Consider the following 134,868-nt stretch of genomic DNA (forward strand, 5'->3'; position numbering starts at 1 on the left):
CCACATTCCTGGATCTGTGAGCTGGAACACAGGGACACCAGAATGACAGCTGCACTGACTGTGGAGAAGTTGAGTGGTGATTGCACTGTGGAAACTTGCAATGCCAGATTGCTACCGGTTAGTGGAAAATCATTTTGGAGTTGGAAAATCCACTGTGAGGGCCATTGTCATTCAAATGTGCAGGAACATTAATCGTCTCCTGCAATGCTGGACTGTAACTCTCAGCAGGACATAGTGGACGGATTTGCAGCAATGGGGTTCCCGAACTGCAGTAGAGCAATAGATGGCACACACATCCCTATTTTGGCACCAGAACACCTTGCTCCAGAGTACATCAGCAGGAAGGGAAACTTTTCTACGGTTATGAAAATATTGGTGGATCACCAAGGATGCTACACAGACTGGCTGGTGAGAAAAGATGCATGCCATTTGTATCTTAAAGAAAACAGGAGTGTTCAGAAAGCTGCAAGCAGGGACATTCTTACCTGACTGGTGGATTACCATTGGGGATGTTGAAATGCCAATAGTGAACCTAAGGGACCCTGCCTACCCCTTGCTTCCCTGGCTCTTGGAGCCATACACTGGCCACCTCGACAGCTGAATCAGCAAGGAAAGATTCAGCTCCTGGCTCAGCTGCTGCAGAATGACAGTTGAATGTGCTTTTGGTAGAGTGAAGGGATGATGGTGATGTTTACTCACAAGACTGGATCTCTGTGAGAAAAACATCCCCATGGGTATAGCCGCCTGCAGTGTCCTGCATGATCTCTGTGAGGCAAAGGGGAAAAGTTGCCCCTGGGGAGGAGGCCGAATGTGGAGTGGCTGTCTGATGAGTTTGCTGCTATTAGAAGAGCTCAACATGGATCCGAGGGGGACCTTGAAAGAGCATTTTAATAGTGAGCCACAGCAATGAGTTATGCATTGTGGTGTTCTATGCGCTACCGGGTCCTGCAGTTTCAGGGCCTGTTAGGAATTGTGCAGTGCTTGATGTACATCTCCGACTATAACACCACCTGTTCAGTCTGTGGTGCTTGATTATTACATTGTGTTCATCACTGGTCTTCCGAGTTGTGTCACACTGTACAATAAAAAGCAAGTGGATGTTGTCAGTACCGCTAGGCATTCTGCAGCATATGCTGAGAACTCATAAAGATGAATTATTTTCCATACAATAGAATTTTATTGAGTAACAAAATTAGTTCAGAAAAATCTGTGCAATTTAACAGCAACTGCATTAGAAACAACATTTTAATGGAACAGAGCTTAACAAAGGGAAAGAAAAGTCATGTCCATTTTGGCTACACATACAGCAACCGTGGGTCTCACAGCTCAGTGTATGTGACCCTGTAGTTGTCCTAGCTGCCTCCTTGGTAGAGTGGTCAGGGTAGGGATGCAGCCTCTGATACCCCATGGAATGACGAGGATGGTGCAGGGAGGTGCCGTAATGGAGTTCTCCGGAGACTGCAAAGGGAGGTGAGCCAGTGACTGCTGATCCTGTAGGTCCACAAGAGTCTGCAGCATCTGTGTTTGCTGCTGGCGAAGCCGCATTATGTCCTGGTGCATCTCCTTCTCCTTTTCCTGTTGGAGCTCCTCGGCTTTTCTCCTCTCTGCTCTTTCCTTCCCCATAGGTCTGAAATATTCACTCTCCTGGCCCTCAACACACTGTCTGATGCAGCATCTCGCTGAACGTGTCATCCCAAGTCCTCGTCTTTCCCCTCCTTATCTGGCTCAGGCATTCTGCAGGTGTGGAGCGGGGACCCCTCAAGGCCACAATGGCAGCAGCTGCAGATAAAACACACACAGGTGCCCTTGTCAGTATAGTCACAATGGAAAGCTAAAGTTTAGATCCACAAGTCCCCTTCTCTTGCTCCCCTAAAATTTTAAACAAGACTTGCTGATCGACCCTTCTGCTGCGGAGTGCTTGGGCGTGGTACCTCTCACAGCACCCGCCATGTCACTATGTCATGGTACGGCCCACCAGGGGCGAGGGAAAAAGGGAGGGAATTGCTCAGTTTCACGAAACTATGAGTATAGGGCAACGACACTGAATATTGGCAACGTTCCCCACAGGCGGTGATGATTTTAGCTGATATCTCACCCCCGAGGATAACAAAGGCAGAGAGAGAACCGCTGCTAGTGGTGTCCTGAAGCTGCCTTGGTCCGTATGCTGCTAACCCATGTACTGCAGAGGAGCCTGCCGAAGTTATCACCAACTGGCGTGGGAAAGTGTCTGTCTTAGAGGAAGAAATAAGCCTGCCCCCACCCCCCCGGAAACCTTTGGGAAAGGATTGCAGAGTTCTCCCCTGAACATTTCATTGAAATCTCTCAGGAGGATTCAAGAGACATCCATGCGTATATAAACAAACTGCTCTGCATGCCTCTCTTCCCCCCACTCCACCTGGCAAACTCTCCAGGGGAATGAAAAGCAGATAACAACTCTACCTCTCATTGTTCTAACGCTACTTCTTCTAGGAGTAAATCAATGAAACATCCGTAACTGTTAAGTTAGGGTCCATCAGTACATCATTGTAATGGGAAATACATTGACACGCTTATCCAAGGTTCCTTCCCCTGCGTCAGGCTTGCCCATGCTCAGCTGCTGGGATTGACTGGACTGTGGTGGAGTCTCAAACAGGTCCTGGCTCGAGGCATAGCTGGCCCACCTGGTTGCACGTCCCCCATTCTCCTCCTCATTCTCGCTGTTCACATCAGAGGTCTGTGTCTTGGGCTCTGTGTCTCACACTCCTTGGGGGAACCCCAGTGGTCTGCAGCTTTTACAAAAGCAGCAGTCTGCGGCCCAGCACTTTATTGACCGTTGGCCTCCCTGGCCTTCTGATATACCTGCTGCAGTTCCTTTGCTTTCACGTGGCAGATGGGGGTACCTGTTGTGTCCTTTTGCCTGCATCTCCCATGCAATCTGCTCATAGATATCTAAGTTTCTATGGTTGGTTCATATTTGTGCCTGCACAGCCTCTTTTTCCCCACAGGTCCAGGAGATTTAATATCTCCCATCGGCTCCATGATGAAGAGTGTCTGGAGTGTGTAGCATGCATGGTCAGCTGAGTAGCTGCACACAGCAGTGGAGGTCTCCCATGAGGATGGAAGAGACATCCCTGCATACATAAACAAACTGCTCTGCACGTCCCTCTCTGCCCTCTTCCCTGCCTTACTCTCCAGGGGAATGAAAAGCAGATAACTAACTCTACCTCTTCTACGAGTAAATCAATAAAACGTCCATAGGTGTGAAGTTGGTGTACTCCCCAAGCTGGACAATCGGGAAAAGGCATTTAAAAAATTCACAGGGTTTTAAAGGGGCGGGGGTTTCTGGTCTCCGAGACCCCTGGGCAGTGGAGTTCACACCTGTGACCTGAGCAGTCAGAGCTGGGCATTGTGAGACAGCTGCTGGAGGACTGTTAGGGTCAACATAGGTAATGCAGTGTCTACACTCGCACTGTGTCAACCTCAATGCATTGACCATGGCTCAACACCATTTGGCAAAGTGGTGTTGTTGTGTCGCTGTAAAGAGGTGCTTACATAGGTGGGAGACAAATGTAAGTGTCGATACATGCACAAGGTCGACGCAAGATGGCTTATGTTGCCCTAACTTTGTAGTGTAGACCAGGCCTGAGAGCTGTGTGGTTAGTAGGATGTTCACAGAGGGCAGAGCCACCCACACTGATCCCCAGGCTGCCGCCACCCTCCCCACAGTCGGCATCACTGTTGATACCTTTCAGGCAGATTCCACTGGGAAATCCTCACCCCTGAAAGTGGAGTATGCTTAATGCAGGGGCTGTTCCTCGGGGCCTGCTCTCTGTGTCCCAGTGTGGGGCTCCTAAAGGATCTGGGAGCCGGGAGCAGGGATGCAGTGGAGCTATTCCTCTCTGCCTTTGGGGCCATTCTTGCCACAGTTTGTCAGCTTCCAGCCTTGTTAGAGAACAGCCCATGGCCCTTAACATTTTACATTCTAGGCATTTTATCGACAAGCCAAATCTGTGCCAGAGGTCAGCAGAGAGATGGAATGCATAACATTGCAAGAGCTTTCTTTTTTTGCAGCTGTAGAACATAATGAGCAGCACATGTGGAGACCCAGCTCAGGAGGAGGCACAACAAAAACAATGGTAAAGCCTTTTACAAAAGTAAAGACCAACAATCACAATCTCAGACTTGAGCCCAAAGGAACAGAGTTCACCTTGACCCAGCTTTGGAAGGTTCTACCCATTCTTCAGTCCCTGCAACTGGAGCTGGCTCATTAGTCTGCTTCTCTGGCCTTGGAGAAGTGAAGCAAAGGGAGAGACAAGAAACTTTGAGCATATGCTATGGAAATCCCATACTGCAATACTTACAGTCAGTACTCAGCTTTTGGTCCACTGCTTCCTACTAAGTAGAGCTGGTCGGAAAATGTTTAGATTTTGTTTTGTTTTGTGGTTTTCAAGTTTTTGGCAAAAAATCAAAATCCAAAATATTTCAGACGAAAATCAAAATATTTTGATTCTGAAATGCCACTGTAGTGCCTTGTGGGAGCTGTAGTTCACATGCCTCATGTTCCCATTCTCTTCTATAGGCGGGGCTCCTTGATAGGATTACATTTCCCATGATGCACCAGTCTCCCCTCTTGATGAGGGGAGGTGATGAATCATTGCAGTCTCCTGGCTGCAGAGCATTATGACAGATGTAGTCTGGTCCTGCATCCCATCACACAGAGAATGGGGCATGAGGTACCCAAACTACAGCTCCCATGAAGCATCACGGCAGCTCAGACAGACGCAGATTAATGCTGAACTGATCAAAATGTAATGTTTCAATTTTGTTCATACAAACCAAAACATTTTGATCTGGGGTGACCCAAACAAAACCAAAACATTTCTTTTCGATTCTCCCAACAATTTTTTTGGCAAAATCAAAATTTTCCCACAGAAAATTTTGATTTTTGTAGAAACTGCATTTTCCAACAAAAAGGATTGACAGACAGATCCCAACCTGCCACGTCTTCTAAATGTCTGAGGGGACTCTTTTACCTCCACCCACCCTCAGAGCTGAGCCACGCAAGCTAAAACTGTTGTCACGTATGATTTAAGTTTCCAGTGGGGACAGGAATCATGCTGTATAACCTTTCTCCCTTACAAATGTTTAGTATGGCTCTTTAACATAGATCCTGCTCCTCCTACCCTTTACTCACCACAATAAACCTTACTCATGTAGGTAGGTATATTTAATCTTGCCTCAGCACAGGGAATGGGACTAGATGATCTCTCAAGGTCCCTTCCAGCCATATATTAACTATTACTCTAGATAGTCCCATTGAAATCAATGCACACACACGCAAGGGCTTCTCTTGTGAGTAGATCAGGCTCATGGTTTGTAACCAAGTGTGAACACAAATGGTGTTGCAGACCGTGCTTGGCTGTAATTGGATGTGAAAGTTGTTTTAGACACTGTTCCGAGCCCTGTCATTGGCAGGATTTTGCTCAACAGAGACCACCAAAGCAATTAATAGAAGCAGTTACTGAGCTGAGGTCATCTGAGGACAATTTGAAGGAAAGCTGCACGACCTCTGACCCGTGCTACAGAAAAACCTAAAGGAAGTGACTCAAATGGAACAAACAGATGATGGAAAGCCAGGGAGAGCCAGGCAAGTGGCAGCAATTTAAGGCTGGTCACAGGCCTTTCCTTTGAAATATATAAACCTCTGCTCACTCGCCTTGAAAAATAATGTTAAGAGGTTCATAGAGTCCATGCCACATTCAGATCTCCAGGCATGATTAGGGATTTTTCCTCTGCAAATTAGAACCACTGCAGTGTGTTGACATGCTTGCAATGATTTCTCTGCTCTGTGTCCTCCAGCAAGGGGAAGTGATAGGGCAAAGGTTACCTCTGGAGATATTTCATCTCAGGTATAGCATCACAGCTGGCCCCAAAAACGTAATCCTGATCTCATTCTGGAACCTGCATGTTCTTTGTCAGGCTGCCCAGAATGGGATCGGGAACAATAGAGAATGCACAGCCTCCCTTCCCCCTGAGTCCACCTTTCCATAAACAGAATGAAATGCTGCATGTTCCCAGCACTTGCTCTGCTTGGATCTAGCTAGGAGGGAGATGTGTTTATTGCAGATGGTCTCACCTGGGGAAGTAGATGAAGCAGTGAGGCGGAGGAGAGGGACGAGTGCACCTCCACTTTTGCACACATTAGTTTGTGGTGCATTTTGCTTTCTGTTAACCCGGTGTATTTCAGGAACCATTAACCACAAACAGATGTGGAATTTCAAAATCCTCAGTGGGATGATGCTTGCCCACTGAGTCACCTCCTACAAACTGGAGTCAGACTCTTGTTCTTCATTAGTTAGGGCCAGCGTGAATCCGTTCTGTGTTTGGAAATAATAAAAATTGAATATCATTATTAGATGTCTGATAAACAAACCAGAGGAATGTTTTGGTTTATCTTAAAAGTCTTCTGAACTGTTCAATGGACAAGAAAGCTGCAACAGTGTTCACGTGCTCCTCACACACATTGAGATTCACAGACTCGAGACAGATTTGTCTATGCATGGGACCAGATATTGCAAATGTTACACCTGGTCTTGGATCTAAGCACACTTGTGTAGGCTACGTTTACACTACAAGCGAGGGGTGTGAGTCCCAGCTTGTGTACATAGGATATGTCTACACTGCGATAAAACAACCCTGGGTCAGCTGACTTGGGCTTTGAAATCAAGCTATAGAGCCAATACTCATAGCTTCAAATACAAAAATGATACATGCATACAGATAGTATAATCAGAACCAGCAAATCATACCCTTTCCACAGACACCTCACCTGACAACCTTTGTACAAGATTTGTTGCAAATATATAACAATGGTTGCAACAATGATCTATATGGCCATATTGATTGTGTCAACACTTGGAAAGATGACTCTGAACTTTGAAAATCTAGTCCATAATGTAGAAAAACAGAATATACAGCTTGAAAAGAGCTACCATATTAACTTCTTTAGTCCATCCCCCTGCTGCTGCAAAATTGCTCCCTTTAGTCCATTTTCCAGGATCCGTTCCTGTGTCAGCAGAAGAAAACCTCATCCCTTTATCCCTCCCAGTGAGGAAAAGAAAGACACTGAGAGAAGAAATTGCATCCCGCTTCACAGGCAAAAAGGCTTACTGATGAACACAACCTGAAATATCATTACAAGGACAGCCAGTCCCTGAAGTTGTCTTCTTTTGAACATGCAACTGCAATGAGATAGGTATGAAATTCATAACATTTGAGACTGTTTGCATCCATTGCTTCTATTTAGGATTTAGACAGTGCCAGAGGTGTGCACAGCACTTAACAAACACGTACGGTCCTTGCCCTTATTGGGAGTTTACAGTCTGAGACCCCATCCTATACTAAGATCCCCTGGCACAAACCCCCATTAGTGGATCCCAGTGCAGCATATGGGGCAAGGGAACCCATCTTGCAGTGCTTACTCACATGAATAACCTTTATCCACAGGTGTATCCTGTTGCTTTCAGCCCATGCAACGGTCTACCTGGGGCTTACCCTGATGAGTATTCAGGAGTTACAGCTTCAAACGTCCTTTGATAACAATGAAAATGCCTTTCGTGTGAAGCGAACCGACACGCACACGTTACACTAGTGTTCTGTGCCCTGCCTGCGCTGCAGTTAGCTGCTGAGTGCCGCATGCAATGCTGACTGCGCTCTGCGAAGTCCATGTTTCTAGGAGCCACACTCAGGAGGGCTGATTCTCCACCACCTTGGGCTGTCATCTATACCTGTGCAAAGCAAGTGAAAGTGAAATGCCATTAAATCACCCTGGGCCAGGTACCGATCTCAGTTACTCCGCTGCAAGTCTAATGTAATGCCATCAAAGTCACTGGCATTACCCTGGCTTTGCACCAGTGTAAATGAGATCAGAATCTGGCCCGCTTTGCCCACGTGCAGGTGATTACACAAGGTCCCAGGCCATGAAGAATCAGCTCCACAGGAAGCAGGATCAGGCATTTACATGGACATCCACCCTGTTTCCCCCATATATGTCACCTATTAGTTTGGACCACTGCATCCAAGGGAGTCTAAATTAGTGTAACTCTGAAGAGAGGCGCGTAGCAGAGAAAGCAGCTAGCAGATGGTTCTAAGGAGATATAAAAGTCCTTTGCACTGGTATAAACGACCATAGAAGGTGCAGGGCAATAGAGAATTCAGCCCCATAAGTCTAAGGGAATCTGTCAATCAGTCTTACCAATCAAAAAGAAGATCAAGAGGTGACTTTATCATGGTGTATAAATACCTCAATGGGGAGTAGATGCCAGGAATAAAGAGGCTGTTGAGCCAAGCAGAGAAAGGTATAACCAATGGCTGGATATTAAAGCCAGCAAAGTCAAATTAGAAATAGGGCACAATTTTTAACAGTAAGAGTGATTAATCATTGCCCGGGCTACCAAGAACTGCTGATCCTCCATCTTGTGAAGTCTTGAAATCAGGATTGGTTCCTTTCTGGAATATGTGTTTTAAGAACATAGGAGTAGTCCACTGGGTCAGATCCATCTAGTCCAGTATCCTGTCTTCCGACAGTGGCCAATGCCAGATGCTTCAGAGGGAATGAACAGAGCAGGCAATGTGATCCACCCCTTGTCATCCAGTCCCAGCTTCTGGCAGTCAGAGGTTTAGGGATATCTTAAGTCAGGGACACCATCCCATGCTCTGAGAGTCAAACACAAGTCATTGAGTTTGATGCAGGAGTAACTGGATGGACATCTCTGGCCTGTGCTCTACAGGAGATCAGGCGAGATTATCTAATGGTCCCTTCTGGCATTAAAAATTGATGAATCTATGTAACTTATGCCCCTCCCCACTAGCAGATGTGCTCTGAATTTTACCTGCCATGTCTTTCTATGGAAGTCATTGAGCAGCTTTGTTTGTGATATGCATTGAGTACAAGGGAGATTCTTTTTTATATCTTGTTTATGACCCTTTGTCCTTCACTTGCTTTCATGGGTTCTGATCCTGTCGGCAGTATCTATTTTCATCAATAACGGTCTCTTCTTGCTTTTGTTTTTTTAACTGCTTGCCAGAGCAGTCTCTTTTTTGCAGAAGCATTTCCTTTCTCTTTTCATTCCTGTATGTTTTGCTGCTGAGACCATGCAGTTTCAACCCTGGAGCCAGCCCCACGGCTTCCCCCCACACTGTCTGTGACGTGATGCTTGCTGCGGGATGTGACAGACGAGGAGGACCAGCACTGTAGAGAACCAAGGTGTTATCAGGATGCAGCAGAACCTCCCTTGTTTACAGGGTGTCTGGAAAAACCACGGCAAACCACTGAATTCTACAAATTAGGGAATAACCGATGAGAAAAACAAAAGGAAAAAAGCAAAGAAATTGCATCCAGGTCATATATTGTGTCAATTCTAGTTCTGTTGTATTTACTTGGGATGCTTCATAATACACTGTACAAGTAAATGTGCTTATAAACAGCAATATGTATGACAGTAGCAACTAGAGGTCCCAGCTATAATGAGGCCTCAACTGGATTGGTGCCCGACTGGGATAGGGTGAATGGTCTAGTGGACGGGACAATGGCCGAGGACCCAAGGGAATTAGGTTTAGTTCTCCTTTCAGCCACAGGTTCTCTACACAAGCTTGAGCAAGTTAGGCCTAGTCTATGCTAGAAAATTAGGTTGGTTTAACTACACAGGTCAGGGGTGTAACAAATTTAAAAAAGAACTAGATAAGTTCATGGAGGATAGGTCCATCAGTGGCTATTAGCCAGGGTGGACAGGGATGGTGTCCCTAACCTCTGTTTGCCAGAAGCTGGGAATGGGCTATAAGGGATGGATCACTTGATGATTACCTATTCTGTTCATTCCCTTTGGGGCACCTGGCACTGGCCACTGTTGGAAGACAGGAGACTGGGCTGGATGGACCTTTGGTCGGACCCAGCGTGGCCATTCAGAGAAGGGCAACTAAAATGATTAGTATCAGAAGGGTAGCCGTGTTAGTCTGGATCTGTAAAAGCAGCAAAGAATCCTGTGGCACCTTATAGACTAACATCCGAAGAAGTGGGTATTCACCCACGAAAGCTCATGCTGCAAAACGTCTGTTAGTCTATAAGGTGCCACAGGATTCTTTGCTGCTCTTAAAATGATTAGGGGTTTGGAACGGGTCCCATATGAGGAGAGATTAAAGAGGCTAAGACTTTTCAGTTTGGAAAAGAGACTAAGGGGGGATATGATAGAGGTATATAAACTCATGAGTGGTGTGGAGAAAGTGGATAAGGAAAAGTTATTTACTTGTACCCGTAATATAAGAACTAGGGGCCACCAAATGAAATTAATGGGCAGCAGGTTTAAAACAAATAAAAGGAAGTTCTTCTTCACACAGCACACAGTCAACCTGTGGAACTCCTTGCCTGAGGAGGTTGTAAAGGCTAGGATTATAACTGCATTTAAAAGAGAACTAGATACATTCATGGAGGTTAAATCCATTAATGGCTATTAGCCAGGATGGGTAAGGAATGGTGTCCCTAGCCTCTGTTTGTCAGAGGGTGGAGATGGATGGCAGAAGAGAGATAACTTGATCATTACCTGTTAGGTTCACTCTCTGTGGGGAACTTGGCATTGGCTACTGTCAGCAGACAGAATACTGGGCTGGATGGATCTTTGGTCTGACCTAGTATGGCCATTGTTATGTTGATATTCTCATGTTCTTATGAGCAGCCTTATTAAGCCAACCTAAGTCCCCTCATAGACAGTGTCAGGTTGACGGATGAATTCTTCTGCCAATTTAGCTACCGCCTCTTGGGGATGTAGATTACCTACTCTGAGAGGAGAACCCCTCCCGCTGGTACAGGTAGTGTCTACATTCAAGTGCTACAGAGGAGTCACTGTAGAGTTGTATGTGTAGACAAGCTCCTACTTCATCCTCCTTGTGCTCCACTCCCCATCTGTAAAATGGGATCATATTTCCTTAGCTCTCAGGGGTATCACATGGATAAAATCTGTTAATGATTGTGAGGTGCTGAAGTACAACAGTGAGGAGGGCCATATAAGTACAGGTGGTGCTCGTGTGCTGTACAAACACCTAATAAGAGATGGTCCCTGTTTTGAAGTGCTACCAACCTACATAAACTAGTTTGACGAACGGTGGGAGAAAGGCCTATGTATGCTTTCTGAGACACAGATGCAGGGACACATCCAACCAATGGGTGTCGAGAGAGGGTAAAAGCAAGACATTTGCTCAGAGCCATGTGAATTTAGTAGAGAGGAGAATCTGGCCGATTACGTTTTCACAGGCCCAGTCTTGGTAGTCAGCCAAGGAAGGGATAGAGTGCATCTACTGTGTGAAAGGCATTGTGAACATCCACTAACTATTTAAAGGGGTTGTTTAGTCAGGTGACTGGGCTTTCACTTTCCCGTCTCCCTTCCTTGGACACTATACAGCCCGTAGCTTAGGGAAAAGATTTGTTCTTTGCACAGCACCTCACGCTCCCTTGGCACATGCTGACAACACAAACTGAAATGCAGCATATTCAAACCCTGCTGCTGGGAGACACTGCTAAGGGAAATGAAAAGATAATAAGTTATCACCACCAAATAATGGGAAGCAGCCAGTTCACTGATGGAGCAATGGCTGGTTTTTGGGAGGCATGTGTCTGATTTTTCTAGCTACGCTCAGAAGGACAAACTCCTCACACCAAACACATCCTAAAAGATAGCTATCCATAAAGAGTAACACATAAAGTATCTACCAGAGTCACCAAATGAAATTCATAGGTAACAGGTTTAAAACAACAAAAGGAAGTATTTCTTCACACAACGCACAGTCAACCTATGGAACTCCTTGCCAGAGGATGTTGTGAAGGCCAAAACTATAACAGGTTTCAAAAAAGAACTAGATATTTTCCTGGAGGATAGGTCCATCAATGGCTATTAGCCAGGATGGGCGGCCAGGATGCTCTGAAGTGTCCGTAGCCTCTGTTTGCCAGAAGCTGGGAATGGGCAACAGTGGATGGATCATTTGATGATTATCCGTTCTGTTCATTCCTTCTGAAGCACCTGGCATTGGCCACTGTCAGAAGGCAGAATACTGGGCTGGATGGGCCACTGGTCTGACCCGGTATGGCTGTTCTGATGTTCTTATGTAACAAAAGTTTGTAATTTGTCAAGATTCTCAATCATTTTGAGATGTACGTAAGGGTAATATTTAAGAATAATGAATTCATGTTGAAAGTATGCTTTGTAGACTTGGAACAAAAATTTAGTCAGTGGGGTAATGTGGCTTGGTGATGGCCCATTCAGGCAGGACAAAGTTGTATCCTGTCCTGTTTAGCCAGGGATGCAATGCAAGGCTCAGTTGTTTAGCCTTGTTCAATACCAAAACGTTCAATGGAAACCCCTCAAAGACAACTGCAAACAACCTAAACCATTGAAAGGTAAAACACCAATATTCCACCAGACAGGAGATCACCTTGTCTACAAACAGAGAGAACAGATTGTTTCAGTGTAACTCAGAGAAGGGAGAAGTGCTCTGAATCTTTTCACTGAGAAGACTTTTTGAGGAGAGAGGTGTTCTCATGAAAAAGGGGATCCTGGTTCTTGTGGCTCCAAGCAGCTCTGCAACAGACCAGACTTTTGGGGAAAATCTACTTTATTATCTAGGGAAGGTAGCTATTGATATGTGTAGAACCAGGGTTGCATTTTATGATTCTGTTTGGTGTTGTTACCGGTTGTTTCCATCTCTCTCTGTCACTTCTAGTTAAAGCTTAACTCTCTCTTAAATAAACATACTTTTGCTGTATTGTAAGTGCTCACAAGTCCTGTGTGGGTTACAGGAGCAGTGGTTTAAGGTATAACTGGTAAACTGAGGCACCCTGTACCTTTAAGGGTAGAGAATCAGGGCCGGCCTTACCATGAGGCAAACTGAGGAGCAATGGTCTCAAGTTGCAGTGGGGGAGGTTTAGGTTGGATATTAGGAAAAAGGTTTTCACTAGGAGGGTGGTGAAGCACTGGAATGGGTTACCTAGGGAGGTGGTGGAATCTCCTTCCTGAGGTTTTTAAGGTCAGGCTTAACAAAGCCCTGGCTGGGATGATTTAGTTGGGGATTGGTCCTGCTTTGAGCAGGGGGTTGGACTAAATGACCTCCTGAGGTTCCTTCCAACTCTGATATTCTTCTATGACCCAAAGTGTAGAAAATGGTGTCTGCTGCTGGTGCATATGTATTCTCTCTGCTCTAGTTGCACAGAGATGGTGGAGTGCTGTGCTAGAAGAAGGAGGGCACAAGAGACATAACAGGCAGGCAGGAGAAAAGGTGAGAGGCAATAACAGAAAGCAACAGGAGCTGCAGGGAGAGAGAGGAGAAGGAGCCTCTTATGTACCTCTCTAGCACCTCCAGGAACCTGGACTGATTAACACCAGCTTCTCAGGGAGTTTCCTGTTTCCTGCTGCTTCCCTGAACCCGCTTGAGGAGAACAGGCAGTCAACTGAAGTAGTAGGAGCCAGTTAGGCCCTTCAGACACTGGTATCTTCTCTCACTCAGGCCCTGCTACCAGCCTGCTTATTTGTCCCCTTCAACTGAGTGTTGAGAGCCACTATAGCTGGCACAGAACAGCAGTGTCCGAGGGGGCCGTGCGCCGTCGTGGGGCCGCGGGGGCAGCCAGGCGCCGCCCTGCCGGCCTGCATCAGGCCTCGCTACACGAAGTTTTCAGGGGTTGGGGTTCAAACAGAGCCCCAGCACACACACAAGCAGAACAGAGGGTTCCAGCAGGTCCCAGCAGGCAGTCAGGGGCCAGACAGCACGGGGGGACACAGCAGCCGGCAAGGCAAGCAGCAGGCAGCAAGCAGCCCAGAGCAGGCCAAGCAAGGCAGCAGGCAGGGGTCAGGCTCCAGTCCCCAGGGCAGCCATCGTCCATCCAGCAGGGGCTCAGAAGCAGCCAGCTCAGGGCAGCAGCTAGCTCAGGGGCAGGCAGCAACCACAGCAGGGCTAACTCAACACCTCAACACACAAGCCCACAGCCTCAGCCAGCAGTCAGCAGGGGCCAGCAAGCTCAAGGCACAGTCACAGCTCAGCAGCACAGCAGCAGCTCAGCACAGCAGGGGCAGAGCAGGGGGTCAGTCAACTCAGGTCCCAGTGAGTCACAGTCCTGTCACAGGAAGCAGGCCAGGAGCAGGGAAGGGGGTCCAGGGCAAGGCAGCAGGGGGCAATACAAAGTAGTTCAGGCTAGTTCAGGCTCAAGTTCAGTAATAGTTAAGTATAGGTCAGCAGCAGGTCAGGGCCAGTCAGGCTCACAGCCTCAGCACAGCAGCAGCAGCAGCACAGCACAGGGCACAGCAGGCAGCTCTCAGGTCCTTGTCAGTCAGCTGTCTCACCAGCAGCCAAAGCCCCAAAGGTGGGGCAATCAAGGCAGGGTCAGGGGCGGCTCAGGGCAGGCCAGGGCTCAGCAGGCAGCAGGCAGGCTCAGAGCAGGCAGGCAGGGGTCAGGGCAGGGCAGGCAGGCAGGGCAACAGCTCAGGGGGTAGGCTCTTGTAGCAGGAACTGACAGGCAGGCAGCAGTTCCAGTCAGCAGCAGGCAGCAGGCTTCTCTCTGCCTGAACGCTGAGGGGAGGGGAGGGGGGGGGGAGTGGGGTGGCAGGGGGCCCACCCCCCCCCCCTCCAGCCTGGGGCCCAGCAGCGGCAGCAGCGTGGATCGCTGCGGTCAGTGGGCTGTCCAACACACTGACTGACATGGGTCAGTGCCCTCAGCGGTTCACAGGCGGCGCCCCCCGCTGCTCTCCTCATCTCCTCCTCCTCCCTCCCCTGCTGCTCTGCGCGGGGCTGGGGGGCGGCCATATCATGGGCTCGCGGCTCCTCGCTAGGAGCTCCCTGCTGGCTGCCTGCTCTCTGACTTGGCGCACAGGGGGGCGCTCTCCTCGGGGCGGCGGGGGGGCGGGGGGGGCCGGCCACCAGTCTCCCTCCGGGCCTGGAGAGGAGGTCTGTCCGGTCCGTCCGTCCGGCTTGCTAGAGAGAGGAGGTGTGGTCCGTCCGCGGGGCCCTACCTGGGCAGGGGGGGGCAGGCAGCAGGCAGAGCAGACAGGTCGTCGCTCCTCTCTCTGGGGCGCTGAGCTTGAGAGGAGGGGGCCGGGCTTTTTTTATCCTTCCCCCCCCTTGACTTCCGGGGGGGCGGCGGGGGGCGTGGGCTCCGCCCACTGAGGTGGCTCCGCCCACTGAGGTGGCTGTTCTGGTTCCTCTCTCTCAGGGGCCGTCGGGAGCCAGGCCGCCTCACTACAAGCAGTCATGAGTGAAAGAAGAAAACGCCCCTCTGGGGCAGCATTCAGAAAAAGAAAGAAAGCAAAGGAAGCTTTTCTATCTAAGCAGGAAGGAGCTCTCCTGAGATGCATAGACACAAACGTTCGTGGTGAGCCTTCGGCCCCAGTGAGGATGTGAGTGGTGAGGAGATGCCTGATCTTCCAGTTAGTCAGAGTGCAAGTGACCTAGCAGCTACTGCAGCATCCACATCTCCATCTCAAATGGATGTAACCATGCACATTCCTGAAGAAAAGTGTAGATCAGAGAAGAGTGTGGTGGAGGCGCAAGAAACAGCTGCTGCTGAGTTTAGTTCCTTAAGTCTAAATGATCCAGGACTGTGGACCCATTTGAGCAGTAGCCTGAGGGACTTCCTTGTATTGCATGGGCCACAGCAAGTGAAAAACTTCATGTTCCCCAAAGACAATGAAAATAGAAGTTTCCATCCAACATATTACTGGCGTGAAATCCCCAACGGTGACTAAGTGGAGAGGCCATGGCTTATGTACTCAAAACCCCAGAATGCTGCATACTGTTTTTGTTGCAAACTCTTCCAGTCTAATGTTCCAGCCACATTGGGTGCTACTGGAACAAAGGACTGGAAAAATCTGGCTAGAAATCTGGCATGCCATGAGAAGGCAGCAAATCACCAGAGAGCATTCCATAGATGGAAAGAGCTTGAGATGAGACTAAGCTTAAAGGCCACCATAGATGATTAGCATCAAGAGAACATTGCATCAGAGTCTGGCGAAATGTTCTGAAAAGGCTCATTGCCATTGTGAGAATGCTTGCTACCCAAAACCTAGCACTGCGTGGCACTTCAGATCAGCTGTATGTGCCAAACAATGGAAGCTTCCTTCAAATTGTGGCACTGATGGCTGAGTTTGATGCTGTACTCCAGGAGCATCGAAGAAGAGTCACCACCCAAGGAATGCACACACACCACTACCTTGGAAAAACAATTCAAAATGAGAGCATACAGTTACTGGCAACAAAAGTCAAACAGAAGTTTGTGGCAGATCTGAAGTCAGCAAGATATTACTCTGTTATTCTGAACTGTACACCTGACAGCAGCCACTGGATCGTGTTAGATTTTCTCTGCCAGATTGAAGAGCCCATTAGTGAATATTTGTTCCCCGTCTAGATATTTATAGACTGAAATTGTCACCCCTTAGCCTTCTCTTCATAAAGCTAAATCAACTGAGCTCCTTGAGTCCACCACTATAAGGCAGCTTTTCTAATCCTTTAATCATTCTTATGGCTCTTCTCTGAACCCTCTTCAATGTATCAACATCCTTCTTGAATTGTGGGCACCAGAACTGGACACCATATTCCAGCAGTGGTTGCAGCAGTGCCAAATACAAAGATAAAATATCTGTATTCCTATTTGAGATTCCCTGTTTATACATCCAAGGATCACATTGGCTTTTTTTGTCCACAGCATCACACTGGTAGCTCATGTTCAGCTGACTATTCACCATAACCCCTAAATCTCTTTCAGAGTCACTGCTTCTCAAGATAGTCCCCCACCTGGTAAGTAAGGCCTACATTCTTTGTTCCTGGATGTATACATTTAACCATGTCAAAACACATTTGCTTGGGCCCAGTTTACCAAGCAATCCAGATCTCCCTGAATCAGTGACTAGTCCTTTTATTATCCACCACTCCCCGAGTTTGAGTCATCTGCAAACTTTAGCATTGATAATCTTCTGTTTTCTCCCAGGTTATTGATAAAAATGTTAAAGAATGTAGGGCCAAGAATCAATGACACCCCCAGGAAACAGACCCACTCGATGATGCTTCCTCATTTACAGTTACATTTTGAGACCTCTTAACCAGGTTTTAATTTATTTAATGTATGCCATGTTAATTTTATATCTTTAAGAAAACTAGAATCAAAATGTTATGTGGTACCAAGTCAAAGTAGATTAGGTCAATACTATTACTTTTGTCAACCAAACTTATAACATCGTGAAAAAAAAATCCTATCAAATTAACTATTTTCCATAAACTCATTTTTTGCATTAATTACATTACCCTCTTCTATTCTTTATTAATCAACTCACATATCAGCCACTCCATCATCTTGCCTGGGATCGATGTCAGGCTGACAGGCCTGCAATTACTGAGGTCATCCAGTTCACCCTTTTTAAAAATTGGTACAACATTCGCTTTCTTCTAGTTTTCTAGAATTTTCCCAGTGCTCCAAGACTTCCTGAAAAACATCATCAACAGTCCAGCAAGCTCCTCGGCCAGCTCTTTTAAAATTATTGGATGCTGATGTCTGGACCCGCTGATTTAAAAATGTCTCATTTTAGTGGCTTCTGTTTAACATTCTCCATAGATAGTCGTGGAATGGAAAGTGCTATTATCACCACCAGGGAGTGATTACGCACTCAGACTTCAAACAGCTGGCTAATCAAAGCTCCAAGGGTTTACTCAGGGGCCCACAAGCCCCCTACACAGCCCATACACACAACCACCACCAACCAACCCACAGATGAACCAAATCACCACTCACCAAGGCCTGTGAGCTCCAGGTACAGAGACTGCAGCTGGAGCTACTCCAAACCTCTCCTGTTAGCTGCCTCTCTTCCAGTTCTCCATCACAGACAATTTTTAAATCATTATTGGACGTTTTTTCTAAAAGACCTGCTCTAGGCAGTTCCATAGCCTGAGATATATAGGAAAGCAGACTAGATGATCACAGTGATCCCTTCTGGCCTTGGAATGTATGAATTTCCAGTATATCTTTGCAGGAATCCAATCTCCACTTTGGCGTGCATCGCGGCCCTAGCAATCCAATTCTTCACACGCTGCCATCCCAGTTAAAGGGAGCACTTTTACATTTCCTTTTATTTGATGACTCTCCGAAGAAGGGACCGGGCAGGAGACCCTGCCACTACTTAGATCCTTCTATCCTCTTCCTATTGTGGGGAGACACTCAGGGCCAGATTTTCAAAAGACCTCAGTAGCTGGCAACTCCCAATGAAAATTCAGCCTGTAAGGACCTGCTGCAGAAGTGTCTCCAGCCGCTGAAGTGGAGCAGCTTCCGGGCAATGCTTCTGCAGTTGCTCAATATTCCCAGGGGAAAGTTTCCCCCTGCTCCACTCCCTCTGCTCATTTGTCCACCACCCAGACCAGCTATGCTGCCTCTGAACAGTGCTGAAGATTTACCCTTATAAAACACAATGGGGGTTTTACCAAGGAAAGGACAAAATTGTAGACTATCACGGTTGAAAGGGACCTCAGGAGATCATCTAGTCCACCCCACTGCTGAAAGCAGGACTAATCCCCAGACAGGTTTCTGCCCTAGATCCTTAAATGGCCCCCTCAAGAATTGAACTTACAACCCGAGGTTTAGCAGGCTACTGCTCAAACCTCTGTGCTATGCCCACACCCACACCTCTTTGGATGTGGGCACACTCATTGGGGGAGGCAGACAGCAGGGATGATTTGGCTGCTACTGTCTTTTGCCTATATTTTAGCTTCTCCTTTGACCAGCTTGCCTTGTTTGGGGATTTGGTTTTCTTTAATGCTGAAATATACTGTTATGATAATAGAATAAAACACCTCTGTTTTAGGAACATTAGAGGGTTTTTTTGTATTGGGATTTTTTTGTGCACTGTATTTTACCTAATGGAAAAAACACATTTGTTAAAGTCCATTAAACCCTTCTCCAAATTTTCATCACCAAAAATAAACAAACCTGTATATGTAGCTTGCTGCTCTGTGTGTGCATTTGTTTTCATTCTTTAAAATACCAAAGTGAGAATACAGCAAATAAAATCAGTCTGCATCTGTCTCTCACCATTTAATGAACAATATGCAATCAGATATCAATGCAAGCAGCCTAGACGTGACTGACTGCTCATATTTGGAGGTAATCAGCGTTAATTGGATGGCTGACCGCATTTCAGGGGCAGGGGCGTGCTTTCTGATTGCAGGTCTTCTACATAATCGTGGAACAACACGCCTCTAGGGGGACATTTCCTAACCCCTGTCAGTTAGTAGATGGCTTATTCCCAGAAGCATTGGGATTTATATCCCACATAGTAAAAACACAGTAACTTAGTGGTTTTGGAAGTTCTCATTATCCACATAAATGTCTAAAGCTTTTTTGGGTCTTTCTATTTCCTTGGCCTCAATGACATCTTGTGGCAGTGAGTTCCACATGTAAATTATATGATGGGGAGGGCTATTTTTTATTTTTATGGGAAAGGGGGATGAAGACTGCCTGATGTACCTTCTCTGCACCACTGGCTATTTTATAGGAATCCTTCTTGTCCCCATTTGTCCTGTCCCCTTTAAACTAAACAGTCCTACTCTTTTCAGAGTAGCAGCTGTGTTAGTCTGTATCCGCAAAAAGAACAGGAGTACTTGTGGCACCTTAGAGACTAACACATTTATTTCAGCATGAGCTTTCGTGAGCTACAGCTCACTTCTTGTAAATCTTGCCTCATATGAAAACTCTCTAGGCCTCAGTAATTTTCTTTGCCTGGTCCTGATACTTCCTTTTGCTGCTCTCTTTTGAGATGGGGTGGTCAGAACTGGGCGGTGGTGCAAGTGATCCTACTACATTCCTGGGGCGGGGGAAAAACACTCAAATCAGAAACTGCACATTCAGTGACCACTGGCTAAACAAAACAGACTACAAAGCCTGGCTGGCAAAATGTGCTGATAAAACAAACACCCCCTCTTTGTTATCACTGCTAACGCAGCTAGATAAGATTGATATCTCTCTAGATTCTATGAGTTGCCTTGTGGTTAGGGGTTGGGGTTGCACTGGGTTTGTTGTGTGTGTGTGTTGCTTTTTTGTTTGTTTGTTTGTTTTGCATTTCAAAGGGGGGAGCCCTAACCTGGACGCTGGCTACAGTTCTGATCTTTGTTTATTAGCACATTCTTCACTCCATTATCTAATGAAAATATTGAATAGAAATGTACCCAGAACAGACCCCTGCAGGTCCCCACTAGACACATCCTCCTGGATTGACAGTCAACCATTGATAACTACTCTTTTAAGTATGTTTTTTTAACCAATTGTGGACCCAGCTTTTAGAAATTTCAACAAGACCACTTTTCTCTAGTTCACTTATGAGAATTTCATGTGTGACTCTGTCAAAAGCCTTACTAAAAATCAAGATATGTCTACTGCTTCACCCTATCCACTAAGAAGTAGTCAAAAAAGGAAATTGGGTTATTTTAGCATGATTTCCTCTTGACAAATCCATTCTGGCTATTACTTATCACCCTATTATCCTCTAAGTGCTTACAAATTGATTGTTTAAAAATTTGTTCTGGTATCATTCTAGGAATTGAAGTTAGGCTGATTGGTCTATAATTCCCCAGGGCCAATTTGTTTCCCTTTGTAAAGATAGTAAATTTGCCACTCTCCAGGACCTCACTTGTCCTCCGTGAGTTCTCAGAGATAATCTCTAATGGTTCCAAGACTGGTTCAGCTACTTCCTTAGGTACCCTATGGTGAATTTCATTAGGCCTTGCCAACTTGCATACATCTAATTTATCTAAAAATCTTTAGCCTTATTCCTTCCCTAATCTGGCTTGTGTTCTTTCCCCCTGTCTTTCCTCTCCTTGTTAATATTATTTTTGTTAAGTATCCGGTCACAATTAACTTTATTTATTTTTACACTAAAGCAAAATAGGAACTAAACACCTCACCCTTCTTGGTGTCATCCTTTATTACCTCTCCTTCCCTGCCAAGTAATGGCCCTAATCTTTCCTTCATTTTTTCTTGCTCCTAATGTATTTAAATAACCTCTTCTTGTTGCTTTTTATGTCCCTGGATATGCCTTAGCCTGATTTTGTCCCTACATACTTGCACTATTTATTTATTTTTATTCATCCTTGGCAATTTGTCCATGTTTGTATGGATAGCAATGAGTTTTTCTCTGCCAATCTAGGCTGAATTAACCCAGAGTCATTGATGTCACAGACCTGTGAAGGTGTTATGCAGTCTTAGGGTCCTTCCAGACTCCACTTTGCTCCTAGATACCCTAATGATATCAGCAGATAGCTGGCTAGGAAGATGTGCCACTTCTTTTCAGATGAGGACTTGGCCACAGTGGTCCAGGTGCTCATCACTTCCATGCTCAACTACTGCAAAATACTGCATCCAAGGTGGGAAGTGGTGTCATGGAAAAAGCTACAGATGTGCCAAAAAATAGCAGCCCATGTACACCTGTCCAAGGCTTTGCACAGTAGACAGCTCCCTGTCCACTACAAGATTTTATTTGGCTTTGATCCAGATCTTCAAGGGACTAGGCCCTACCTACTCAGAAACCATCTCCATGACTATGACCTAAGATGATCACTAGAATGATAGTTATCAGAATCAAGAATGAGATTCATGGCCAGAATAGACTGGACATTCTCATTGGCTGGCCCACAGTTGTGGAACTTCTTCCCACTAAGCATAAAAGGACCTTGGATCCCACTATGGGCCAGCTAAGATGTACAGCTTCTCTCTCTTTGCACGAGATTTCTCTCAACAATAAGCCAGCAAGAGTCCTTTCTTCCAAGGAGAGAATTGTGTGTTTGGGGATGAAGGGGGGTGGGAATTGCAGCATACTGCCAATGGTGTCCATAAGGAAGAAATGGAGAAAGGCTTCTTTTGAATGGTCTGCCTGCATATGGTACTGTATTAGAGCAAGGATACCACAGGGATGGGTAAGTGATGCAAAGCCAGGTTAAATTTGATGTGGCAGAATAGATCAGAAATGTCTATAAATATTCACCTTCTTCTATATAGTTTCTTCTTCCCAACAGATTCCCTCTTACTAAAAACATGAAGTGAAAGTTTTACGGCGTTATAGTTAGAACAGGTCAAATGTTTTCAAACCAATTTGCTTTCATTGAAAAATAGCATATTTGAAAACAAATCTTTGCAAAGACATTTTGGTTCTGTGATGGAGTCTACAACTCTCCCTCCCCCATCCCCCTGTCGACCACACACACAAAACACAAGTAGGAAGGGGTGGATAAATGTCAGTGATGGCGATACACACACACACACACACACACACACACACACACTCACTCACTCACAGCTACTGTAGCTAATGAGGGCAAATCCATATATAAAGAGAGAGGAACTGGATGAGAAAGAGGCAAAAGAACCTGAGAATTCAAAGGAGCAACTACTCTCTCCCAGATGAGCTAGCACAGGGGTAGGCAACCTATGGCACGCGTGCCGAAGGCGGCACGCGCGCTGATTTTCATTGGCACTCATGCTGCCCGGGTCCTGGCCACTGGTCCGGGGAGCTCTGCATTTTAATTTTAAATGAAGCTTCTTAAACATTTTAAAAACCTTATTTACTGTACATACAACAATAGTTTAGTTATATATTATAGACTTATGGAAAGAGACCTTCTAAAAACATTAAAATGTATTACTGGCATATGAAACCTTAAATTAGAGTGAATAAATGAAGATTCGGCACAGCACTTTTCTGAAAGGTTGCCGACCCCTGAGCTAGCATCACATTGGCTCTGAGATACTTATAACCTCCTGAAAGTACAAAGGGGAAACTGAAGACAGGAGCCCTGAGGATTAAAGGCTTTTTGACTCATTTATGCTATGTTTATGGACTTTTCCATTGATCAGATTTAAGCCACTGCTGCTTGGATCCAGGACTGACCTAGGCCACTTGAATTGGGACTTTGCACAAGGCAGTCTGTCACTGCTGCCAGGTTCTGATGAAATATTTTGGTTGTACAAAAGCTTTAAAAAAAAAGTGTGCTATTTTTGCAAAAATGCGGGGGGGGGGGGGTTTAATGAATATTTTTTGTTTACCACTGTGCAGCTTTTGACTGGGTCCTGGTGTTGTCGTGTTTTCCTGACTGATTGGCTAAGTGTATATATAAATGCTTGATACACCCATTCCAGTTCAGTCACACATGGGGTCCCCGTTTGTCAAGGAGGACACCTTCTTCTTCGGTGCCTCCTTGCAGCTGGGTGTGGTATTGTGGATCTTTCTCCACTCCTGGCACCTCTGTAGGTTGCTGGTCAACCTTTGTGGGTCTTCAGTGGTTTGGCCCACCAGCCAAGTCACAAAGTCTAAATGAACCCCTTTCAGGATATTAGAAACCAATCAATAGTCTTTGCCCTCATTAGGCCCTACTTCAGCCCTGGCTCTGGGCCCTTTAAATTCAGCCCTTTGTTCAGGCTCCCAAATAAACCCAGTCTCCTTCTTGGGTTTTATTCCATTTTACTTGTGGTGTGGGGGGAACCCGGCCCCACCCACTTCCTCGGATCCCAGCCTAGGGATCCTATACGCAGCAGCCACGTAGTGCTCAACTTCAATCCTTTGCTGCTCTTTCCCTGGTCCTCTTCCTACAGGGTCCTTTTTTACATCCACCCCTGTCTCAGGGCCAGTGTCATCAGGTTCTTCTCTCTCTGCAGTCCCAGCTATATAAGTTCAGCCAGCCATAAACTCTGTCTGATTGTCAAGCTACTTTGGCCAGAGAGGAGCATCTTTCTTCACTCCTCTGGTCCCAGTCAGGAGCTGAACAGTTAAGGTCAGCCAGCATTTTTTTATCTTAGCCAACAGGGCCCTGCTAGCCCTCTTGGAGGACCAGATCTCTGTAATTTCCAAAATGGCTGCTCTGGAGAGTTCTTTCTAGGCAATCTTGGAGGACCCACCTTCGCTACTATTTTCCTCCTAGCTGGTTGCTTCCTGAGATGGAGTGTAATAGGACCCAGGGGCCTCCTGTAGGGTGCCACCTGGTCATACTGTGGTTTGGAAAAAATTTGGTAACCAAGGAAAAAAATGTAAAATATATACATTTAAAAACTTCAAAATAGAAATGTTTTTTGAAATTTTTCACAAATAAAAAGGAAAAATTTCAACCAACTCTAGTTATAGCCTTTCTCCATAAGTCTAGATTATTTGTTTAACTGTATGCAGCTGTCTCTTTAGGCTCCACGTCAATACATACAATGTGTGTGTGTATATAAGGTAAGCTGGTTTAATTGAGAATTTTAGAGGGCAAGCAAATTGTATTTCTCTGCTGAATTTTAAGAGCATATTTGTCCTGCCAAAAAATCATTCTTTAAATGCCTTCAAATGGGAAATCATGTTTAGCCTTTATGGGACTTGCCATTACTAACCATAGGCTCTGAAAATAATAGCCTTTGCTACAGATATCTGCTCATGTGACATCTATAATTTATAGTACTTGTAAATATAAACAAACCTAATGCCAGGTTTAGGTTTCCAAAGGGCCTGGGAATGGAATATGATTTAAAAATGATCATTGACCAAGAATCACAGACTAATCTGTTTAAAGGATAAGCCTGCTGCTTGATCCTGCAAACACTGAGCCACGTGAGTAGCTGTGTTGGACTCGGTGAGTTTACGTGCAAGAGTAAGCGTTGGCAGAATCATGCCCTTGGTTCCTTCCATTTATTTTTTTTATTTTGCACAGAGCTGTCTAGATGGATGTGAGTAGCTCTAACTGCGTCTGATTTTTTATTTTGTTCATGCCAGTCAAAATATTACTGGACTTGGGATATTAGCACGTCTGTTATCTTATTTTCCAAACATTGTAATCGTTACAGAATAGAAAAGAGATCAGCTGTCCCCAAATTAACTCAAATAGCTTTTCTTGTGTTGGTTTCTTTGCTGATGCTAAAATCTTTTGCACTCTTATTTAACTCTGCAACTCGTTGTGGCCTATTGGCATTGCATGAGCGTATCTTACATTACCATGATAATAGTAAGACTGAAACTGCTCTCTGTAATCCACCTGCTTTAAGCTGATACTGCTGAATAACACTGGTTTAAGTGAGAGAAGGGAGTCCTAACAGCTTGCTAGGTTTTTACTCACTTATATAGTCCCATAAGTTTTATGGGCATACAGCAAGCTATAGTCCTTACCTGAAATAACTCTCTGTTTAAGATATGTAAATGTGGCATAGGCCTTACATTGGTTTGGGGACCTGTTGCACCCCACCCATACAGGAAATGAAAGTGCCCCAATAATAAACAAGACAAGACTGGAAATCTCCAGGAAGGATGGCAGCCGGAACATAGTACTGGAAGGGACCTCCTGAGTCATCCAGTCTAGTCTCCAGCTTTTTGCAGGCAATCCCATGGTATCATCCTGTTCATAAACTTATCAGGCTAAACTACTTAGGTTGTTTGTCCCACACTATTCTTTCTGGAAGGCTGTTCCAGAACCTCACTCTCTGATGGTTAGAAAACTTCTACTTTCCAGCCTAAATATATTCACAAGACAGTTTATACCCATTTGTTCTTGTGCCAACATTGCCTGTTAGCTTAAATAGCTCTTATCTCTCCACTGTGTTTACCCCAATATATTTATAGTGGGCAATGATATCTCCTCATAACGCTTTCTTTTTTCTAGGCTAAACAAGCCAAGCTCTTCTAGTCTCTTAACAAAAACTACTAGTGTATTGGCTATTGGCTGAATAGCGTAAAAGTCTCTTATCTAACAGTGAGCAGAATTAGAATATATAACAGAATATTAGGGTTGGAAGAGACCTCAGGAGGTCATCTAGTCCAATCCCCTGCTCAAAGCAGGACCAACCCCAACTAAATCATCCCAGCCAAAGCTTTGTCCAGCCAGGCCTTAAAAATCTTTAAGGATGGAGATTCCACCACTTATTAAAGACCAACTTTCACTTTCTGCAGACTAAATAAGCCCAGTTCCCTCAGCCTCTCCTCATAAGTCATGTGCCCCAGCCCCCTAATTATTTTCATTGCCCTCCGCGGAACTCGCTTCAATTTGCCCACATCCTTTCTGTAGTGGGGAGCCCAAAACTGGATGCAATACTCCAGATGTGGCTTCACCGGTGCCGAATAGAGGGGAATAATTACATCCCTCAAACTGCAGGCAATGCCCCTAATAATACAGCCCAATATGCCGTTGGCCTTCTTGGCAACAAGGACACACTGTTGACTCATATCCAGCTTCTCATCCACTGTAATCCCCAGGTCCTTTTCTGCAAAACTGCTGCTTAGCCAGTCAGTCCCCAGCCTGTAGCAGTACATGGGATTCTTCCATCCTAAGTGCAGGACTCTGTACTTGTCCTTGTTGAACCTCATCAGATTTCTTTTGGCCCAATCCTCCAATTTATCTAGGTCACTTTGGACCCTATCCCTATCCTCCAACATATCTACCTCTTCTCCCAGCTTAGCATCATCCATGAACTTGCGAGGGTGCAATCCATCCCATCATCCAGATCATTAATAAAGATGTTGAACAAAACTGGTCCCAAGACCGACTCTTGGAGCACTCCGCTTGATACCTGCTGCCAACTAGACATCAAGCCATTGATCACTACCCACTTTGCCCGGCAATCTAGACAGCTTTCTATCCACCTTATAGTCCAGTCATCCAATCAATACTTCTTTAACATGCTGGCAAGAATACTGTGGGAGATCATATCAAAAGCTTAGCTAAAGTCAAGGTATATCATGTACACTGCTTTCCCCATATCCACAGAGCCAGTTGTCTCATCATAAAAGGCAATCAAGTTGGTTATGCATGACTTGCCCTTGGTGAATCTATGATGACTGTTCCTGATCACCTTCCTCTCCTCCAAGTGCTTCAAAATGGATTCCTTGAGGACATGCTCCTTGATTTTTCAAGAAACTGAGGTGAGACTGACTGGTCTGTAGTTCCCAGGATTTTCCTTCTTACTGTTTTTAAATATGGGAACTGTTTGCCTTTTTTCCAATCATCCGGGACCTCCCCCTATCGCCATGAGTTTTCAAAAATAATGGCCAATGGCTCTCCAATCACATCAGCCAACTCCCTCAGCATCCTTGGATGCATTGCATCCAGCCCCATGGACTTGAGCATGTCCAGCTTTTCTAAATAGTCCTTAACCTGTTCTTTCACCACTGAGGGCTGCTCATCTCCTCCCCATACTGTGCTGCCCAGGAGAGCAGTGTGGGAGCTGACCTTGTCTGTGAAGACCGAGGCAAAGAAAGCATTGAGTACTTCAGCTTTTTCCACATTATCTGTCATTAGGTTGCCTTCCCCGTTCAGTAAGAGTCCCACACTTTCCCTGACCATCTTCTTGTTGTTAACATATCTGTAGAAACTCTTCTTGTTACCCTTCACATCCCTTACTAGCTACAACTCCAGTTGTGCTTTGGCCTTCCAGATTACACCCCTGCATGCTCAAGCAATATTTTTATACTCCTCACTAGTCATCTGTCCAAGTTTCCACTTCTAAGCTTCCTTTTTCTGTTCAAGCTCACTGAAAATTTCTCAATTAAGCCAATCTGGTTGCCTGCCATATTTGTTATTCTTTCTGCACATCCAGATTGTTTGTTCCTGTGCCTTCAATAAGGCTTCTTTAAAATACAGCCAGATCTCCTGGACTCCTTTCCCCCACATATTAGAATCCCAGGGGATCCGGCCCATCATTTCCTTGAGGGAGTCGGTCTGCTTTTCTGAAGTCCAGGGTCCATATTCTGCTACTCTCCTTTCTTCCTTTTGTCAGTTTCCTGAACCCGACCATCTCATGGTCACTGCTGCCCAGGTTGCCACCCACTGCTACTTTCCCTACCAATTCTTCCCTGTTTGTGATCAGCAGGTCAAGAGGAGCATGGCCCCTAGTTGGTTCCTCCAGCACTTGCACCAGGAAGTTGTCCCCAACACTCTCCAAAAACTTCCTGGATTGTCTGTGCATTGCTGTATTGCTCTCCAAGCAGATGTCAGGGTGATTGAAATCCCCCATGAGAACCAGGGCCTGTGATTTGGAAACTTCTGTTAGTTGTCTGAAGAAAGCCTCATCTACCTCATTCTCCTGGTGCAGCGGTCTATAGCACACACCCACCGCGACATCACCCTTATTGCTCTCGCCTCTAAACTTAACTCAAAGACTCTCAACAGGATTTTTTCCAGTTTCTTGCTGGAGCTCTGAGCAATCATACTGCTCTCTTACATACAGTGCAACTCCTCCACCTTTTCTCCCCTGCCTGTCCTTCCTGAACAGTTTATACCCATCCATGACGGTGGGGTAACTCACATGACTGGAGCACTAAGTCTCTTATTCTAATCACATCATAGTTCCTTGACTGTGCCAGGACTTCCAATTCTTCCTGCTTGTTTCCCAGGCTCCTTGCATTCGTGAACAGGCACCTAAGATAACTAGCCGATTGCCCTTCTTTCTCTGTATGAATCAGGAGGCCCCCCCTGTTGCACCCTCCTCCCTGTGTTTCCTCCTGGTATCCCACTTCCCCACTTACCTCAGGGCTTAGGTCTCCATCCCCTGGCAAACCTCGTTTAAAGCCTTCCTCACTAGGTTAGCAAGCCTGCCTGCGAAGATACTCTTCCCTCTCTTCGTTAGATGGATCCCATCTCTTCCTAGCAATCCTTCTTCCTGGAACAACATCCCATGGTCAAAGAATCCAAAGCCCTCTCTCCAACACCACCTGCATAACCACGCATTTATTTCCACAATTCGAAGGTCCCTACCTGGGCCTTTTCCTTCAACAGGGAGGATGGATGAGAACACGATTTGTGCCTCAAACTCCTTTATCCTTCTTCCCAGAGCTACATAACCTGCAGTGACCCACTGAAGGTCATTCTTGGCAGTATCATTGGTGCCCACATGGAGAAGTAGGAAGGGGTAGCAGTCCAAGGTCTTGATCTGTCTCGGCAGACACTCCGTCACATCCTGAATTCTAGCTCCAGTCAAGCTGCACACTTCTCAAGTCTCCCAGTCTGCTCAGCAGACAGATGACTCCATCCCCCTTAGGAGGGAGTCCCCGACCACCACCACCTCTCTCCTCCTCTTGGGATTGGTGGCCATGGAACCCCTCTCCCCCATCCCTAGGACAATGCATCCCATGCCTTCCGGTCAATGAGATCTCCTTCTGATCCGTTCCCTCAGATGACTGTTCCAAACCATTCTCCACCATAGTACCTGTGCAGAGAACCTGAAAACAGTTTCTTGCCTCTATCTGCATAGGGAGTACATGGGTTCTCCTCTTTCTTCTTTTGGAGGTCACACGCTGACAGTTTTCTTCCCCGTTCTGCACTGCCCTCTCTGATTCTTCAGCATGCTGTGTCTGCAGTACCAAACGCTGACTTCTATCCAGTAAATCTTCGTTTTCTCTGATGCAACGCAGGGTTGATACTTGGGTCTCTAGTCCTTTAACCTTCTCTTCCAATATGGAGACCAGCTTGCACTTTGTACAGACAAAGTCGCTTCTATCCTCTGGGAGAAAGACAAACATGGCACATCCTGTGCAGGTCACAACAGATGATCGCTCACTCTCCATATTGTCTTCCTTCTAAGAGCCTCTTCACATGTTGTATTTACTGCTCACACAAGCCTGGAAGGCAAAAAAAACTCTGTGGGAACTCCTCCCAGGCAAACTTCCTCTGTTTTGCTTCTCTCCCTCTGTTCGCAGCTCACTCAGTTTGCAACTGGCTGCTTTTTAAAAAAAAAAAATAAGGTTGCTGGCTCAAAGCAGTTGCCCTGGCTCAAAGCCTTTTTTCTAATCAACTACTCAAGGCCCACCTGGAACAAAGCACTCCCAATTCACACTTTTCAAACAAGCACACAGTCAAACAGTCCCTGCAACTAGCATGAATCAAACAAATTGTCATAGCAAGCAGTACACTCCGATATTCACCCCACCAGCTCACAACACAGCCCCCCAATGCAGCACTCACCGTAGCTCTTCTCAGACAGTTTCCAGGCAAACTCCTGCAGTTTTTCTCCTCTAGAGCTTGAATCGATCTTTTAAGTATCCTGGGCTGAGGCCATGGAGCACCTTGAAGAGGAGGAACGAGACCTTGAACCAGATTCAAACTTCTATGGGAAGGCAGTGTAGCAAGTGGAGGCCAAAGTGCTCAGAGTAGCCTGTTTGGCTGAGCAGAGCTGGAGTTCCCTGCGTGCTGAAGGCTTCACCCAAATATTTTGCATTGCTGCAGTCCAGACAGGAGGTGACTAAGGTGTGGCTAACTGAGACCAGGATAGGATGGAGTCTACTAGCCAGTTGGAGATGGTAGATTATTTTATCTCCTAATTTGGCACTGGTGCAACTGCAGCTGGAATACTGTGTCCAGTTCTGGTGCCCACAATTCAAGAAGGATGTTGATGAATTGAAGAAGATTCAGAGAAGAGCCCTGAGAATGACTAAAGGATTAGAAAACATGCTTCAGAGTGATAGACTCCAGGGAGCTCAATCTATTTAGAAGGAGAAGGTTAAAGGGTGACTTGATTAGTCTAGAAGTACCCACATGAGGGACAAAAATTTAATAATGGGCTCTTCAATCTAGCATAGAAAAGCATAACACAATCTAATGGCTGGAAGCTGAAGCTAGATAAATTCATACTGGAAATAAGGCACACATTTTCATCTGAGAGGGTAATTAAATATTGGAACAATTTACCAAGGGTTGTGGTGGATTCTCCATTACTGATGATTTTTAAATCAAGATTAGACGTTCTTCAGAAAGATCTGCTCTAGGAATTATTTTGAGGAAGTTCTATGCTCTGTGTTCTACAAGAGGTCAGATCCCAGTGGTCTCTTCTGGACTTGGACTCTATTAAAGTGTTATTTGTGGATGCTGCTATGTGAGCATTTAGTGTCAGTGATTAATCCAAGAGCACACCTAGACTACAGACTGAATTGGCCAAGTGTAGGCGTGTGTCTCCAACCAAAGAAGACTGAACTGCGGCTGCAAGCTCTTCAAAATACTTTCCTCTGCTCACCAACATCTGTTTTGCTTGAATTCAGCCACAGCCAACTATTCTACATCCATGAACTGATATTGTTTGAGGACTAGACCAAATTGGTGGTAGTGGTGAGACTGTGTATGGCAAAGGGTAGGTCGAGCGGTCTATCATCAGCATATTGGTGGGACTTGAGTCCAAGTCCTCTCACTAGTTCACCTTGTGGTGATGTAGATGTAGATGTCAAAAGAATTGAATTGATCAAAGAAAGAATTGATCCTTGTGGAACCCCACAAGTCAGGAGTCTAGTGATGGGAATGTAGTTTCCCATCCCTTCCCATGTGGGTATATTGCTCCAGGAAAGGCCCTTTAGACTTGAAACAGGATCATATCACCTGTCACCTTTGTGGGAATTTTCTCCATGTTGAAATCCAATTCCTAATGACCTTCCTCCTTTCAATGTAAACTCCTACCTATTTTCGGATCCTCATGTTCCTGCTTCTGTATGGGAAGGGACTGTGGTAGGGTGTTGTGTGTTAGGCCCTATACCTTTCATGCTTTCTTTTCCCCCACTTGGTCTGCAACTGCTCAAGAACGTTAACCTTCCAGACACAAGCTCATCTCTCCTTCCTGGCTTGTGGGAGGCAGGGAGAGGAGAGAGGTTGGCAAGGCACACTGGTAGTGGTTCTCTCAGTGGGGTTTATTAACCTTGGATTTCTGTCTTGCCGCCACAGTGCCATTCTCTGTGGGTAATTACTGGAGCAGGGTTATTTTAGGATATGACCTTTTAAACATTTCCCAAAGACACTAGGCTGGGCTCCCCTTCATTTCCTATCATACACATTTAAATAAATAAAGACCTATTCCCCCAGCCAAAACCATTCAGGTCAGCACCCTAAAACCAGCTAGTCTTTATTCTCTGCCTTCAACTCCTCAGGGCTGAGGGAGGGAGTAGGGCCACTCTTTCAGACGTGCTGCACCATCTACTGGATCTGGATCTCTCCCTTTACACCTCCTCTTGAGCCAGTTTTCACTCTTCAGCTTGCACATGAACATGTCTCGTTCATTTATCCCAGACTGTCTCTGAGCTGCATGTTGGAACACAGGGTAGCGGAAGGAAGAACACTATGATATATATAACTTGACAACAGCCAGGCAGCTGAGGCCATGGCCCATTAAGCTGGCTAATATTGTCTCATTGTTTACTTGTTCACCCCGGTCTGTCTTCGGGACAGGCACTGACTTTTTTGTTTTGTGTTTGTTCACCACCTAGAGCAGTGGGGTCTTGATCAATGATCAGGATTCCCGCTTGCTACCACAAGAAGCATACCATAACCTAATACAAATCAATATAGACGTCAATGATGAGCAAGCCAAGAAGGATTGGCAGACGCAGGATCGTTTGGATAAACCTCTCACTATTTGTCAGTCCTGGTGAAGCACCCTCAGCACTGGCCAAATGTGCCCCAGGAAGCAAAACTTTGGCTCCCGCTCTCCTGACTAAGCAGCCATCATTGCCATTCACTATTGTTAGGTTAAACTGGTTCCTGGGGAGATGTTCCCACTGAGTGAATTTCCCAACTGAGCATATTCTCGTTAACCAAAGCCTGCTGTATTGACAACATAACTTGGAAGAACATGAGCCTTGTTCTAGGAAATGGTTGAGCAAGTGGAATCCTCCCTTTGAGCCTGTGTGGTTCATTAAACATTTAGTAAAATGAATGACTCATGCGAGCGCTAAATCATTCCTTGTCCAAACTTCCATCTTTGCCAGCTGCCTGTAGATCAGTGTTTTTTTATTTCCTGAGAACTTTACTAACATCAGAGCTGATTTCAAACCCCTTCACGCTTGTTTCTACTGGTGAATTCACTCTGTCTTATTACTCCAGCTACGAATGCCTAAACTAGGATTTGAGCAAGATATACCATGACATTCATGCCACGTCAGCCTCACTTTTCCAGACAAGGATAAAGATAAGGTATAAAGACAGATCTATCGCTTGATCCAATTCCCGCTGAAGTCTTTCAGCTGATGTTAATGACAGTTGCTTTGGCCCTCTAAAGCAGTGGTTCTCAACCAGGGGTACATGTATCCCTGGGGGTACACAGAGGTCTTCCATAGGAGACATCAACTCATCCAGATATTAGCCTAGTTTTACAACAGGCTGCATAAAATGCACTAGTGAAGTCAGTACAGACTAAAATTTCATAGAGACAATGACTTGTTTATACTATATTCTGTACACTGAAGTGTATGTACAATATTTATATTCCAATTGAATTATTTTATAATTGTATGGTAAAAATGAGAACATACACAATTTTTCAGTGCTAGGGTGCGGTGACACTTTTATATCATGTCTGATTTTGTAAGCAAGAAGTTTTTAAGTGAGGTGAAACTTGAGGGGTGCGCAAGACAAATCAGATTCCTGAAAGGGGTACAGTAGTCTAGAAAGGGTGAGAGCCACTGTTCTAAAGAAAGAGTCAATACACACACACAGTAACACAACCACAAAGACGTGAACCAGCAATTTCAATGAGGACATAAGAACAGCCATACTGGGTCAGACCAAAGGTCCATCCAGCCCAGTATCCTGTCCAACGCCAGGTGCCCCAGAGGGAGTGAACCTAACAGGTAATGATCAAGTGATCTCTCTCCTGCCATTCTTCTCCACCCTCTGACAAACAGAGGCTAGGGACACCATTCCTTACCCATCCTGGCTAATAGCCATTAATGGACTTAACCTCCATGAATGTATCTAGTTCTCTTTTAAACCCTGTTCTAGTCCTAGCCTTCACAACCTCCTCAGGTAAGGAGTTCCACAGGTTGACTGTGCGCTGTGTGAAGAAGAACTTCCTTTTATTTGTTTTAAACCCTCTGCCTATTAATTTCATTTGGTGACCCCTAGTTCTTGTATTATGGGAATCAGTAAATAACTTTTCCTTATCTACTTTCTCCACATCACTCATGATTTTATATACCTGTATCATATCCCTCCTTAGTCTCCTCTTTTCCAAGTTGAAAAGTCCTAACCTCTTTAATCTCACCTCATATGGAACCCGTTCCAAACCCCTAATCATTTCAGTTGCCCTTCTCTGAACCTTTTCTAGTGCCAGTATATCTTTTTTGAGATGAGGAGACCACATCTGTACACAGTATTCAAGATGTGGGCGTACCATGGATTTATATAAGGGCAATAATATATTCTTATTATTATTCTCTATCCTCTTTTTAATGATTCCTAACATCCTGTTTGCTTTTCTGACCGCCTCTGCACACTGCATGGACGTCTTCAGAGAACTATCTACAATGACTCCATAACCTTTGTCCACCACCACCCCTTTTTTGTTTATTACTATAACTTGTGTCATATCAGCTTGTAAATGAAGTGAGGTGATGTGCTGGAGCAGGCATCTGATTGGGGCTCAGGAGATCTGAGTGTTAATCCTAGTTCTGCCACTGACCTGCGGTGGGACCTTGGGCAAGTCATTTTAGCTCTGTTTCCCTTCACACCATTTGTCTTGTCCGTTTAGATTATCAGCTCTTTGAGGACTCTATCTCATTATGGTGCAATGTCTACCTCAGTGGTTCTCAAACTTTTGTATTGGTGTCCCCTTTCACACAGCAAGCCTCTGAGTGCGACCCCCTTATCAATTAAAAACATGTTTTTATCTATTTAACACCATTATAAATGCTGGATGAAAAGCAGGGTTTGGGATAGCGGCTGACAGCTCGCGACCCCCATGTAATAACCAGGGCCGGCTCCGGGCACCAGCGCAGGAAGCAGGAGGAGGAGTTCCAGGCCCAGGGGATTCCCTGTCTGCCATCTGTTTTCCTACATGCCCTTACAATTTGTGGTCATTAATTATTAAACTAGCAAAGGCTGGGCACAGGGGATGTGCCAAAGTTTACTTTTATAATCAAACACTCCATGGTCAACCTCCTCTTTGTTTGAGCTGTGGACAATTTGATCTCTGGACTAGAACCATTTGTTCTCTCCTCTGTATTCGAGAAGGGCCTGATCCAAAGCCCATTGAAGTCAATGGGATCAGGTCCTAAAACATCTTCTTAAGAACATAAGCATGGCTGTACTGGGACAGACCAATGATCCATTTAGCCCGGTATCCTGTTTTCCAATAGGGGCTGGTACCAGATGCTTCAGAAGTCATGAACAGAACATGGCAATTATCAAGTAATCCATCCCCGGTCATCCAGTCACAGCTTCTGGCAATCAGAGACTTAGGGACACCCAGAAGATGGGAATGCATCCCTGACCATCTTGGCTAATGGCCATTGAGAGACCTATCCTCCATGAACTTCTTTAATTCTTTTTGGAACCCTGTTATACTTTTGGCCTTCACAATATCCCCTGGCAATGAGTTGACAGGTTGACTGAGTGATGTGTGAAGAAATACTTCATTTTGTTTATTGTAAACCTGCTACCTATTAATGTCATTGGGTGCCTCCTAGTTCTTGTGTTATATGAAAGGGTAAATAACACTTCCCTATTCATTTTCTCCACACCACGCATTATTTTATAAAACTTTATCATTTCCTCGCTTAGTCATCTGTTTTCTAAACTGAACGGTCCCAGTTTTTTTAATTTCTCCTTATATGGAAGGTGGTCCATAGCCCTTGAGTAATAGTTCTGAAAGTATTTACTAGAATTCATCTCACTCTCCTGTCCTTTCTTGCTTGTGTTAAGGTTCTCCCATTCAGCTTTCTCAGCCAGTGGAATTGTCTGGATTTACAAGGCTAATTGTGCCCTGTATTGAGAACCTAGATTTATTGATCTTGTGCTAGTATTAAGAAGACAACTACCATACAAAGTTGTGTCAGTGCCTGGGTGCTCTTTGGGGTTCCTTGTTTCCCCACCACATTGATCATTATATGCTGAGAAATGGGTGTATTCCCAATAAGACAAAACAGCATTTATTTCCTTCTCTGCCATTCCCATCCAATAAAAACAATCCTTGAACTTTAACTGATTTTTTAAATTACATTATTGATGCTTGTGAAATCCACATTTTCATTCCATAGCAAAGCGGCAGTAGAAAGTACTAATCTCTAATCACAATAATTTCCAGGACACTGAAAAACTGTTGTCAAAATGTGGGATTCACTGGCTGCTAAAACACCTGTCCTGGATTATGGTAATTCTCTGCTTGCTATGCCAATACAAGCTGTGATCAACACAACACTAAACTAGGAATTGGGCAGTATGTAGATGCCAACTTCAGAAGGTCCCATAGCTTCTCAGTCTAGAAGGCCTCCTACAAACTTCCTACCCAGAACTCAAGATTTTATTAATGCGTCCTCTTCCAAACCGTACACAACCGATAGTATAGCCAAGTTCTTCCTAGGGATAAGGACTGTCTAGTCCCCCCACCACTGGCCTAGGACTTGGGAAGTCAGATCAATTCTTACCTCTGCCATAAACTCTGTCATTTTAGGCAAACCCTCACTTTCTAATCCTCTGCAGGCTGTACCTTTTTCTCCCACCGTCCGTTTACACTGTAAGCTCTTCTGGGCAGGGCATGTGTATCTTACCGCTGTGTGTACAGTGTCTATCACATTAGGGCTTCTTGATGTCACTAAACATAATAGTAATAATTAACTGAGTTCTAGTTGATCCAACCAAGCTGTTTTTCCTGCCAATGCAGGGATGATATTGTCTTCTTGGAAATGGTTTCCATGAGTCATATGGAAGGAGCGCTTGTGCCTGATTGACTCATTAGCTTTTGAGATCCTCATTGGCTGAAATTAGAAAGATGGAGTCAGATAATGCCTTTCAGGACATGTCCATTCTGATTTTCTCCTGATAGATAGTCATGCACAGGAACCCTCTGGAATTCAGCCCAGCTGCATGCATTCTCCCAGCTGATGCTTTTAGTGCTGCAATTGATACCTGGCTGGCATTTTGACAAGCAGCCCCATTTTCGCCAGCTTTTAGTGCCACCGTTGAACAGACTGTCTGATCCCAAACATCTTTAAAAGAAAAGGTGAGTTAGAATAGGGACAGCATGGCCATCTAATGAGGTGAGAGCCACAAGAAAACCAGCATGTTAAAAAGTTAGCCATTTACACAGTGTAATCGTTAGACTTCTAACAGGATATAGGTAAACACAGACTAATACACTTAGTACCTATTATTTTATTCTTATCAATACAAAGTGAATGAGTTGGGGATTGCTAGCCTAATTAACATGTCTTTGATGCCCATAAGTGGCATAAGTGGATTGTCTTGATTACAATTGTAATGCCTCTTGTTATGGGTCATACACAGGTTGGCTGGTCTGCCAGTGTCACAAGTAGCTCCATGGAGAACAAATATTTGATCATGGGCTCTTCAATCTAGCTGAGAAAAGCAGATTCAAGTTTGAGGCCAGACAAATTCAGATTGAAAGTAAGGTGTATATTTTTAACAGTAAGGGTAATTAACCACTGGAAATGTCACCTTTCTGTCGTGTGGAGGCAGCAGCAACAAGGGCCTGAGTTCAATATCTGGGGGCTCCTCTTAATGTTACAAAACAGAACCGGCTTGAGCCCCCACCCAGTAATCTGGGAAAATTAAACACAAGCATTGGGTGCCTCTAAGAGGCAATACTTCCCCCTCTCAAAAGCACAGCCTGTGAATAGCAAAGAAAACTTTTAATAAGAAAGGAAAAGGAACCTAGTATTAATTTGGGAAAAACACCACAACCACAATTCAAAAGCATATCGCCGTGAGCAAAAACCCAGCATACATTCAGCAGCGTCCATTGCCTCAGTTTCTCACCGTGCCGTGTGAAAGTCTGACCACCAAATGTTCCTTTAACGTGCCACTGCACCCTACTCACAGTTGCTGTCCTTGGCCAGTGAAGACCCAGTGTTCCCGGGGGTGGGGCAGAGTTCCCGGGGGCGGGGCAGAAGACTTCAAGCAGTGCCTCAGTGCTGCACTGGCTCACAGATGCTGCCATCCATTCTGCCATCGCTGCTGGCTGACACGGCCGCCATCCTCTGCTACTGCTGTCTCTCTGCTGCAACCTCATGCTCTGAGGTTCCACCGCTAATGCAGCTCTCGGTGATTTCAGCAGACTGTGGGGAACAGGGCCGGCTCCAGGTTTTCTGCCGCCCCAATCGGCAAAAAAAAATACAAGAAAAAGAAAAGAGCAGCAGCACTTCAGCGGCAGCTCAATCACACCGCATCTTCTGCGGCAGGTCCTCCCCTTCTTCCTCTTCGGCAGCAATTCGGCGGCAGCTCAAAGAGGAAGAGAGGGACTGAGGGATCCGCCGCCAAATTCCCACCAAAGACCTGGACGTGTCACCCCAATACAGGAGCACCTGCTTCCCACACTGGTGCCTGGAGCCGGCCCTGGTGGGGAACCTCACTGCTAGTGCAGGCTGTGCAGTCTCTTTCACTGCAACACTGTCCCACCGCGGGTATAAGGCTCAGCACCTGGTTATCAGTGATTTCAGCTCTAGAGATCACTGAACAAAACTAGGACTCTCAAATGAGCCTTATCAGCTCTATCTTTAACCAATGGATAGAGAAGGATCCAATGATGTCTAGGGATTCTCAGGCAGAAGCCAAACCAGCATGCAGGAAGCTCACCCTTCCCTGGGATTTGGCAAGCCTACTCTCTGCTTAGCAAACGAGGTATCAATCAGAGTAGGCTACATACAGTTCTGCTGCCCTTTACTCATTCAGTAAGGATAACAACGTTTCATTAACCCTGCACTCAATACTGAAGTGTTTTGTAGCCCAGCACCAGCCAAAATTGATGACTTTGGCAAAGTGGTTCTATCATGCTGCACACGTAGGTAGAGTAGATGTGTTTATGCAAATAGGGTCTGTTCCTGAAATCTTTTCCCCGCAGTGATTACTAGATGTCAGGGGAGAGCTCATTCAGATCCTGCTTCCTGAACAATTTACTAAGGGTTGTGGGGAATGCTCCATCACTGGCAATTTTTAAATGAGGATAGGATGTTTTTCTAAAACCTCTGCTCTAGGGATTATTTTAGGGAAGCTCTCTGGCTTGTGTTATCCAGGAGGTCAGACTAGATGATCACAATGGTCCCTCTGGCCTTGGAATCTGTGATTCTATAACATGGTCTGCTAAATTAATTACCAGTGTAACTTCAGTTGGATTACCCCAGGGATATCTGGCCCAGTGTGTTTGTATATGGCTCAGTTCTTCTTTTTATAACTTTGGGGGTTTTTACACTTTTTTTTTTTTTTGGCTTTAGAAAAATGATAATGAATTAACCTGCAGTCACACTGAAGGACAAAAGCTAATAGAGATTTTAGTGGAAACGCCAGGAGCAGTGTTGGGAGCCGTACGTGCTAACTAACAGCAGCCACTGGACACATCACTCTGTGACTTGGCGTTAACACAGGGAGAACTGACAGGTTAAATTAAGCGAGCAGAGGATTCCTAGAGAGGAAAACAGAAACACATTGGCTATTTAAAAGGGAAAAAAAGCTCCTCTAGTGACTAAGGCATTGAAGTGGGAATGAGGAGGTGTGAGTATAAGTCTCCCTTCTACCAGATGTCTTCTGCAGCCTCAATATCACATTCACAGAACAGAATATCAGGCTTGGAAGGGACCTCAGCAGGTCATCTAGTCCAACCCCCTGCTCAAAGCAGGACCAATCCCCAGACAGATTTTTGCCCTGATCCCTAAATGGCCCCCTCAAGGATTGTGCTCACAACCCTGGGTTTAGCAGGCCAATGCTCAAACCACTGAGATATCCCTCCCCTGCTCAGGGCCTCAGTTTTCCTATCAGTAAAAATGGATAATAATGGGACTACTCATGCCTCCCCACACACCTGTGAGGGAGGTTTTTCATTAGTATTTGAAAAGCACTTTTGAGATTTTGAAACAGAAGGCCTGACATCCCCTATTCTGTATCCACTGACTTCAATAGAGCAAGAGCCATAGAAATGTAAAACATTGCCATGGTTCTGAAATATCCGTCGCTTGGATTAGAAGCAGCTTGGGACGAAGATTGGGTTGTGTTTATGGGTCATCGTTAGCAGTAAGAATACCTGATAAACTTAGGGCCCTTTTACATTTGTAAAATACAAACACGGTTAGTGCAGCAACCTGCATGAAACATGGAGGGTGGAGCACAGGTTGCAGGAGGGAAGAATTTAGAGGAGGTGCTGGGAAGTCAGCCTGTGGCACATGGCTGGAATGCTAGTTACAGTTGCAGCATCTCTGTAAATCGTTCTCTTAATAAAGAGCCAGTTTAGTTTTACAAGCAGGTAATCCTTTATATCACTTCCCAGCCTGTGGTACAAGAAACAGATCCTCAGCAGGTCTAAATTAACATCGCTCCATTGATTTCAACAGGACTAAGGAGAGCAGAATCTGGTCCCAAAAGAGGCCAATAGAAACCATCTGAAGGATTCTAGTGGAGTCTACAGGGATATCCATTGACGATAGCCACTTATTGTTGGTATTATGAGCAGCAAGAGTAATATGTGATGCTTTATCATGGCATTGCTTTTCAGACACCACTAGAGATGCAGGTAACTCCAGTGTAACTTGCACCAGGGCAATATTTGACCCACATCATTTTTAATGGCTAGGACATTAAATGGAAAGGACAGAGATGAAGGGGGAAGATAGTAACAAAAGTGGCGAACTATTAATGCGGGACAGTTTTCACTTTGGGTCAGAGCCCTATTCACAGTGAGTACTGCCTTACTCCATGAGTGTCCCATTGAAATTGGTGCCGCTACTTGCCAAATCAGAGTGAGAGGGACAGCGTCTGGCCCTTGGTGACCAAAGAAAGCAGGCTTTGCCCCTCGTCAGCATGGCTGTGGCCAAGACAATCCGTTCAGTTCAGGCAGGGGCGTTAATGCTGCTCGGGGTGGGGCTGTAGTGGGGAGGAGGTACAGCCTGCAATTGTGGTTAACACCACAACAGGAGCTGTGTTTTCTGATCACACTGACAGTTACCTTCAAACAGCTTCACTCCGTTATTTCCTGTTGGCTGCTAAGTCATTTGATCAGCAGCTAGACCTTCCCCCACCTACTCTTTGCCAGCCTGCTCTGTGTCAATACCGCTCTGGTGGAAGCTCTACGAGTAGCTCGACAACATTCTCCTTTCCCTGGCCGTGTGTACATTTTCCATCATCCAGCTCTTCAGACTGTGGGATGCAGTCTCTTCCGTACACAGGACAGGACCACTGAAATATTATCTTCATCAGCACTGCCTAGTACGTAAGGGCTTACGCTGACTTACACCTCCATGGCTGCATTAGCTTCAGTGGGCTTCCATCAGTCATAACTCAGCAGATAATTGGGCCCTAATTCGCTAATATTTTACCCAAGTTCTACTGAATATCTGCATGTTTCTTTTGCAATGGAGATAAAACCAAAAAGGAAACCCAGACATCCCTTTTCCCAGGGTGGGCTGATCAGAATTTTGACCCATCATAGGATAAGTGTAGAGTTAATTTTGCTCACTCCTAGAAGAAAGGACAGCAAAGGTACAGAATCCAGATTGCGGTGGTTAATTATAGCCTAGGTCTGTGCCACCTGTTTTCATGCTGTTTGTTTACGTGTGTTTGCATCTAATGTGTGTTATACTAAATATTCGCCATCTGAAATATCCTTATGTCTTCATGAAGAAGTGAAGATGTTAAGGGAGCATGGAAAATGTATACACGACAGCTTTATTTTAGGTAGGGTCTATGTTGCAAACTGTATCTCCAAATGTCTTAGGGTCCAATCTAAAATCCGTTAAAGTCAATGAAAGGACTCCCGTTGACTGCATCGGGCTTTGGATCACGGACTTAAAGAGCTAGGAAAATCCATGGCAGTTTTTTCCCATGATTGTCCCTTTAAATAATGGCACGAAGGAAAAGAAATGAAGAGTTGGAGGCAAGGAAGCAAGGGAGACAAGACAGGGGTTTCAGCGAAGACTTGAAATGAGTTGCACAGGCAGAAGCAAACAGGGGGGCTGTACTGGCAGCAGGAGCTGTCCAGAAAACAGCTGTCCCATCAACAGACTGCCCAAAAGGGCCAAGAGTAAGCTGGGTATTAGAAGAGTGGAGGGGACAAGGAGGGAGTAGAGGTTAGTAACAGAAGCTGGAGCAAGTTCAAGGATGATTTTGAACTGGATCCAGAAATGAAGGAGCCATGGGAGGTGGCGGAGGCTTGGAATAATCCATGCCTGTCACAGAGGAGGGCGATATCATTTTTCCTCCAATGCCATGAGTTGCTGGTTCACTTTTGTCCCATCCTCTCCCAACAATGTAACCCCTCCACTGCTCCTCCTCACTCTCCTGTCCTGCGCATTGTGCTTCTCTCCCTCCTCCTCTCCCTCTTTCCTCTTGTCTAATTTTCTCCCTTTCCCCCTTTTACTCCCACAAAACCTTCCCCTTCCTACCATTCCCCTCCCTACTTCCATCCCAGCATGCACTCACCCAGAAGACCCCCAAACTAAACATACAATTGGTTGTAGCCTACGTATCACGTTAGCTAAGATGCACTGACTCCAATGCCTATTCAGACATTGGCATTCCTGTCTTAACAACCACACCATCTGATAACCATTATCCTTCTTTCAACCTCCCTACCCTTTATATTCGCTTATATCCATTTGCAGTCTCATGTCTTTATTTAGATGGCAAGATTTGGGGAACTTTTAATGTTGTGAAGCAATGATGCCATTACTATTCCAGAGCCAAAATGCAAATCTCTGGGCCAGATTCTGATTCAGCATCTTTTCTCAAAGCCTGAGGCTATCTCACTGATTTTGGTGCAGACTGTTGTAGGTAGAAGGGCCAGCCATGAGCTTCCCAAGTCCAAGAGTGTTCAAGATCCAGGCTTCTACGGTATCTATCCATTAGAGCGGGTCAAATCTCCAAACTTCCCAAGAAACAGACATTTCAGCATTCTGAAAACTAAAACAGAACTCATTCTGAATTGGAACAAAAGATCAAGCTTTTGAAATTTCCTGTGAAACGAAATTTCTGAAAGAAATTGTTTCAGGTCAATCATTCATATTTTGACATTTTCACACACACACACACACACACACACACATTGTTTCTCTCTCTCTTTCTTTCTACAAAATATTTGATATATATATATATACATATAAACTTGATGAGTGGTATCCTAATTGTTAATTGATTTGTTCAACCGATAGTCTACTTGGTAATTAGTAACTGGTATTGTAAATGATGTAATATATGATTTTTGAAATAAGGCATTTCAAAACATTACTGCTTTATTTCTATTATTTTCTATAGAATATTTTGTGAAAATCAGCATGTTCCTGTGAAACATTTTGATTCCAACAAATCATCATTTTCAAATGGAAAAGTTTTCCGTTGGAAAATTTTCAGCCAGCTCTACTCTTCATGTTATCTATCTCAGCATTGATATGATGCTCATCCCTGCATTGTGTGAGCATCTTACGGCAACCCTAAAAACACACCAGTAGATCCTAATTTCTTGGTTCTCTTCCATTCTAGGACATATTGAAGGTTTTAGGTTTGGGGTTGGTAGTTTTCCCTACGTTAGACTCTATCCCACCTATAGCAGGATCTGATGATTTCCAACACAGCCACACTTCAAGTTGGTTTATGTTACTTATTGGACAATCTGAGTTCAGAAGCCCCTTTGCAAGCTAATCCTGTGCAGTGCAGTGTCATGTTGCTGTCCTGGTTGTTTTATCCAAACTAATTCCTACTCAAGAGTATCTTAACTGTTAGTCCAGAGCTGGCTTAAGACCACAGTCTTCTAGGCTGCACTAAGACTGCAGCTTGAAAGTGTAATACCTCCATAGGCGCTGACTTCAGAGGTGCTTCAGGGTTGGAGCACCAGGGGCGGCTCTAGAAAGTAGGCTGCCCCAAGCAGCGCGGAGCGCTGCGCCGCCCTTCCCCGGTCCCGCGGCGGGTCCCCTCTTCCCGCGGCTCCGGTTGAGCTCCTGCCGGCATGCCTGCGGCAGGTCCACCAGAGCCCGGGACCAGCGGACCTGCCGCAGTCCTGCGGCAGGTCCGCTCGTCCCGGGCTCCGGTGGACCTGCCGCAGGCATGCCGGCAGGAGCTCAACCGGAGCCAAATGCCGCCCCCCCGGGAAACGGCCGCCCCAAGCGCCTGCTTGGCGCGCTGGTGTCTAGAGCCGCCCCTGTGGAGCACCCATGGAAAAAAATGAGTGGGTGCTTAGCACCCACTGGCAGCCAAGCACCCACCCTCCCCCCACCGGCAGCCCCGCTGATCAACTCCTCCCCTCCCTCCCAGCACCTCCTGCATGCTGTGGAACGCTGTTCCCCGGTGTGCAGGAGGCACTGGGAGGGAAGAGGTAAGAGTGGAGGTGGGGTGTGCTTGGTGGAAGGAGTGGGAAGAGCTGGGATAGGGATGGGAAGAGGCGGGTTGGGGTCTGAGGGGGAAGGTGTGGAGTGGTGGCGAGGGCGGAGCAGGGAGGGAAGAGGCTGGGTGGGGGCTTGGAGGAAGGGGTGGAGTGAGGGCAGGCCTGGGGTGGAGGCGGGGGTCAAGCATCCCCCCGGGTAGAGAGGAAGACGGCGCCTATGAATACCTCCAATGCTTGTTAGCCTCTTCTTCATTGGTTTTCCTTCCTTTTTCTTGAGTTTCTGCTTTTCCTTCTCAGTGATATTACTGTGGCTACTGAACTTAACTCAAACCCACAAGATCATAGCCCAGCTGGGAAAAGCAGCATGCTCCAGCCACTCCCTTTGCATTGTCTGAGCAACGCAAAGAGGTTCTGTCTTCAAGGTAAGTTGAGCTATAGCTTGAGTGTTACCTTGCACTCAAACGCACATCCACACACACAAACCCCTCGCTGGAGTTGGGTGATGCTGTTAATTCCAGTTGGCTGGAACAAGAGGGAGCATAGGAGGAAGCCTGAGTTAGTACCACTCCTTAACTGTACTAAGTCTACAAATCCGTAGTGTGGACACAGACAAGAATAGCTTGGTGCCGCAGTCCTCCAGTGCCTTCCCAGAATTCCCCCTGTATTGGCCGTGGTCCTTTCAACCTTCCTGAAATAATATGTTTGGCCATAAGGCTGAGAAGTTTAGACACCACTGACATAAGCTACCATTGTGGCTTTTGGAAACATCTAATGCATAAAACATAGAATCATAGGACTGGAAGGGACCTTGAGAGGTCATCTAGTCCAGTCCCCTGCATGCATGGCAGGACTAAGTATTATCTAGACTATCCCTGACAGGTGTTTGTCCAACCTGCTCTCAAATATCTCCAATGACGGAGATTCCACAAACTCCCTGGACAATTTATTCCAGTGTTTAACCACCCTGACAGTTAGGAAGTTTTCCTAATGTCCAACCTAAACCTCCCTTGCTGCAATTTAAGCCCATTGCTTCTTGTCCTAGCCTCAGAGGTTAAGAAGAACAATTTTTCTCCCTCCTCTTTATAACAACCTTTTATGTACTTGAAAACTGTTATCATGTCCCCTCTGAGTCTTCTCTTTTCCATACTAAAATAACCCAATTTTTTCAATCTTCCCTCATAGGTCATGTTTTCCAGACCTTTAATCATTTTTGTTGCTCTTCTCTGGACTTTCACCAATTTGTCCACATCCTTCCTGAAATGTGGTGCCCAAAACTGTACACAATACTTTGAAGGGTTGGGTCACAGAAACCCCTTGGGACTGTCACCTGATGTGCTGAGACTACCCATGAGGTCATTTTCTCTGCCACTTTGGGCCTCCAGAACCCTGCCTTGTTGAGCCAGACATGCTAACCTGCTCCAACACAGACCCAGGGTCTGAGCCACGCACCCCAAAACTGCAGACTTAACTGAAAACAGTTTAGCAAGTGCTCCTGTCTCTAGCACCCAGACACCCAGCTCCCAATGGGATCCAAATCCCAAATAAATCCATTTTATTCTGTATAAAGATTATCCAGGAACTCATAAATTGTCCCCCCTCTATAACACTGATAGAGAGAGATGCACAGCTGTTTGCTCCCCCAGGTATTAATTGCTTATTCTGGGTTAATTAATAAGCAAAAGCGATTTTATTAAGTATAAAAAGTAGAATTTAAGTGGTTCCAAGTAATAGATAGAACAAAGTAAGTTACCAAACAAAGTAAAATAAAACATGCAAGTCTAAGCCTAGTACAGTAGGAAACTGAATACAGATAAAATCTCACCCACAGAGATGTTCCAATAAGATTCTTTCACAGACTGGACTCCTTCCTAGTCTGGGTCCAGCAATCACTCACACCCCCGTAGTTACTGTCCTTTGTTCCAGTTTCTTTCAGGCATCTCTTGGGGGTGGAGATGCCATCTCTTAAGCCAGCTGAAGATAAAACGGAGGGGTTTCCAGGGCCTTTTATATTCTTTCTCTTGTGGGCAGAAACCCCTTTGTTCTCCTGTGCAAAATCACAGCGACAAGATGGAGTTTGTAGCCATTTGGGCAAGTTACATGTCCATGAATGATTCAGCTTTTTGCAGGCCGACGCCATTGTTTACATGTTAGTTTGAACCGTTACCAGGAAAGCTCAGATGTGGATTGGCATCTCCCAAAGTCCACTGTCAGTTAAATGTTTCTTGATTGGACACTTACTGAGAATAATCCCTTCTCAAGAAGCTGACCAAATGCTTCACTGAGGCTACTTAGAATCAAACACATTGAGATACAAGTACATAGCCAATATTCATAACTTCAAATACAAAAATGATACACACATACAGACAGCATAATCATAACCAGCAAACTACAACGTTTCCGTAGACATCCCACTTGACCTCCTGTGTACAAGACTTGGCACAACCATAGGACTCTGGTTGCAACAATGATCTATATGGTCACAGTTCATGTCAATAACATCACAAATAAAATACATCTTCAGCCCTGGTATTGTACATAGAAAAATTTGTATTTCCTTTTAAAAAATATGTGTCTGCTTTGTTTCCTCCTGTGGTGTAACTACAATACTAATGTTAATAGCAAATAATAGCAATCACTTGGTGGTTTTAAATTTCTGATTTTAATTTTAAAAGTTACCCTGTGCTCAAGAGTGCATTTAGCACTATGTCTCCATAAAATTCCAAATGTTATCAACAGAGTCAATAGAAAGCTAGGGGAGGCTGAGGAACTGTGAGACAACAACCTTAAATGTCAAAAGGGGAAGCATTTGTCATTAAAATTGGTTAAAACTCAGAATTTCTGTTTCACGGGATATTCTGACATTTCAGAATTTGTTTCGTTAATTTCATCCATTCACAATCAAAATGAAAACACATATTTTCAAATTTCCTGCAAAATAGAAATTCAAAATAAAAGTTTGTTTAGAAAATTTTGTTTTTGAAAAAGCTCAAAATTTTGTTTCAAAATGAAATTTTTGTTTCAATTTTTATTTTAATTTTTATTTTTTCCATTATTTTCTATTATTTTATGTCATGCAAGTAATAGTAGCGAATGATGTCTTATCATAATATGACATAATACAGTAGCTGAAATATTTTGTATTTTGTTTTTATTTAATTTCATTTAAAAAATAAGCATTGGGGAAACAGCTATTTAGTACAGATTGAAATATCTTAATTTCTAGATCAAAGTATCTTCTGTTTGTGTTATAATGAAACAATTTGACACTTTCAATAAGACTCAATGTATTAATTAGCTGAGTTTCTGTTTTCAAGGTCCTTGTGTTAGCCTGAAATCATTTTTTTCTAAGATAATAAAAACAGCCTCTCCTCTATAATGTAACACATATATTGCATACATTTCAAAATGTTTTGGTGCAGGACATTTTATCATACCTGTATGATGTTGCAGAAAAAATCAGTGTCATTGATACGGCATTTTCTGACACAAAACAGTTTCAACATAAAATTTCAAACCAGCTATAGTTGCAACTCCTTTGAATTCTTAAACTGATCAGATTGACTTGCACAGTGTTATCTACACACAAAGTGGCACCTGTTTTGTTAAACCAATTGAGTTTAACCAGTGCAAAACCCAATGTGGACACTCTTTTCTCTGCTAAAGAGTGGCTTATTTGGTTTTAGCTCAAAGCTTTAGCTAATCAATTTAAATTAAACCACATAATCCTGGTTTAAATTGAAATAAGTGGCCAAACAGCCATTTGCACCAGTTTAACTAAATTAGTTTTAAATCAAACATTCAGTTTAACCATTGCAACTTTGTATAACAAGCACCAAGGCCCAGATCCACAAAGGTATTTAGGGTCCTAACGTCCATACCTTTGTAGATCAGGGCCCCAACATCCAGAAAATTAAATACTTTTAGGGTAAAGATTTAGTGTAATTCTGATTGTGAGCAACGTTCTATTCTATTCTGTTCTATGTAGGTTTTTATAGGACACCCACCACCATAGTATCAGAGCACTGTCCAGTAGTGCATTAAGCAATCTGTCTACATATTAAAAAGGAAATTTAAATACTGCTTTACATAAAGTCAACTCCTCCTTAACTATGGGAAAATGTAAGTTTTCTGTCTCTGTGTGTGCACATAGATTAGATTAGATATATTTATCGAGAGTGATAGACACAGTGAGATCTATCAAAAGTCATACAGATATAGCTACAAAATTTGTTGGGCTAAGATGCTAGCAAGCTGAACTTGGCTTCCCGGGAAGAAACAGAAATAAATAGGGCCGGTTGAAATGTTTTCCTCAAAACATTTTCTTTTAATGAAAATGGCTTTTTGACAAGAACAGAAAATTGTCATTTTGCTTGAAAGGTTTTGTTCTTACCAAATAAATAAATACATTATTAAATAAAAAAATCAGTTTGGGCATGTTTGAGGGGGGTTTCAGGTTTTTGCCCTTGCCCCCTTTCTTTGCATTGAGGAAAAAAAAGCTGGAACGTAAAGGAAGGAGGATGAAAATTTCCCTTTCAAAAAAAAACTTTCACACACACACACACACACACACACAAAACATTCAAAGGGAAGGAACTGGGTTTGTGTGTGTGTGTGTTTGTTTGTTTTGATTTTGTTTTTCATTTCCTTCAGAAAAATACACAACATTTTGGACCAGTTCTGCTCATAACATAAATCAGCAGCAGCCTCTGCTCAGGCTGCAGTTAAATCACTTCGCTGCAAATGTTTGCGGCCACTGGGGAGGGGGGTGGAATAGTTGTTAAAATGCAAGTCAAACATAATTGAAAGCAAATATTTCCTGTGTACAGTAGGAACTAGCTTCGGAACCATCCCAGCGAAACATACAGGTCGCTGCCCTGCCATAATGTATGGAGGCAGGAGGGGAAGAGGGCTCGTTAGAAACAAATCACTGGAGACGGGGCTTGGGTCTATCCGTGGGGAAAGTGACTGGATAAACAAGCCCCCAAGCAATGCCTGGACATTTTAACCACAAGCTGCCTTGCAAACAGCACCGGGGGCGATTTCCTGCTCGCGCAATATCCCTGCCCAAGTGCCTTTCTCCTGCCCTGTACTTTTGGGGGGTTGGGTCTTTGAAGGCAGCGCTGCCTACGTAGGCTGGCGCTCCAGCACCTGGCTGCAGGGGGAGGGAGGGCGCTCCTGGGGGGTTGGCTAAAGGAAGGCTGGACCATACCTGGAGGTGCAGGGAGAGGTGGATGGGAGCTCCCGGCAGGATGGGGCGGGGATGAGAGAAGCAGGGGGCGGTTTGGAGAGGCGGCAGTGCTGGCCATGCCAGGTAGGGGGGTTAGGGGGCTGCCTGGCGTAGGGGGCTGCTGGATCGAGGCTAGTGGGCAAGGGGCGCTAGCTGGAGGAGGCAGCGATGCTTGGGGCAGGAAGGGGAGCAGCAGGAGGGGGCAGAAGCCAAGCCTGCGTCAGCAGCCCTCCCCCAAAGGGGCTCTGCACCACGGGCACCACTTGTGCCTAGGGAGACTGGGTCAGGCCCCGGGAGGCAACCCCCCTGCAGGAGCCTGGCGCTGGGCTCGATCCTACGACTCCCTCCCCGGGAGTCTGAGCCCACGTGGCTCCGGCCGCAGAGGATTCCAGCCATTTGCTGCCCCCTAGCGTTGGACAGGGGCCTCGCTCCTGCCTCGGGAAGCGCTGAGCGTCGACTGGGTGCCGGGGTAGCGGTATATATTTAGCCGTGTGGTTGCCTCGGTCTTTAAAAATGCCCCGGAGTGGCTCCTTCCCCCAACGCTTGCCCTGCAGAGAAGGAGCTTTTTGCATCCTCCTGGCGTGGAGCTGGAATGGATCCTCGTGGGTGCCAGGCTCTGGGATCCCTTTGCTTTCCAAAGTAACAGCTCCCTCCTCTTCCTCCAGCATCCCGCCCGCCCCGATCAGCGGGGGAATGCAACAGACGCGTTAGGAGGAGTTTGGAGAACACCACCCCGGGAAGCGAGGCACAGATCTCGCTCTCTCTCTCTCAGCCGTGCCACCCACTGAATGCAAAGTTTGAGCATCCGAGGAGCTGGTACTTTCCGCCCCTCCCTCCGCCTTAGAGCTGGATTTTCCTTTCTGCATCCTGGACTGGGAAGGGAGGGGAGGATGGGCGTGAAATTTGCAAGCGGTCTCTTGTTGCATCCGTCCGGCCAACTCCTGCATCCTCAGCCGAGGCATCTTCTTGGATGAAGGCGAGCCAAGGGTATCCCATGCTCTTCCTTTCCGTTTGCTCCCCCCATCGCTTCCCGGGAGACTTGCCCGTGTGGGGCGGGCTGGAAGCGAGGGGTGGCTGGGGACTTGGCTGGGGGTGAGTGGAGGAGCAAGAAACTCTCTGCAGTGCAAGGGAGGGCGCGGGGAGGGGAGCATGCCCGGCGTCCCTTTCACAGCGGAGCCCTCCTCCATGGAGCCCGGACCCTTTTAAAATGACTTTCCCTGATCTGATCAATGCCAGCTTGCATGGGAACCGGACGGGACAGGGCAGCGCTAACCGGTCCTGGGGGGAGTGGGGGCTGCCGGGGGAGGACGCGGAGACCAATGGCACCTCCCTGCCTTTGGCCCTGGATCTCCAGGCGGTGGGCGTGGGGGTCTTCCTGGCCCTCTTCATCCTGTCGGCCATCGTGGGCAACATCCTGGTCATCCTCTCGGTGGCCTGCAACCGGCACCTGCAGACGGTCACCAACTACTTCATCGTCAACCTGGCCATCGCGGACCTGCTGCTCAGCACCACCGTGCTGCCCTTCTCGGCCACCCTGGAGGTGCTGGGCTCGTGGGCTTTCGGGCGCATCTTCTGCGACATCTGGGCGGCGGTGGATGTCCTGTGCTGCTCCGCCTCCATCATGAGCCTGTGCATCATCTCGGTGGACAGGTACATCGGGGTCAAGTACTCGCTCAAGTACCCCACCATCATGACCGAGAGGAAGGCGGTGGTCATCCTGGGGGTGGTCTGGCTCTCCTCCATGGTCATCTCCATCGGGCCCCTGCTGGGGTGGAAGGAGCCGCCTCCCCCGGACGAGAGCATCTGCAGCATCACCGAGGAGCCGGGCTATGCCCTCTTCTCCTCCCTCTTCTCCTTCTACCTGCCCCTCATGGTCATCCTGGTGATGTACTTCAGGATCTACGTGGTGGCCCGGCGGACCACCAAGAGCCTGGAGGCGGGGGTCAAGAAGGAGCGGGGCAAGTCCATGGAAGTGGTGCTGCGGATCCACTGCCGCAGCGTGCTGGAGGACTCGCTCCCCAGCGCCCGGAGCAAAGGGCACAACTTCAGGAGCTCGCTTTCCGTGCGCCTCCTGAAGTTCTCCCGGGAGAAGAAAGCGGCCAAGACCCTGGCCATCGTCGTGGGGGTTTTCATTCTCTGCTGGTTCCCTTTCTTCTTCGTCCTGCCTTTCGGTAAGTGAACGCCCCCGCTGCGCTGTCCTGTCCTCCCCGGCGAAGCGCAGGCGACCTCTCTCGCTCTTCGCGGTTGCTCTCTGCCATGAGTAAACTTCCAGGCTTCATTTCAAGCGCTGGTGGCAATTAAAGGGGGGCGGGGTCCTTCTCAAGGGCGGAATAATAACGATACTCTCCAAAGAACTTGGCAATATCTGCGCGCCCTGTTCCCCACCGCGGCGGAACGGCCATCAGCAGCTGGCGCTAGTCTGGGTCAGAAATTGACTTAAGGTTGTGGTAAGCGTGGGGGTGGGGGGAGAATAACACGTGTTTTATGCTGTGATCATTCTGAAACTGCCCAAACTGCCCCGAGAGCGAGGCATCATTTTGGCAAAGAGACACTGAGAGAGAGGGGGGAAAGAATCAAGTTATTTAACATGGTCAGGAGCATCCGTGGTTACTTTGGTGTATTTCTCCCAAGTTCTGTGCTCTTGGATTGGGTTGTCCTGGTGTAAAGCCATCCAGGATCAAACCTGGGACCTCTGAAGCTAAATGCACGAGCCTCTATTGCATGAGCTAAAAGCCATATGGCCCTGAGCTAAGACTGTAGCAGACCCATTTAACTCTAAGTGGTCTCGGTACCACTAGCTGGGACAGAACACCACGCTAGGTTACACTGGTCCTTTCTCAGTTCCCCATGAGTCAGGCTCCTGATTGGCAGCCCTGAGCCTCATCACAATAAGTTGCCAACGTCTAGAGGCCCTGAGCCAATGTCCGCACAGATCAATGGGAAGCCTCTCCTTGACTTGGCTGGGCTTTGGATCGGGCACCACATTTGCAAATGAAGAGGGCAGACATGGGCAGAAGGCATCCTCCTCTGGACTATGGATGCAAAAACATTGGGCTAAACCTGTGTTTGGTGTAACACCATTGCCTTCAATGGAATGTGATGCCAGGGGTGTATTTTGGACCACGAGCCAAAGTCTTCTCTAGAATAGTAGCATTTTTCTGGGTGATTTCCCATGGCTGCTACCAGTCTCTGTGCTGATTGCTGAGAGACGAAACTCTTGTTTTGTCTGCATTTCGCTGAGACCTTGTGATGTGCCACACACAAGACCTATTGATTTCCTCATTCTGTAGCCTAGTGGTAGGAACTCCTAGATTCTATTCCTGAGTCTGCTTCTGGCTTATTCTGGTGCATTTGGCAAGTGATGTCACCCTTCTGTGCCTCAGTTTACCCATCTGTAAAATGAATACAATATAGCCCCACCTACCTTAGAACTAAGCCTCACATCTTCTGTGTGAGTATCTGGAAAGCACTTTGAAATCCTCCAATGAAAGGTGCTGTAAAATGCAAAGCAGTATTAAGACTATCATCCCTGTGCCGCTTAGTGCATTTCCACAGCCAGTATTCTAAGGGTTAAAATCTTTGTGCCAATATTGCTCTGGCATGCAGGCAGCCTCTGTAGCTTTGGGAAGAAGAGCTGGCAACCCCCGGCTCCAAAGCCAGGTTTCATGATCTTGGTTAGAAACACAAGTACTAGTTCACAAGGTAGGACAGAGGCATCTACGCCCATGCCGGCAGATCTTCCTCTTGGAGCAGCATAGCTAGTTCATAAAGAAATGGGAGTTTAAATACCCCTTATTCTCTTTCAGACCCCCCCAAAATATAGTTAGTGGGACAGATTCTCAGCTGCTGGAAATCAAAATAGCTCCAAGAAATCAGTGTAGACCATGTACACCAGCTGAGATCTGACGCCGCATTGTCAACCATCCCTCTCCAGTCACAGACAACTCATTAAATAAACAGCTTTAGGGAAGTCCTATGGTCCAGGAAATCTTACAGCCCATTCTGCATCGGATTTTCTCATGCCCTTAGTTATTGTTGAGGGGGTGTTGGAGGGGTCAGAATGCATCCTCTTGACACTAGCCAGGCCTTTTTCCCATCCTGTTGTCATCTGAGACTACAGGGAGGTGTCACGTGATCGAAGGCCGTGCATCTGAGTTTTAGATTACATGAAACGCCTCACTGCTTATTGTAGGCAGCAATTTAGCCCATTGGAAAAATCAATTACAAAAAGCATGCAGGGACACAGCCGCTCTGTCGGAACACTTTTAGAAGATATTTGTTGTGTTGGGTTTGTCCCTTTTAAAAATCAGTTCTGGACTTACCGTTCCTAACAATACTTTGAAACATTGAGATTTAGTTGAGCAAATCATGGTTTAAGGTCATAGCAGGGAGCCAAGAACTTGGGAGTTCTAATCCTGCCTCTGGCCATGTGGCCTTGGTCAAGTCACTTCTCTGCTTTGCCTCAGTTTCTCTTTTGTGATGATAATGGTGCTATTTTCTCTACCTCATCAGGATGTTGTAAGGATTAATTAGCTATATTTAAGAGCCAGTTCTCACCCTAAGTAAAAGAAGAAGTATAAGAACATAAGAACAGCCATATTGGGTCAGTCCAATGGTCCATCTAGCCCAGTATCCTGTCTTCCAGCAGTGGCCAGTGCCAGATGCTGCAGAGGGAATGAACAGAAAAGGGCAATTCGAGAGATCCATCCCCCTGTCATCCAGTCCCAGATTCTGACAATCAAAGATTTAGAGTGGGGTTGTGTCCCTGACCACCTTGGCTAATAGTTAAGTTCATGGAGGATAGGTCTGTCAATGGCTAATTCTTTTTTGAATCCACTTTTGTCCTTCACAACATCCCCTGGCAAGGAGTTCCACAGGCTGACTGTGCGCTGTGTGAAGAAATACTTCCTTTGCTTTGTTTTAAACCTGCTGCCTCTTGATTTCATTGGCTGGCCACCAGTTCTTGTGTTATGTGAAGGGGCAAATAGCACTTCCCTATTCACTTTCGCTGCACCGTTCATGATTTTACAGATCTTTATCATATCTCCCCTTAGTCGCATATTACATGTTGCTCAGAGCATGGGACCAGGAGCCAGGATTCTCATTCACTGTGTGACTTTAAGTAAGCCACTTAACCCTCTCTGTGCCTCAGTTTTCTATTGCACTAAATGGATATGATGTTATTGACCTACCTTCTGGGGTATGTTGTGAGGCTCAATAGATTGTAAAGAGCTTTGAGATCTTTGGACTTAGTGTGCTATGGAAATGAAAAGTTTGATTATAGAAACATGAGTGGAATAAATTCAGTCTCGCTCGTCAGCTTTGTATTTGACATGTGGTCACACCCTTATGCACGCCTCTTGGAAGGGCCCGGATGGTCAAAACTCCAGCATTAAATCCTACCCCAACGCTTTTGCATGCTGTTAATGAGCCTGGGAGTTCGGAAGCTCTACCACAGAGTTATTTCAAATAGGAAACCGAGGGGAAAGATTGTCCGACAATAGCTCTTTTTAATAAACATGTTTTCTGTTTCCAGTTGGAAAGTTGGGCTAGATCCTCAGCGGGTGTAAATCAGTGTCATTCCATTGAAATCACCAGAGTGATGCCAATTTACACCCGCTGAAATTCTGGCCCTTCTTCTTGGAGCCAGTATTTCCTAACTACGTTTTTCTTTCTCCGTTTGTGCAACTTGACAGTTTCAGTGTAAAAACGACTTCGGTGGCAGCTTCCCGGTGGCTTTTCGATATGTTTTTCTAAATTGCACAAGTTCATTTATGGTTCGACTTTCAAAAGAACAACCCAGGCTGCCTTTGATTTCTTTTCATTGCGTTGCACCATTTCAAATGTGTGAATGCCTAAACAGTGCTTAGCAGGAGAGTTTTTGCAAACATACTGTGTGGCTTTACAGACACAAATATAGCTCCTCACTGGATATAAATCAGTAGAGCTCCATTGCAATCAGTGCAGCTACACCATTTCCCACCAGCTGAGGATCTGTCCTCTGTGGAAAAGAGCAATTCTTAGTGATTAGCAGGAACCTAGAAATTAGGACTCTGGGGTTCTATTCTTAACTTCCTGTGTGACCCTGTACATATCACTTGACTCCGCTGCTTACCCACCAGTAAAACAGGGATAATAGTTACCTAATTTGTTGGGGTTGGGGAGCTTAACTAATGAATATTTTAAAAGCACTGTGAGATCGTTGATAACTCTGCATATAAGTGCAGTGGTGTCATTCATTTTTTGGTCCTAGACCGATCTGCAAAAATATTGCTTGAAATCTAAATGTATTCCCTAGTACCTCTGTGGAGTTTTATCAGCTGAATAACCTACACCCTTCTTGGTATTGTGATACATATCCCCAGCATACGATGCAATCGTCAAGAGTATTGGTGCAATTAATAAGAATATGTTTGCCTGGCTAATAAGGCACTTTAGGAATCTGTTTGCTTAGCAAGGGACAAAACCCTAATCACACCCGGAGTGTATGCTTCCCTTTCCGCCCCCGAAATACCGACGACGACCACGGCAGCCGAAGATCCAGCCACCGCGGTCACCCCCCCCCCCAAATGTTAGTGCCCTAGGCTACCGCCTAGGTCACCTAATGGGTTGCGCCGGCCCTGAAGAGAATGCATGGACTCTGTGAAGTAAACCACTGGAGTTAAACTTACTCCCTGGCTGGATATACCATAGCACCTTTCCCATTAGCAGGGATCCAGGTGAATGCCTTTTGAGACTAGGGGCTGGATTTCTAAAGGTGTTTAAGCATCTAAAGATTCAGCTAGGCCCCTAAATACCTTCAAAACTCCAGTCCATAATCTGTATCTGATCTCAGGCCACCTGTGTAGTGCTGTATAGTTGTGATGCTCCCCAGGGGTTGGTTGCAGAGAGGCACTTTGCTACCACCGGCCCTCAGCGTGAGGGAGCCTTAGCTGTGTCTGGCAGAAGTCAGTTCCCTGACACCTCTGGGCACAGGCCGCACAAGCACGCCCCTCTGCAGATAAGCAAGAGATATGCTCCACACCCCCCAGCCCTCCAGCGTTCCCCTGGAGCGTAAGTATTGCTCACCTGCAGTGAGACCATGGAGCCGGCCTGGGCTGAGAGGGGAAGGCTTCTGTTCCTGTGGCAGGGAGCTGACCCTGGGCCAGGCACAGACAAGGCTCCTACAGGGCAGATAGTACATCAGGCTCACATTAATTATCCTGCTTAAAGGGCAGCTACTTTATCCTTCATGCGTGGAGAGGGCCCATTCCTGCTGTGTTTGTTTTCTAAAAGGAATGTCCCCAAATCAGTTGCAGGGTAGAGGTTAGAGATGGGACCAAACTGAACACCGGATCCAGTCGTCGGCCCCCACTCCAGTCCAGAGCAGAATGTGTCAACTGGGCCGACATCTGTTTTTACCAGTAAAGGGCTATATTCTTACTCAGGCAATGCGCCCATTCAGGGGAGAGTCAGAATACCCCTGCCCCCTCTACACCCCTGCTCTGTCTGGACCTTGGATCTCTGTGCATAGAAGTAAATGGGGCCTGTCACTTGCTTACTCCAGCCCCGGGGCACATGGGCAGAGAGGGAGGGAATGGGCGGAGCCTTGTCTCCTACTCATTGGGCAGACTTGCTGATCCAGCATGGGTACTCTGCCAGCAGTACATTGCTACCTCCTGAGAGCAAGGAGGGAGCAGGGTCAGGCTCAGAGGCATGTCTCTGAGGGCTTGGCTACACTTGCAAGTTACAGCACATTAAAGGAGCCCCGGGCACCCTAGCTCACTCCCCGTCCACACTGGCAAGGCACGTAGAGCGTTCTGACGCCGCCGCTAGAGCGCTCCTGGTACTCCACCTCAGCGAGTAGAATAACGTTTGCTGCGCCCCCGCTGGAGCGCCCCAGCGTCAGTGTGAACGAGGTGTTGCATTACTGCGCTCTGATCAGCCTCCGGAAACATCCCATAATCCCCTTAAGTCAAGTGGTCACTTGTCATTGTTTTGGATATGCCCTTTGAAAGCTCCGTTTGACAGCCGGCTGTTTATCTGCTCCGAGACAAAGCAACCATTACTGTGGAATGCCGTGTGAGAGAGAGGCGGGGGGGCGGAGGGAGGGGGTCTGCTGCTGTCTGAACTTACAAGACAGCATGCTGACATGCTCTCAGCCCCCCCCAAACCCACTCTCTCTCCCCCCACATACACACAACACACTCCCTGTCACACCCCGCCCCACCCCATTTGAAAAGCACGTTGCAGCCACTTGCATGCTGGGATAGCTACCACAATGCACTGCTCTCTGTGGCCATTGCAAGAGCCGCTAATGTGGCCACGCCAGTGCGCTGGCAGCTGGCAGTGTGGACAGACTACAGCGCTTTCCCTACTGCGCTCTGCAAAGCCTGGTTTAACTCACAGCGCTCTACAGCTGCAAGTGTAGCCATGCCCTGAGTCACAAAGCTTCCAGGTGCTACTTCTAGGCTGTGTCTACCCTTACAGCAGCATTTAGAGTACAGGCACTACACATGGAGCTAAACACTACAGGGAAAGACTCCAGCAGCAGAGAGGTAGCAGGACCCTGTACTGCTAAAAATAGAACAGTAGACATGGGAGGCGCTGCTTGGGTGTGTAGAGAGCCCATGTAAGCATTGGCCCTGGGCATTCAGGCACGTAGGGCACTGTACTCTACTCACCTAACCTGCGTCTCATCGTCTACACTGTTCTTTATACCCATGCTCACTGGGCTTGCCAGATCTGTACTCTACGCACAGCTGTCAGTGTAGACGTACCTCTAGCATGATGCACATTATTCACTCCGTATTGCTCAAATCTGTGCCTAGAGCCACAGTCTAGCCCTAAATTTTAAGCCATCTCAGTCCAAGTCAGGTTTTAGATTGTTATTTGTATTCTTTGGGTTGTTTCTCAATGGATTAAAAATCTACGTATGTATATTAGACTGCTTTCCCACGGGGTTTTGCAGAAAATCCAGGCTTATGGCACCACAACGGTGGCTCTGACTTCAGTGATTCCATCATTTGTAAATTATGTGACAGGGAAAGGGTATTTGTTTTGCAGCAAATCTGAGAAGGAGCTGCAGTCAGTTCTGTCATGAAGGGGGAATGTAAATCTATATTGGATGCATGGAGGATTGTTTTAAATGGGGTTCAGGAAGGCTGTGTGAAAGGATGTATAGTAAGTATCATTAAGTATTACTCCGATTTTATTCCCTTTTATATAAGGTGGTCATCCATCCTAGAGATGGCAGAACTGGTATGGAAAACACAATGCACTAAGCTGAACCCTGGTGTAAATCAACTGGGCCAAATACATCAGTGGTGTAACTCCACTGGCTGAATTGGGTTTATACCAGGGAAGAATTTGGACTGCTCCTTTGTTGAAATTAGAATCAAACCATTTTATGGACGCTAGTGTAACTTACAGTCAAGTTTGCTATATGACCTCTTCCATGCCTGATCCAGGGAGGATATAAGTCTGCTAGAGGTATAGCTGAGGACTTAAAGTGCATCTATACTGCAAAAAAAGGCCCCCACCAACGAGTCTAAGAGCCCAAGTCAAGTGATTCAGGCTCACACGATGGGGCTAAAAATAACAGCATAGATGTTCCCACTCAGGCATAGTGGGGAGGGTCTCAGAGGCCAGGCTCCGGCCCAAGTAGGAATGACTACACTGCTATTTTTAGCCCCAACGCTGAGTCCCCGAACCCACATCAGTTGACCCAGCCGCTGGGACTCTCTGCTGTGGCCTTTTGGGTTTTGCAGTGTAGATGTACCCTCAGTCCTTCAGCTCACACTGTTGAAGTTCATACTTTAGCCCTCGAGGTGATGTTTGTTAAAGCCAATCACTTGGACTTTTATTTATGTATTTTGTTCCTGAAGGGGGGATCCAAAAAGGATGGAGCTCACCTGTTCTCAGTGGTGACAGATGACAGAACAAGGAGCAATGGTCTCAAGTTGCAGTGGGGGGAGGTCTAGGTTGGATATTAGGAAACACTATTTCACTAGGAGGGTGGCGAAGCACTGGAATGGGTTACCTAGGAAGTTGATAGAATCTCCATCCTTAGAGGTTTTTAAGTTCCGGCTTGACAAAGCCCTGGCTGGGGTGATTTAGTTGGGAATTGGTCCTGCTTTGAGCAGGAGGTTGGACTAGATGACCTCCTGAGGTCTCTTCCCCCCCCTAATGATTCTATGATCATGAGAACAGCCATTGAGTCACAGGATATTTCTGCCTGGGGGCAGAAGAGGAGATGCTAAGAAGCCCATGAGAAGCCCCTTTCTCTTGAGTTTTCCTGCCCCATTTTTCAGAAGCAGGAGGCTCGGATAGAATGGCTCAGCTCTAGACCTCTGGAGTCTGATCTGAACTAACCCCCTCAAGACCTGGTAAACTTCTTGGAGGTTCATCCCACAATAAGGGCCTGCTGGTACAAGGCGTTGGACATCCTTGATTCCCATTGACTTCAGTGGGAACTGAGGGCAAAGCTGGGCGAATAACTGATTGTTCAGTTCACTGGCCATTCAGAAAAATTGAAAAACAGTCTTTTTCAGGTCAACATGAAAATGGGTTTTTTTTTTCAAATTTCTGGAAGAGAAGATCAAAAAGTTTAAAAAAATAATTTTGGGTCGAATTAAATGTCTCACTTGACCCGCCACAAAACATTCTCGTTTGATTTGAGCAGGGTTTTTTTTTAACATGTAAGGGGTTTTTTTACATAAAATTGAGGGACATTTCTAAACATAAAGTCACCTTAAACAAAATGTTGCATTTAAAAATGTCAACATGAAACATTTTTTCAGAACATTTCAAAAGTTTGTTTTTTCCCAACCAAAAAAGAAACTGGCAAAATCAACACAAAGTCACAAAAAGTTTACACAAAACTGAATAGGCATTTTTTTGCCAGAAAAAAAGTTTAGGTTGAAAAATTTTACCTAGCTCTAATTGAGGGTACTAACACTTTGTGGGATCAGTTCCTAAAAGAGATACACCCAAGCCCTAAAAGCCTGGATCTGAACATACCCACCCAGTGCTTGAAACCTAAACTGAATGTTGCAAATAGACCTATTAATTCCATACCCAAACTCCGACAAATTTGAAGATGTTTGAAATCTGGAACAGAATCCCCATCTTTCCTTCAGTTTCACTGAGTTCTCCTAGGCTGAAGCTGAGGATTGGCTCTGCATGTATGTCTTAGGCTTCACTTTGGAAACGACAAATTGTCCTTTGTCCTTTTAGTAACTCGTTTGGGCCTTCCCAAATAAAGAACCAACCCACTGAAAATCACCAGGCTTATTTCATATCTCCTGGCTGAAGGTTGGGAAAAAAAAGAGCACCAGATGTTCTTGCTGGGGTTAGAACAGTCTGGGATACATTTCCCATGTGAAAACTCCCTGGTAGTATTAAAAAAACAAAAGGGTTGTCATATATTTAATTATAGGAGTTTTGATATAAGGCATTCGTAAATGGGGTTTTTTTTAATTTCCTTTTAGAGGGAAGGAGTATATAGCGCATAAGAATTGAGTATCGTCTCTTTAAATAGTTTGGGGTCCATCCAGTGGTCCTCCGTTGTCTTCTGTCACGTAAGCCACCAGAATCTAACAGAGCGGCCGTGTATATATATGTAGTTAGGTTTTGTATGTTTGTGTGTGGTTAGTAAAAATTATATATTGTAAACCAGCTGTATCCGTGTGCTTTCCTCCTAATCATAATGTTGTGTAGAGCAGTGGGTCTCAACCTTTTTTTCATTTGAGGACTCCCCTACAAAATTTCGAATGGAGCCCCTTTGGAAATCTATTGTCTGTATAGATAGTTGAATTCTGTTCATTCCGTTTCCAGTCTAAGTCTTTTGTGGACCCCTTAGACATAGGGTCTGTGGACCACAGGTTGAGAGCGACTGGTGTAGAGAGCAAAGCTGCAGCAAGGGTCCTAGTGGTTTTTATGGTCTCTGATTCTGCATAAAGGACTTGGCATTTAGGTGCCTAAAATGGACATTTATAATTTTGCTCAACTCTAGTTGGAACCAGGCTGGGTTGGGGACCCTGATAACAAGAATCCAGTGATGATGAACTATTTATAGTCCCTGTGCCCTGTCTAGTCCCCTGAACCATAGGGTGGTAGCCATTGTGCCTGTGGACATGGCTTTGGTCTCATTGAAAACAGTGGGAGATAGCAGCCAACTTTAGTAAGGGCAGCTTCACTTCCACATGCAGAGAGACTGTAGGGAAATGGCGGCCATCTTGCTGGCTTGAGCCCCATTGACAGTAATAGGAGATGGTGGCCATCTTGAATTTGGGAAAATTCATGAGTTGGCAACTTTCATCATATTTTCTTGAGGCAGATAAATAAACACCACAAGATTCCTAGAGTTGTGAGGAAATCGCAAGAGTTGGCAATAAACTCCATCAGATGGCATGCATTGGGTTCCCATCCCCCACTGCAGGCCACTGGCTGGAAGAGCAGCAGTAGAAGGGCTGGGGAAATGGTAGTCTCTCTCTCCCAAATATCCAGTGTAGACACCCCAGGCTGAACATTGGGTCTGCTTTGGCTTGCCCTAAGTGAAGCGCTGAGGCAGTGACAGAGCTGGGCATGGAAACCATCGAGTTACTCTGCCACCAGACCGCAGCAGCCAATTGCCAAACTGTCCCAAAGAGAGACAGTTAAAGCCAAATGGCTGGTTTAGGTTGGTACCTGTGACTGACTTTGAATACAGTTTCTGTAATGGGAAATGTCATACAAACAGGGAAAAATATAGAACCTGAAAGATTTAAAATGACTGTGATTCAGTGAGCAAAATCCTATAAACCTCTAGACAAACTCTGTGAAACGACGGAAAAATGTACTCTGTGAAATAAACTATCTGAAGCCTGGGTTATGCAGCACTCTGGACTCAACAAGCAGCAATAGAGAGGTTTTGCAGTATATAGGGTTATATGGGCATATATCAATTTAATTCATTTCTGCACCGGAATCTATAATGTCAGGCAACACACAGTTTCGCTAGGTAGGATATTTGTTTGAGCAGGGTGTATTGGTTAACACTATCACGTGTAATAGTATCAAGGGCAAGGGCTAACTTGTAAATAATATGAAGTAAGAGCAAGACATGGGGCTGAAGCCTTAGCTGTGTATATTAAAGGCCCATCTGAGATAGGAGATAGGAAAGGTGCTTTAAGTCACTTTTACATTGCCAGATCCTGGGACTGTCCAGGAGCCAGTCTGGTCCCCAGGGCCGGCTCCAAGGGTTTTACCGCCCCAAGCAGCCAAAAAAAAAAAGCCGCGATCATGAGCTGCGGCAATTCAGCGGGAGGTCCTCCACTCCGAGCGGGAGTGAGGGATCCTTCGCCGAATTGCCACCGAATACCTGAAAGTGCCGCCCCGATCCGGAGTTGCCGCCCCAAGCACCTGCTTGATAAGCTGGTGCCTGGAGCTGGCCCTGCTTGGTCCCTTTGTAATCTACAGCAGCCTCAAGACTGTATCAGGCTGTTCTAAATTATGTCCAGCGGCCTTATGGACTGCTGCCATATGGACACCCTCTCAGTGTTGTCTTTCTCCTGCGAAATCCCCGTGTAGAAGAGTCTGGAAGAGGGTGGCATACAGCCACAAGGGGGCTGCTCAGGGACCCTCTGAAGCTGGCTTTCTGGCTGCTTTTTGCTGACAGAGTGTTGCAGAGGAGCTGGAGTAGACCTGAGAATCAGACCCATAGCTGAGTGAACCGTACACACGATTGGAAGTGAGAAATTCTCATTCTGCCTTGCAGACCTCAGCTAACCTCCCCGGCGTGTTTTGTGGATATATTTATTAATGCCTGTGATGTGCTTTGAAAATAAGGGTTGCTATTATTGGGCCAGACTCTCTGTTGACGTACAGATAGTGATGCTGTGACAGTTTACAGCAACAGAGGCTTTTGCCCAGGGTAGCTAGTTTGACATTTTGCAGGGGAATTGCTTTGACACTTAACATTTCTTTGTTCCTGATCTTTCACCCTAAATATTTTGGATTTCTTATAAGGGGCAAAAACTGATGAATTCAAACCAAACTGCTGCATAATAAATAGATTTGTTTTTAAACTGGCCCCATGGCTTTGTTACATTCAAATGCATAGAATTTGTCCCAGAGTTCATGGGCAACCAGTGATCCAGCCGCCCAGGGAGACTAGCCCCCGGCCCCTCCCCTTCTGCTTGAGGCCCTGCCCCTCCCCTTCTGCTCCGCCTCATCTATCTCCCTCCCCCACAGGAGCCCAAAGCACCCCCACTGCAGCCCCCCGGCCCAGGACCAGGTGGCTGGGGGGGCAGGCCCTAGCCTTGGTGCATGGGGCAGTGCAGTCTCAGCACCCCCAGCCTCTGGAAGGTGCAGCCACAGTGCTCCCAACCCCGGGGCTCCAGGCAGCTGGGCAGCACGGTCACAGCCCCCCAGCCCCCGGGGCTCTGGGCGGCCAGCGCGGGCAGCGCGGCCCCAGAACCAGCCGCCCTGAGTCCCTGCAGGAGGCAGGCCAGCCAGCCCCAGCCAACCTGGCCCAGCCAGGGCAGAGCGTTGGACAACAGCAGGAGGAGGGCTGGCCTGGGGACGGAGCATGGGCGGGGCCACAATAGGCTGTTTGGGGAGGCACAGGCTCTCCCTTCCTAGGATCCCTGCTGCCCATGCCAGAGTTCTAGAATGGAGCATTTAATGACCTGTTCCTTTTCCATTAACCAAATCTGGGCCAGTATTTGCTGATCACATCCTGTAATGTGGTTAATGAGACATGATATGAGCTTGATGCAAAGTTAAACCTGGGTGCGGATGCCGTTTTGAATGATATTACAGTGCAGCGACTTACTCATCTTTTATCAGCTTGTTTTGAATTGATTCTGCCAGAACAAATAGAATTATCTAGAGCTACTAACAATGTTGTGGCGATAACAAGCCATCTAATAAAGGCATCAAGCGATGTTATCTATAGAGCTGTAATTTTGGAAAAATTCAGCTCGCACGGCTAAAATTGCTCAGCCGTTTTTGAGAATGAGGCTAAGAAAAAATTACATTGTCTTGCCCATGTTAAATTCTGGTGACTGTTTTAAAAAAAAGACTCCAGTGCCACCATGCTTTGGCGCAGGGACTTGACATTTTGCAGAGGAGCGGCTGTTATGTCAGGGATGTGCCTTTTGCCATCCCCATGACAATCCACTCAATGGTAGCCCGATTACAAGCCTTTGCAAAATTGCAGCGTGCACTTGTTCAGTAAAGACTTCTTAGAGCAAAAATCTCGGCAGAGTCCATGTGCGCTACGCATACTCCCGGGGGTGAGCTGGACTTTCCCAGCAATTGCTCATCTGGAATGTTTCGGGCTGTGCTGGCTCTGGGTCCCGGCACCAGAACTGAAGACAGGGAGTCTTTCTCTCCTTTGCTTTCAATGACTCCCTTGCTGGGCCCAGGTAGCACGGAGGAGGAAGCTGCCTGATTTGACTGCAGCGTGGACAAGAGACAGACTTATAGGCAGGGGCGGCTCTAGGCACCAGCAAACCAAGCTGTTTCCTGGGGCGGGAGGGGGGGGGGGGGAGGGGGGGGGGGGGGGGGACCTGCTGCGCAGTCATGCCTGCGGGCGGGGCGCGGATGACTATGACTGCGCCTGCGCGCGGCGGAGGCGGCGCGCGGGCGGCGTCCGGCTCCTGGGGGCGACGGCATGAGCACTGCGACTGCAGCGAGCGCCGGACCCGACCCCCGCCGCGCCCGCGCGGCGCGCCGCGCGGCGTCCGTCCCTGGTCCCGTGGACCTGCGGAGGAGCTCCGGGCAGCAGGGAAGAGAGGACGACCGCGACCCGGGAGGAAGGCGCGCAGCACACCGCGCTGCCTGGGGCAGCCTATTTTCTAGAGCCGCCCCTGCTTATAGGGCAGATGGAATAGAATGAGACAAGGAACTGAGGGAAGCGGGGAGGGGCTGGACAAGGAAGCCAGGGAGGGAGACTGGGACTGGGAACCAGTGGGAGTTAGAAGTATGGGCAGGGCACAACTGGGGGGCAAGGGGGAAGCAGACAGATCAGACGAGGAGCTGAGAGATGGGAAACTGGGACTAGACTGGGACTGGCTGCGTGAAGGGGGAAGTCTGGGATAGCAGGGTGGGAACCGAGTCTTGGACAACTTGTCCGGAGAGGGAGATTAGGACTGGTTGGGCAAGGAGACTGGGACTGGGTTAAGAAACGTGAGGAGTGGGGAATGGGGCTGGCTAGGTGAAGAGAATGGGAGTCGGATGAAGAGCAATGGGTGGGGAAGACACGAGCCTCTCCTAGGCAGGTGGGAGGGGAGAAAACAGAAGGGGACAAGTTTGAGGGAAGGAGCAGAAGAAGTTGTGCCTAGTAGAGAATATTCCCCTCTAAAGCCGAAAATGGAATCCAAGACTCCAGAGTTTCATCATTCCTCTGCGGTCAGCAATTATCTGTGAAACCTACTGGAAGTGTGTGTCTCATCCCCCAATAGTGCTGGTCTACATAGAGGATAACAACTTACTACTGCTGTCCGTTACTCCCTAAGTGGCAGGTGTCTGTGAGGTAGATCTAAAGGTTTCAGCCTTGCTGTTGATCCACATGGGCATGGGTTTGCTTTTTTAAACACCTAGGAAATTACACACACAAAAAGCTACACAAAGAGAACTTTATTAAGGTTGCAAAGTCAAGCACTCAGAGGTTAGGACGTGTCAGAATTAATGTTTCCCAAGTAACCTTGGAAAGGGGAAAGTGGTGCATCATGGAAGTCTCTGGCTGTGGTGCATCATGGGAGGTGTAGTCTAATTGGGGAGCCCATTCTATAGAGGACAATGTGGAGCATGAGGCACTCAAACCACAACTCTCATAAGGCACCATGGTAGAATTTCCAGATTGAAATATTGAAGCTGTTTGAGAAAATATCAACATTTTCACAGAAAGTGGACACTTTTCATACAAAATTTCACTTTTGATAGAAACTCAATTTTCTGTCAAATACAAGTTTCAATGAGAAATTTTTGACCAGCCCTAGTAAGCATGTCCCAGTGTTCCCCCCTCCACCCCTTTCACGCAAAGTTCAGTCACCTTCTACCTCGGTAAGCTGCAGTAATTGACAAAGGCCCCAATTCAGTAAGGCATGTGTCATAAACAGATAGTTAAGGGTTAATGCCTCTTTTACCTGTAAAGGGTTAAGAAGTTCACCTAGCCTAGCTGACACCTGACCAGAGGAACCAATGGGGGAACAAGATGTTTCAAAAGGAAGGAGGGAAGTTTCCTTTGTTTAGAGTCTCAGTTTTCAGCCGGAGTGAAAAAGATCAAGGAACCAGCCTCTTATCAGAGTAGGCATGCTTTTGTGGGGTGAATACCCACTTCTTCGGATGCAAGTAAGTAGTAGTCAGAGTAGTAAGTTTTAGAAAGGAATAAATAGGTTTATGTTTATTTTCTTTGTAGCTTGTCTTGGTATCATTAAGGGAATTATCAAAATTGGGTATTTTTGTGTAACTAAATTTGTGCCCAGGGGAACATCCTCTGTGTTTTGAATCTGTTGTCTGTGAGAGTAGCTGGTATGCTAATCTCTCCCAGAGGGTTTTCTTTTATTTAATTAATAGACTTTTTCTTAATACCTGATTGATTTTTCCTTGTTTTTAGATCCAAGGGGGCTGGATCTGGATCCACCAGGAGTTGGTGGGAGAAAGAAGGGGGGATGGTTAATTTCTCCTTGTTTTAAGATCCAAGGGGTTTGGATCTGTGTTCACCAGGAAATTGGTGAAGTCCCTCAAGACTACCCAAGGGAAAAAAAAAGTAGTGCTTGGGAGCGGTGGCAACGATACCAGATCTAAGCTGGTAATTAAGCTTAGAAGTGTCCATGCAGGTCCCCACATCTGTACCGTAAAGTTCAGAGTGGGGAAGGAACCTTGACAGCACGTAACCTTTTTTTCACTTCAGTGGGACTGCTGGCATGCTGAAAGTTGGGAACGTGCTTAATTATTTTGCTGAATCAGGGCCCAGATGGAGTGAGTTGTGATTAATATGATTTCTACTGCTGAGAAAACAAACAGGCTTGATTTTCCCTTGCCTGGCATCTTGTGTCACCACGTGAATATAAAATGGTCCCATCATTGTAAACGAGTGGAGAATTCTCACTGGGTGGGTAATGCTGGCAGAGCAGGTGCCAACTCATGCCAAGACCCATCCTCACTGAACACTGACAAATGCATAGCTGGAAATCAGTCTGGCTCACCTGTTGGTTAGTATGGTTCAAATGGATATTAGTGTTATAAGAACAAGTTTAGTTGTTAGACTTTATGGAATGCTTGTAGGATGCTGCATGTATGAATCTCACTTATTGTGGTATTACAGGGTATAAAGTTATATTGAGAATTTGCATTGTAAACCTCTGTAACCGTGTAACTCACCAAACAGGAAAAGAAGCATTGATTAAGGTAAAGTGCTCGTCCTGCACACAAGATGGCCCATTGAAGGCAAACGAGGCATTGTGTAGCATCAAAGGACAGAGACCTTGTTGATTGCATTCTGAACTCCCTCCAGGAAGGGGAGACCTGCTCATAAACTCATCCCATCGTCTTGGACTCCGCGGTGAAGGGAATTTAAAATCCCTGACAAGGAGAAACTGAGATCTTTATGCTGTCTGGACTGTGAGGGGGCAAAGATTCCTGAACGTAAGCAAGAGATTCCCCCTGCTGCTTGGCATGGTTCAGCCCTAAAAGACGTATAGAGCTGCTAATTATAGACGCTGATATTAACTTTTTAAATCTAACACTGTAACACATTTGCGTGTGTATGCTTCTGTTTAACATTGTAAATAACTCTCATTCCTTTTCTTAGTTAATAAATCTTTCGTTAGTTTATTGCAGGATTGGCTACAGGTGTTGTCTTTGGTTTGAGATCTGAGTACAAAGTGCCTGGTCCTTTGGGACTGAGAGTAACCTGAATATTGTTGTGATTTTTGGTGTCAAGTGACCCTTTATCCCATCGTCCAGCTTGCCCTGGTGGCAAGATAGACTGGAATGCCCAAGGGGGCTGTCTGCCGGGGCGGCTCTAGGTACTTTGCTGGTGCCTGGAGCCGCCCCTGGCTGTCCGTGACTCCAAGACTATTACAGTGCTTTGGGAGTTCACACTCACACTGGGTTGATGAAATCCAATGATAGAACATACAACCAGTTTGGAGTGTCTGCCCTGCTGTTTGACAGTCTGCCCTCAGGCTGGCAGTCACGCTCATGAGCCACTTCCGACAGCGTGACGGGGTGGTGGTTTGTGAGTGGAGAATTCTCATTGGGTGGTGTTTTGTGTTGACTCTGCATAGATGTAGATGACCACAGGAGGTACAAAGGCAGTGGAGAATCAGGTCCATTCTGTCTCAGTGTCCACATCTATAAAACAGGGATGAGGATACCAAAACACTTCTCTGGCAGAGTGGGAGATGCTGGGGGGAAGGCTGCCAGTGGGTGATCAAGGGGCTGCCAGTGGGTGTTCAGCACCCACCCTTTTTTCCCCCTGGGTGCTCCAGCCCCAGAGCACGCATGGAGTCGGCGCCTATGTCTCCAAGCCCTTAACAGATATTAATGAATTATTAAGCTTCTCAGACATCCCTAGAAACCTCACTATTGTCACTTTGCGACTTGAAGTCTTCAGGTGATCATGGATTTGTTGCAACATTTAACTGCCTTGCAGGGATGTTGTTGTAGCGGTGCTGGTCCCAGGCTATTGGAGAGACAAGGTGAGTGAGCTCATATCTTTTATTGGACCAACTTCTGTTGGTGAAAGAGACACGCTTTTGAGCTTGCACAGAGCTTTTCAAAAGCGTGTCTCTTTCACCAGCAGAAGTCGGTCCAATAAAAAAATATTACCTCACCCACCTTGTCTCTCTTACAGGGAGGTTGTCAGGCTGTTCTGAACTTCATGGTGATAGAATTCAAAACTTCCTGCTCACAAAGAATGGGGCTTTACTGTTTGCATTGAAGAAGAACTTCTGCTAGTGGGACCGGTTCTAGGATTAAAAGCATGCAGCCCAAGGAAGAGGTACATATGCGGACCAGCCAGGTCATTACAGCTTTTACTATACGTAGTTTGCAGCGGGGGAAACTGAGGCATGGCAAGATTCTTAGGTCACTAAAGAAGTCAGCAGCAGAGCTGGGGCTAGCCCACAGCTCAGCAACCTCACATTCCCATGCCTTAACCACAAAGCCGTTCCCATATAAAAGTTGCCCTGCTGACACAGAATGCTGTATTTTATCATGTCCAATATTCATTGGCATGGTTAGTGCAAGAATGGAATTGCTGGAGTGGCTGGCGGATATGGCTCTTTAGCTAATCCTAATGGATAGCTTTTTGTTGATAAGAGTCCTTTGCTAATGCATTTGGTATGAAGCCAGAAAGCCATAGGCTCCCATAGCAAAAATTTCCCTGCCAGCTCACAGAAGAGAGGTCATTTCTGATGCCTGTGATGTCCTGAATGGGCTGCCTGTCACAGATGAGGCATTAGAGGCTTGAACTGATCCTTTTCGCACTGTGAGAAAAATCCCAGCTGCTTTTAGAGCATTTTAGGGGAAGATTTACAACAGCATAATGAGCAGGTAGGGACACAGGTCCTGCTGCCTTTGAAAATCTACCCCTTAAACATTGGGACGGCACAATACAAGACTGGGAGTCAGGCAGCAAAGGTTCTAGTCCTAGCTCTTCCCCTCGCCTGATGTTGAGCAAGTCATTTTGCCACTCAGTGTCTCAGTTTCCCCCTATATAAAATGCAGGTAGTGAGACTCATCTTTGTAAAGCACTGTAAGGTCTATGGATTCAGCTAGTGAACAGGAACAGTGAACAGGGGAGTTTGGCGAGGCAGCTCTCTGGGGGAAGGAGAAGCAACCGTGTGACCCTTGGGGTGAGTTTGTTGTCTGTTGTTGTGTGCTTCTTTGCATGCCCTCTGCCTGCTTGTTGAAGTACATAGTGTGGTCTGCTGGGGCATAGGCGCTGGCTTCCTCCGCGCCCAGGGAGTGGTAACCTCCTGCTCTGCCCCTCCTGACCCCTTCTCCCAAGCCCCCGACCTCTTCCCACTCAGTTCTGCCCCCTCCCCTGAGCGTGCCTCGTCCCTGCTCCTCCCGCTTCCTCCCAGAGTCTCCTGCATGCCGTGGAACAGCTGATCACGGCAGCCCGGAGGTGCTGGAAGGGAGGGGGAGGAGTTGATCAGCGGGGTGGGCATGAGGCTCTGGAGGGGAGGCGGGAGTGCTGGCTGCTAGTGGGTGCTAAGCACCACTATTTTTTTTCCACGGATGCTCCAGGGTGGGCACATGTCACCTCAGGATGGGCTGCAGAGATAAAATTTCTGGACACTGTTAGTGACTGCTTCTTGGAGCAACCGTAATGTAATTAAATTTAACATCCTTATAGAAACCCACCTCAGTAGCATTTAACTTCAAAAAGGGAACTTACGCAACACGAGAAGGCTAGTTAAACAGAAATTAAAAGGAACAGTCACAAGAGTCAAATGCCTGCAAGCTTCATGGAAACTAATTAAAAACAGCATAATAGAGACTCAAACTATATATATATAAACACCTCAAATCAAATAGACAGCAAGAGAACCAAAAAAATCCGCCATGGCTAAACAATAGATTAAAAGAGAACATAAGAATGGCCATACCGGGTCACACCAAAGGTCCATCCAGCCCAGTATCCTGTCTTCTGACAGTGGCCAATGCCAGGTGCCCCAGAGGGAATGAACAGAACAAGCAAGGGCGGCTCCAGACCCCAGCACGCCAAGCACGTGCTTGGGGCGGCATGCCACGGGGGGCGCTCTGCCGGTCGCCGGGATGGCAGCAGGCGGCTCCGGTGGACCTCCCGCAGGTGTGCCTGCGGAGGGTCCGCTGGTCCCGCGGCTCCACCGGCAGAGCGCCTCCCGCAGCATGCCGCCCTGCTTGGGGCGGCAAAATGTCTAGAGCCACCCCTGAGAACAGGTAATCATCAAGTGATCCATCCTCTGTTGCCCATTCCCATCCCAGCTTCTGGCATCCCTGCCCATCCTCGCTAATAGCCATTCATGGACCTAACCTCCATGAATTTTTGTAGTTCTTTTTTGAACCCTGTTATAGTCTTGGCCTTCACAACATCCTCTGGCAAGGAGTTCCACAGGTTGACTGTGCGTTGTGTGAAAAAATACTTCCTTTCATTTGTTTTAAACCTGCTGCCTATTAAAGAGGCCTCAGTGGGGTTTGGATTTCACTCATAGACTTTAAGATATGCAGGGACCATTACGATCATCCAATCTGACCTCCTCCATCACACAGGCTGGCAGCTATGGTCTCATCCTAGGGGTGGTAACTCAATGGGGGCAGGGAGATGAGGAGACTACATCTTTTTTGAGGTGAGGAAACCACATCTGTACACAGTATTCGAGATGTGGGTGTACCATGGATTTATATAAGGGCAATAATATATTCTCAGTCTTATTCTCTATCCCTTTTTCAATGATTCCTAACATCCTGTTTGCTTTTTTGACCGCCTCTGCACACTGCATGGACGTCTTCAGAGAACTGTCCACGATGACATCAAGATCTTTTTCCTGATTAGTTGTAGCTAAATTAGCCCCCATTATATTGTATGTAAAGTTGGGGTTATTTTTTCCAATGTGCATTACTTTACATTTATCCACATTAAATTTCATTTGCCATTTTGTTGCCCAATCACTTAGTTTTGTGAGATCTTTCTGAAGTTCGTCACAGTCTGCTTTGGTCTTAACTATCCTGAGCAGTTTAGTATCATCTGCAAACTTTGCCACCTCATTGTATACCCCTTTCTCCAGATCATTTATGAATAAATTGAATAGGATTGGTCTTAGGACTGACTCTTGAGGAACACCACTAGTTACCCATTTCCATTCTGAGAATTTACCATTAATTCCTACCCTTTGTTCCCTGTCTTTTAACCAGTTCTCAATCCATGAAAGGACCTTCCCTTCTCGTATCTCCCATTGGTGCAGGTTGATTAGAAACAAAAAGCTGCAGTGTGGTTCCATGGCATGAGATTCCATGTCAGGGGGACTTCCAGTATTTGTAGGCAACATCGGCTTTCCTGTAAGGGAAAAGAAGAGACTTTGCTGTGGCAGGTCCATGCAGCTTCCGCAGGCTTGTATCAGACATCAGTTGAACGCTCCGTTCTGAGTGACTTTTCTCCATGTGTGATGTCTTCCCTCTGCATCTGTTAATAGGTTCTAGCCCCTTCAGACACACCCAGATTGAGTCTCACAACACCCCTGTGAGGCAGGTGCATTGCTATCCCTATTTTACAGATGGGAAAACTGAGTCACCAGGCGTTTCCCACCATGCTGACTGAGGCAGCGTCCCAGGGGCAGTACGACTGTTGGAAGGGAGAGTGCAGTGGCACAGGGCACCTGCAGCCCCCCACTCCCCTAGGGGGTCGAGAAGCAGCCAGTGCAGCCCAAGAAGTGGGCAGGGCTGGCTGGAGAAGGCTTGTGACTAGTGCACCAGACATAGGCACTGATTCATCCCTGGCTGCCTTCGTCAATAGCTTTTCAGAGCTGAATGAAGTCAAGGGAGATCTGTTCATTGACTTCAGTGGGTTTGGGATCAGGCCACTCTAAAGCCCCAGCTATACACCCAGGCTTCTGGGGCCTGATCCTAAACCCACTGAAGTCAATGAATAGTTGTTCATCAGCTTTCAGTCCCCACTCTCTCATCGCTACCCCATGGGGATGGCTCAGGCTGAGACAGATTAATTGACTCGTCCAAGTCACACAATAATTCGGCAGCAGAGCTGGGATTTGGATTGAGAAACGTAGCGGGGTGAGACAGGGAATGCTCAAGGCACCAAAAGGAAAAAAAAAGACAGCTCAGAAACAAAGAAGACTGTCAGCTGCTTGGTCTTGAGGCCCTGTCTGAGCGCAGCCTGTGGAGGTCTTGGGTTCAAACCTCAGCAGGCAGCTGCCAAGGAATCTATGTTTTTAAAATGAAATTAATTAGGAGCCACATTTACAAAATGCACCTTCTCCGAACTCCTGCTATTTCTGTACCTGGGGTCCTTTCTGTAGGAATTATCTTGACGGCTGCGAGGCAGCGTTGTGAAGTCGGGCTGGCACCCCGCCACAGGCTCGCCGGCCTTCTTTGCTAACAAGATCGGACGGCGGAGTTGGGAAACGAAATCCGTTAAGATACAGTGTTTGCCTTCAACGTGCTTGTCGCTGAGGCTAGAATACGCCGAGGCCGTGGGACCGAGTTCATCGTGAGTCATGTCAAATCTGCTTCAGTGCCAGTTTCTCTCTGCCACCGCCCTGTACTGTAAAAGCCAGACTGGTCTAAAGTCAGTCAGACACAGGGCCTCATTTCAAGATGTACTGGGCTACTTTAGCACCAGATCTTGCACACCCTTACGTGGGTAGCCCTTACTGCCTGGGGACCTGATCTATCTAGCTCAGGTACTTACAGGACCCCCATGACTGAAGTCCCTGTATGCTACACACTTTTTAGTGTATTTATCCTCACAATGTCTCTGTGAGGACGGGCAGTGCTATTCTCCCCAGTGTAAAACAGGCGATAGAGCAGGGGCGGACAAACTTTTTGGCCTGAGGGCCACATCGGGTTTCCAAAATTGAATGGAGGGCTGGTTAGGGGAGACTGTGCCTCCTCAAACAGCCAGACATGGCCCGGCCCCCGACCCCTATCCAACCCCACCAGCTTCTCGCCCCCTGACAGCCCCCCTGGGGCTCCTACGCCATCCAACCCCCCCGTTCCCTGTCCCCCGATGGCCCCCCGGGACGCCTGCCCCATCCACCACTCCCTGTCCCCTGACTGCCCACTGCCACCCCATCTAACCCTCCTCTCCTTCCTGACTGCCCCCCTGACCCTTGTCCCCATTCATCCCCCCATTCCCCAATCTCTGACCGCCCCGACCCCGCTCCACACCCCCGCCCCCGCCCACCACCCCGAACTCCCCTGTCCTCTTACCGCGCTGCCTGGAGCACCAATGGCTTGTGGCGCTACAGCCGCGCTGCCCAGAGCACCAGCTCAGGCGGCGGCTCTGCAGCTGCGCTGTCCATGCCACCCACTAAACCATCTTTGATCCTCTCAACAGTGCTAGCTCCCATTGAGATTAATAGGGGTACACGTTTGTGGGGTAAGTTATTTATGATAGTTATTATTGCTACTGCTTTGTATTACAATAGCAACCAAAAGTGGGGCCCCACTGCGCTAGGCCCTGTACATACACACAGTCAGAGACAGCCCTGTTCCCAAAGAATTTAGGCACTAATCTCTCTAGCGCTTGAGCTGCAGAAGTGTGTGAAATATTTGCAACAAGATGGAACATTATTTAAAATAATATTGGGGTTTCATTATGAATGCAAAATTGCCCCATTGTTTTGAAAATGTTCACAATGTTGGGGCACTCCTTTTCAAGGTGGAGCAAAGCATTCTAGCTACCTACTGACATGCTCTGGTTACCTCACAGTATCTGAGTACTTCAAAGTTTCATCCTCACACACTCCCGCGCTGTAGAGAAAGTATTATTGCTAGTCCCATTTTACAGATACACAGAGAGATTAGGTGACTTGCCCAAGGTCCTATAGGAAGCCTGTACCAGAGCCAGCCCAAATCTTTTTTGAGCCCCCACCTGTGTCTTTCCTCTCTGGGCTCTTCCACATCCCAACTTCCACTCATGTTGCAAGATTCCCAAGGGATCTAGTGAAACAAGTGTGGAAATCAGGCAATAAAACAGAAGGCTTGAGCCTTGTCTCACCAGCACTTCTATAAAGCAGGAGTAAATCCACTAGATAATTACAAGCGAGACCAGACATCCTGCAAGAGGCATTTATGGGATAGCTTCCCCACCGGGAAAGCTTCTTTCAAATCTCCCATTAGTTACATGTTGTTTGTGCCCTAAAGCATGAGCTCTTGGTACCTGAATAATATCCTGTGACAATGAGTCCCACAGGTTAATTTTGGAGCCGAGTCATAAACATGGCAGCCTGAAGGCATAACTGCTGCTTTCCTGCCAGACTGCTTAAATCATTACACTTGTACCGCTGTGAAAGGAAAAAGCACTGGGACTAACGTCTTGATGTACTGAGCAGCATGACTGCAAATACAATGCCAGTACGCTTTAATCTGTGCTTGAAGATACAGCTGTGTATGGGGAGCGGGGGGATAAGAAAGGAAGAGAAAACCATGCATGATAATTTCCCTGGCGCTTGAATGCTGTCGGTCAGATCCTCAGCTGGTGCTGTTCTAGAGGGGCTGGGCTGAGTCACATCGGCTGAGGCTCTGTGTGTAGCAATATTGTTTTCTTTGCTGAGAAATGGCACCGGAGCACAACGCTAGCAAGTGCACGTCCTTTGAAATAAGACTGTATTCCGCGGAGTCCAACTATCTTGCCCCATTTACAGCTTTGCTGCGCTCTGCACCTGGTAGCACGGAGATGTGGAAACTGGGCCAGGAACCAGAGGCAGCAAAATGGGGCACGAGGGTGCTTCTGTGGTTCCATTAGCATCACTGCACTCCCGGCACACAAGGCAAATCGCTCGGATTGCACACGGCTTGGTTACTTTGTGTCTCTCTACGTAGAGATGGGATCGGGGAGGGCCCTTTCTGAACAGCCTCAACGCTCAGGGGTGTTGGAATTTGGGGGGTTTGTTCAGCCCATTGCAGTCCAGGGGAGCAGGACAAAGTTTGTGTTCAGATCAGCACTTCCCCAAAGTTTGGTACTGTTTGGACTGGGGCAGGTTAGGGGAGTTAATTCAAATCTCTCTCTACTATATTGAATATACTATTCATCACTTAAAGAATGATTCTGCATTTTCAACTGGAAAAGGTCTGCTCCCTCATGTTCTCTCCTGCACTTGTGTGTGGTATTGTTGTTGTAATGCATGTGTGAGACCACACATTTAAAGACATTGTGGTCACCAGCTAAACCACCCACCTGGAGCATGGGTGATAAAACCATCCAGCTCCAAAACCACAGGCATCTGCCTCTTGATCTAAAGGAGAAGCTCTTTAAATGCTTTAAATGCTCTTTAAATAGTTTAAGACTAGTCTCTAGCAGCTGGCATAACTACAAACACTTGGTGAGGTCTAGGGTGACCAAATAACAAATGTGAAATGTCAGGACAGGTGGTGAGGTGTAATAGGAGCCTATATAAGAAAAAGACCCAAAAATCAGGACTATCCCTATAAAATCGGGACATCTGGTCACCCTAGTGAGGTCTGATATTCCACCATGTAGAGAACAGCAAGTGGAAACATGTACACACTAGCAATATATTCGACTGGGCACTGGTAAAAAAGCAGCAGCCTTCCACCCCAGAGATGGCTGCATTTCAGTGCTGCATGAAGCGATTCCTTTGTAACTCGCTGGTAGAGCGAGTGCTTTGGGATCATTGCGAATGAAAAGCCCAATAAACAAGCAAGATATTATCCTCCCAGCTAGCAAAGTGGATAGAGACATCGCCAGCTCTGACACAGTGGGTGTCACTCATTTTCATTCTGCGCACCACTTCCTACGAGCCAGCCTCTCATGGTCCTCACCTCTTAACCCACCAGCCCCTCACTGATCCTTGCTTCTCCACGTGCTAACTGGCAGATCGCTGCCGCTCTGGCATACAGATACCACTGGAAATCTTTAATTTGAGACTCGGTGCCTTTGTAAAAGGGATGCTGTTGGTCAACCAGACATTTTGGGGGCTCACTTGTGTGGGAAGGGAGGCCAGTTCATGGGGTGGGGTTGTAAGGCTTGCGTTCTGCCAGAGGTCAGAGTAGATGTCCATAATGGTCCCTTCTGGCCTTACATTCTATGAATCTGTTCAGCCAAAGAGTTTTGGCGACCTCTGGAACCTGGGGAGAACAGTCCATCGTACTCTTGTTATTATGATTAGCGGATGCACTACGCTTGCCCTCCTGAAGAGGGCAGTGAATTATGGCATTGAGCCAGCTGTGAGGAGTGGACAGTTCCCCACAATTCAAGCTAAGAGTCACTCTGGTATTTCAAGCTTGATGCTTGGCCAACACCAGCTTCTGGCTCTTGAGAGTGTCATCAACTCACCCACCAAGCCAGTTACAAATCCCAGGGTAGAGTCCCTCCAAAAAAGCATGCCCCCGCCTACCCCCAACATACGTCCTTGGAGGGAGGGCTTCAGACTGGCTATTTCATATGATTGCCTCTCCTTCCTAGAGTCTATCTGCTTACCGGGGCCGAGGCTTGTCCAGTCAGCAGCATTCCGCCTCCCTCCAAAGCCAGATTTAAAATAGCTCTGCAAATCACACAACAGAAAACACATGTCGGGGGCTTTTTAAAGCCTTCTGACTCCGCAGAAGCCAACTGTGACGTGCCGTTCATGAGGGGGAGGTAGATGGGGGGGAATACTTCTCTGTGTCTGCCTCCTGATGCCGCATCAGAAAGCTGCCAGATGGGCGTCATCTTGTCTCCAAATCTCATGGGTACAATCACCATGGCGACTGGGTCAAGTGGGTTGGAAATCTGAGCTGGGAAAGTCAATTTTATTTTCTCCTGATTTGTTTGTTTATTGTCACTTTCATGTCTCTTTTTCTTTCTCTTCCTCGTGGGAGTGCCCCATCCACCAAGGATTGAGGTGCGTTTAATCCTTTTGGAAATGCACTCGCTGATTAGCCGTTCTCTGCTGCTCACATTCTCAATACCTGTTGCCTTCCAGAGAGCATCATAAGCAGTTTGTTTCTGAAGGACAGAGTGGCAGAGGAATTGAGAGTGCAGGAGAGATCATCTCCCCCAGATTCTGTCCTTCTTTGCCCTCAGACGCACTTGCGATACATTTGCCAGATTGCAGATAGGATGTGCCACACTAGGTGGATCCACCTAGGCTCCTATCCCGCCTCTCCCACTGTCCAGGCTCCGAAGTATCAAGGGAAAGCAGACATGCTCACAGAATGCACCAAGACAATTGTCCAATGGTGTGCATGGAGGAGACAGCAGCCTGCAGCTTTAGGACTGACACCCTGAAGATTGATGGGCATCCTGCCATTGTTGATGGCCCCTTAATAAAAAAGGCCCCCTCTTTTTCAGCTTCAAAACAGTGATGAGACAAAAGCAGGGTAGGAAGGATGCTTTCGTGGCTAAGGCACTGGCTTGGCATTCAAGAGGGACAGGGTCAGTTCTCAGCTCTGCCACAGATTCCCTGAATGAGCTTGATCAAGTCACTCAATCTCTCTGTGCGTAGAGGTTCCCTGTATGTAAAATGCGGATGCGAATACTCCCATCCCTCACAAGAATGAGATGAGGCGAAATCCATTAATGTCTGTGAGGCGCTTATGTGACCGCCGCCATCTTGGCTGAGGCGATGCAGATTAGACTGGGGATGTGGAGAGCTAAAAGCAGGGCCGGCTCCAGACCCCAGCGCACCAAGCGCGTGCTTGGGGCGGCGTGCTGCGGGAGGGCGGCAGGCGGCTCCGGTGGACCTCCCGCAGGCATGCCTGCGGAGGGTCCGCTGGTCCTGCGGCGGCGGGGGAGCCGCCGCCGGCAACCCGGCGGGCGGTCCACCGGAGCCGCGGGACCAGCGGACCCTCCGCAGGCATGTCTGCAGGAGGTCCACCGGAGCTGCGGGACCGGCGACCGCCAGAGCGCCACCCGCGGCGTGCCACCCTGCTTGGGGCGGCGCAATTCCTAGAGCCGCCCCTGGCTAAAAGCATGAGCCGTTAAAGCACCAAGATTCAGTAGATGGGTCTGTAACAGAGTCATATCCCCTGGAGATCAGCACCTGTAACACCGGTGGTTTCCACTTACATACGTCAACCAGGAAGCTCATAGAAAAACCTATAAATAAAAAAAAAACCCACCTGTAAAATGAAGAAAGGGCAGTCTTGGCTAGTTAGACTAAGCTCCTCGAGGCAGGGACTATCTCTTACTATGGGTGTGCAATGTCTAGCTCAGTGGGACCTGCTCTCAGTCAGAGGCTCTCCTCTAGGTATTGTAACATAAAATAGACCCCTGCGTGTGTAATGCCGTTCGATAGGGTTTGTTGGCTTGACTTCAGATCTCTGCCGGTGTGATTTTGGCCACGGGTGGAGGTGAATTCTGAAGGCGCCCTTTCCCAGTGCTGGTTCAAAGGCAGCTGACATCTTTCCAAGCCAGGAAAGGAGGAATCTCATGCAAACAGCTGATTTAATGACAGCTCTGCTACTCAAGGGGGTGGAAATCTGGTGAGAACAGGCTGCAAGATTTCAGCGCCATTCAATCCAAGTCCTGATTTGGCCTGAACTCTGAACTTGACTGGATCTGGGCCCATTTGTAGCTTAAAGTGATGCAGTATTTATAGTACTGGCATTTCTTTTTCATTCATTTAAACATAACGATAAGTTTTGGACTCCTAATCATAGAAACAGTGATGGAAAAGACCGATTAGGCCATCTCATCCTGCCACCACAACGTTGTTCTTAACTGTACATTCTCCTTCCAGTTGTAACATCCCAAGCAACGAGGCTTACACTACTTCCCTCGGGAGACTATTCTGCAGTTTGAAAGTTTCACAGTTACAAAGTTTTTCCCTGATTTTCTTTTTAATTATTCAATTTCATCTCTTTAACTTAATTTCTAGTGCAGAACAAGTTGCTGTCCCTTCGCAGCTTTTGTATAGACCTTATAATTTGGATTCGGCACATTTTACCAGATCCTGCTATCGGTGTGAATCTGGAGTGCCTCCCCTGACTTTACTCCATTTCACACTCATGTCACTGGAGCACAATTTGTCCCTAGGCAAACGTTTGAGCTAAGCACCGGAATGGTGGCAAAACCAAGGTTAAAAGGTCTAAGCAGGTGAAAGAAGGAAAAGGAATTTAGCAATGGTCATCCATTATTAAAACACCGAGAGTGTGAAAAGGCTGATCATTTGAGAGTATTATTATTATTGTTATTATTAACTTGTGGGGTGGTAGTAGCGCCCAGGAGTCCCAGTCATTGACCTGCCCCCATGACGTGCAAGGTGCTGTACAAACAGAAAGATAGTTCCTGCCCAAAAGAGTTTACAATCTGAGGCCTGGTCTACACTAAAAAGTTAAATTGACCCAAGTATAACACTCCAAGGTGTGAAAAATCCACATCCCCTGAGTGAGATAGATAGAGAACTCAGCAGTTCTCAACCAGGGGCCCCCTGAGGGGCCACAAGGAAGTTTCAGGGGATCCTCCTAGCAGGGATGGCATTAGACTCACTGAGGCCCAGTGCAGAAAGCTGAAGCCCAGAGCCCCGAGCTCTGCCACCTGGGACTGAAGCTGAAGCCTGAGCAACTTAGCTTTGAGGGACCCCCTGGGCAGGGGACCCCAGGCAATTGCCCTGCTTGCTGCCCCCTAACACAGGCCCTGGCTTTTATACGCACAGGTGAGCCATTGAGTTTTTATAGCCTTTTGGGGGGGAAGGGCTCAGAAAGAAAAAGGTGGAGACCCCCTGAGTTAAACCAACCTAACCCCCAGTGTAGACAGCACTAGAATTCTTCCCTAGACACAGCTACCATCTCTCAGGGAGATGGAGTAACGCTGCTGACAGAAGAGCCCTTCCCGTCACTGCCGTGAGTGGCTACATTGAAGTGCTACAGTGATTTAAGTGTAGACACAGCGTAGGTAATCCGGAGTAGTCGCTGTCTCTGCCCAGCTGTGTGAAGAGGTGATCTCTCCGTACACACCCGTCTGTAAAGTTCTTGGTATTCCTTCTGAGTAAAAGGTGCTATGCAACCACCTGTTATTCTTAGTAACAACCAGCCTGTGATGCAGTATTGTTGTGAAATTTTAAAAGTTCCTTCCCATTGACCAGGCTGGGGAGCAGCCTTAGAGCTCGTAACCTCTCAGGGCTAGAGGACAGGTTGATGAGATCTCCAGACTCTGAAGTCACGGGGGAAACGAGCGGTTGGAGCCTATCCCGTGCTGATTGGCCATGGCATTTCATGAGAGGGAGGAGGATGGCGGGGGGATACTTGGCTGCATTTGCCTCCTGACGCCACACCGGAAAGCTGCCAGATGGGCATCATCTCGCATTTGCACGCTCTGCTGCAAATCCAAGCCTATGAGCTGAAGGAGGGTTGTGGGCAATCATAAGAGGGTCTCTCGGCTTTCAGAGTGAAATCCGTGCGCCATCCTGTTTGGAGGGGCCAAGGTGACATTCTTGGCCTGTGATGTATCTGCCGTCTTGGCTGTAAGAGCCATGAGAAATGCCAAGAAAAGCAGCAGCAGCAAGCTCTGTAGCAGTAACAGCAAAGGCCTGGGGCTAGCTGCGTTCTGTGGCTACGCAGGATTCCAAGCTCTCTGCCTCAGCCTCATGCATGCTGGACGGAGAGAGATGGGGCTAGATCCTCGGTTGTGCGTACGTGGCTGAAAGCAATAGAGCTACGTAAATGGAGCTTAGCTGGCCACTGGCGATTCCCCCTTCATAGTGCCACTACAGCTGCTCCTTTGCCATCCGCCCTCCAGCCATTGGTATAGGGGAAAGAAAGGCAAGGGTCATAGCTAGGGTGTCTGGACACCCTGCCAATCCCCAGCTGCTGGAATACCCTCAGGAATCCTCTGACATAATTTAGAGCAGCTCTCAGGTGGCTCTAGTTCATGCCAATGACCAGTCAGCTCAGGATCAGGGAGGTGGAAAGGGGACATTTGTGTCATCCATCCCCCTGCACACACAGCTGTAACAAGCACTCCCAACCACAGCTGGGGGGCGGGGTCAGGATATTCTTGTTGTCCATAGTATAGCTAATTCCTTTTTTAATCCTGCTTAGTCCTCGGTCTCAATGATATATTGGGGAAAGGCTTTCAAATAAGGAGTATGGCTGGTGTGGAGTTCCGGGGGCTAACCCTGTGTGGTGGAAGACAGTTCGAGGCCTTGCACAAGACTGGCCTCTAAAGGGGTGAGACCAACTCTCATCATCTTCTCGAAGCCCCGGATGGATGGATTATACAGAGAGCTTTGACACACACACACCCCACTTCCATGTCACTTTATCGCAATTGAGTTGTTCCTTGTCTCTGGTTGAGGAAAACAAGGCTCTTCTGTACAACAATTTCTTCTTTTAGAGCCTTTCTTTCCATTTTCCATTCATGGTAACACAAACTAAAGTTGTGCATTAGGCATGATCTCGGGGGGGTTTCTTTTCATTCTATTTTCCATTTTCAGAGAAGGTCTGTTTTCTTTCCAGGAATAGGAGGAAGTGATTCAGTTTGAATCTATAATTATGTGTGATGTGTAAGTCTGGGCCCATATGTTACGGTGACAGTTTGGTGCGGGAAGGGAGGTGGCATTTTTATTTTTGTAATGAAAAGGGCCTATTGAATGTTGTGCCTTATAAACTTGTTTCGGTTGTGGGCACGCAAACATAAGCGGTCATTCCGATATGCCAGCCAAGGGATTGCTGCGTCACCAGTTTAACTGTTGTACCATTACTTCTCCACATTGTAAAGCCTGATACTTATTATCCCCTGTGGAGGAGAGTGTACGGTCCAGGACAGCAGTTTATGTTCGACGAATGCTCTGAGATGCTCACGGCCCATTAAATTCAGCTGGCATTGAGGATGCTCGTCCCCTTGCAAAATTAGTCCCTCAGGGTTTTACACAATCTGATCTACCAGTCACCACTTGCATCCTCAGTCAGCTGATGGGGCAAAGAGAGTCAGCCTGCAAGTTCTTTGGGGGGGAGAATGGCTTTCCATGTGAGGGGACAGTGGCCAGCACATTGCAGAGTATGAAAGATAATGGTAACGGGCTGAGCAAAGAGAGGTCTCATGCTCAGCTCAGTGGTATTTCTCATGGGAGGGTTGGATGGAGTAGGAGGGGGGCGAGAGCCTTGGTTGTGTGGGATGGATGGAGTGTGGTAAAAGCTGGGGGGAGCTGGTCAGAAGGACCTTGCTGGTGGGGGCAGGGAAGCTGACTGGTGGGAGGGGCTGCTTGGACTGGGGTTTGAGCCCTTGGTGGAGCTGAGTTGATCTCTGGTAAGCTTGTTATCACGCATGTACGTTCTTTTATTGTTTTACTATGTTTTCTCTGTAGTGCTTTTACCTTAGAATAAAAGTGCTTGCTTAGAAAGAGCCGTGTGGTAACTTAAAAGTGACAACTACGCTGTTTAGCTATTAAGTGGGGTCCAGTGAACAAGCCATTTTGTGCAACCTGGCACATTCTAAAGTCAAAATATACATATTGCTCAGAAATATTTATATTACTATTATATTATATGCTAGCATCATCTGGGTATATCTCACTAAATCAGTTCCCGGTCATTGCGGGAGTCTTGGGCATTGATGGGCCTGGGTGCCTCCTTTTCTCTAGTGTAATCTCCTGAGGGCTGTAATACTTTGATCTAATTCTGGTTGTTGGGCTAGGTCTGGGGGTGGCTGGGTGGTGTTGGTTCCTTGTGATCTCAGGAGCTCAAACTAGATGATCTGGTGGTCCTTCTGCCCTTCAACTCCTTGACTCTGCATCTAAACTGGACTAATTTGTATGGGACCTCCTCCTTATAGCCTCCCTCCATCTGGGAAATATCCGGTTTGGTAACACATTGCCCTGTTGTACGTGACCTCACAAGGTGCAGAGCAATGGGTATAGTCCCTTGTTTTGAAACCTTTAGGACTGTTCAAAACTGAGCAGTATTCAGGTGCTCATGGCAGCATGTACATGTAGCCAGGATGTGTTTGTCTTGCCTGATGCAATGTCCTGGGAATGTCACCAGATTCCTGGGCAGGACTTTGGAACAATCCAAGGCATGACAGCCCCCAAGCAATCCTTCTAGAGATGTACCTTTGGCCCAGTGCACAGGAAGCTAGTATTGGGTGGATACTCATTCAATGCAGGCACACTCAGTGAAGCAAATAGTCTCTTACTTCACCATTGAGCTGCAGTTCAAGAATCCCAGTTACTTAGGTCCCAGAACCCATCTCTCTCTCTCTCTCTCTCTCTCTCTCCCTCTCCTATTTCTGCTTGAAACAATTTTAATCAGGCTCTGGATGAGAATTTCCAAAATCTAGGACTGTATAAATGCCTTTTCCTAACCTTGCTGCGTTGTGATCTGAGTTTATTCCACCAGCAACACAGTTGATCAACTCCGATACCTGTGCCTGTTGAATACTGCCTAGCTATCAGGTTTGGGGTCTCTACGCTTTGGGTACCTGAAAGACTTCTCTCTCGGGCCGACGCAGTCGCAGTTGCGATCAGTAGAAGTGCTAGCCCCTTGTTCAATCGGCAGGACACTCAACTCTGAGCTCACACCTCCGCCCCCTACCACTCCCTCTTTGGCCAGACAGATCCTAATTCATTTGCCCTTAGAGCCTGCTGAAGGGCCTGCAACTTTCCCTGAGAAGGTGGAACAAAGCAGGGCCTTAGGGGAGGATCTGCCTCTTGGTGGGTTAGGGAGAGCTTATTTGTGGATATAGATGCAGCTGATGCTCGTATAAAATTAAAATGTCTAGCTTGCTAGATGGGCAAGTAGCACATTTAGAACACGAACACCTCAAATTAAGAAACAGTAAAAGAACTAAAAATGAGCCACCGTGGCTTAACAACCATGTGAAAGAAGCAGTGAGAGATAAAAAGGCATCTTTTAAAAAGTGGAAGTCAAATCCTAGTGAGGTAAATAGAAAGGCGCATAAACACTGCCAAATTAAGTGTAAAAATGTAATAAGAAAAGCCAAAGGGGAGTTTGAAGAACGGCTAGCCAAAAACTCAAAAGGTAATAACAAAATTTTTTTAAGTCCATCCGAAGCAGGAAGCCTGCTAAACAACCAGTGGGGCCCCTGGATGATTGAGATGCAAAAGGAACGCCTAAAGACGATAAAGTCATTGCAGAGAAACTAAACTAATTCTTTGCTTCAGTCTTCACGGCTGAGGATGTTAGGGAGATTCCCAAACCTGAGCCGGCTTTTGTAGGTGACAAATCTGAGGAACTGTCACAGATTGAAGTGTCAGCAGACGAGGTTTTCAAATTAGTTGATAAACTTAACAGTAACAAGTCACCGGGACCAGATGGCATTCACCCAAGAGTTCTGAAAGAACTCAAATGTGAAATTGCGGAACTATTAACTATGGTTTGTAACCTGTCCTTTAAATTGGCTTCTGTACCCAATGACTGGAAGATAGCTAATGTAACACCAATATTTAAAAAGGGCTCTAGAGGTGATCCCAGCAATTACAGACCGGTAAGTCTAACGTCAGTACCGGGCAAATTTGTTGAAACAATAGTAAAGAATAAAATTGTCAGACACTTAGAAGAACATAAATTGTTGGGCAAAAGTCAATATGGTTTCTGTAAAGGGAAATCGTGTCTTACTAATCTATTAGAGTTCTCTGAAGGGGTCAACAAACGTGGACAAGGGGGATCCAGTGGACATAGTGTACTTATATTTCTAGAAAGCATTTGACAAGGTCCCTCACCAAAGGCTCTTACGTAAATTAAGTTGTCATGGAATAAAAGGGAAGGTCCTTTCATGGATTGAGAACTGGTTAAAAGACAGGGAACAAAGGGTAGGAATAAATGGTAAATTCTCAGAATGGAGAGGGGTAACTTGTGGTGTTCCCCAAGGGTCTGTCCTAGGACCAATCCTATTCAACTTATTCATAAATGATCTGGAGAAAGGGGTAAAAAGTGAGGTGGCAAAGTTTGCAGATGATTCTAAACTGCTCAGGATAGTTAGGACCAAAGCAGACTGTGAAGAACTTCAAAAAGATCTCATAAAACTAAGTGATTAGGCAACAAAATGGCAAATGAAATTTAATGTGGATAAATGTAAAGTAATGCACATTGGAAAAAATAACCCCAACTACACATACAATATGATGGGGGCTAATTTAGCTACCAACAAGTCAGGAAAAAGATCTTGGCGTCATGGTGGATAGTTCTCTAAAGATGTCCACGCAGTGTGCAGAGGTGGTCAAAAAAGCAAACAGGATGTTAGGAGTCATTAAAAAGGGGATAGAGAATAAGATGGAGAATATATTATTGCCCTTATATAAATTGATGGTATGCCCACATAATAAATGGAGATATACCTATCTCATAGAGCTAGAAAAGACCCTGAAAAGTCATTGAGTCCAGCCCTCTGCCTTTACTAGCAGCACCAAGTACTGATTTTTGCTCCAAATCTCTAAGTGGCCCCCTCAAGGGCTGAATTTACAATCCTGGGTTTAGCAGGCCAATGCTCAAACCACTGAGCTATCCCTCCCTCTTACATCTTGAATACTGCATACAGATGTGGTCTCCTCATCTCAAAAAAGATATACTGGCACTAGAAAAGGTTCAGAGAAGGGCAACTAAAATGATTAGGCGTTTGGAATGGGTCCCATATGAGGAGAGATTAAAGAGGCTAGGACTTTTCAGCTTGGAAAAGAGGAGACTAAGGGGGGATATGATACAGGTATATAAAATCATAAGTGATGTGGAGAAAGTAGATAAGGAAAAGTTATTTACTGATTCCCATAATACAAGAACTATGGGCCACCAAATGAAATTAATGGGCAGCAGGGTTAAAACAAATAAAAGGAAGTTCTTTTTCACACAGCGCACAGTCAACCTGTGGAACTCCTTGCCTGAGGAGGTTGTGAAGGCTAGGACTATAACTGCGTTTAAAAGAGAATAGATACATTCATGGAGGTTAAGTCCATTAATGGCTATTACCCAGGATGGGTAAGGAATGGTGTCCCTAGCCTCTGTTTGTCAGAGGGTGGAGATGGATAGCATGAGAGAGATCACTTGATCATTACCTGTTAGATTCACTCCCTCTGGGACACCTGGCGTTGGCCACTGTTGGCAGACAGGATATGGGCTAGATGGACCATTGGTCTGACCCAGTACGGCCGCTCTTATGTTCTTATGAAAGCGGTGGGATTATGAGTAGTGGGTGGTAATAGTTTGGCATCCAAAAATCATCTCCCTATCACCTCTTCTGTACAGCTCGTAGTTTTGTTTTTCAACAGGAAGGCTTAGAGCTGTTCATGCAGATTGGTCCCTGATTAGCGAAACCTGGATTAAACAGTCATCCCAGGGGCCTGCAAAGGTCTCCTGACCCCCCCCCACCCCCCCACCCCCACACACACACACTAGGGTGACCAGACAGAAAGTATGAAAAATCAGGACAGGGAATGTGAGGGCAATAGGAGCCTATATAAGAAAAAAACCCAAATATCGGGACTGTCCCTATAAAATCAGGACATCTGGTCACCCTACCCCCCCCCACACACACACACACGCACATACACACGTAACCTGCACCATAGTGGCATTCAAGGAATGTGACGGGGGAGGGGGAAATGGGAGGGGACTTGGCTGAAATACAGTGTGTTCTGGCCCTTCGGGTCTGCTGTGGAGGCCCATAGACTCCCCCATCCCCCAACAGAACAGGGTTCGGATCAACGATTCTGGTCTCAGCATCAGGCTGGAGTAAAAGCAAGTAGGTAGTGAACAGAGTCGCTCAGACTTTCCCAGAGACCATGTGAATCATATTGCTAGCTCACAAGCCCTTTGTGAAAAGGCCCCTAACCGTGGTGAGCACACCTACTGAGGTCACCGTTGGCAGGAGTTGCTCAACAGCATCAGTAAGGGGTGGCAACCTGGCCCTTTAGACACTTGGGGCCCGTGTCTCTCCTCACACCGATGTGTCATCCTTGTAACCCCATTGATGTCAGAGCAGCCACCCCTGTGAGAGGAGAGAATCAGACCCCATTTCCCCCCACAGACAAAGGATCAGTTAGCTTGCCCTTTCTCCTGGTTGGTGAGAGTGATGCCAGTAGCACGGTTACCTGGGGACTTGTTCATCAAGCCCTTCAGCATTTCAAATACTGTTGGTTGTGTCTGTAATTAAAAGTCATTAGCAAAAGGCTGGACCACTATCACCTTCTTAATTTGTTACAGTAATAGCACTTACTGGAGCTGATATGGATAGACACTGTGGCGGTGTCTCCAACCTGACATGGAATTTCTAGTCCTGAGCCTCTTAAGTTACGTCTACACAGCAAGCAGCAGCAAGTCTCAGAACCCTTAGGCTTTCAGGCCAGAAGGGACCACTGAGATCATCTAGTCTGACCTGTCCATCGCAGGCCACAGTACCTCACCCACCCATTCCTGTAATAGACCCATAACCTCTGGCTGAGTTACTGAAATCCTCAAATCATGATTTAAAGACCTCAAATTACAGAGAAGCCACCACTGATTCTAGTTCAAACCAGCAAGCGACCCGTGCTGCAGAGGAAGGCAAAGAAACTCAGGGTCTCTGCCTGTCTGACTGCAGGGAAAATTCCTTCCAGCCCCCAAATATGGTGATTGGTTAGACTCTAAGCATGTTGAAAAGACCCACCAGCTAGTCACCTGGGAAACAATTCTCTGTAGTAACTCAGAGCCTTCCCCCTCTAGTGTCCCCTCTCTGGCCACTGGGGATATTTGCTACTAGCAGTCACAGATGGGCCACATGCCTTTGTAGACAACCCCAATCACAGGGTTCCTCTCCACAAACTTATCAAGCACAATCTTGAAACCAGTTAGGTTGTTTTCGCCCCCACAGCTCCCTTTGGAATGCTGGTCTACAGACTCAGGCTTGAGGGGTGCGACGCAGTAGGGAGCGGCGTGGATTGACCTGGGAATGTTGTTTAGTTTTACTGGGACTGCCTGCATGGGGGATGGGAGAGCAGGGGATGACTTTAGGTGAAGGACGGTACCTGAGCCTGTAACCTGAGCCAGGAAGGGGGTGGGGCGAGGCGACACCTTTGCCCGGGAAACTGGACAAAAGGAGAGGGGGAGAGAAGGAGGGGGGTGAGCTGGCTGGAGGGGGTTTTAGTTTCAGTTTTGGCCTGGCTGGGAAGAGGCAGGGGTCTGGGGTCTAAGATCCTTGCCCCCCAGAGGGACCTGGCTGGGGGGTCCTGGTTGCACCTACAAGCCCTGCTTGAGATTGTGTTCCTGTCATCTAATAAACCTTCTGTTTTACTGGCTGGCTGAGTCACAGTGAATCGCAGGAAGTCGGGGGGTGCAGGGCCCTGACTCCCCCACACTCCATGACAAGGGGCTTATACTACAGCGATAAAAATAGCTGTGCAGACATTCTGGCTCAGGCTGGAGCTTGGGCTCTGAAGCTAGGGTGGGCAGGGGATGGGCTCCAGCGCCTGAGCCCAAATGTCTACACAGCTAATTTTAGTGCCATAGCTTGAGCCCGGGTCTTAGGGTCTCAGGCTCTCAGGCTTGCTACCTCAGAGAACGGTTTCCCATCGGAAATTGCAGTTTTGTCAAAATCAAAATATTTCATGGAATCATATCGATTCTGATTAAATTTTCAATGGGAAAGTGACTAAACCAATTGTTTTGACTTGCTCGTTTCAGTAACGTCAAAACATTTTGTTTCAACTTTATCATTTCAATTCATTTAGATTTGAATTTTATATTGTATTAAATTATTGATTTTAATAATATATTACATTTATCTATTTAATACTATATATATATTGTATTTAATGTTTCACATCAACATTATAATATAAAACAAGCAAAACATTTTTACCTTATCAAAACAAAATGATGGATATTTCCAAATCAAACGTTTTTGGAATTTCTGTTCTGCAAAAAATGTTGACTTTTCATTCATTCAGAGCTAAACCAAATTTTGAAAAGTCAGAATTTCACACAGCATGGAAATTCCATTTTCCAACCCGTTCTACTTATATATGCAGTAGGAACATTATAATTAAGGTCATCGATTTCATTTTGCCTTTGAATGTATAGCAATAGTCTATCCTCACATTTTATTATTATTATGGGTGTTATTGTGGCACCAAGAGAATTCAAATGGGATCAGGGACACATTGTGTAGATGGTTTATCTGAAGAGCTAACAGTCCAAATAGACAAGACAGATAAAGGACAGGTCTCCACTACGGGGTTAAGTCGACCTAAGTTACACAACTCCAGCTACATGAATAACGTAGCTGGAGTCGACATAGCTTAGGTCAACTTATTGCGGTGTCTACACTGTGCTGCATCAATGGGAGAAACTCTCCCATTGACTTACCTTATGCTTCTCATTCTGGTGGAGTAACGGAATGGATGGGAGAGCGACCCCCAAGGGATTGATCACCACAGCTTCGATCCACAGTAGTGTAGACCTATCCTAAAGAGTGAGAGGAAGGAAGGTCATTCCCAAAGATATCAGCTCCCATCTGGGCACCCAAATATGTGGTCAAAATGTCAAAGGAGCCCAGCATGTCAAAGTAGATAGGATGCAATAAGAAGCCCCAAGGATGACGCTGGATGATTTGAGGTTTGCATAAGGGATGATCAAACAAGTGTCGAGGTTTTTCTAGGTGGTGGATGTGGTCTAGTGATATGTGCATATGGATGGGAACTACAAGCACCTGTATTTTAATTCTCATTCTTAATACTGACTACCTCAAACAACTTGAGTGGGTTCCTTAACATCTCAGTGACTCATTTTCCCTATCTGTAGAGAACATCACAGGGTGGTGGTATTTAACTTGTACCAACAAGTAAGAAGAAATTGAGAGAATGAGCCTGAAATAACCCTTCAGAGCTGAACACACCCAGACTTTGGGAATTTCACATCTCAGTTGGGTCCTTATGTTTGACCTCTCTCATGCTAAGGGATAGGGTCCAGAGTGACCTAGACAAATTGGAAGATTAAGCCAAAAGAAATCTGATGAGATTCAACAAGGACAAGTGCAGAGTCCTGCACTTAGGCTGGAAGAATCCCATGCATCGCTACAGGCTGGGGACCGCCTGGCTAAGCAGCAATTCTACAGAAAAGAACCTGGGGATTACAGTGGATGAGAAACTGGATATGAGTCAGCAGTGTGCCCTTGTTGCCAAGAAGGCCAACGGCACTTTGGGCTGCATTAAGAACATAAGAATGGCCAGACTGGGTCAGATCAAAGGTCCATCCAGCCCAGTATCTTATCTACCAACAGTGGCCAATGCCAGGTGCCCCAGAGGGAGTGAACCTAACAGGCAATGATCAAGTGATCTCTCTCCTGCCGTCCATCACCATCCTCTGACAAACAGAGGCTAGGGACACCATTCCTTACCCATCCTGGCTAATAGCCATTTATGGACTTAACCTCCATGAATGTATCCAGTTCTCTTTTAAACCCTGTTATAGTCCTAGCCTTCACAACCTCCTCAGGCAAGGAGTTCAACAGGTTGACTGTGCGCTGTGTGAAGAACTTCCATTTATTTGTTTTAAACTTGCTGCCCATTAATTTCATTTGGTGGCCCCTAGTTCTTATATTATGGGAACAAGTAAATAACTTTTCCTTATTAACTTTCTCCACATCGCTCATGATTTAGTAGGAGCATTGCCAGCAGATCAAAGGAAGTGATTATTCCCCTCTATTCGGCACTGGTGAGGCCACATCTGAAGTATTGCATCCAGTTTTGGGCCCCCCACTACAGAAGGGATATGGACAAATTAGAGAGTCCAGTGGAAGGCAACAAAAATGATAAGGGGGGGCTGGGACATAAGACTTATGAGGAGAGGCTGAGGGAACTGGGCTTATTTAGTCTGCAGAAGAGAAGAATAAGAGAGGATTTGATAGCAGCCTTCAACTACTTGAAGGGGGGTTCCAAAGAGGGTGGAGCTCGTCTGCTCTCAGTGGTGGCAGATGACAGAACAAGGAGTAATGGTCTCAAGTTGCAGTGGGGCAGGTCTAGGTTGGATTTTAGGGAAAACTATTTCACTAGGAAGGTGGTGAAGCACTGGAATGGGCTCCCTAGGGAGGTGGTGGAATCTCTATCCTTAGAGGTTTTTAAAGCCCGGCTTGAGAAAGCCCTGACTGGGATGATTTAGCTGGGTTTGGTCCTGCTTTGAGCAGGGGGTTGGACTAGATGACCTCCTGAGGTCTCTTACAACCCTAATAGTCTATGATTCTATGATTCTAGCAGGCTGAAACAAATATCCTCTAGCACTTTAGGAAAGTCCAGATTTGTCTGTGCCCTCTGTGGCTTGGGCCAATCAATATTTTCTGAAGCCCCTCAGACATTTGGATTATTTTATAAGGTCATTCCTCAGTGAGAAAAACAATTTTTTCAAAGTCAGAAGAGCCATCTGACTGCAGAATGTAATTACTGCACTGTGTCTGCTGCCTCGAGTCATGCCCTCTATCAGCCAGACACAAACAGGGAAAGGACCAAACTACCTGATTGTCTTCCAGTTACGCACAAATGATGCTGCAAGAGATACCACATCTGAATGTCTGTGTTTGGAAAGTGGGAAATGTCTCTCTTCTCCCGGATGCAAATGCCAGCAGGTCACTTTGTGTGACATCACTGTATAGCTCAACAGCACAGAAAACACCTAGCTCAACAGCACAGAAAACACCGAGCCCAGGGATGCCTGGAGTAGAATGCATTTATTAAAGCATTCATCAGCCATAGCTACTTGGCAGGCCGTTTGATCTACAGGGCCAAATACACCCCTGGCATAACTCCAGAAAGCTGTCTACATCGTTGGGCTCAACGGGTAGTGATCAACGGCTTGATGTCTAGTTGGCAGCCCATATCAAGCGGAATGCCCCAGGGGTCTATCCTGGGGCTGGTTTTGTTCAACATCATTATTAATAATCTGGATGATGGGATGGATTGCACCCTCAGCAAGTTCGCAGATGACACTAAGATGGGGGGAGAGGTAGATATGCTGGAGGGCAGGGATAGGGTCCAGAGTGACCTAGACAAAATGGAGGATTGGGCCAAAAGAAATCTGATAAGGTTCAACAAGGACAAGTGCAGAGTCCTGCACTGAGGACGGAAGAATCCCAGGCACTGCTGCAGGCTCGGGACCGACTGGCTAAATGGCAGTTCTGCAGAAAAGGACCTGGGGGTTACAGTGTATGAGAAGCTGGGTATGAGTCAGCAGTGTGCCCTTGTGCCCTTGTTGTCAAGAAGGCTAACGGCATATTGGCCTGCATTCGTAGGAGCATTGTCAGCAGATCGAGGGACGTGATTATTCCCCTCTGTTCGGCACTGGTGAGGCCACATCTTCTATGATTCTATGATTCTGTGATTGCACAGAGGCCAGTGAAGTTATGAATTCAGCACCTTAATATGATCCCATCTCCTCCCAAACGGGGTGCACAGCGAGGCAAAATAGGAGCTCCTGGCTGTTCAGGCAAGTTTGGCTGATCCAGAGGCCACTGATGTCAAAGGAAAGATGCCCATTGACTTCAGCAGGCTTTCGACCAGGCCCGTGGAGTTTAATATTGTTCAGAAATATGAGCAACAGGGTTTTGCAGCTACTGGCCCTTTGTCCCACCTGCTTGGGGCAAGTCTAGCACCTCAGCAGCGATGCTAGGGCCTCCCCCACCCCCCCTTGGGGCTGAGTGCCCTATCTCGACAACGCTCCCGTGTCCCAAGGCTTTAATGGCGGTCTTACCCCATCCCCACTTGTGTTACTATCAAAGGTGGATTAGGGTATTGTGGGGCCCTGGCCCAGAGCAAGTGGGGCCTCCTCCCCACCCCTGCCCCCTGCAGTCCCTGCCTCGCAGTCCCCTCACCGGTGCTCCTGCTGGGGAGTTGGGCCGGGGCACGGGTCTTGCCCCACTCACTGGCAGGAGCACTGGGCAAGCAAGCAGGGCAAGCCCTCCTGCCCCATCCCCAATCCCTGACAGGAGCTCTGGGTGGATGAGGGAAGCGGAGTTGGGGCACGGAGTTGGCCGGGGACCCTGGGAACAGGCCCCATTGGCCCACTGGCTAATCCGCCATTGGTTAATATGATTCCTAGGCTGGCTTTCAGCACAAGCAACTGTTCTCTGAGACCCTTCCATTGCCTCAGCAACTGGCAGCCTTCCTTAGCTGCTGAAGTGAAGAAGGGAGGAACACGCGGCCTAATTCACCCTCTCCCCGACCCACACACTTCTGGCAGTAGGTCTGGAGTAGGAGGCCATGTTTGGTAAGGAGGACAAGATGGGAAGACCTTAAAGGACCTACTCTGAAAGCGGGAATGGAGGAGGAGGCTCCTCACAGTCCTATTCTCCCACCTCCAGCAGAAGAATCGCAAGGCAGGGCATGGGAAAAGCCCTGCAAATCCTAAAGCCAATTCTCTTCAGGATTCTGTCTCTGCTGACCCATGGGCAGCGTTTGCCAACTACTTGCACCAGCAGGGATTGAATTCCCTCATTGGGCTGTGGCCAGGAGCTAGCATGTGTCCTTTGCCACATGTCCCTAGTGTGTGTGAGCAGCATCAGCAAAGGCTCGATGGGCATCTGAAGAGGCAGCCTGAGAAGGACACATGCAGAGAGCTCGCTGTCTCCTGCGAGGGCAGGGAACAGATTGTTCCCTCAGGATCCAAGCACAGATTCCACAGCCCTGAGCAAGCTCAGCCCCTCCAAGGCAGAGTCTGAAAAATGTTGTGAAAGCCCCAAAGGAGAAAGGAGGAGATTTATGAACTGTTTATTCCTGTTGCCATTATTGGTTGTAAGGGCAGGCAAGGAGAGCTCATGTCTGAACAGATGAGGGAGGAGATGGGAGTGTCTGGGATGGAGGGCCATAACTCATGAAGGCCCACTGATTTCATTAGCCCAGCCACCTCTCCAGCCTAGGCCCTGGGTGCAGTGCCCAGAGATTCAAGGCAGGCCTACGGCACAAGTAAAATGAGTGACTGGCTGGGTGGCCATTCTTATGGGGGCACCGCAACCCATTCAGCTCACATGCTTCCCCTCTCCTTCTACCTCCAAAGCAGGAGCATGCAGAGAGGAAACGGAGCCGGGTTCCCGTAATCCCCTGCGGCAATAGTACAAGAGTGAGGAAGCAACTCAAGGCCTGGTTTTCCCCATTCCAGCAGCAAGAGCCATACTCTTGATTGTGGCCCATCAAGTTGTAACCCACCCTTGACACTACCACTGTCTGCACCCTACCATGCTCAGTGCTAACCTTCCTACGTACTGCATTGAGCCTGGGCCCTGCATTCCTTATTCAGACAGAATTCCCTTGGATTCTGATGGTGAATTTTACCTAAACATGGATTTGGCATCAGGTCTGTAGTGCCCCGGGGGAGTGATCCCCAATGACCAAAACATTCATTATATGCAATTAAACCTCTGAGCAGGGACACTTGATTCATTGTAATTTCTTGCTCACACAAAATACACCCTAGTGTAGGCACTCTGAAGAGAACACAGCGAAGGACCTTGTGGTGGATTATAAGGCTCTGTTGCCATGTATAGAGCAGTTTTAGTAATTCATCAGTTGTGGTGATCTAGAGTGATCTGTACCACACTGCTGTTTTCCACAGCTACCTTCCACAGCTCTTTGAACTTTGAAGTCTTATCTGTACCAGTTCTGTTAATTCTGACCACTAGAAGGAGTGCTTTAGCCAAAGCCAGATTCATAGATTCAAGTATTTTAAGACCAGAAGGGACCATTATGGTCATCTAGAACGTAACATCAGAACATAAGAATGGCCACACTGGGTCAGACAAAAGGTCCATCTAGCCCAGTATCCTGTCTTCTGTCAGTGGCCAATGCCAGGTGCCCCAGAGGGAATGAACAGAGCAGGCAATCATCAAGTGATCCATTCCCTGTTGCTCATTCCCAGCTTCTGGCAAACAGAGACTAGAGACACCATCCCTGCCCATCCTAGCTAATAGCCACTGATGGATCTATCCTCCATGAACTTATCTAGTTCTTTTTTGAACCCTGTTATAGCCTTGGCCTTCACAACATCCTCTGGCAAAGAGTTCCACAGGTTGACTTTGCATTGTGTGATAATAATATTTCCTTTTGTTTGTTTTAAATCTGCTGCCTATTAATTTAATTTAGTTCTTGTGTTATGAGAAGGAGTAAATAGCACTTTCTTATTTTCTTTCTCCACACCAGTCATGATTTTATAGACCTCTATCATATCCTCCCTTAGTTGCCTCTTTTCCAAGCTGAAAAGTCCCAGTCTCATTAATCTCTCCTCACACAGAAGCCGTTTCATACCCCTAATCATTTTTGTTGCCCTTTTCTGAGCCTTTTCCAAATCCAATATATCTTTTTTTGAGATGGGGCGTCCACATCTGCATGCAGTATTCAAGAAGTGGGTGTATCATGGATTTTTATAGAGTCAATATGATATTTTCTGTCTTATTATCTATCCCTTTCTTAATGACTCCCAATCTAGTCTGACCTTCTACATAACACAGGCCAAAGAGCTTCACTCAATAATTTCTGAACCAAGCCTATAATTTCTGTGTGAGTTGTTTTATATCCTTTAGAAAGACATCCATCCAGTCTTGACTTAAAGACTTCAAGTGATCGTGAATCCACCACATCTCTTAATAAGTTGCTCCAGTGGTTAATTACTGTCATTGTGAAAAATATTTGCTTTATTTCCAGTCTGAATTTGTCTAGCTTTAGCTTGCAGCCACTGGATCTCAAAAGAGCATTATCTGCTATGTTCAAGAGCCATCTACTATCAGAAATCCCTTGTCCGTATAGGTACTCGTGCCTTGTGATCAAGCTACCTTTTAATCTCCTCTTGGATAAACTAAATAGATCGAGCTTTTTCAGTCTGTCACTATAAGGCAGGTTTTCCAAATTATAACTCAATGTCATGGCTCTTTTCTGAATCTATTCCAGTTGTTTAACTTCCTTTTTGAAGTGTGGGCTCTGAAATCGGACACCTATTCCAGATGAGGGATTTCCATTTTGTCCTCTTCATTGGTCCCGTTCATCTGTTCCCATTCTTGACTTGTTACATATTATTCTGTGCTTTGGTTGTTGTTATATGCCTTATATCTTTACCGTCTTTTATATGTGGATGGCAAAGAGCTTTTATAAACATTAGTTAGTTAAACATCACCAGTGGAGCTGGGCAAGAAAGGGTTTTTCCCGTACCATAAGTGTTTTTGAGATTTCACATTTTTTCTCATCTCCAAATGGGACAAATGTCAAAAAATTTTGTAAATAAGCTGGGGGGAAAAATGAGATAGGGTCAATCCAAACATTTTGAAACATTCTATTTTGTTTTTGACCTTTTTTATTTTTTATCATTTTTTAAAAGTATATATTAACTAATATTTCAAAACAAAAGGTTGTTTCAAAGCAAAAAAAAATGAAACCCTTCATTTTGAAAATGTCAAAACATCCCGTTTCAGCAATTTTGGAACTCTTTTTGCTTCCAAAATTGTTTTTGACTTGGGAGGTTTGTCAGAAACCACCCTTTCCCACAAAGAGTTCTAGTTTTGACAAATGAGCATTTTCCAACAAAAAATGTTTTGTCAGAAAATTCCAAATCTGCTCTAGTGTCTATCCTTCTCTGAGGTAGTTAACAATAGTCATAGCACCAGTCAGTCAACAGAACCAGCATTGAAAGGCATTTCCCTGAAGTGCTATTTTGCCCGGTGTTGCAGCTGAGAGAAGCTGTGGCAGATAGCAGAGAGTTTGTTCATTTCTTTCTTCTGTATAATTGGAGACAATTCCTGGGGACAGACAAGCTTCCTGGGAACCAGATACTGGTGTGTAGGCTGGGATTTCTCAAAGAGGGTGTTTCCTGCATGCCATTTGTGACTGCCTCTGTCTGATGTATGTGTGTAAATTAAGCATATCTCCACATCATGGATCTTCCTCCAATGAGAAGCCAACCTGCAAGGCCCCAGAATTCTTCTGCCACTCAGCAGGGTGGCAAGATTGGTATAAGAAGCAGGAGACTAATTTCAGAAGACAGGGCAATAGTAGTTTTCTGAGATTATGATGTTTAATTTGTTATCTGCAGTATGAGAATTGTCACAGTCGTCTGGTTTTTAATATGGATGACTCAAGAGGCTGGGGACTGTTCCTTTTGAGTATTCAAACACTAATTAACAACTGAGGACACTTAGTGATATGAAAGTGTAACGTGGATGCCTTAGCTAGCCCTTAGGCTAGTGAATTAAAGAACAGAGTAGGCAAGAAGTCTTGCTTATCCAGCTTGAAAGGCAACAGTGAGGAAGGCAGCTACCACACAGGCTGTATTTAAATTGCTGATGGGCCCATGCCAAGAAATACTGATGGAGCGTTGACCCTGTTCTCCTCAAGAACACAGAGTAAAAAAGGGGTGAGGCATAGACTGAGAATGAATGTGCCAGTGAAGAAAAAGACTCCAGCTTGACCTCATCATGATAACAAGGCACTTAGCTACACCTTGCTCTTAGGCCTAACACTTGCTACGAGGCTGGATTAACATGGCAGCGGCAGAGCACCACTCTCCTTGTCACCGCATCCCGTTGCCCGGTACCTCATGGAGCCATTTACACCAGCGCTCCAGCTACCTCATGATCCTCCTTCAAATCCGTACCAAAAACTTGGCAACAGTGAGGCTGCTGGTGCACTGAGACCACCGCTGATCGTGCTGTACCTTATCATCTCACTGTTTCCTTGTTCTCTCTTCTCTGTATCAATCTGTTGTCTCTTGTCTGATACTTTGTAAGCCCGTTGGGGCAGGGACCGTCTCTTTGCTCTGTGTTTGTGGAGAACCTGGTCTGTAACTGGTGCTCCTAGCACAGTTGCCAACGTTCACGCGGTAAATAAGCACCCCGACTTTCACAATAAGCCAAAAATCAAGCTAATCCCATTTCAAAACAAGGCCAAAACAAGCCAGTCCCTAAGAACCCCAACACTCTATGTGACTCAATCCCCCCAGCGTGCAGTCTGGGACTGTGGTGGGCCTGCTGTGCACCCCTGACTCTCTCCACCCCTGACTCTCTCCCTCCCTTGCCCCTTCTGAGGCTTGCCAGGAACCGATCAAAAAAAAAGAATCAACAAGTTACAACAAGCAACAAGCTATAAGCCAAACAAGCTACAAGCCAAAAACTAGCCAGCGAGCCACTCACAAGCCAGTTAAGCCAAAAACAAGCTCAATTTCTGCGGGGTTTTTTTTCATGGGTTTGGCGTGTCTGGCTCCTAGGTGCTATTGTAATACATAATAAATAATAACATAACTGGATGTAACCAGGCCTAGCCTTAGGGAAAATGGCACTCTGGGCGAACTTGTATTTTGGTGCTCCTGGCCCCCGCTGCCTCCCGAGGCCACCCACCCATCCCCTCTGGCCCTTGTTGCCTCCCCCGTACTGTTGCCCTGAGCTCCCTTCTGCGGCCTCACACACACCCTAGGCCCACCCCGCTCCTTGCCTCTTGACCATGATGTAGGCAGTCACCCGTATCACCCACCCGTAAGGCCAGTCCTGGAGGTAAAGCACTGCCCAATCAGAATGGTTACATACCACCACTTGTGTGAATGTCTGCACACGGTGCAATGGCAAAGTTGGACCTGAAGGGCTTGTTCCTATTGAAGTCCATGGGAGCCTTTCCACTGACTTCAATAAGAATTAGATCAGGCCCTAAATAATAATTATTGTTATTATTATTTATTTGTATTACAATAGCATTTAGGAGTCCTAGTTATGGACCAGGGCCCCATTGTGCTAGGTGCTGTACAAATCGTATTCCATACCTTCAAGAGGATGATAAAAACCAAAGCAGGAAGTTATTCAGGGCCTCAGGAAGTGGTCGGAGGTGGTTCCTCTTCTTATTGTTAATTGGCATCACCTCGGAGCCCCAGTTCTGATGTTGCTGTTGTTATTTTATTGGTGCATGGTAGAGAATGTCCAAGAAAAGGCTGCAGAACAGCTTCATGTATAGTGACCTGTGTTTTGCCTGCTCCTCGTTTTCTGGAAACGTCTCTTTTGGGGCTTTGCAGCCATGTTGGTCCCAGGATATTAGACAGACAAGGTGGGCGAGGCCATATATTTTATTGGACGTGCTTCTGTTGATGAGAGAGACGTGCTTTGAAGCCACACAGGGCTCTTCTTCAGGTCTGGGAAAGGAACTCCCAGCATCACAGCAAAAGGCAAGGTGGAGCAGATTTTTTTGGCATAAGTAATATTGTAAGGGACTATGCAAGGTCGAGTGGCCCGTTAACACCTCAGCAGTCACAGGACAGAAAGAGGTGGTGAATGGGTTATAGAGTGTTGTAAAAAGCCATAAATCCATAAATCTCTCTCACCAACAGAAGTTCGTCCAATAAAAGAGATTACCTCCACCACCTTGTCTGTCTTTGGGGCTGTAATTTTCAGGTCTTGGTCTCAGCCAAAAGATGAATACCGGCATCCCATCTTTTCTGAATTATACAAGCTTGGCGGGGGAGTGGGGGTGGATGGAGGGGACCAAACCACCAACACTTTTCCCACTGTGAAAAACGATGGAAAATGATATAAATTTTTTCACACAGACTAACTCAGGAAGGGCTGAACTTTTAACCTTGGCGACTCACTAGTGCTCGTTTGGAGAATACCCAGGGCCATGAGGAATTGCTTGGCTGGTTCTGAATAACCACTCTTGAGCACGCTCAGTAGGGATCCACTAAGAGGTTTAGCAGAGCCTCAAAAGATCCCCCCCCTTCCTTTGTGACATCACAATGCCCATTCCCTCTGCCCATACCCAGGGCTTGCTGCTCTCAAGCCACCTGGGTGAGAATTTTTGTGCTCTAGGGTGACCAAATGTCCCAATTTTATAGGGACAGTCCCGATATTTGGGGCTTATATAGGTGCCTATTACCCCCCACCCTCTGTCCTGATTTTTCATACTTGCTGTTTGGTCAGCCTATTGTGCTCTTACGTGGCATTTACAGTCAGAGCCACGGTGAAGGTGCAGGAGTCGAACTGCACTGGGAGCAGCAGCTGCTGACGTTCTGGCTGTTGAATTCTGATGAAGGCAGAAAGCCCCAGTCATCGTTTTCTTGTGGGCAGTTCTCTGCCCTCAGTAGTTCCACCTATTCTTGGACTCAGGAAACATTCACCCTAGAGCAGAGAGCGTGCTTGAGGCCATGTTAAGGGCTGAAGGGGGCATGGGCTCAGATACACTGAGTGAATTTCATGCAGGAAAGGCATTCTGGCAGGGGAGGGAGTGGAACTCACCCTTCTCTTGGGAAGCTAGGATCTGGCCCCAAAGCGTATAAAAATGCATGTGTTCCCAGTGGGATTCAGATACTCCAAAGCTGATCCTGCAGCCAAGTCTAAACTTCATATTTATGAGTGTTTTAACAGGAGCGGGGGGAGGGAGGGGTCTCCAAGTTCACATTCTTAGAAAACCAAGAGAGAAGACAAGAACTTCTGAGTTAGAAAAACAAAGAGTCGTCTTGGGACAGGCCCAGCAAACACAGAGGTTTTTCCAAGAGTCCTGAGACTTGTTTGAGAATCTTTTATTTCCTTTTCCCCAGGATTCCCCAAGCTCTCACTTTAAAAAAAAAATGTTCTCCCTATTTCTAGCAGAGAAGAGAGCTTGATTGCAAGTTACCTTTTATCATAGAGGTATGTTGAAACCAGATGTCTTCTGGTCTTCTCCTCAGAAAAAGCAGTGGGTAAATGGGGAGGGAGATTGAAGAGTATGTTAGGACCTGCACAAAAGAAGCCATTTGCAGGTCACTGCCCAAAGTTTTATTGGTACTACAAAACCCAAGAGCTATGTGCCAGAGTCTTGAGTGTCACCTACTGGCACCTTATCCGTTATCTATTTATGTATATGCAGGCACAGAGCACTCTTGTAACAGGGTCTGGCAATGGTCTTCTCTCCAGATTTCCCCTTCATTAAAATATATGACTTCTGGTAACAGGCTCATAGCAGAAATCTCCAAGCTCTGTCTACTTATCTATGGGCTTTCTATTGCAACTGTTGTGGTAGTATGTAAGCATTTCTCAAGTAATTTACATGGCATGGTGTGCCGCTAGTGGACTTCATGGAGTCTTCCGTTCTTTTCTCACTCTAGGTTAAAGAAGGTTCTGCTTGGCTAAACATATATTCAGCCTAGTTCCCCGTCTACCAGCCTATACACACACTTTCTTCCATCCTGGTCTTTATTTATTGTTGTTTGTTCAATTATTTTTAAAAATTTGAATCGTTCCAGTTGTTATGGGAACGTTTTCTCAGACAGGAGGATCTGGCAAAAGGCCTTAATGCTGGTTAGGCTCTGGATTAGTCTGCCTTCCTCTGGGAGTTTCCTCCACAGCCAAACACACTCAGCTGAGAACACTTCATCTCTGCCTTCCACAAGCGTCACGCTGGGCTTTGCGAATGACCTTTTCCCGAGGAATGCGGCTGCCTGAGGGTGTCACGGATGAAGATGAGGCAGTCACTGATGTCGCTGAGTTGATGACTTTGCAGATTAGGTCCAAGGTCTTGCACTGGCACTGGAAGCAAGTTGGCAGCCCACAAGAGGAACTGTAAGCAGGGGTTATGGGCCTTCTCCCCCAGACAGTTGTAGGGGATCTCTGCAGAGAGATCACTGGTAGCAAGACCTTGATGTAGGGGAGGGCTTGATGCTGGTAAACCATCACTCTCCCAAGCCCGTAACACTGGAAGAGGCCAATGTGGCTGACTTTGACTACTCGGGTAGTAAGGATTTGGGGGATTAAACTGCTGGTCCTGGCACTGCTCTGGCTCAGCATTGTTTAGTTTCGGAAATAGGAGAGGATCACAACACAAGGCGGTAGAGCTGCCAATGAACTGCAAAACTGTGTGGCCAATTTGGCTGAACTGGATCTGGTGCTGTCTTGAAGCTGTGAGCTGATAAAAAAATCAGGATCTCCCAAGCCCCAGCACACAGGTAGCCAGAAAAGGCTATTTTTGCAGAAGGGGTTAAATTGTCTGTAGCCGATAGACAATTTAAGCCCTCCTGCCTCCCCCACACCCAACCTGAGAGCAACATATGGAATGGAAGTTGCTTTATATGGTATGGCAGCAAACAATCCAGTTGTCAAGGGTAGAGTTATTCAGTGTTCTGACAATTCACAGGGAGGAAATACACCCCTATGCAGAGAGCCAGAACAGGGCCTAGCCACCAACTGGATCACGTCAGCTTAAATAGAACAAGTGGTTCAGAGGCCTTTTGCCAGCCCTCTGCATAAGAGTGGATTCCCCATATGGTGCATTTCATAACCCACCCATTGCACTCTGCCACTGCTGCCAATCAGCTTTGAACTAAACACTCCCTGTCCCACTAGAGTTGGCTACAGCATCCCAGGATGTGGTTGCAAAGGATCAGACAGTCTTGTGCACACAGATTCTGTGATCAGATGCTGCGAGTTCTTCAAGCACCAATGCTTAAAAAACACCAGAGCTCGCACGATGGAAATCTGCAGGAGTTGTAATGGAACGCTAAACTGTATCATACTGTTCACCCACGATATGGCACTGTGTGTAAAATACCTTATTTAAATGAACCTCGTCCCTACCGGGCAGAGCATTAGAAGATCTTATGATGAACACATCCGGTGTGTATAAGCAGGCTCTGTGACCAGTCCGTATCTGGTGCAGGAACATGACGTGGTGTCAGGAGTAAACTAAGAACAGCAACAAAGGGTGCAGATAGAAAGAAAAAAGCAACAAAAGTTGCATGATCTCATCAACATGCCAATGCCTCCAGAGAACTTCAGCTTCCACAAACCTACAGAATGGACGAGCTGGAAGCAGTATTTTGCAAGATTTCACCTTGCTAACAAATGCCACAAAGAAACTGGAGATGTGCGGATACCTAATTTATGCTACGGGGAAGCAAGCAGAGTATAGTTTTAAATACCTTGACTTTACTGAAGACAGTCATAAAGATGACTATGAAAGGGTTCTGGCTTGACCCATACTTTATATCCTTCAGAAATGTGGTTTATGAAAGAACATGTTTTCACCAGAGAATTCAAGAACTGGGGGAAAGTGTTGAATGGCTTATAAGAGCTCTGCATACATTGGCTGAAAATTATGATTTGGGGGATGCAAAACATGAAAATATCAGAGACAGGCTGGCTACTGGGTTACCAGATAAAAAAATTTCACAGCAGCTACAGTTGAAGAGTGATTTAACCTTAGCCACACCTATGCAGATAGAAAGCATTCAGAGTTAGTCAAACAACAGAATAAAAGGCAGGATCAACATGAAAAACCTAAAGCTAGCTTAGAAGCTATAAACAGATACTTGAGTATTAAAAGTCATAATTGTAAAACCCCTAAGGAAGGAGAGAGAACTCCCAGGCAAGAGGGACAAAGTCCAGCGTACATGAACAAGGTGTGGATAAAGTCATATTCCAAGAGACTATGCATGTCCAACTAGAGGCGCACAGTGTAATAAATGCATGAACTATGGACATTTTGCAGCTGTTTGCCCCCAAAGCAATCAGGAAATTGACTCATATTACAGAAAAACAAGAGCCCTTGTTTCTGGGGTCTATCACCTGTGATGGCATAGATTCTGCATGACTCATTTATTTTGAATCATCCTTAAGGATTCCTGGGAACATCATGCATCACTTGTGTTCGTTCAGCCCCCGATGCAGATGGAATTTTTCTGAAGACCTTTGAGCGCTTGAAGCTCAAGGCTCTTTGGCGTCACCCGGTGTCATCTGAGCAGATGAAATACAAACCATCCAACAAGGATCTTATAATAATCTCTCGAGTGCATATTTACCTTGTATTAGTTCCATCCAATGACTTCCGTTCTTCTAGCCCTGTGACCTCTAGCAAGATGTAAACACTAGAAGATCTAAACTCAATTATCCTGAGTGTTCCCTGTTCTCAAGAGACAAATTATGTCTTTTATTTGGAGTCCCCGGTTTTTCTGCACAAACAACAGTCACCCTGAGGCCTTTCCACAGATTTCCAGGGTGGCCAATTCTCACAAGTCTAGTGATCCGAAGGTTTTTCTGGCTCATGACTCAGGCTGTTTCCTGAGAGTCTCAGCTTTCAGTTAAAAAGAACGTTTCTAATCCTCGTGGTTGTGAGAAGTTTAAAAATATGACCCTTCAAAGGCTCCAGAATCAGAATTCAAATAAAAGAACCTAATTTTTAAAAAAAATCTCATGATTTTTCAGTCAATCGCATCATTTTGGGGGGAAGAGACTGATATGATTTTTGATACTTTGGGATCGGCGATACTGGAGATGGCCTTGGCCATTACTACTGCTGTGTAACTAGGCACACAGTTGTGACTGTTCCATAGAGTGATTGTTATTGTATGTTATTTGTCTTCAGATACAGACCACAATGTGCTAGGCGCTGCCCATGCACACAGCAAGACACAATCTCTGCCCTCAGGGGCATACAATCTATGATTCTGGGGCCTGATTCTCTGCTGCCTGTTGTCATTTCCACCTGTGTAAAGTGCATGGCAAGTGAGTATAAAAGGCTACCGCTGGTGTGGTTGTTGATCCTGACTTTGTAGCATTCTGCACCCTCTTTGTACTAGTGTAAATGACCAGGCGCAAGCCAGTGCGGTAGCAGGCACTGTCTGTATTCTTTACGCATTTCAGCCTTAACACTGGTTAATTGTTGACACCGTTCACAGCAAGGCTGTTGCACTCCAGTGCATGTGGAAGCACAGGTGACGGGGGCACAACTCAGATTGCATGTTTTCCGTGGCCCACTGCACTGAGTTGGAGTAAATCCCAAGCCCCTTGCAGGCTGGTTCCATTACTCTCAAGAGCACAAATTAAACAATGGGTTTGTCTGGGAAGACGTGCTGTGATCCTCAGCATGCAAATGAGGCACTTAGCTGTACACTGTCTCCCTGTGCATGATTCCTGCTATTAAGTGTTTCATGTACCACACACTAGGTAAGAATATGTGAGGACTCCAGGCTTATAAACTAAACTGGCTTTTTATTAAGAGAACTACATACAGTGATTCTGCAACCACAGCTAACAGTCTAGCCATGTGCACACAGACTGACTTCCCAGTGCCTCCTCCAAACTATTCCCTCCTGCAACCTGGGCTCCTCCCTCCAAGTTGCATGCAAGTTGCTACATTAAGTAAAAGTAACATGACAGCTGCAGAGCAATGATCTCATTAAAGGCTTCATCCTACCCAGCACAGGTACAGGGTTGCGTGTATAAGCACAAAATAAGTAATGCTAAGAAGGTACAAGAGCACAAGGAAACCCAACTCTGCACTGAGTCCACTGCACTGCACCAAGGCCAATCACCTGCCTAATCTAGCCAAGATACTGATATTGATAAAGTTTATTACCCTAGTGTCCAAACTGCATAATTGCACTAGGTCTAAATACCAAGTAAGGTTACGCAATAGGCTTAGCCCTTGGTGCTGAGCCGCGGTCGGTCTCAAAGCCCTCAAATACCTACCCCCTTACTCACAAGAACACAGAGACCCTGCCTGAAACTTGGAAGGCGGAACAGAGGTTGGAGGAGGTGACAAGACATCACGTTGTGTGCACGTGGCTGGGAATGCTAACCTGCAGCTGAAGTAGCTGTGTAAATAGTAGCTTTCATAGAAGAGCCAGGTGAGTTTAACAAGAATAGCATCCTCTCATGTCATTCCCCAGCACATGGTACATGAAACAGGGTCGAAAAGAGATGTGGGGGAGACATGAGTCAAAACAGTCTTCACCCTTCCATTGAAGTGCTTGCCTATGCTGTCCCCTCTCAGATCTAACTCACTAAGTGGAGTGATCTTATGGCGGTTACAAGAGTTGCAGATAAAAAGCAGTATCCGTCTGGCTATGTACATAGCATCAGTATATGCAAAGAGTGCTGTCTAGTAGCAAGTAAGAGTAACAGCACGTGTTTCAGTGGTTTGAGCATTGGCCTGCTAAACCCAGGGTTGTGAGCTCAGTCCTTGAGGGGGCCATTTAGAGATTGGTCCTGCTTTGAGCAGGGGGTTGGACTAGATGAGCTCCTGAGGTCCCTTCCAACCCTAATAATCTATGATTCATAAGTTTGTCTATAAAGTTGTTGTTGTTCTGCATTGCAAACAGCTTCCTGTGTGCAGCTGTGGCTGGTGGCCATGCAGCAGGTCTCTCTTGAAAGCTCTCTGTTTGTAAAGGGTTTGCAGATCTGACTGGATGGAAGGTGCTGTCCAAATATGAGACCTGGAAGTTCTACATACTGGAGAAAAGGGACACTAAACCAGGTGCTAATGGGCGCTTTAACCTACGGGGGAAAAGACATAACAAGAACCAATGGCTGGAAGTTAAAGTCAGACAAGAAATGTCACAATTTTTTACCAGTCAGGGTGATTAACCAAAGGAACAAACTGTCAAGGGAAGTGATGGATTCTCCATCTCTTGATGTCTTCAGATCAAGACTGGCTGTCTTTCTGGAAGACATGCGTTAGCCAAACGCAAGTTTTTGGGCTCAAGTTAGAGGTAACTGTGTGAAATTCTGTGTCTTGTGTTATACCAGAGGTCAGGTGAGATGAGCTAGTGATCCCATCTGGCCTTGCAGTCTGTGTTCTGGGAACAGTTAATTCACCATTACAGTCAGAACGGCTCTAACGATTTGGAGAGGCTTTGCGAATCACTGAAATTCAGGTATGACTACATAGCAAAAAAAAAACCCCACAGTAGCAAATTTGAGCCCGAGGCAACTGACTCAAGCTTGCAGGTTATGTCCTGCAGGGCTAAAAATAGCAGTGTAGCCATTCAAGCTTGGAGCCCGAGGTCTGAAACCCAGCAGGAGTGGGGAGGAGGGAGTGTCTCAGAGCCGGGGCTCCAGCCTGAGTCCTAACGTCTGCGCTGCTATTTTTAGCCCTGCAGCCCGAGCCCAGTGAGCCTGCGACAACTGAGCTGAGACTCAGCGCCACAAGGTTTGGTTTGGTTTTTTGTTTTTTTGGCTGTGTAGCTGTACCCTGAGTGACACACGCGTACAAATCAGAACAAGGCCCAGCAATCGCACAATTGCTTTTGACAGCTAGCGTTTCATTTTAAGTGTTCCTGACAGTTCCTCATGCTGGCCCCGTCAATGCACGGTTTCAAATGTAACCAATTCTTTTTAATGTGCGCCCTCACCGCCGCCCTCTGCGAGCCCATCGGAAGATGGGGAGAAAGGCTGTCACGACTCTGTGTGTGAATGGTGAAGCTTGCAGATTAATGGCATGTGTAATAGAGGGAGGGGATGGGTGTGTAGTCACACCGCAGGGTGGGAAACCAAGAAATGTTGGTTCTATTCCTGGCGCTTATACAGACCTAGGGCCATATCCATCACTGAAGTCACTCCCATGGAGTCAATGGCATTACAGCAGTGGGGCAGGTTGGCCCTTCCTCTGTTGCCTTGGTTGAGGCATTCATCTTCTCTGTGGATTAGACTTTCCATTGCTAACATCAGGGCAATGATACGTCCCACGGCACAGGGGTGTAATGAAGCTTAATGTGTTATGCCAGCATCGTGCTTTGAGATCCCCAGCTGGCATGTGCTGTGGAAGTGCCTGGTATTATTAGTGCAGTAACTTTTTGGGCCCCTTCTGCTGTGGCTTGCAGATCTTTGTCCCCGTATAAGAGCTCTGGTGCACATTGGTCTTCGGCTTGCACCGTCCGTTGCCCTGGGAAGTGATGTATCACTAGGTGGCGCTATTCCATCACTACGGCCTTTTCTACCCAAAAGGAATTTGACACCCTGTTTGGTCCCCCTAATATGTCACACACAGAGACAAATGCTTCCAGTAGTGCACAAGCCATCACAACACTGGGTTCAGAGGAAGGCTAACCACTGAGTTGTCCTCCACTGGGCCAATGCCCACCAGCACCATGCCAGTGTGGAAGGAGACCTTGGTGGAGCAGCCCCGACAGGGAGAATGATTCTCCCACTACCCTCCGTAGTGCATCGGTCACAGCTTCAGAGGCCCATCTGGTCTACTTTCCGCAGTCCATTGCATAGGGGTCCAGTTTGCTGGAAGCCCCTGAGCTTTACAGATAGCCCTGCCCATAACAGTGAGCAAGGACTCTAGAGATCTGTGGCTACTGTTCTGGGCTGACGCCGGGTTAAAGAACAGGCTCACCCATGAGCTGGGTGAAGTGTAAAGGAATGGAAGACAGGGAACAGTCCTGCTCTGTTGGAGGAGCGAATAGTGCCCCTGAGCACATGCACATCTGTAATGCTGGCCAGCTGAGGATCTCAGCAGGCTTTGCACAGGGCTGCAAAGAGGATTCACGGGGCCTGGGGCAAAGCAATTTTGGGGGCCTCTTCCATAAAAAAAAGTTGCAATACTATAGAATAGTATCTTCTCATGGGGGCCTGGGGCAAATTGCCCCACTTGCCCCCCCCCCGGGCAGCCCTGGCTTTACAAGCATTCATCAGTTTAGCCACAGCTCCTACCTGTGAGGCAGGTATGTCTTCTTAGTCCCATTTTTGGATGAGGAAACGGAGGTGCAGAGCCATTGGAGGCCCAGTCCTGCAAGATACTGAGTGCCTCCTGGGAGGGCGTTGAGCACCTTCAATTCCCACTGAAATCACTAGACGGACAATTATCTGGTGATTTTCTGCTGTGGACGGAGAGCTAAACTAAACTGCTCTACCCCTGTTATCTGCGCCTTGCAGCAGATTTGAACCCAGCTCTTTCGCTGTCAGGAGCTGCAGTGGAGAAGTGGGGGCAGCCAGTGGAAGACATTCTGGCTGAGGACCTGGGGACAAACCCCTCCTTGTACCATGCCAGGAGTCAGGCCTTGTAATGTTCATGCAGCACAGACGTGGCCTCTTTTCTGTAAGGTGTCATCTGGAAACAACACACCTGCTAAGCTGCCCGGAAATCATATGACAACGAAGGGCTTTCCAGTGACCCAGCTGCAATCGGAGCCCCTAGAGCCACAGCATATTCTAAATCTGCAGATCCCAAAGCAACACCTTCAGGGATAAAGTGGGCTAGCGATTAGGGGCCAGGTCAGAGGATCAGGAGACTGGAGTTCTGTTCTGGCTTCTACCACTGGCTTGCTGTGTGACTGTAAGCAATTCATTTGAACTTTCCCTGTGAAAAGGAGCTAGAGACACCTCCTTACCATGCCGGAGTGCTTTGAGATCCCCAGATCAAAACTGGCCAGTGCTGCTGCTGATGGCAATCTACAAGCAGGGCTCACTCGGGACTCTGGACTTATAGTCACTGGGAAAGAGTTACATACTCCATGCTTTCGCTCCTCACCACAGCACTGAATTCAGGGAATGTGCCTCTAGCAGATGCCATGGTGTTTGGGGTTTTGGTGGCATGATGGAAGCCGTTGGTTATTGTTAGATTGTTTATGGGGCTGAACTGCATCTGGGACATTTACAATCTTTGAGGAATTCCAGGGCTGGGCCACTTGAGATCCTAGCAGCGGCTCTCATCGCTGTAAACATGCTGTCAGCGGCAGCTTCCCATGTTCCTCTCTGCCCTAGACGAGGCAACTCCCTACTGCCATCCCGACAGTGGAGTGACCTCCACAACCACCCCAGTATACGCGGCCATCCCATTGGCCCCTACCAATCCCACCACTCTCACAGAGGCTGGGCGGAAGTGTTTTTTAGGGGCTGGAGCAGCAGGTCGGTCAGGGTCTCCCAGCAGGCAGGCGGGAGAGTGTCGGGAATCTTGACCCACCCACACCTCCAGAAACCCTCACTGATTCCCCGCCCTTGCGCCCAATTCTTGACTTGAATGTCAAGGCGGTGCGATGCAGGTCGGTCTGGAGCTCACATCCGGTGGGGACCAGCAGGACAAGGTGAGGCAGGTGGCTAGGGAGTGAGAGGCACAGCCAGGCCTCCTTGGGTTTGGGGGATTAGTAGGGCTAAGGAAGTGAGAGCAGGGGCATAGCCCTGCGTGGGCCATGCCTCATGGGGGCGGATCTGGGCAGGGCTAACACTGGGGCTGGAGACAGGGTCAGCAGCACCCGGTGCCGGCAGGACGGGGGCACATCCAGGCTGACAGATACTGAGCTTGGGTCAGGAGAGGTGGGCGGAGCTCGAGCCCCTGGGGGCCCCCATCTGCCCCATGGATGCGCCCCACAACCTGTGTGCCCCAGGTGCCTACTGAGCGGTAAGAGGGAGAGAGGGGAGGCAGGCCCCCATCCCTTCTGTCCCCCTCCCCAGGGCCTCCCATCTTTCCTGCCCCACCCCTCGCCCCCCATCAGAACCCACCCACCTGAAAGCCAGGGCCCACCCAGTTTTCCTGTCCTAGCTATGCCACTGAGCGAGAACCCCCTTGTTCTGTTGTGGGGAGGGTGTGGGGGAGATCAGAAGGTAAGGGAGTCCCTTTAAAGTCCCTCCAGACCATTATCTCACTTTTCTGCTGGCAGGGTCACATAGACTGGTACTGGGTCAGAGTGCTGTCCTCCTGGGACAAAGCCCCTTTGCAGTGGCGAAGTGTCAGTATCCCCATTGGGGAAACTGAGGCACAGAGAGAGCGGTCAGGTCCTCAGCCCTGCCTGTCTAGATTCTGTGCCCATGGTTGTGTTAGCTGAGCATCTCGATACCATGGTGAAGGGTGTGGGCTGGATGGACAGACAGAGCTGATTTGCCCAAGGTCACACAGTGACTTAGTGGCAAGAGGCTGGGGTTCCCTCTCTGATGTCTTTAGTATCTCTGGGTTTGAGGCTAACACCCATTTCTGAACAGTAGTCGTCACGTGCCTGCGCCTGGAGACACTGTGGCATTTCTCTTCCACGGTTCTTCAGGGCGTGCTGTAACCAGTGTCCTTGTGAAAGGACCAGCCCCCCCGCACCAACTGCGTCAGGAAGGAAGCTGCTCAGAGATTCTGGCTGCATCCAGGGAGCTGAGGCCAGAATTCGACTGGAGTCAGTCCATTTTCATTTGTGCATTTGTCATTTTCACTGAAAACCGTGACTGGCAACTCACAAAACAATCCAATGGTAGCACCTTAAACTGATTCACTGCCTGGGGGGAGGAGCAAAAGCGATGGGATGGAGGCAGCATAGAAAGGGTCAGGGCTGGTCAGTGAGTGGATGGGAGACCTCCATGCATGTCTACATGGTGAGTCAGTGGGTGACGCTCTGCCCATACAGGGATGGGAAACTGTGTTTATAACTAACTGAACTTCCCACGAGACATCCTGTGAGACAGCCAAGGGGTACCCCAGTTGGGAATGGCCGCATGAGGTGTCCACAAAACCCCATGATAAACAGAAGGTGAGGGTGTTCACCCGTGAGCCAGAAGGAAAGCTGCAGGTGAGAAGGAAAACTGGCCTCCTGGATGCTCTGTGAACATAATTCAGCCAGGCCTCTATGATGTAGGAAAACATCAGTACCCTGATGGAGAACTGAGGGGGAAAGTGACTTACCCGAGGTCACAAAGTCAGCCAAAGTGACAGCCAGGACTGGAGCCCCTGGTTCATATTTCTACCTTTAACCCATGAGACTGCACATCTCCCACCCACGCAACTTCATTTCTCTAGAGCAGATTTGTCCCATTGCCGTCCTATGTACCACACAGCACCATGCCCGAGGCCTCAACCTGGGAGAGGAGGAGGGGCTGGGGTCAGCTGTCACTTTTGAGGGAAAGGTTGCTGCCGACGTAGGTTTTAAAGCCATTGCACGTTCAGAGTCTGCACCCACATAGTCTCAGACTCCCCAAGGCACATACTCAGGACGGGCCACACACACAAAAATGTGTTTTCTCCCCCTCTCCTGACCCCAAAACACTTCCACAGCTATTGCTCCAAATTCACCTGCAGGCCGAATCCAAACGTAGCCCAAAGGTGAATGGCTTGGACAGTTAGGAGCACATAAACAAGAGGGTTTAATGGAAACGGTTCTGCGGTTTTATTTATGGCAGGTACTACTGGAGCATAGGATAATGATACATAATTATAATGTTCTTACTCATCCTGCTGTTCTTACTCATGCAAAACTCCAAATGAAGGACTGTACAAGGGTTGCAAGATTTGGAGCAAAAACTTCAAAAATGCCTAAATGCCGTAGGCAGTTAAGGGTCAAAATTTTAAAGGTAACTATTGATTTCAGGTTTCGGAGTGATTTCAGTGACAGTTAGTTGTCCTTTAACTGCTTAGGTGCCTAAATCTCACTGAAAATTGCTCGGATTTTGGCTTTTAAGTGCTTAAATCAGTTTTGAAAAGGAGACTATGGCTCCTAAGTCACTTAAGTGCTTTTGGAAATTTTATCCTGGGTTCTTAGTGTGTTCAATATTCAGTGTTCTCACACCATGCTTGAATAGCATCTGCAGTGTAACTATTATATAACGTAGACCCAATCCTGAAAGCCCTCCTTCTCCATGTGGCTATGTGGGTGAGAAGGTAGAGAGAACTAGTTCTTTCTTACTAATGATTTTTCTGCCTTATCTAAGACTCAGCATTATTCCTCACTACCAGACTGATGAATGCTTAAATGTATATAAAGTTACTAGCCAAGGACATAAAATATGAGCTGCATAATCACACTGCAAGCGATGGGATGAATTATGGATGCACTCAATATGTGTCTCTTTGGGGCATGCATATTTGCATACTAATAGCGATGCTAATGAGCCCCTAGGTTTGGTACGTACACAAAATTCAGCTGGGAGAAAAACAACCAGTGTTAAACTTCAGTGAACTCTCCCACTGCTTTTAAAATGCATGGCTTTTCCGACACTGCAGGAACAAGGGATAAGCTACAGTAGCCACACTACACCAATAAGTGCTGGTGCATGGAGCCTCCAGTCCCACCCTAGACGGCTTCCACTCCTTGCACTCCACTGAAACCGTTCTTAACAATGACCTCTTCCTAGCCTAAGCTCAGAACCAATACTCCATCCTCCTCCTCCTTCACCTGCCAGCCCCCTTCACCACCATGGAACATCTTCTTCTTCTTGAGACCTTGTCTTCCCTGGGCTTCAGTGACTGTGCTCTCCGCCTACCTCGAATCGCGCCATCCGCCAGCCCTTCAAAGGATCCTCTTTATTCCCCCTCCAGCTTCCTGTGAGGGTTCCCTGGGGCTCTGCCCTTGGTCCCCTTCTCTTCTCCCTCAACACCTCATCTCTGGGTAATCTCATCCGCACGCACACATACAGCTACCACGATTGATAGATCTACCTCACTACTCCAGACCTGTCTCCTCCTGTCCAAACTACAATCTCGGCCTGTCTTTCTGACATCTCCTAGCCACCAGCTCAAGCTCAACATGACTAAAACAGAGCTCTTAATCTTCTCCCTAAGCCCTTACGACTACCTCTGTTCTCAGTCACTGTGGAGAACACCACAATCCTCCCTCTCACTCAGGACTCTAACCTGGGCATGATCTTCAACTCAGGCCACGCTCTAGGACCTCACATCCAAGCATCTTGCAGAGTCTGTCTGTGTAATGTGTCTAATAGGGCTGCTGAGCCCCAATTAAAGTATGTGGGAGGCAGGGGTGAAAGTAGAAATAGGGACTTACTGGTACGGGGCTGGGTTGAGGCCAGCTTTGGCCCCCAGGAGGGACGGGGCCTCGAGCAGAAGGGGCAGGGATGGGGGGGTCAGAGCCAGCCCCAGCCCGCCCTGTATCGGTAAGTGCCCTCCCCTCCCCCGCCAGGGTAGCAGCAGAGCCGGGGGCTCCGGCAGCAGTTTAAAGGACCCAGGGCTCAGCCGCTGCTACCGCCCCAGGCCCTTTAAGCTGCTGCCGGAGCCCCCGGCTGCCGCTGCTACCCCAGGGCTCCGGCAGCAGGGCTCTGGTGGCTATTTAAAGGGCCAGGGCCGTAGAGGCAGCGGGAACCCCGGGCCCTTTAAATAGCCCCTGGAGCCCTGCCACTACTCCAGGGCTCCAGCAGCAGGGCTCTGGTGGCAATTTAAACCCTTTAAATTGCCACCGGGGGAAGCCGGGCCACCCCGGGACAGTGCACCAGCTCTTGCCAGTACACCATACCGGGGGGTACCGGCTTACTTTCACCTCTGGTGGGAGGAAAACCAGATTTCTCCTCTTCCCCTCTCAGGTACCCCAACACCACTACCAGCCTGTTCCCAGGCCCATGAGTCCCTACCCCCACCCCTTCCAAATCTGAGTGAGTATCATTGCAACCCGGCGTGCCACATTGCAATGCCACTCAGACTGAGTAGGGGTGGGTGCAGGGGCTCATGGGTCAGGAGGTTCGTGAGGGAGCAGGGGGTGGCTGGGACAGATCAGAGTGAGTGGCTGCTTGGCCAAATTTGAGTGAGTGGTGTTGCAACCAGGCACATGGGGTCACAGTGCCACTCAGTTTTGGCCTGAGCAAAAGGTAGTAGTTGGACCATGGTCCAGGTGGTGTCCCCGGCTCTGCGACCTATGTCTATGATACGGCCTTTCCTATCCATCTGCACAGCTAAAACTTCCTTCCGGGCTCCCATCATCTCACGTCTCTATCGCTGCAACATCCTTCTCTCTGGCCTTGACAAACGCAGTCTTGCCCCACTCTCATCCATTCAGAAAACAGCTGCAAAGATGATTTTCCCAGCCTGTCGCTTCCACCAGGGCACCTCTCTCTTTTCGTGCCTCCGCTGGTGCCCCCTTCTGGTCATATCCACGGTAAGCTGGTTTTCTTCACTTTCAAGGCCCTTCACAATCAGCTCACGTTGTCGACTTCCGGCTCCGATTGGCCCGTGATGCCAGCCTACAGCACCCACTTGTTACATTTTCAAACAAGCGCCTTCTGGCTTTCTCCGAGGCTGCCCCCTCATCCTTGGAGGGCACGCCCCAGAAACACCCACAAAGCCGCTTCATTGTGCTCTTTTCCATTCCTCCTTAAAACACTCCTTTGCCAGGATACCTACAAAAACACGCGACAACAATTAGGCCATTGGCATGCCAAGACCACCGCCTGTTGTGCTCACCAGCATTGTCTCTGTTTCCTTGTACTCCCCCATCAGTCAGCATCCAGCTGATGCTTCTTGTCTTATATTTAGATTGTACGCTCTTTTGGTGTTTGTACAGCCCCTAGCACAGTGGGGTGCTGGGCGTGACTAGGGCTCCTATGTGCCACAGTATCACTAATAATTGTACCAGGGTAAAACCTGGCCACTTAATCATAGCTCAAGTGGTTTTGGTGCTGCACATCTCTATTGACAATAGTGTTGCTTGTTTCGAAGAGCAACAAAAGCCTAAACGTTCAGAGTTCACTGCTGTAAATCGCCACTTGGCCCCGATTCAGCACAGGGTTTTGGTCTCAGTTGAAAGCCTCACTATTCAGGCTATTGCTTGAGCACATGATTAACTTTAACCACATGCTTAAGTCCCACCGAGGGCAACGGAACTTAAAAACATGCTTAAATTTAAACACATGGCTTGAGTGCGTTCCTGAATGGGGTCTTATGCACATACTTTAAGTCCAGCCTTCCCTGTCACAGCACTTAAACATGTGCCTAATTCCCCTGGGCTTCAACAGGATGTAAGCACATGCTTATAATTTCAGCATGCACTTAAGTTCTGTGCAGAATAGAGATGGATTTAAGCACATGCTTAAAGTTAGGCATGTGCTTAAGTTCTTTGCTGAATTAGGGCCCTGGGTTTTACAGAGCATATTTTCATCTATCAAACTATTTTGGAAGCTCCTCACTGAGCCATAGAAGGTTTTCTCCGTAACACTGAATTTCTGGATCTCTGTGGCTTCATGCCAGATTCTCAACACCCTTTCAACTGTTTTGACACCAGGGCTATGTGTGCAGATAAAATAATAATGATACCCAGAGCTAATGATATTTACTAAAATACAAATTAACGCTCAGTCACACAGTGTCGTGATTTGTCATCCAGAGCTAAAATTAAAAGAAATTAAGGCTGAGTCAGAAAGTTATTTCAGGCTTTTCTGTGTAATAATGAGCAGCAGACTCTGCGGGTGCAACAGTGACACCTGCTGGCTATGACGTGTCATAGCCAGCTGGCCTTTTGTGTCAAGAAAAACATTAGAAACCAAAGGTGCAAAGCATAAAGCAGTTATCTGTTTGCATTCCTTTGCAGTGATGCTGGAATAATGTTTAATTTAATCATGATACATTAATTATTATATGTTAAATTCATTAATATTAAATTCCTGGTTGATTCAATAACTTTAATTTAGAGAGGGATTGTCACGTGTGCCTACCTGAATTGGGATTGAAAGTCACTGGGACTCATGTTCCTAAATCCCTTTAGCACTTGTGACAACCCCGTCCTTAAGTTTCTTGCTAATTGCACTGTATTTTTTTTATTTTTGCTTGTGTGTTTCTTCTACAGTTAATAAAGCAAACAGCAAGCAAAAATATAACTGGGAAGATTTGAGAGGTTATATTTTGTTTGAAGTTTCTTTTAAAAAGCTCAAGAGTGAATAACAGTCAGCACTTAAGTTGCAATTTTATATCTGCAGATCTCCAAACACTTTGCAAAGAAAGATCCGTACCATTTTGCCCCTTTTACAGATGGGGAAACAGAGACACAGAAAGGTGAACTGAGTTGCACAAGGACAGTGCCAGAGCTGAGAATCGAAGGCAGGACCAGTGCCTTATCAACTGCTTCCAGGTCCAAAAAACACTCCAATAAGTTGAATTAATATCCAGTTCAAAAGACAATAGTGGTGCTATGAAGATGGACGCATAGAATCACAGCTGCTGTTGCAGGGAATTACATCTCTCTGAATTATGCTGGCCCTTAGACTGCACCCCTGGCCTGTAATACCACCACTCACCCTCTCTCAGAGTTTGTGCTGTGCGAGGCTGCTGCTGCCATGTGCTGAATCGGCATATCTTCTTGTCCTGCCCACTCCTGAGCCAGCGCCTGGGCTGAACCCCCTATCTGGTCCCTGCGGTGGTAGGGAAGTTGTGGCTATTCTGTGCCACTGCATTCTTCTCTTGGTGGACTCTCCATTCAAGGGCCACCATACAGGTTATACCTGGGTCGAAGCCAGTGTAAATCCCTGCCAAGAGCTGGCCTATGATATCTATAAAAGCAGCCATTTGTTAAAATGGGCAAAGAAGACATAATTAGAGAATAACTTTGTGCCCCAATTCCTTTTCCTATCCCAGAAGGGGACACACACATCCAAGGTATGAATTAGCAGTAAAACTGTGTTCCCAGAGCTCACGCTATTCACTTTTTTGGTTAAGTCCCAGCTTCTGGAGTCATGTGATTATGTGAGAATCTCAGTTTTCATTTAAAATAAAAAGTACGTTTCTAGCCCTCCAAGTTGGGGAGAGAAGTTTGAAAAAGGGAACCCTACAGGCCCCAGTGCCAGACTGTAAATGAAAAGAATGCCAAATTCCAAATTTATTTATTTATTTAAATCTCCTGATTTTGTGGCCCTGATTCATGATTTTTGAAATTTGGGGGTTGGGAATTACTTAACCATACAGCCAACTCCATGCAAAAGCAGTGATGTCACAGTGTGGTGCATGCTGAGCTGCCACAACAGAATGGGGAGCCAGCAGCCTGTGATGGGGAGTGGAGAGAGAAGGTAACTTTTGGTTGTGCAGGATGCAACATAGCCTGATTAATGGTACCATTTGGCACCTGCCTATCACCGAAAATGCCTCTCTGTGGACTTTTTAAACCGGACTCTTTGGGTATTTCCCTATTCAGCTCAACAGGGTGGTTTCAAAGTTCTATAGAAAAGATTTCATTCTCTGTTAAATCATATAAGTTTTAGAATAACTTTGCAAGGAGATCTTGAATATCAGTCCCTGATAAACCTCCTAGCTGGTAGGGCTGCCTCTTCCTTTTCAGTCCATTCTTTGTTTTACAGAAATGATATGCATTTTGAAGACACATCTATTTTTGTTATGTATCCCTGGCCACATGCCATAGCTCCTGGAGTTCGTGGTGGGGTTCTGCTGCTCCCAACAGAAGGACAAAATTATTACCCCAATACACCATCTACTGTAAGTCTCTCCTGGGAGTTAAAAAGAGTCTTAGCATATGTGCATGCTTTGGCTATGTCCAGCTAAACTAGACACTTAGTTACATCTTTCTTTAGGTTTCTTGAGTAGTAATAAATAGTTTGAACTAGTTAGGGTGACCAGATGTTCCGATTTTATAGGGACAGTCCCAATATTTGGGGCTTTGTCTTATATAGGTGCCTATTACCCCCCACCCCCGTCCCGATTTTTCACACTTGCTAGCTGGTCACCCTAGCAGTAGTAAAGCACTATTCAGCTCAGGATCCCAAAGCTCTTTAGAAACACTATTGAACTAAGCCTCATCAAACCCCTGTGAGGTAGGTTTACATCACTATCCAGCTGGTTCTTCTGATGCCCAAACGGCTTCACGAGTCAGTAGCAGATCTACGGCTATAATAAGCCAGGAGTCCCCCGCTCCCCACCACACCTCCCCCACTTCCGTGCCATATATACACAGTTATAGTTCACAACACTTTTTTTCCATTCTCTCTAGCTAGAATCCAAGCTGCAAGGACCTTGAGTATTGTATAAACTGGCCACATGCCTCCGCTCTCCAAACAGGAGCGGAGCGGCAGCTCGGGACAGAGCGCTCCATAAAAGTCAGCGAGATCCTGTGCATGCACCGTGGGTACAGATTAAAGTCTTCCCTCAGAATTTGTTAGCGTTTCATCTGCCTTGAAACGGGAACTGCCTTCATGTTGATAACTGACTGCACTCGGTGGCTTCCCCAAGCACCCCTCAGTCTCGCTTGTTCAATTGCTCTCTTCTATAGTTTGCAAGCCTGCTGCAATGTTTGTCAGTGACTGACATCAGCTGTCCCTTGGGGACGAGTTCTTTGTCTGGCACTAGCATTGGGAGAACCATCAGTGTCACACACAGCTGCGCTGTCTATCTGTCTGGGTTCATATACCACCCTCACTGCTGCAGCAGCCTGCTGCCGCAGTACTCACTCTGAGCCCTGGCTCCCTGTTCTCATTGAGCACAAGAGCTCGGCAGTTAACGTGGTTAACCTGCACATCAGGAGCCAGGGCCAAATGAGTGATATCCTCTAAGATGTGCAGATAAAGACTCTGCACTGGGGAACTGGATGGCTCAGGGGATTGGTAGATCGGCCCTAGGAGAGTTGTGGCAGCCCGTGCCGGCGTTGGGCAAAAAGCAGTTGTCCAGTAGCCCGCTCGGCCTGGGTTGAAGGGCTCAGCTTGCTTCCAAGTAAATGTGTCTCTTATAGAAACCTTCATCATAACCCAATCGCCCCACTGTCTGGGAGTCTCCAGCTGTGCCGGGTTTTGGAGGCTCTTTCCTGTGAGGGCATCAAGGAAGTGAGTGGTCTGATGTGCTGCAACATCTGTTCCATTTAGAAGACTTGGATTCCAGGCCTGTCAACCAGATACTTTCCTGAAACACCTAGTTTACTCAAAGATGGTATCACAGGGGCCAGATCCTCCGCTGGTACAAATGGGCATGGCTGCATTGACTTCACTGGCACTGTGCTGATTTGCACCAGATGAGAAGCAGGCTTTGTACCTTTACAGGTAAGAAAGGAAACGTTGCCTTGTGGTCTGGAGTGTGGCTTCTAAGCCCGTCTCTCTGTGAATGGTGGGAAATGGTTTAGGACCAAGTACTGTCCCCAGAGCCCAGCCCAAGCCGCCAGGATGGGCACTGGGCAGGCATGTGGGGGGATGGGAAGAGAGATATTTCCCCGACGCTGAGCTCTTTCAGCAGCGCTGCTCTGGTGAAGCTGTTTCATCCCTGATGTTGCCCCACTGTGCGGTGGATGCTGCACGGTCTGACTGCACTGTTACGAGCACCTAGGGGCCAGGCCTGCCAGCTGCTCAACCTGGGGCATCGAAACAGCCAGTCAGACCCTCAACTCTTGGTCTATGGTGCATGCCGATTTTATGCAGGGCGACAATCAGTTTCGCCCTTCCTTGCAGAGCTTGATATTCTGACCTGCAGCTCAAGTTCCCCAATGGCCTTCCTCTAACCTTGTTTGTCCCCATTTCCTCCAAGGTTCCTTCTTTCCTTCCCTGAAGCCCTCCGACATGGTCTTCAAGATCATCTTCTGGCTGGGGTACTTCAATAGCTGCGTGAACCCCATCATCTACCCCTGCTCCAGCAAAGAGTTCAAGAGAGCTTTCATCAGGCTGCTCAAGTGTCAGTGCCGCCGGCGCCGGCGGCCCATCTGGAGGGTGTACGACAACCACTGGCGCGCCGCCTCCATGAGCAGCTCGGGGCGGGATTCCGACATGGACATGGGGCCCAGAATCGCCACCCTCAACAGCTCTTTCATATTGAACTCCACCCCTCAGGAAAGAACCCCTAAGAGGCGAACGCTAAGCTTCAAAGGGTGGAAAATGGTCACCGCTTTCCAAAAACCATCCTCCACCCAACTGAAAGAAAAGATGAACAGCCTCTCCAACAAAATAAGGGGCTCCAGCAAAGGGGGCATGACCGCAGCTTATAAGATGGAGGTGGAGTCCGTTTCCATAGGGATCCCTAACGACTTCATGGAGGCTATTGACTACCAAATGTACGATTTACCAGACTGCTGCGGGCTCAGAGAAACAGATATTTAAAGCCCCAGGACAATGATTTGTTTGTTTTTAAATGTGCATTACGTGTGGGTAGAGGGGACGAAAACAGGATGCAATCGATATGTCTGTCAGGCAGGCTGGAAAAAGCGATCGGGTGTCAAATGAGACACCGGCAGGTTTTGTGATCACCGCCCACTAAGGTTACAGGAATTAGGGTTTAGTATAAGGGCAATACTAATGCTCTAATGGAATGCCAGCATCTTATCCGCTGTATTGCCAGGTGAAGGAAGCAGGGGGACTGCGGGGTTTTAGGGAAATGATCTGTTTCGTCTGCTGGGGTGATGGTGTTTCATAGCTGCTGTGCAATTCAGGGGAAACAAGAATGCATCCTCCGCAATTATAAAAACACGGAAAGGTCAACACCATGAAAGCCCCAAAGCTGGATGTAATTCTCCTGTCTTAGTGTTTCCTTCCAGAGGCTGTTCTCAGGCAGGATTCAACTGCTGCTAAGTGACAGCTGACAGAGCTATTCCGTTAGTCAAGGGTAAGGGCTTAAGGTGAAGGTCCCAGTGTTTGATTCCTGCTGTCGACTCTGGGGTCTCTGATGTATCTGGCCACAGGTTACTACCTACGTGTAAGACGGGTTTATGCCTGAACAGTCATCCTCACTTACACGCTGAAGCAGAGGGAAGTGCGGGTCTTTTTTCTAGTCCAAATCTGAGATATACTTCTCGTTTTACTTTGTTTGAAAAGCCTTGCACAGCACCCACTGCCAGCACCATCGCTAGCACATGTTGCTGTGTGTCAGCAGTGAGGAAACACTGCCAGACGTGCTTTTGGATATTGGACATGTCTGACTCTTCTGCCACCACCTTTTCCTCTCTCTCTCTCTTGCAAACAATAAGAGCGACATGGTGGCAGCGAAGTTCAGCTCAAGACTCAAACTTCCCCATAGTTTGGGATGGAGGTTTCCATGTAGGCCCATCTCTGAGGTTAGTGTGTCGGAGCTAAAGTCAGACATCTCTCCATAGAGGTTGCCGTTCCCCCTTGTAAAGCATCAGGGTTCTTGAGCTGTCAGTCCAGGATGATATTCAGCACTCTTGGGCCCTTTTGATACAATTCCTTGCCGAGACGACAGAGCGACCCAAGCTGAAACATTCAGTAATTGTTGGTTTTGTTTGCTCTTGCTGTGGCCAAAAAGGGTAGCAATGATTTTTTTCCCCACCATGCACAGATCCAGATTGAACCCACATCCGAGAGGATGTAGTGGCCTTCAGTGCCCTAGACTATGTGGAGAAAGAAGATGTGTGACCCCCCCAAAAGGGCATCATCAGAGTATGACCAGACACAGTGTTGTGTGTTATGCTTTGTTGTATATTTGCACTCAGCCAATTAGTTGGTCAAACCCCACCCAGCTGTGTATTTCATGTGCCTATTTTGTTGCATTTTGGGCAGCTGATAAGCCCAGTAGGCTCCATAAAGAACCTGTGTTAAACTTAGAAATAGGCTCAGCCCACAATCCCTGAATTCAGATACCCTGGGGACTTGGGCAGAACATGGATCTGAGTCTAAATGTCTTATCTCAGGTCTGTTCTCTGGTGCAAATAAAAATACGGGAAAACATGCGCCATAGTGGAGACATGCTGTCAAATTCATCCCAGGTGTAATCCCACTCAGGTCAGTGCAGTCCCACCTGGAGCAAACTTGGCCCTTTAAGACTAACATGGCTTTCATTACTGGGGCCTGATGTATGTTTACCCAGCCTCTCAGACTAAGCTTTTGCAAGAAGAGAAACAGAGCTGCCAGGCTCACGGTGTTAGGAAAACCGGGTGTTATGGTTTGTCCTCCTTTCTCTTTGTTTTCAAATGGAAACTCAATATACAAAATGTAAAAAAAAGAAAGAAAGAAACCAATCTATTGGATACCAAGATGCCGTGTATGGAGCGGGTAGCAGCTGAACTCTGCAATACCCTTGTCAAGCTGACACTGAACTAAATGAATTATTGCACAAGCAAGTCTGGTGTGTGTCAAACTATTTCCCTGCAGGAAGCCAACAATATCAAGCAGCACCGGCCAATGATGCACTTGCTGTGAACCATGTCTGGTGGTTCGTTACAGTGTGTGTTCAAAGATTGCTATGGGCTTGCCAAAGAGCACTCAGAAATCCCAGTCGGCCCAGTCCTGCCAAAATTCCCCAGGGGAACCCAGTTGGGCCATCTCAGTGGGAAAAGCATATTTCATTTCTGGTCTGTAGGAGCCCTGCGGTGACTGTAAATAAAGGGAGAGCTGAGGATAACCAAATAGCCCTTTAGCGGTGTAAGAACAGTGCCTGCAAATGGTTAACATACAAAGCTTGACACACGGCCTAACCCTGCCCCCTCCAAATTCCCACTGCAGGTGATGGGCGCTTTTCAATTTGCAGTTTATTGTTTATTTACCGCTAATTGTTTGGGGCCCGATCCCCCAGCCATTAAAGTCAGTGGAAAGCCTTCCGATGAGTAGGAGCATTGTGTAGCCACGCCCGGGACAGTGCAGTCATGCAAAGACTGGAGCCCCTAAGCCGAGGAGCTTGCAGCTTAAACGCTCCGTTGCACTATGAGACAGCACCAGGTAGGCAAAGCCAGAACAGTGTGTGGTCACTGGCGCTGGAATCCAGCCCAGAGCAGGTGGCTTGTCAGGAGCTCTGGAAGGAGAAGAATCCATTCACTCTGCCCTTCTCCCCCCGACTCCAGACACATGTGCATGTATTCCCTTGATGTTCAGGGGAGATCTGCACTGACAATCGGACTCATCCACTGGACAGGTAAGGTGCTGTATGGAAACAGCTACCTATTCGAGATCTGCTGTATGCAGAGGAAAGAAAGCACCAGGGGCAAAAGGTGCTTATAATCATGTGCCCACGTTAGTAGCTGTGGTAATTTGCGGACATTTAACCATCTAAATACCTGACCTCCAGGTGCAATCAGGCTGTGAGTTGTACAAGTGATGTTAATTGCACCCACCAAAATGGAGGCCTAGTTAAGGGCAGGTTGGAAATTTGATCTTAAATGGGAGTTTCATATAATATTAATGGATTTATGCAGGTAACTTCCCATACAGTGAGATGAGAATACATCCATCCATCCGGGTGTATAGGTGTGTGTAGATTTATATGCTGCATACAGATACACACACCTATACACACACACACACACACACACACACACCAGCATACTGTCATTTCCCAAAGCACAGACATTTTCCTCATAAACTGAAGATTTTCCAGGGCTGTCTAGCCATTCCTGGCAAGCATTTTATCAAATATTCCTCCCAAGTTGCTGAGGCTGTTGCTAACACTTCTGCCTGACCTTTTAAATTAGCTTCTTCTGTTTTATTTTTATGATTTCATATACCTGAATTTTTACCCTCTGATCACTTGAACGCATTCAGCAAAGCAATTCCTAATTGTTGGGTGTTTCACCGATTCTCCCTCCGGGTTATAGTCAGAGCAGCAGAGGAAGAGAGGAGATAAAAGTAGGCTTAAGCAAGCAAACCAACCCCAACGCATCTCCTTTGTTTTGTTAATTACAACTGTCCCGGTGTTTGAATTAAGACATCTGCAGATTCATTAGAGCATAAAGTAGAATTATGTGGAGGCATTCACTATAAAGTTGTTTGATAATACCTGCTACTTGCTGTAGTAGGGTGACCAGACAGCAAGTGTGAAAAATCGGGACGGGGTGGGGGTAATAGGGAGCCTATATAGGAAAAAGCACCAAATATCAGGACACTCCCTACAAAATCGGGACATCTGGTCACCCTATGCTGTAGCCTAGTGCATTTTGGCAGCATTTTTGTTCTTCATTTAAACAAGGGATGCAAGTTCCCCCTAACAGGGGTGGCTTAGTTTGTGCAGAGAGGCTGAAGCCATCAGAGGAAAGGATTCCAACACTGGCTGCTGTGCAATACTTTTACAGTGTCTTGCCAAATTCTGCCCTTCTGTCAGCCGATTCTGGTTGCCTTCAAGATCAGTGTGGGGATTAACTAAGCACATATGGAAGCTATAACACCATTCAGGACAGCTGGGACATCATAAACTGTAGCTGCCCATGTTCGGGTGATTCAGTTCTATCTTCCTGGTCAGTCTGGAGACAAAACCTTAGCATTGGTTAAATATGGATTACAGAAAAAATTAACTTATTTGAGGGATTTTGTCTGACTATTAGCGATAAATAGAAAATAAGCATTTCTAAAACAAAAAAGCCAGATCCTCTGCTGGTACAAATTAACATCACTCCATGGAAGTTGGAGTCCATTGGTGCTACGCTGATTTATACTTACTGGGAGCCTGATTTAGATCTTGATTACACTGGTGTAAATCTAGAGTCACTCCAGTGAATTCAGTGGAATTACATTAGAGGGACACCAGAAGAGAATCAGGGTCACAGGTTAACCTTAGTCTCTTCACACAAAGCTCTTATTGATATTGACAAGGATATCGGTGGGTCAGAATATGGGCTGGAGTGTTTCCTATAGATAGTTAGAGTCCAAAATTCCTCTAAAGACCATCCCAGACTATCAAGGGAACCAATATCTTGTCTCATATAAATTATTATTATGAGGAGTGAAAAAATACTCATGTGGGAATTTGGAAAGATGCAGTTTTTTTTACCTGATTGGATAATGACTTTGATAAACACTTATTAAATCAGTCACAGGAAAATGTCATTTATAAACAACGTGGAATGACATATATTTTGGTACAAGCACTCATTTTGAAAATGCATCTTATTTACATAATTGATCATAATGGCTCCTAGGGAAGGGTTATGACGTAGCCAATTAAAAAAAAAAAAAACCCAACACAGGTTTAGTCCCATGTCAGAAAGTAGATATTTTACCCAATAAACTATAGGAGTAAATACGATATAATCTGTAAATCCTGTATTTAGAAATTATTGAACCAATATACAATTGAATTAGTGCAGCGGTCACATGTATCAAATTCACATTCAGTAAAAAAACAAACATGGAAATCCATGGAATATTTAATTAGCATAAGGTTCATGCAGTCTGGTCTCCATGTCATGGCCAACACCTGATGTTGAAAAGGAAGGAGAAAATAACCCTTAATGCATGTACCCAACTGTGCCACAATGTCCAGCAGAAAAAAGTTCCTTCCTGACCCCTGCAGGAAATTATGCCCTGAAGCATGAGAGCTGGCCTAAGCTTCTCCTGCACAAAATATCCCACTGCAGAAAAGAGTTCACACTCCCTCTACTGAAAAACTCTCTGACCTTGTTCCTTTACATGCTGTGCATAATAGGGGCCCCATTCTCCCTGCCCTAGGGGAACAGTGACTCCACCAGCTGAAATTCACATGGTTTCTCTCTCTTTCTGTCAAGGGGACAGAATTTGTTTTCCTCCCCTCCCCCCACACCCACATAAGGAGCCAAACACACAGGGGGCAGGAGCTGGCTTAGCTCCTGCCCCCTGGCCCAAAGCACTCAGATCCTAACTATGGTGATGGGGGCCATATACATACCTAGATAGCGAGAACCCTGCAGATCTTGTGATCTTCCAGAGGCAAGTGGCTTCCTTGCAAAGTGGACCCTTGCTTTTCATTACCAGCTGCCCTCCGTTTCCATCTTCTTGCAGCCCTTGGAGCGTCATTGGAGTGCCCTCGCCCTGCCCCCAACCACAATCCACCAGCACAGGCTTCCTTCCTCTCGTGTTGAACTGAAATCCTGAACTGTGTCCTATCAGGCTATGATTGGCCATCTAGAGAGGGTGTCTATAGCCAGTGCATTGCCCTGTGCTCCTGTCACCAATGGAAATCAGCAGGGGCCCTCCAAAGAGTAGAACTTTTAGAGGAGACCTTTCCTCATTCCGTTTTCCTTTACCAGTGTGAGGAAATGGGTCAGATACTTAGCTGATGCCCACGTCACAGCTCCATTGAAGCCAGGCTGACGTACCCCAGGTGAAGATCTGTCCCAACATCGCCAAACCTTCCACGTGGTTAATCATTGAGCCATTTCATAAAGCAAGTGCATCACTGGTGTCCAGGAGCTCTCCCTTCATTATGCTGGCTTTCTGCGGTCACTTTTAGCATTGTTATACTTTGTTGCTTCAATGAACTAATGCTAAGACTGGCTGGCCACAGCACTTATGTCAACAGAAATGCCCAGCTTCCATTCCTGGAGGGCAGAAGGTTTTATCCACCATTAAGCTGGACTGAAGTTTGGTTACATTTCTATTGTTTACAGTGTGTATATAAGTGTACATTTCCTTTAGCAACAGCTGGATTTTTTTTTATGTATAGATTTTTATTTTTCACCCTCAGATGTATTTATTAGTCAAAGTATTTCTGTTCCGTGATTCGAGGTACGTTGGATTGATGTAAAGTCTACAAAACTGAATGCACATATTTTGGTTTGTACCAAATACACGCACAAAGCTGTATAAAAGGTGCAGTATTATTGTTAAGGTGCGGTATTGTTGCTTTATATAATTTTTGAAATATGGGAGGGTTGTGATAAAGCGCACATTTTTCATTCATGTATTTTCGCCCACATATAAATGGTCTAAAAAGATTATAAAAGTTTGACCAGCTGGAATATACGATGGGAGTTTGACAAGAAGCCATTTCTTCCTGAAATGATCTAAACTCAGGAATTCTCAGGCTGAGGATCACAAAGAGTGTCAGGGCTCATGACAACCTTGCTCTTCCCACATTGCTGAATGGGGGAGGGCATGGTCTGGAGGGAGTGCGTGTCCTGGGATGGGGTGGGGGTTCTGGTATGGAAAAGGGGACCCTAGTATCATAAATGTTAAGATTTAGGTCTGGTTGAAAATGTTTCCACTGAAACTCTTGTTTGATGGGAAATTGGGGGGGGGAGGGTTAATGGGTTTTTTCCTGAAAAAATGTCTGCTTTCCTTGGAAATTTTCAATTTTTTGTTGAAAATGTATGAAAACTGAAATTGTGAAGTGCTTCGCGGGACTTGTCACTTGGGTGTCTCGTGCACCCATTCTCCTTTATGCATCAGGCTCCCTGGCTGGACTACATCTCCCATGAAGCATCACAATCTCCCTTCTTGGTAAAGGGAGGCAGTGCATATTGGCAGTAGTGCATTATGGGAGATGAAGTTCAGCTTTGGGCCTAGCCTATAAGGGAGAATGGAATCATGGGGCCAACCAAACTATAAGTCTTGTGAGGCACCACAGCAGCGTTTTACAATTGAAATATTTTGGATTTGGGGCAAAGTATTTTGCCAAAAAGTTGAATTCCTCTGTATGTGGAGGGAGTGGGGGACCAAGTGTTCCAATCAGCTCTACTGAGAGCCTGTGTCCCAGGGAGACCGAAATAGGTCCTTACAATGCAAGTGATAAACCACAGCCTGAGTGGATCCCATGTTGCTTTAGCTGTACAAAAACCACAGATATTAGGGATGAAAAAAGACTAAGAGGTTTAACCTTTTTAAAGGGGCTTCTTCTGCCTACAATTTAGTACCCACTTGGGGAGAAATTTTAGCTGCAACAGGAGCAGGGGAACACCCTTTTCTTCCCTTTGTTAAATATTTGTAATGTTACAAAGCCCTGGGGGAAAAAAAATAAAGGAAGTTGTCATTGTCACATGTACTTAATGATCTTTCTGTACCACAGAATTTGCCTGGGTGAAATGTCCCATCTCAGCTTTCACACACGCCCTTCACCTTGCCTTGTCATTGAGTTTGTGAAACACTTCCTCTGCCTGAGCCATGTGAAAGGTTACATAGTATTAGCTGCTAAGTCAGAGGCTCAAAGGCAGATCGCCCGTGGCTGTCCTTTGAACAGCACGTCTGCCTGGCACCTGGATGTGTTGTATGGTTCTCCTGATGCACAGGGTAAAAACAAGACAAAAACTCACTCAATTCCCAAGAGCCTGCTGAAGGCAGTGCTATGATTCCGAATGCCAGAACCACGTACACTGGTCAGCCAAATTAATAAGTGTTGGCCTGGTTATGTGAAGAGCTAAGCTCCGTCAGTTCCCATAGACGTCAATGGGGCATCGGAGATAATCAGCACTTCAGAGGACTGGGACATATAGCACATCTCAACCAGCAAAAGAACTATTACAAAACTTATATCCAGAAACATGATGATTGACACAGTGTAGCAGGGAAAATGGGAAGCATCTTTTCATTGCTGGCCACTACTAGCAATAGCTGAAAGATGTCTCCGCTCAGCAAGGTCCAAAGGACAGCTCCTGCATGTTATCAGACCACAATAATGAGCATCTTTACTTCTCAACCCTTTGGTTGCCAGCTAAGAGGTATAAAACCTCAAATGTTAATCAGCATCAATAAAGATCTCATGGCAGCTATATGACCAAGGTTATTATTCATTTCTTTTTTTAAATACAACTCTGTCGACACTAGAGCTTGTTGGAAAATGGAATTTCTGTTCCATGGGAAATTCCAACATTTCAAAAAAAATTCCACCCCCAAATCAGGGGAAAAAGTCAAAGTTTTCCTTGAATAGAAATTCCAAGTTTTCAATTTGGAAAGATTGAATCATGTCATGCTCATAATATAGACCTGATAAATTTTGCAAATGTAACACTGTTTTGTTTTGATAATGTCAAAACACTGTCATCATATTTAATATTAATTAAAGATATTCATACAATAAAATATTGAGATATAACAATGTAAACGTCTAAATGAAATTAAACAGAACAATAAGGTCAAAGCAAAATGTTTTGACATTTTTTCACAAAGTGAGACAGTCGAAAGGAATTGTGTCAACATTTTCTCATCGAAAATTTTGCTGAAATCAACATATTCCTGCAAAATATTTCAATTTCATCAAAACTGCATTTTCCGATGGAAAACTATTCTGCCAAAAAAATTGATAATCACTCATATAAACCAAAGATTGAGCTCAATGGCTCAGGGGTGAGTAATGGGCTACAAAGCTTTTTTCATGTAGGTCACTGGTTTGATTCCAGGTCTGGGTAATAGTAACCTCAACCTCAACAGTTGTTCGGTGACCTGTGTGAAATGGAATTGGCAATCAGGCCTGCAGCCAAGGCAGATATTTTCAACGCAGTCTAGGAGATTTAGACACATCAATTTTAATGGAAGATATGTATTAAATTTATAATTAATAAATTCCAAGGTCAGAAGGGACCGTTGTGATCATCTAGTCTGACCTCTTGATTAGCACAGGCCATAGAACTTCCCCCCAAATAATCCCTCGAGCAGAGATTTTAGAAAAACATCCAATATTGATTTTAAAATTATCAGTGATGGAGAATCCACAACAACCTTTGGTAAATTGGTCCACTGATTAACTACCCTCACTGTTAAAAATGTGTGCCTTATTTCCAGTCTGAATTGGTCTAGCTTCAGCTTCCAGCCAATGGATCCTTTCTCTGCAGATTGAAGAGCTCATTCTTGATCTGTAACATCAATGGTAGAGTTACTGCAGTAATTGAACCGAGGAGTCCAGCCTTCCAGTGACTTCTAGACTGCAATCCATCCTTTAGCACAGGGGAGGACAAACTATGGCCCACGGGGTAGATCCAGCCCATCAGGGCTTTCAATCCGGCCCATGGGATTGCCAGACCTGTGGCGCAACAGGGCTAAGGCAGGCTCCCTGCCTGGCCCCGCTCCGCTCCCGGAAGTGGGCAGAACCACGTCCCTGCAGCCCTGTGGTGGGGGCGGGGGCAGAGGCTTCTGTGCGCTACCCTCGGCTGCAGAGGCCACCCCCTGTAGCTCCTATTGGCCAGGGAGGGGGAACAGCGGCCAATGGGAGCTTCAGGGGTGGTACCCACAGGCGAGGGCAGCACACGGTGGAGCTGTCTGCTCCACCCCCAGGAGCCACTGCTGGACATGCTGGCCACTTCCGGGAGCAGTGCGGGGCCAGGACAGGCAGGGAGCCTGCTGAGCACTGCTGCCACCCTGGAGCCGCTCAAGGTAAGCAGCACCAGGCTGGAGCCCACCCCCCAAACCCTTCCTTCACCCCACACCCCAACCCCCTGCCCTGAGCCCCCTGCCACACCCCGCACCCCTCCTGAACTGCCCCCTCCTGCATCCCAACCCCCTGTCCTGAGCCCCCTGCTGCACCCTGCACCCCTCCTGCACTGCCTCCTCCTGAACCCCATATCCCTCCTGCACCCCAACCCCCTGCCCTAAGCCCCCTCCTGCACCCTAACCTCTTTCCCTGAGCCCCTTCCTGCACACCACACCCCCTCCCACACCCCATACGCCCTTCCGCACCCCAAGCCCCTGCCCCAACCCTACATTCATGGCCCGGTGTGCAATTTCCCCATCCAGATGTGGCCCTCAGACCAAAAAGTTTGCCTACCCCTGCTTTAGCACACTGCTATTCATGTGGGATGTTTACGTGTTTCTATTGAGTTAGTCTCATCACAGACTACTGTTTAAAAAGGCTACTTCTTAGTATCTGAGAAGAGATTTCTGACAGGTAGCTCTTGAGCAGAAAAACACGTAAGATCCGGCAACTGGAAGGTGAAACGAGACAAATTCAAACTAGAAATAAGACACAATTTTTAACAGTGAGGGTTATTAACCACTGAAATAAATTGCCTATGGAGCGGGTGGATTCTCCATCACTTGACGTCTCAGTCAGGACTGGATATCTTTTACATTATGTATGCTCTAGCTCAAACAGAGGTTAAGGGCTTGATGCAGGAATCACTGGGTGAAGTTCTTTGGCCTGTGTTATGCAGGAGGTCAGATGAGATGGTCATAATGGTCCCTTCTGGCCTGAACAATCTATAAATCTATACCTGGCCTAGGGGATGGACAGTACATCCTACTGAACACAGGAAGCATTGCCAGAAGAGCACGCCTGCTTTGCTCATCCGAGCAGACTTACCTGGCCAGGGGAGTTACCTGCTGCCATTCTGAAGCTCCAGGGACAACTACACTTTGGCTTGTTTTTGACAGAGTTTCAGTCATTTGTTTATTTATGTTTAGATTCTGGGTTCTGTGTTTTACAGTCTATCCACCAAGGGCCATTGCAGCTATTTTTGCTCCTGGAAATTGGCCGCGGGGTTAGAAAAAGCTGTTTTGATTCATTGTATTTATGTCTGTAGTTTTCACAGTGAGTTATTGCCAGGGAAAGGTGCCATGAGGACAGCCATGGGGGCCTCTCTCCCTCCCCACCACCCTCCCATTAAAAAACAGATTCTGCCTGTACCGTCACGATGGAGGCCACCCTGTACGCTATGCCACGGAGCTGCATCCTGGAGCTGATCACCTCTCAGACCATGGCCCAGTCTGGTGTCGTCTGTGCTGAGATTGCCAGCCACGAGTGCCAGCTGTGCTTGTTCACTCAGGCTGCAATTATTCAAAAGGGCCTAAGGGGAGAGAGGGAGTAATGGGCCTCCTCTGCCATTGAAAGCCAATGGGAGACAGGCACCTCCTTTCCTTAAGCAATCCCAGCTTTAAGGCCAAATCCAACTCCCCTTGAGGTCAACTGAAGAAACCTAACAGGCAAATCTCCATCCTCTGATCCATCCTGGCTAATAGCCATTTATGGACTTAGCCACCATGAATTTATCCAGTCCCCTTTAAACATTGTTATAGTCCTAGCCTTCACAACCTCCTCAGGTGAAGAACTTCAAACCTGCCTATTAATTAGTTCTTGTATTATGGGAATAAGTAAATAACTTTTCCTTATCCACTTTCTCAACATCACTCATGATTTTATATACCTCTATCATGAAGATGCCCACTGACTTCAAGGGGAGCTGGAAAAGGCCCTAAGCACTAGGCTGAGACCAACAAAGCTCAGTTCACACAGGCCACCAAGACAGCTGACAAGGATTTCTACTCTCCTGAGCTTTCCTGGATTCAAGCCATTGGCCTAGAGATAATGGGGGGCCTAGCTTAAGAACGGCCATACTGGGTCAGACCAAAGGTCCATCCAACCCAATATCCTGTCTTCTGACAGTGGCCAATACAGGGCCGGCTCCAGGCACCAGCGGAGGAAGCATGTGCTTGGGCTGGCACATGCTAAGGGGCGACATTCCGTCCGTTCTTGGGGCGGCACAGTCTGAGCATCCTTTTATTTATTTATTTATTTATTTTTGCTTGGGGCGGCAAAAATGGTAGAGCCAGCCCTGGGCCAATGCCAGGTGCCCCAGAGGGAATGAACAGAACAAGCGATCATCAAGTGATCCATCCCCTCTCGCCCATTCCCAGCTTGCTACCTGTCCTCTGAACCAGCTGCCTCTGAGCCATGGGTGCTTAACCCCTTCCTCACGGGCCGCAAAATGAAATGAGGATCAAGCAGCAGGGTTAAGGTGGGTTTGGCTAGGAGGGTCTTTCCCATTGTGGGTAGGTACTGACTTTACCTTGGCATCTTGCTCACCACAGAGCTTATTGCTGGTGCCAAAGACACAATGAGGAACAAATATTCCCAATGCAGTGGCCTGCAGACTGAAAAAAAACACAACATTGCTATGGATCCACCACAGCCATTCAGTCCCTACGGATGCCTAGGACAAGAGGGTGTCTGAAAATAGAATTAACGAGGCTTGTGATATGGACACTGCTAAAAATGCAGAGAAGCTGACCAGTCTTCCTCCTATTACCAAAGGGTGTGCGATGTTGGAAGAGGGCCAATGTTTAGGACAAAGTGTCTTTAAAAAATGCTCTGGGTCAACTATGCAGCCTGTGGTGAGGAACTTTTACGGCTGTGCTGAACTCTGAGACGTCAGACACCATCTCCTCGGCCAACAGAGAGCTGCAGAAAGGCGCCGCTGTCAGTATTCATGTGGTATTTTTAGATGACAAGCACTGAAGTAAACTCAGGGGGTGATTTTGCAGCCTCCTTGGCAGAGCGCTGTCTGAACAGAGACATGTGCAACTGGCAGAAGGCCCCGAAAAAACATCTTTCAAGAGTGGGAGCAGTTTCATTTTCCCCAGAGGGCAATGTACACACAGGCTGGTATGTGCCATGCTACCACCGCCCCTGTGGACAGACTCAGCCCTGCTCCAGAGATACTAGCTGCCTACCCAGTGAATGGGCTAGAATGAGGGGTGAGCAAACATGGAGCCCATGGAGTCCTTAAACCCACAGCTGCTGTAATCTTTAATATGAGGATGGGGTCTGGGGAGACTACAAGTCCCATCATGTATTGCTCCATCTATAATCTTATCCATTTCATGTAATTTATGTGATGACCTTTGGGCTCCTGACAAGTTGTTCATTGGGCAGAATGTGGACACCTCACTATAAGCCCCAATACCACTGGCTGCTGAGGAGGATCCTCACAAAGATTTCCTTTCCTAGAGCCTCCTCCAATGGGTTTTTCCATGAGATGGGATGATTTGGGCCTCTATTTTTCGTTTCCTAAAGTGTGTTGATACAGTGTGTGAACGTTGGTGGTA

At 46.8% G+C, this 134,868-nt stretch overlaps 1 protein-coding gene across 1 annotated transcript; it reads left to right on the plus strand.

Annotated features, from left to right (window-relative positions):
* The first annotated feature begins 50,006 nt into the window (after positions 1-50,006).
* Positions 50,007-121,524, plus strand: ADRA1D (adrenoceptor alpha 1D). Its single transcript, XM_039541461.1, has 3 exons — positions 50,007-50,196; positions 50,855-51,673; positions 120,959-121,524. Exons 1-3 carry the CDS (start codon positions 50,016-50,018, stop codon positions 121,522-121,524), a joined length of 1,566 nt encoding a protein of 521 aa, XP_039397395.1. The 5' UTR covers positions 50,007-50,015.
* Positions 121,525-134,868: the final 13,344 nt, after the last annotated feature.

Source organism: Mauremys reevesii, linkage group 5 (genome assembly GCF_016161935.1).
Source record: "Mauremys reevesii isolate NIE-2019 linkage group 5, ASM1616193v1, whole genome shotgun sequence".
In the NCBI taxonomy this organism is placed as follows: Eukaryota; Metazoa; Chordata; order Testudines; family Geoemydidae; genus Mauremys; species Mauremys reevesii.

Bases quoted from the DNA above. Each gene is read 5' to 3' on its own strand.
- ADRA1D (XM_039541461.1), top strand. From the start codon at position 50,016: ATGCCCCGGAGTGGCTCCTTCCCCCAACGCTTGCCCTGCAGAGAAGGA. The intron at 50,197-50,854 runs TGCAACAGACGC...CCCTGGATCTCC, and splicing joins CGCCCCGATCAGCGGGGGAA to AGGCGGTGGGCGTGGGGGTC. The intron at 51,674-120,958 runs GTAAGTGAACGC...ATTTCCTCCAAG, and splicing joins CTTCTTCGTCCTGCCTTTCG to GTTCCTTCTTTCCTTCCCTG.